The following is a 136,473-nucleotide window of genomic DNA, read 5'->3' as shown; positions in this document are numbered from 1 at the left end:
TGCAACTGGCCCAGCTTCCTGCCTGGATAGAGTTTCCTGGTGGAGCCTAGTGGACACCCGGACTTTAGGAGATGGGTCAGAGTCCAGGCACCTGCAGTTTGCAGGGCAGAGGAGCAGATAGAAGAGCTGCAGAGGATCCTGCCTGAGTAGCCAGCAGACCACCAATGAGCAAGTGTGTGAGAGAACTACTTGAGGCCAGGGAAAGGACCCCTCAACCCCAGAGAAAATGAAAGGTAACTCTGCCCAGCACTCAAGCATAATAGGGGCTGGTGGCTGTCCCCACCTGCCAGGATGAAGAACCTCATCATTCATTTGGGAGGCCTCAGCCAGGGCGCCCAGAAGGTTCTTGCCTCAGTAGTGTGGGAAAATTAATCCTACAGTACTAAGAGCTGTTCTGGTCCCACACAGTACATCTTCAAAACTCAAAAGTCTCAATCTGTTTCCAAGTAACTTAACAGCATCCCAAAACACAGCTCATGGACATGTCTAGGAAAACAGAAATACCCAGCAGTCAAGGAAAAAGGTGCAACATCTCACATCCAATCGAAAACTACAGAAACAGGAAAATGCAACCCATTATGAGGAGAGAAATTAATCACTAGAAGGTATCCAGACTGGAAAGGAAGAGACACAGCTGCCTTTATTCTGAGCAAACAGTATCATCTATGCAGGAAATCTAATGGCATCTACAAAAGAGCTATGAGACTGCTACGAGACTGCCAGACACAACATATTTTATAAAGAGCTAACTCCTTTCCCCAAATGCTGTAGCCAACAATTGTTCTAGTACTTTTCTTCATGAGGCCAATAATCCACAAAATTGCTAATGTTTCTTTGTTGCCTGTTATTATCATATGCACTAGGTTTTTTATTTTAACAGGAAACAGGCCCTGACAGAGATGTGGGAAACCAGCATTCTGCTGGGAGGACACACTTTTTGGAGAGCAAGAGCCTTAAATAAGTAAACAGTAAATATTTAACTCTGTAATTCTACCTCTTGGAATCTCTCTTAACCACTTTGGTACCAGCGTCGACTATAGTCAATAGCCACAGATGAACACGCACGGTGACTTTAGCTGACAGCTGTGATATGACTTTTCTAATTTTTCATTTATCAAAATAAACTTGTGAACGTTTCAAAATAACGTAATGAAAACATATATGTATATGTTACCTATTCTGATTTACAAGTAAAGCTGCCTGTAAAGTAAAACAAGCTTTCAGTGCTTTAAAGCTTTCCTCATCACACAAGAGCAAAACGGATTCATAGTCAATGCACAGCACAAACTATCATGGAGACTATGAGTGCCGGCTGTGGGCAAGGTTTCGCAGCCGGTGAGTGTGGTACCAAAGTGGTTAAGGAAATAATCATTCATACAAAGACTTAAATACAAGAATTCCACGAAATCAGGCCAGGCACGGTGGCTCACGCCTGTAATCCTAGCACTCTGGAAGGCCAAGGCGGGTGGATCGCTCAAGCTCAGGAGTTCAAAACCAGCCTGAGCCAGACCCCTGTCTCTACCAAAAATAGAAAGAAATTAATTGGCCAACTAAAAATATATATACCAAAAAAAAAATAATTAGCTGGACATGGTGGTGCGTGCCTATAGTCCCACCTACTTGGGAGGCTGAGGCAGGAGGATCACTTGAGCCCAAGAGTTAGAGGTTGCTGTGAGCAAGGCTGCCACCACGGCACTCACTCTAGCCTGGGCAACAAAGTGAGACTCTGTCTCAAAAAAAAAAAAAAAAAAAAAGAATTCTACTGAATCAGTATCTGTAACAGAAAAAAATGGAAACAATTTAGATGTTCTATCACATTATAATGTATCATGTTATAATGTATCTTTTATGCACCCAATGTTTCTGAAGAATTTTTAGAAAAGAGGAAAGTTCATGTTCTATTTTAAAAATCAGGAAAAACTTTAATGCTAAACTTGCAAAAATTATACATTACATATTACTGTTACACATTTATCTCATAAATACAACTGTAAAACTGAGGAAATATTTCAAAATGTTGATAGTAGTTAATGCTGAATGACATGACCCAACAGATTTTTATTTTCTTCCATTTCCTAACGTGTCCTCAATTACCTTGTACTACCTTGCATATCTGAATCCTGCAACCTGGGGGGCAATGGTGAGAATATGTGGAGGTGCTGCAGCTGAAAATAAACTAAGACTTGGAATAGCAGCTCAGTTTTATTTCCTGCCATAACAAACATTTAAGCACCAAACAAAACAAGGGCACCCTGAGCACCCAAGAGCGGATACAGGCAAACCTTAGGTCCCCATACTAAAGTAGCAGGGAATCATTGCCCTAAGAACGATGCACTTCCTAGGAGACACAAGGTCAGACCTCTCGCCTCCTTTTCCCAGACTAGGCTTAGCGAGAAACAGGGGGCCCAAAGCGCTGCATGGTCTGCACCACCAGGGAAAGCTGGTCAAGAAAGTTGATAATGGAAATTCGGAGTAGGTGAGAGTCTTCAGCTTTCCAGCGGCTAAGAGAGAGGAAAAAAGAAAATCAAGTTGGAAGTAGCCTTTCTTGCTCTGCCCCTCTGGTGTCAGTTACACCAAACCCTCTGGAGCCCCATTATTACAGAGAGCCTCAGGTAGAAACCTGCCCAGTGCACCACACCTGCCCCTTTGACCAGGGGTCCCCAACCTTTTTGGCACCAAGGACTGGTTTCATGGAAGACAATTTTTCCACAGATGGAGGTTGGAGGCAATGGAGAGAGCAGTGTAGCTCTGTGGCCCAGTCCCTTTAACGCTAAACTTGCAAAAATTATACATTATATATTACTGTTACACATTTATTTCATAAATACAACCGTAAAACTGAGAAAATATTTCAAAATGTTGATAGTAGTTAATGCTGAATGACATGACTCAACAGATTTTCATTTTCACAGACCATAGACTGCTACCAGTCCACAGCCGAGGGAGTTGGGAACATAGCCTTAGACCTAACCCGGGGTTGTCTGCAAGTCCCCAACAAAGCGCCCCTCCGTGGAGGCGGGCCCCCTCACCTGCAGTCTCCCCCTCACTCCGGCCCCTTGTAGAACTTACACGGCCAGGATACAGCCACTCACTGTAAGATCCTTCCCAACCGCCCTTCGGTGGGGTTCGGCATCTGGAGCCAGGGACCCATGAGCGATTTCTGCCTCCACAGGGGTTGGGAAAGGCACGCTGAGGGCACTGGTGGAGGTTTGATAAAGGCACCATCTGATACCGACTTTGCCTGTGTCTCAGGCCTCCTTGCTCAAGTCGTCCATCCATCCCTCTCTGAGGCCACCCAAACCAGTCTCACCCCGAGTCCTGCTTCCACACGTCCCAGGCCATCCCCTGCCTCCCCCGCTCTCATTCCTTCCCCCCTCATCCGGCCCCAGCCACCCTTGGCCTGTACTTTGTCCCCAGTCGTCCCTGGTCCCCTTCTCTATTTCTTACCCTTCCCCGACCACCCTGGACCCCTATGCCCCAGTCCCCTGCTTCCTCCCACCCTGGCTCTCTTTTCTTTCTCCCTCAGCGTGCCCCTCCCCCACCACAGGCAGCCCCCAGCCATTTCCTGGCTGTGCCCTCCGTTAGGATACAATGTGTGTGGTTGGATTTCCGGCTTTCTGGCCACAGGCACAGCGTCTCCGCTCGGACTTGGGGCGTGCAGTGCCCGCGCGACATGAGGAACCTCACCAGCCACAGCTGTCGCTGTGCCCCCGCCACCGGGGCAGCCGTGGCCATCAATGCCTCCCGCCACACCGCCTGCGTCTGCATCTGCGTCTGCGTCTGTGTCCCGCATGTCTGACGCCGCTCTCCTTCGACTCCGCCCTCTCGGTGGGCTGCTGAGAGACTGCGCCTCCCTCCAGAAGCACCGCCCCTCGCGCATGACCCCACCCACACGCGCCTGCGCAGGCACCTGGCGAGGCCACCTGGAGCGTGGTCAGTTCCCGCCAAGCCGGCCCTGAGGAGGTCCTCGGGGACCCTGTAAGCTGCAGAGAGGCCGAGGTTCCCTCCAGAAACTCTGCCCCTTTGAGCGTGGTGCGATTCCAGGGCGCCTGCACAAACGGCCTCCAAGTGCCTGGTCGATTCCCTCCAAGCCGGCCCTGCTGCCCTTAGATCCTGGGGAAACTAAGGTTTTCTCACGAGGCTCAGTCCTTTAGAGCGAGACTCAACTTCGGTTACCCAGAGCGCCTGCGCAAACAGGCCCCTTGTGATTCCAACGGGCTCGTGACTGGCTCCTGCCCATCCAGTCCTGCCACAGGTTTCCACAGACCCCAGGGCTACTTAGCCAACCAACACTCCCTCCCGAAGCTCCACCCCTTAGAGCGCCATGTACCCCCAGCGCCCCTGCGCAAACCGTTCCTGCCCCAGGGACCCTGGAGAGCTCACGTGAGGCCTTTGAGTGAGCGGTAGGTTTCCCGTCCGTCTCTCCCCCGACCCAAATAGCCCCAAAAGATGTGACACGACGTCTCTGCGGTGATTTGCGGAGGGAGGGTGGCGGGGTCGGGTAGTCCACCCCCGCCCCCCAGGAATAACCATTGCCCAACCGAAAAGGGCCTTACAGGTGTCAACGGAAAAAAGCCAAGTCTGCAAAATAATTTTAAAGAGATTTATTCTGAGCCAAATTTGAGGACCATGACCGGGAGCCACTGCCAAGAGGCCTTGGGCACGTGGACTCGCTGTGGCTGGGTTACAGTTTGGTTTTTATACAGTTTAGAGACAAGGGTTATGGGTAAAGCCATCAATCAATGTGTGGGAGGCAGACATTGGTTTGGCCCAAAAAGGAGGGCCATCTCGAAGTGGGGGCTTACAGGTTATAGGTGGGTTTAAAGATTCTTTAGATTGTAATTGGCTAAAAACATGAAGCTTTGTCTAAAGACATGGAATGTTTTAACAAACTGTTTACCAGAAATAAGCCACCATTTTGTTGCAAATTGAGGGCCTGCAGGTTTGTCTTGCATACCCTTAGGCCTGTTAATGGGTTACAAAGGAAGTCTCCAAGAAGGGAGGGGGGCATGATAAGGTCTGTCTGACCTCCCTCTTCCTGACAGGCAACTTTGCCCTTGAATATTCCTCTGGCCACGAGGGGGTCCATTCAGTCAGCCGGTAGGGGTTGAGCATTTTAGTTCACACAGGGGACGGTGAACCGGTCAGATTAGCATTTTAGAGTGGGCTGTGTGTGTGTGGGGGGGGGGGCCTGCACCTATGGAGGTGAGAAGTGACACTACCGGAGCGAAAGTGCTGGCGTTGAGGGCAGGTCTAATAAGATACCTGAAAAGGCAGACTACAATGCTAGTCATGAAGATGCCACTTTAGTAAATAACGATACACGGGCGGAGAAATCCTAGAGCAATACACCAATATGTAAATACTCTTGATCTCTGAGTGGTGGGATTGTGGGTGATTTTAATTTCCTTTTTGTGTACCCTCCCACACCCAGTTTTTCAAAAGTGACCTTTTACAATCAAAAGTTTATAAAGTAGGCCGGGCGCGGTGGCTCACGCCTGTAATCCTAGCTCTCTGGGAGGCCGAGGCGGGCGGATTGCTCAAGGTCAGGAGTTCTAAACCAGCCTGAGCAAGAGCAAGACCCCGTCTCTACTATAAATAGAAAGAAATTAATTGGCCAACTAATATATATACAAAAAATTAGCCGGGCATGGTGGTGAATGCCTGTAGTCCCAGCTACTCGGGAGGCTGAGGCAGGAGGATTGCTTGAGCCAGGAGTTTGAGGTTGCTGTGAGCTAGGCTGACGCCATGGCACTCACTCTAGCCTGGGCAACAAAGCGAGACTCTGTCTCAAAAAAAAAAAAAAAAAATAAAAAAAAATAAAAAAAAAAAAAAAAAAAAAAAAAAAGTTTATAAAGTGACATGAAATTTCTGAGGGTGGTTGTGTTGGTTTTCTGTTTTCCTCCTTTGTAATCATAAGAAAGGATTAAATGCTAAACTATATCAACAAATCCTGTCAAATCTCTCCTCAAAATAGACCCTACCTACATCAGCCCACTTCTCTCTCTCTCCACCGCTAGTCCCTAATGGAAGCTACTATCTCTCCGTGGTGAACTCCTTCAACAGCTTCTTAACTGTAGATTTTCCTCTACACTTGCCCCTCTACACAGAAGAATGAGTTTTTAATTTCTAATATAAATCTCGTCAGATCACATCCCTGCTTAAAACCCTAAGATTATTTCCCTTTGCACTTGCAGTCAAATCAAGACTCCTTGCTATATGTTATAAAACTCAATGAGACCTGGCTCACAGCTCCTTCTTCACCCTCTTTCCCCACCTACCTGCTCCCTCATTCTCTATCTGGGGCCTACTCTCTGTTCCCAACCAAGGGTGGCCTGCCCCCAGCCCTTTGCACTTACTCTTCTTTTTTTTCTTTCTTTCCTTTTTTTTTTTTTTTGAGACAGAGTCTGGCTTTGTTGCCCAGGCTAGAGTGAGTGCCGTGGCATCAGCCTAGCTCACAGCAACCTCAATCTCCTGGGCTCAAGCAATCCTGCTGCCTTAGCCTCCCGAGTAGCTGGGACTACAGGCATGCGCCACCATGCCCGGCTAATTTTTTCTATATATATTAGTTGGCCAATTAATTTCTTTCTATTTATAGTAGAGACGGGGGTCTCGCTCTTGCTCAGGGTGGTTTCGAACTCCTAACCTCGAGCAATCCGCCCGCCTCGGCCTCCCAAAGTGCTAGGATTACAAGCGTGAGCCACCACGCCCCGCCTGCACTTACTCTTCTATTTGTAAGATTCTGTCCCCAAACTTTCCCATGGCTAGCTTCTTGTTATTAGGATCTGGACTCCAATGTCCCCTCTAAGAGGCCTTTGAGATCACCAATGTATCTCAGTACTCCTAGGCACTCTTCATCACATTTGCCCATTTCAATTTGCTGCATAGTATTTCTACTAGTCTGAAATTATATTCTTGTTTTGTTCATTTTATTGTTGATATTGTCTCTGGTATCTTTTCTTTTGTTCAATGCTGTATCTCCAGCACTTAGGACAGTACTGTGTATGCAGGTAGTTTGTTGCTTATTGAATGAAACAGATTACTAAGGAATTACAAAACTCTGTGATTTGTCTGGGACCCAGCAACCTGCATGTAAGATTTATTTCACAAATAGGAAACAATATATACATGGGGTTATTCACTGTAACATAATTGGTAATACAAAACTATTGGACACAATGTATATGTCCATCAGCAGGAGACTGGAAAAATAAACGACAGTATATCCACACAGTAGTCTCATGCAGCCATAAAAAAGAATGAAATTCTCTAACGAGAAATGAAATTATTTCCAGGATATAGTATGTGAAAGAAGCAGAGGGAAAAGGACACACACACACTCTCACAGACACATATGCTTACTAAAAAAAACAAAACAAAACAAAACAGGAAGGGTAAACCAGAAACTAATTAAAATGGGCAACTATAGGGGGTTGAAATGGGTATGGGATTTCTTGGAATATGCCTTTTTATGTAGTTTAGACTTTTGAACCATGTAAATATTTTACATGGTTTAAAAATTAAATTTGAAAGAGTAGCAAAATCAAATGCTATAATTGAATACAAACAAAACTAGGCCAGGCATGGTGGCTCATATCTGTTATTCAGGCTACTCAGGAGTCTAAGGTGAGAGGATTGTTTGACCCTAGGAGTTGGAGACCAGCCTGGGCAACATAGAAAGACCCATCTCTTAAAAAATGAAAAAAAAAAAATCAGCCAAGTAGATGTGACACACATCTGTAGTCCCAGCTACTCAGGAGGCTGAGGCAAGAGGATCGCTTGAGCCCAGGAGTTCAAGGTTGCAGTGAGCTATGATGATAGCCCAGGCAACAGAAGTGAGACCCTATCTCAAAGCAAACAAAAAACCTAAATAGGCCTAACTACATATCCAATTTATAACAAAACCACACAGAGAAAATAATTCAGTGCCTTTTTAAATTTAGCTGTCTTACTGTACTTCCTTTGTGGCATATATTCTAAGGATAAAAAAAAAAATTGGCTCAGCAGGTGCAGGGGCTCACACCTGTAGTCCCAGCTACAAGAGAGGTGGAGATGGGAGGACTGCTTGAGCTCAGGAATTCAAGACCAGCTTGGGTGATACAGTGGTGATATAGTGAGACCTCATTTCAAAATAATAATAATAATTAGCTTTACTCTTAGTATGTATGTTGTTAATAATAGTGATGAGGTGAGTGTGAAGCTATTTTGGGTATACTTTAAGGTAGACTCTATCTGGTTAAACAAATGAGTAAATATATCAGAATTCTCAGTGTGGAATGAGAGAAGGTGAGAAAGAATAGTGACATTGTACTGTAATTGGAGCCTTCAGTATCAGCTCCTGAGTTCTTTAACACATTGACTGCCATGTGAGTTGTATTTAACTCAGGCTAGTTTTAGTCCCAGGGCCTTGTGAAGCAAGACCCTGCAGTTGATTCATGAAATTCTTGTTGATGTTTTTTTTTTTTTTTTTTTTTTTTTTTTTTTTTTTGAGACAGAGTCTCACTTTGTTGCCCAGGCTAGAGTGAGTGTCGTGGTGTCAGCCTAGCTCACAGCAACCTCAAACTCCTGGGCTCAAGCAATCCTACTGCCTCAGCCTCCCGAGTGGCTGGGACTACAGGCATGTGCCACCATGCCCGGCTAATTTTTTCTATATATGTTAGTTGGCCAATTAATTTATTTCTAGTTATAGTAGAGACGGGGTCTCGCTCTTGCTCAGGTTGGTCTCGAACTCCTGAGCTCAAACGATCCACCCGCCTCGGCCTCCCAAAGTGCTAGGATTACAGACGTGAGCCACCGTGCCCAGCCTTGTTGATGTTCTTATTACAATTTCTTTGACAATTTAATTCTAAAAATGTGGGTTGTGTTGCATATAACTCACAGAAAACAATAAAAAATAACAAATTAGAAACGATCATTTTGTTTTAATAAAACACCGTGGCCCCAGGGAGAGAATTTTTTTTCTAGTGTGGCAATGTGTTAAAAAATATACATACACACTCACACATATATTAATATATATTTCCTAGCTTTGTCCATTGAAAGGGTCTAGAAGCAATGACACCTCAGTAGCAATGAACACATCCAGCACTCAGATCTTGTTTTCTTTTTTTTTTTTTTTTTTTTGAGACAGAGTCTCGCTTTGTTGCCCAGGCTAGAGTGAGTGCCGTGGCGTCAGCCTAGCTCACAGCAACCTCAAACTCCTGGGCTCGAGTGATCCTTCTGCCTCAGCCTCCCGGGTAGCTGGGACTACAGGCATGCGCCACCATGCCCGGCTAATTTTTTATATATATATCAGTTGGCCAATTAATTTCTTTCTATTTATAGTAGAGACGGGGTCTCCCTCTTGCTCAGGCTGGTTTCGAACTCCTGACCTTGAGCAATCCGCCCGCCTCGGCCTCCCAAGAGCTAGGATTACAGGCGTGAGCCACAGCGCCCGGCCTCAGATCTTGTTTTCTAAATACCATTCATGGCCGGGCGTGGTGGCTCATGCCTGTAATCTTAGCACTCTGGGTGGATTGCTGGAGGTCAGGAGTTCAAAACCAGCCTGAGCAAGACCCCGTCTCTACTAAAAATAGAAATAAATTAATTGACCAACTAAAAATATATATATACAAAAAATTAGCTGGGCATGGTGGTATGTGCCTGTAGTCCCAGCTACTTGGGAGGCTGAGGCAGTAGGATCACTTGAGCCCAGGAGATTGAGGTTGCTGTGAGCTAGGCTGATGCCACGGCAATCACTCTAGCCTGGGCAACAAAGTGAGACTCTGTCTCAAGATAGATAGATAGATAGATAGATAGATAAATAGATAGATAGATAGATAGATAGATAGATACCATTCATTCCCCGCTAAAAGGAACCAGGGCTCTTTAAAGAAATGGTTGATTCTTGGGCTGGGGTAGGAAAAAATACACAATCAGACTGAAGCATCTTGTAGAGCCAGAAAGTGAGTGCTTGAAAAACAAAAGGATGGGTGCATGTCAAAGTGACACAGGAGCCAACCCGAAAGAACCAACGCTTGGATATTTTGAGCATCCAAAAATATATTAAAACTTTTGCAAAGGGTCAGATGCGGTGGCTCATGCTGTAATCCCAGCATTCTGGGAGACTGGGGACCATTTGAGCTCAGGAGTTTCAGACCAGCCTGAGCAAGAGGGAGACCCCATCTCTACTAAAAATAGAAAAATTAGCTGGGTGCAGCATGCACTTGTAGTCCTAGCTACTCAGGAGGCTGAGGCAGGAGGATCACTTCAACCCAGTAGTTTGAGGTTGCAGTGAGCTGTGATGACACCACTGCACGCTAGCCCAGGGTGACAAAGTGAGACTGTCTTAATTAAAAAAAAAAAAGTTTTGGAAAGAAGTAATGACAGGGAGGAGGTATGTGGGAAGTTTTGGGAGTACTGGAGATATTCTATATTGTGATCTGTTGGGATAGATACATAGATACATTTGCCCCCTTGAAAAATCCATTGATCTGTACACTCATGATGTATACACATTACATGATGTATGTGTGTTATAGTCCAACAGAACATTACCCCCAAATTGTATTTTTGGATTCTAAGTTGTTGAATACAGAGTCATGGCCGGGCGCAGTGACTCACGCCTGTAATCCTAGCACTCTGGGAGGCTGAGGCAGGCGGATTGCTCAAGGTCAGGAGTTCAAAACCAGCCTGAGCAGGAGTGAGACCCCGTCTCTACTATAAATAGAAAGAAATTAATTGGCCAACTAATATATATGGAAAAAATTAGCCGAGCATAGTGGCGCATGCCTGTAGTCCCAGCTGCTGAGGCAGTAGGATCGCTTGAGCCCAGGAGTTTGAGGTTGCTGTGAGCTAGACTGACGCCAATGGCACTCATTCTAGCCTTGGCAACAAAGCGAGACTCTGTCTAAAAAAAAAAAAAAGTCAACAAGTCTGTGATACTCAAGAAATAAGAACCAGAGAGAGTGGGTGAGTGAGTGAGTGAGTGAGTGAGTGAGTGAGTGAGTGAAAATTTTAAAAAAAATAGAAAAAAGAAATGAGAGCAGAGAAAAAGGAAAGCTCTTCACAGAGATGGCAATTGATAAATGTAGAGAAAAAAGAAAGCATCAGAAAATCACCATTTTTCAACCACCAATGTAATAACTAATTTATTAACTTAATAAATGATTAAGGTGAGGATCATCACTGGATGGACAAACCATCGGATGAAAGATTGTTGGGGAACAGGATATTCACATGATCTCTAAATATTACCCCAAAGTACTTGTGAATTAGGAAGGAAAAATACATCTTTACAAGGAAGAGACCTGGCATCCACCACCTTGCATCCCTAACAGTGGGACAGCTGACCCTGAGTGCCTCCTAATGTGGGCAGGGGAGGAGAGGACACAGCATCGACAGCTCTGGATGCTTCCAAAAATTTTGTTGCCTGATTGCCTGTGGAGAAGGGCAAGTTAGGAGAAGCAAAGATGGCGTCCTACTTCATGTCATTAAAAGCCTGGCTGAGGCCGGTGTGGTGGCTCACGCCTGTAATCCTAGCACTCTGGGAGGCCTAGGCGGGCGAATTGCTCAAGGTCAGGAGTTCGAAACCAGCCTGACCAACAGCGAGACCCCGTCTCTACTAAAAATAGAAAGAAATTAATTGGCCAACTAATATATATATATATATATATAGAAAAAATTAGCCGGGCATGGTGGTGCATGTCTGTAGTCCCAGCTTCTGGGGAGGCTGAGGCAGCAGGATTGCTTGAGCCCAGGAGTTTCAGGTTGCTGTGAGCTAGGCTGACGGCCACACTACTCACTCTAGCCTGGGCAACAAAGTGAGACTCTGTCTCAAAAAAAAAAAAAAAAAAGCCTGGCTGAGTGGTACTGCCATTCATTGAGATGGCCCACAGAGAACATGTGCATGTTGAGGGGCTGGCTAGTGCTGTATGTGAATGTCAAGAGGGAAACAACAGTTTCTTCCACTCTCAGAGTTGCCAGCACTTGGGACATGGTGTACACATTCAGTGATGAATGAAGTGTCCACAAGAAAGTCAGGAGCTGTATAGAAGTCCGACCCTAGAGAGGGCTGGGGCTCAGAAGAGAGGGCTGGGGTGAGACACAGATGTGGGAGTAATGCCCAGAAATGCAAGCAAAGGTGGATGGGCTCCCTGGAGGATGATAGAGAGTGGAGAAAGGGTTGGGGTCCAGGCAGAAAGCCTGAGGCCTCCCAACATTGAGAGGTGGTGGTGGTGGTGGTGGTGGTGGTGTTGGTGGTGGTGGTGGTGGTGGGGTGTGTGTGTGTGTGTGTGTGTGTGTGTGTGTGTGTGAGAGAGAGAGAGAGAGAGAGAACCAGCAAAGGAACACGTGGTGTAAACAGCAGGAGAGTGAGGGTGAAAGAAGGTGAGACATGAGCACAGCCAGAGCTGTTCTGTGGGGCCCCAGAGGTGTGCGAAGATGGGGGCAAGTTGGCTGGGCCCTGGAGATGCTGTCAGGTGTGTCTCATCTCTCCTGCAGACTTCTCAGGGCCCAGAGCCCTCATGCTGCTCATGCTGTCTCCTGGTGTCATCATCACACCGTGTCCCTGGGGAGTCATAGACTGTCCTGAGGCTCCTCCCGAAGGGGCAGGTGGTGGGTGTCAGGGCCCTTCATTGGGCAAGGGGCAACAGGTGAATTGGCACAGAGGGGTGCAGTGCCTGCAGTTAACATGCCCAAGCCTATTGAAGGATCTCATAATGCAGTGACCCTAGCCTCCTTTCATGATGCCCCTACTGCTTCCCATTTCTTAACTCTGCAGCATTTCCTCCCTCTCTTGTCTTCCCTCCCCTGGCCTGCCACTCCCTGCTCTGCCACAGCTCTTCATGGCTTACCACCACCAATGACATCAGTAAAAAAGCACTGTCTCTCCACACCCTTGCACGATCAAGCTTCTGAAATGAGGAGGTCCTCAGTCACTATCACTGGCTCCTTATCTTCCCTCACTCCTCAGCCTACCATGCAGTGGCTTCCTCCCCACCCAACATTGCCAATGACCCAGCACTAACTCCTACCCCTGCTTCACTTCTTGGCAATACTGGACAACCTTTTTCTGGAAGTGCATTCTTGGCTCTCCCTGTGGTCTTGTGTCTGGGAGATACTTCTCAGCCTCCTTCGCCAGTCCCTCCACCTGTGCTTCATCTCTAGCTGGCAAAGTCCCTCAAGGCTCAGTTCTCTCCCTTCTTTTCATGCCACATACTCTCAAAAGCCACCTCATCTGTCCTTGCAGCCTCTAGGACTTCCTGTCCATAGGGAACTCCTAAATATCAGCGAAGGCTGCAGAGCAGCATAGTAACCATGGCTTGGGAATTGGACCAGGCCTGAGTTCCAGGCCTGGATGTTCCACTTCCCAGCAGATGGCAGTTGGGCAAAGTTGAAAATTGAGATAAGAGCTCTGCATAGAAAGGGCTTAGGACAATCCCCAGTCCTCAGGCAGCCACTCACCACAGCTTGACAACTACACTGAGTCCATCAGGAGAGCTGTCTTCTCCTCTCTGGCTGAGGAGAGTCTCTGAACCACTTGGCCTCCTGCTGCTGTCACCCTCCAGCTGGGAGGTGCTGGCACAAGGGACTTAATAACCATCTCTAGGACCTGTCTCTTTGCCTGTATAATGGGAATATTGAGTTCTTGTTGGAGGTTTATATGTCCTTGAAAACATTCAGCACAGGGCCTGGCATGGTGCAAGCCTCAGAAAATGCTTCCCCTCATCTGAGCTTGCTGCCTCCAGCTCTTCCTCCTTTCCTACCTCCATGGTGGTCCTGATCTTTCTGACACATGAATCTCTTCTGCAGTGGACAGTTGCTGTTTGCTGCCACCATTCAGGACACCCCATTCAGCCCTCCCCCGGAACGTCCCCATCCATTGTGTAGCCCATGTGTGTCCAGGGAAGTGGCCCCCATGGAGCCAGCCCTGATGGGGAATTAACAACCACCCCCCTCACACTAGCCAAAATGACTGTACACACAAGCCAGTTCTGACCAATGAGATGACAGTGTTTATTTGCTGGGGGCATCTGAGACAGAAGCTACACTACAGAGAGAGAAGGTGCTTCCCTGACAGTGAATGAGGAATTCCATGGAAGCTGCAGATACTGGAGAATGCAGAGGGAGGCAGGAAGAAACTGGGTATCTGGTGAAATCATCATCTGCTGCCGATACTGCTGTACTTTTCGGTTTCATAAGCCAATAAATTTCCTTTACTGATTAAAGCAATTTCCTTTATTGTTAAATCAATTATTAAATACCCAAACTGGCCTAGCTAATATAGTTTCTTTTGGACAGAAATCAGTCTCACATTCACCTTTAGTGTTATGTAAGTTTTCAAAATAAATTTTCTGATCCAACATAATGAAAACATTGGTAAGTTTATCATCTGAGCTTCCAGACCACACATGCTCCTAATCCAGTCCCTGCTGGGTAATAATATCCTTAACTCTTGGGGAGGACCAGGGGTTTTTGTCTGCTCTTCAAAGCCTTCACCCATTGGGCCTATGTCCATCTTTCTAGCCCAGGGACCCAGTGTTCACCCCCCAAGGCCCAGGCAGGAAGGCTACCAGCAGGGAAGGTAGGTGCAGCTCTGACCACACTGACAGCAGCTCCCTTGGTGAGGGTGGAGGGGCTGGAGCGGCATCCTGCTGCACATGGCTTTCTTCCAGCTTCTACTGTCCCCCAGGGGCCCTCCACCGAGGAGCAGGTGCTTAGATGATCTCTAGTGCTCATGCAGGACAGGGTGAAGAAGGAACCAGTGCCACCCACCCCATGCTTTTGCCACCTCCCTGGCACCCCATGGTTTCCTCTCAGGCAACCAGGGGATGCACAAAGTGAAAGCCCCTGTATATAGGTGGCAGAAGAAGCATCCATCTTCCATGCTGTGGGTGAGCACTGGGTGTGGAGGCCTGGGCCCAGTTCTCTAGCTCAGACACTGCCTTTCTGAGTCACTTGTTAGGCCTAATGGGTGAGAGCCACCCACTCTCAAGAAGAGGAGACAAGCAGACAGGGTACCCCAGAGAAGATCTCTGTCACCAAGGGCCAGGACACCTCATCTCCGGGCCATGCTTGGCTATTGCTTCACTTTTGACTTCAGTTTGTTTACTGAACACAAGGGGGAGAATCACTGCAGAAACTCCCCATCCTGGGTTGGGGTAAGGATGAAGGACATTGACTCAGGTCAGAGGAGTGGCCCTCACTATATAGAGTCAATGCTTGGGGACCAAAGTGGCACAGGAACTTGCCTGAAGTTACATCGCAGAGCTAGGGCGACATTCCAACTCCTCAGTCTCCAACCTGCTTTTCCATTTGTCCAATGCATGCTGGCTGCAGCAGCTGAAGAGGCCCAGGGCTGGCTGTCACCTGGCCTCCTGCAGAGGTTAGCTGAGGGCTATGCCAGACTGCTAGAGGTCAGGTGACAGCTGCTTCCCCTCTCAGGCTTGGGAGGGAGTCACTTGCAGGTTTATTCTTGGTGGGCTAAATGCGAAATGCTAAAGCCCATCCCTCCAAACAGCCTTCTAAGCAGCCCCCTTTTCCTCCTCACCCTGAGGTACTTCTAGAAGCTGGCTGGATTCAGATGCTGGCTCCTCACTTCATTGCTAGCTGCCTCTGCTGTGCTGTCTCATCTCTTCTGTGGATGTAGGAGCGAACCCAGGTCAAGTGCTTTGAGTGGTGCCTAGCAGGTAGCAAGAGCTGGGTACATGCCAGCTATTATTATTATTATGAGCCAAACTGCAACATGAGAACACATTAAAGCAACATGCAGCTGCCGCCTGGCCTTGGGCTCCTCCCCATACTCCAAGAATGCTATTTGGAGAACCCCTTCTCCATAGCCTCAGTCACTTCCGGGTGCAGAAAGCGGCTGGCCAAGCGTTCGATGTCATCCAGCGTCAGGCGGCTCAGGGACCTCTCATAATCCTGAGGAGAGAAGGCCAGGAAGATTCAGGGGTGCCAGTGGGGAGCGGTACATTGTGACAGAGGCAGGGGCTGGGAGCAGCTGGGACTGGAGTGGATGTCCAGGGTTGCCCTTCTCACCCTCTGCAGTTGTTCCAGGACCCTGCTGGCATCTGCTGCACTGAAGTGGCGGGCCAAGACTTTAGAGATCAGCTGCCAGACATGCGGGGGTGGGGAGTCAGCCAGTCTCCGGGCAGTGCCTTCTTCCAGTAACACCTTCTCTAGAGGTTTGACCACTAGGTTGAGCTTGGAATTGGGCCCGATGCTATAATCTGACAGACGTTTCCCATCTGCCAAAGAGAAACTGATGGGTTCCTTACTCACAGCTGCGGGGGTGGCCCAGGAAGCGATGCCTCCCTTGGGCAGTCAGAGCACAGCGCTGCGGCATCTGGCTGTGGTGGATTCAGCCACCTCTCCTAGGATTGAGTGGCACTTGGCACCATGAGCCAGCACCCCAACCCATCACACTGCAGCCTGAGTTCGGTCTGCACACCCCGGCCCACGACTTCCTGCAGGGCTCCCTGGGATTCTCCTCTCCCTGGTTACCTGCCAGGGCCTTGCCCTTGAACAGCAGCCGCTGCTGGCGCACAGGGACGTTCAGCTTCTCAGAGACCAGCTGCTTCAGCGTAGACACCAACTCGTCCTCCCGCACCTGACCGGGCGAGGGTGGGAGGCAGGGGGGTTGAGCCCGCGCCCCTGAGCGGCGAAGCCCTCACTTCCCCTCCTATGGGCAGCTTTCCCGGCCTCCGGCTGGCCCGCCCGCCCCGTCCCGGTCCTCAGCCCCTGCTCGTTCCTATGCTGGGAGCGGGTGAGTGAGCGAGCCGTGCACGGTGGCTCGGGCCTGAGAACCCTACCTGCAGGCTGCACTCGCGGCCCTGGAGCGCCTTCACCGTCAGCTGCATGGCGGCCGCGGCGGCGTCCACTAGGGCGTGCTTGCACCCCTACCGCCTCCCCCCCCTCGCACGCGCCGCCGGCGGGATTGCGCGCCTGGCCCCGCCCCGCCCGCGGCCCCGCCCCAGGAGGAGGAGTCCCTTTGGGGTCCCGCCTAGCAGACGTGCAGGGACCGCCCAGCTAACGGATCCCCAGCCAAGGCCACGGTACACGGAAGTGGCCCGTCCAAGCTGCTGGGACAGGGAGGAGAAACGAGTTGTACCAGGTTTACTTCATCTGGAAGCTGGGGCATGGGAGAAAGGACCGGAAAGTACGCTTGCCCCAGCGGACTGCCTGGCCTGCCCTAAGTTCCCAACCCACTGGTGGAGCAGGTCAACACAAACCCTGATTCTGTCTCCCAGTGTGTCTGCTAGTGGCCCAGCCCTGTCAAGCTTGCCCCACTGCCTGATGGCTTCTGCCTCCTCCTTTCCAGTCTGGCTGCAAAAAATTCAACTGAGCTTGGAAGAAGACAGCGGAGCCAGGCTTCTGTCCTTATCCTCCTACTGCTCATTTTAGAACAGAGAAGCCCACCTCTTACAGAGAGGGGATGGATGGGGTGGAGGCTGATAGAGAAAGCCTTCGCAGGGGTCACCATGCCACCCAAACTGCTCCTCCAGCCTGGCCCACACCTACCCAGCCACACTCTTCCTACCCCTCTACTCCCAGGCCCCAGAGGGCAAAGATTGGAAGGGACCCAAACTTGCTGCTTCCTTCTTTTATTGAAATATATTTTCTGGGCAGTGCCCACCTACCTAAATCAGCATGGCCTCTTTGGCATTGAAAGCTGGAGAATAAAAAATCAGTAAAAAAAATAAGCCTGGATTTTTCTGAGTGCATAGTGCATGAGAACTAAAGGCCTTTGGTACACAAGAACTGTGGGGACAGTGGGTGGAGTGTGAGGGCTGGAGGATGATGAAAGCTTGACCCAGAGGCCTCAAGGAACTGGGAACAGGCTACTATAGATGAAGTGGCCAATGACCAAGGCCAGCATCTCTGAGGTGCCGCTCAGTGCCACAATGAAGGGGGCCTGGGAGGCATAGTCAGCTTGAAGGCGGCGGAGGGACAGCTGCAGCATGGCCAAGGCCAGCAGACTGTTTTGCACCCCTACTTCGATGCTTACTGTTCGCCGCTGGGCCACTGGCAGTTTCAGGCACGTGGCCAGGCAGTGGCCCACCAAGAGGCCAACTAAGGGCACTGTGAGGCCCACCAGTACGATGGGTAGCCTGACACCTGCCAAGATGAAGACCCCCATGCGGTAGGCCAGGAAGAGGCCGCCCAGGAGGAGCACAAAGCTGAAGGGCTTGATGACCTGCAGCAGCAGCTGGGAGAACTTGGGGAGCTTGGACTTGATCACAACGCCCGCTGCTATGGGGATGGCGATGAACAGCAGAGTCCCCAGGATCTTGGAGATGGGCACATGGAGTGTTTCATGGATGCTGAGCAGGCGGCTGTAGATGGCCGAAGACAGTGGCAGGAAACCAGTGGCAGCCACTGTTGAGATGAAAGTCATGGAGATGGCCAGGGTGACATCCCCTCCAAGAAGGAGGCTGAAGAGGTAGCTCCCCCCACCACCAGGTGATGAGCAGGTGATAATGAGGCCCAGAGCCAAGGCCTTGGGCAGCATGAAGACCTTAGCCATCAGGAAAGCATAGAAGGGCATGACTAGAAACTGGCCTAGGAGGCCCAGCAGCATGGGCTGGGGGCTCTGCACGAGCCCCTTCAAAACCTCAAGTTCCACTTTGCACCCAAATGAACACTTGTTAACAAACATAAGAGGCAGGAGCAGGTAGAGTATTGGGTTCTCCGAGAAGTGGGCCAGGTTGGTGCTGAGGGTGGCACGGGTGTCTTCAGCAGGTGATACCTTGATGCAGAAATCTCTCCGCTCCTCAATCAGCATGGGCGGGGCCTCATGGGGGTCCATGAGCTGGATGTGGAGTGGGGCCAGCCCAGCCAGACCTGAGTGGATGCTAACCACAAAGCCACCCCCACTGCCCCAGCTTATGGCACTCACATTCTTGATGGTCAGCACCTCTGTGTCCAGGGATGTGACCCTCAGTGTGGGGCCGGGCCCTGTCCCATTGGCCTGGCCTGGGTACTGGCTTGAGATCACGATGATGCCCTCACTCTCCTCAGGAAACTCAAACTCCATCACAGAGCCATCCCCAATGCTCAAGTAGCGGCCTCCTGTCAGTGGCACAGTGTGGCCCAGAGCTGTGCTGAGGTTAGCACTGGCTGTCCCTTGGGCCCCCCATGGCAGGCAGATGAGCAGCAGGGCAGCTCTGAGCATGCCCAGAGGGCCTGTGCAAGCATCCCCCCTTCCCAGGCCAGGCCACTGCTGGGAACAGCCCCTGCCCCTCCTTAACACCATGACTCTTCCCAAAGGATGGATGGTGTGCCCAGGCTTTCTGCGACTTAGGAGAGTACCCCCACTGGTGCTGTTGGGCTGTCCAGGGAAGAGTCCATGGGTGGGTCCTTGTCCTGTGCTGTCTTCCTTGATGGCAGAGCTCTCCCTGAGGACATAAGGGAGTCACAGAGACACTGGTAAGGGCAAGTAGTTGCGAGCCCAGGAGCATGGAGATCTGGAAGCCCACTGCTAAAAGACTTAGCAAGTCCCCTTGCCCCAAGCTTGGGAATGGAGAGGCAATGCCTAGTGCTGACCCTTGAGTGCCATTTTTGTCTTCTCCCCTAGCACAGCCACCTCAAGCTTCCTATCCCTCGTCCAGAGGGGCCACCTAAAGATAGAAGTTCCCATTCAGCCTGCTGATACTTGCTGATTTTCCTGGGCTTGCCCACCTCACAGAAATGTCCTGATACCTAGGGATTCAGGAGAGCCATCCCCAGTCTTGTCACCACTAGCCTATTCCCCACTGGCATCGAGATGCAGCTACAGTAAGGCAGGAGCAGGTAGAGTATTGGGCAATACCACAGTGGGGATGAAATCTTCCAGAGGCTTCCCAGGGATGACCAGGACACCAGATGGATAAGAACAAATTGTGCTGATGGTTAACTTTGACTTGGGCCAGATCTGGGAGGCCTTCAGAAGGTAAGTTAGGGGGTTGAGTGTCATTTGCCAGGCACAAAGTTGCTGGCAAAGTGGTGTGGGCAGTGCGTGATCACTAGTCCCAAGGCCCCAGGGGCTGATGTCTGCCACCAACACAGAGTTGGGAACAGTGCTGTTATGGCTACTTGGACTATAGTGGTGAAACGGAGCCCTACCTGTCCTATAGTGGTGAGACGGAGGTCCTAGTGGGAAGCAGGCACCCCCTCCCCAGGGAAGTTGCCAAAAGGGGCAGCAGGAGTGAGTCAAATAGAGCCACATGTCCACTGGGGGCTTCTCCTCCTGCCAGAGCTCCCCCTTCTCTGGAAGTCTCAGAATTTGAGCTCCTAGAGCTGCTGCATCACATCTGAGAGCCTCTGCTTAGAGTCTAGAGGCTCTTCTCCATGCCCACATGTGTCCCTACCAGAGCCCCAAACTTCCAGTAGGATGATGAATGTTTCTAGGGGATTGTGGTGCCTCAGGATGAAAGGAGGAGGAGGTTTGCTTCCCCCCATTTCTCAATTTTGGCAGCCACTATCCTAGTATCACATCATCTGCTAGAAGGGCAACCAGGATGTGGACACAGCAGTTTTACATCACTACTGGTAGTTGCCTCACACCCTGTAGTCCCAGTCCTGGAAGAGGCTCCTGCCTCTTTAGAGCCTATTTAACCCTGGCCTCCCCTCATCTGAGACTGGGGAGATGGGGAAGTGGGGAGCAGCGAGCAAGGTAAGCAAAAAGCCCATCCCTGGGAAAGTCTTCCCCAGCCCCACCCCAGGACAACATGGCCTCTGCTGGCTTGGAGCTTGGGTCACTTACCCTGCAGGCCTTGGCCCAGCCAAGTGTCTTATGACTGAAGACGGAGGCAGGAAAACCAGAGTGGAGTAGGAGAGGCAAAGTGGAGGGGGAAAGATGAAGAACCAGCACTGAAGCCACTGGGGTAGTGTGAACCAGTCAGCAGGGAAAGGTTAAGGGCCACTACCTCATGCCCATCTTTTCAGTAGGGTTGGTGGCTTAGAGTCCCTGCAATAAGGGTTTAGTCCAGATACCACACCATTTTTGCTTGAGGGGTCAGAAGAGTTTGAGCAGATGCACCCAAGGCAGGGAAGGGAATCCCTGCCCAGATGCTTTTTCCACACAGGCCGAGTGTTTGGGGCACCTCCCTACCTGGGAGTCTGGAAGTTGACGGAGGGGTCACAAGCCGAGCTCGGGCCGAACCGGGAGTGAGAGAAGGAAGGGCGCGCCGCCGCCACACAGGCAGCAGGCAGGCGACCCGCTCAGGCGGTCTCAGGGTTGGCGGAGGGTGGGCCCTTCCGCCACTCTTGGGTCCCGCGGCCACACCAGGCCTCGAGAACGCACGCCGGTGGCAGCCCTTCCCTGCCGGGCCCACCAAGCCCGGGCGCCTGAGTGGGCGATCACGGAGCGGGGCTGGGGCCAGAAACTGCCTCCTGCGCGTCCCTTACCGGCCAGAGACTCCCACCTACCACCGCGGCCCCTGAGCTGGGTGCCAGCGCCTGCCCGGCCTGCAAACGCCAGCCAGCTCTGCCAGCGGGGGCCCTGCCCTGCCCGCCAAAGCCTCAGACCGCCCGGCCCAATCGAACCCCGCCCCGCCCCGCCTCGCGCCTCAGGACCCCGCCCTCCCACGGCGGCCTCTTCACCTCTGGCGGCGGTGCTGGGTTCCGACCGGATGTGACGTTCTGGGAGCGACGAGCTGGCTCGGGCGCGCGGGCCGGGCTGCTTCTTGTGTCGCAGCTGGTCAGCGCTAGGTGCTCCTTGTTCCACTCCTGAGCTGCGGATGTGAGCCATATGTCATTGTCGACGGGGCGACCCGCTCCGGGAAGGGACCCTAACCATTCCCAATTACGCTGTGACCTCTGGGGCGGTGGTACACAGAGTTAGCTGTTAGGGCTGGGACGCCCGTGGGCTGCTGCTGCAGGTCGGAGCGCGGGGTTAGAGTTATGGCCACGCTACAGCTCAGGGTGCCCAGCCCTGAGGCCCGAGAGCCGAGTCCAGTGGACCTGGACCCCAGGCTCCGTGCCGGGTTCCCCCTTTCCATCAGGCATTGGCCGAGAGCATATTTCCAAACTGTGGAACATTTAGTGAACTTGTTGATCTTCCAGAATTATTTGGCTTCACGGTAAAGGAATGGAAACAGAAGGCAGAAGGATGTAAAAAAAAAAGGTGGTGGGAGACTGTAGAAAGGAAAGTTGGAAGACAGTAAACAAGGGCAGAGTTAAAGGGATTTGTGTTCCTAAAGGTTGCTGGGGCAGTTGGAGAGAACCTCTTGTGACGACTGTGATGGAGGCCAATGGTCCACAAAGTCGGAGGTACTTGTCCCCGGGTGGTGCACAAGACACATCATTGTGGTGTGAAAAAAAACAACAACCTGTAGGCCAGGCAACATGGGGCTCAAGCTTGTAGTCCCATCCCTTTGGGAGGCTGAGGCAGGAGGATCGGTTGAGCTCAGGAGTTCAAGACCAGCCTGAGCAAGAGTGAGACCCCGTCTCTACTAAAAGTAGAAAAATTAGCTGGGCATCCTGGCGCGCTCCTGTAGTCCCAGCTACTCAGGACGCTGAAGTGGGATGATCACTTGACCCCAGGAGTTGGAGGTTGCAGTGAGCTATAATGACACTACTGCATTCTAGCCAGGGTGACAGAGAGAAACTCTGTCTTAAAAAAAAAAACAAAAAACTAGGCCGGGTGCCGGTGGTTCACGCCTGTAATCTAGCACTCTGGGAGGCTGAGGCGGGTGGAACGCTCAAGGTCAGGAGTTCGAAACCAGCCTGAGCAAGAGCGAGACCCCGTCTCTACTAAAAATACAAAGAAATTAATTGGCCAACTAAAAATATATAGAAAAAGTTAGCTGGGTATGGTGGCACATGCTTGTAGTCCCAGCTACTCAGGAGGCTGAGACAGAAGGATTGATTGAGTCCAGGAGTTTGAGGTTGCTGTGAGCTAGGCTGACACCACAGCACTCTAGCCTGGGCAACAGAATGAGACTCTCAAAAAAAAACAAAAACAAAAACAAAAAAGCTACTGGATTTCTAATTTTTCAAATTAATAATTGTAATAGTTTTAATGAATAAATTTATTTACATTTAAAACTTTTAATGTATTATAAAAGTTTGTTTTTCTGTGTGTTCTATAAAGTTCAAATTAGTACGTGCATATGACATATAAGCAAATACACACATGTTGGGGGTGCATGCTCAAAAGGATTTGATGTGTGGATGATCATAAACATTCACAGCAGGCCTGGTGTGATGGCTAATGCCTGTAATCCTAGCACTGTGAGAGGCCGAGGTGAGAGGATCACTTGAGTCCAGGAGTTCGAAGCTACAGTGAGCTATGATCATGCCACTGCACTTTACCCTGGGCAACAGAGTAAGACCTTGTCTCAAACAAAACCATTCACAGCCATAGCTCAAGGTTGTCCTTTAGCCTCCCAGGACCAGTATGACATAAGCAATTTGCGTGTTTCTACTTGGTATCCCAGAAATGTTGGAACTGCCCCTCTCAAATGAGGTTGAGGGGTCCTGATGTAAGTAGGCTGTTGTGGCCCGTTTACAGGACGGCGGATGAACACAGAACAAAAACACAGAACACAAAAAAACGTGGACACACATACAGAAGGTTGACTTGAGTAGTAATACACCAGGTCAGTTTTATTTTTATACTCTAAAAAGTTAAAGTTAGTTCCTTGTACGTAACCACCCAGGCATTTCAGCAATGGCCATAAATTCCAGAATGATTAGCCTTAGGGAAGCAGATATCCCGACTCAGAATTTCCAGGTGGTTGCTCTAGGCACTAGGCATAGATCACGGACTGAGGTTAGCAAGGATGGGCAAGGCAAGCCACAGGGGGCATTTCTCATCCCCAGCTTCTCTTAGAGTGACCCCCTAAGATCTTAGGCTGACCCCCAGTGGCTATGCATGGCTTAGGTCGCCCCTCCCTTGAGGGGTTTTACCCGTCATTGACTAACCAGCCATTTTATGGGGGTCAAGCAGCAATCAGAGGAACAATGTGTTTATCGTGTGGCCTCAAGACCCCCATTGCCGTGGGGCTGGGCAGCTCTTGCTTACTTGCAGCTCAGGTTCTTTGTTATGCTTCTAGGCAACAGCCTTGTTTATCACAAGGACTTTGTCTGGAGCACATTGCTTTTAAACGTTCTGGGCAGAACACGTACATTAATCACTAAATTTAATTATTATTATTATTTTTTTTGAGACAGAGTCTCGCTTGTTGACCAGGCCAGAGTGAGTGCCGTGGTGTCAGCCTAGCTCACAGCAACCTCAAACTCCTGGGCTCAAGTAATCCTTCTGCCTCAGCCTCCTGAGTAGCTGGGACTACAGGCATGTGCCACCATGCCTGGCTAATTTTCTATATATATTAGTTGGCCAATTAATTTCTTTCTATTTATAGTAGAGACGGGGTCTTGCTCTTGCTCAGGCTGGTTTTGAACTCCTGACCTCGAGCAATCCGCCCGCCTCAGCCTCCCAGAGTGCTAGGATTACAGGCGTGAGCCACCGCGCCCGGCTTACTAAATTTAATTCTTAAACTAGGAAAATATATGTCAGTCCCCTACAGTAGGCAGTATTTAGAGCTACGACAGGCAAGAGGGCTGGGGTGGGCACATGCTGGGGCTGAATATTGTAGTTTGGAAAATGGCAGTGGGGGTAGGGGCTGTCCTGTCTGAGGATGGGGTGAAATTGGCCAGAGGGAAAAGGGGGATGGGCTGAAAGAGCCAGGGAAGGGAAATAAAAAAGATGTGTTCCTCTTAGAGGAAACCTAATGTTTTTTTTTTTTTTTTTTTTTTTTTTGAGACAAGAGTTTTGCTCTGTCACCTGGGCTAGAGTACCATGGCGTCAGCTTAGCTCACAGCAACCTCAAAGTCCTGGGCTCAAGTGATTCTCCTGCCTCAGTCTCCCAAGTAGTTGGGATTACTGGTGTGAGCCACTGTGCCTGGCCAGGAAACCGAAATTTTTATATTCCAATTGCCTGTGCTTTCGGCCCTACCTGATGCTGTCAGTGAAACTCACCTGTGTAAGGCTGGTGGCAGGGGCCCCCTCCCCTCCCTAGATGGAAAAAGAAAACGCTTAGTGACCTCACCTGCCAAGGACAAACTGCCAGGCCCCACTGAGAGGAACCACACCCAGATCTCCACCTGGATTCGCTCCTGGATTCCACAATACCTCCAGCCCCTCCTATTTCTCAACGACCTTCCAAGGTCACAATAGAGAATCCCAGCTCTTCCCGCCACAAGTCCCTAGCCCCGCCCAAAGGGTATAAAAGGCCTCAGCCCCTTCAAACTGCGGCGACTTCTGGGGCCCCTGCTCTTGGGGCCCCAGAACCTTGTCCACGAGTGTATAATAAAGCCACGTGGTTTGGCCCCCCCTACTCTTTCTCTTTCTGTGTCTCTTTTCGCCACCGCCGAAAAACCTTACAACCTGGACCTGGCCACTTGGTAGCCACCAATTCCCATTGTGTGCCAGGGATCAAGCAGAGCAAATGCAATCAGAAGACCACTCTCCATTATTATCAATCACTTGAACCTTCCCTGAAAAGCCAGAGTGAGCAGGTGGATGACTGACATGAAGAATTTGGTGGCTTTGTCTGCAGCAAAAGGGAATTGCTAAATTAAAGGCCAGAGAACATTTGTAGTTGGTTTAGGAGATTAATAATTTACTCCAGAAGAGAAGGAGGAAGAGCTCTACGAATGAGGCAAGGATACCTAGTTTCAAATGAGAAGTCATCTGGACTGAGAAAACAGATGAAACAAATAAATGATAGCAACAGTGGAGACAATATAAATGTACTTCAGATGGGAGACCTGCCACTGTATTATGTAATAAGATCACAGTGGAGACCCTGAGAGGAATGCCTACTTTCTGTTCTTCATGCAGGGGCCACTAGGAATATTATGTGATAAATAAGTAGGCATATGTGAGTGTATGTACAAATATGGGGTGCACTTAGTATTTACGGGGAAGTATAGTGACAGCTATCGTTTTTGCCTGCCCAGCATCAGGTCACAGCACTTCTATTTTATTTGGGGGAACCATCCCTCCTCTGCTCTCAGTACACACGATTTGCATGTGGATGACCCTAACGCTGGTCCCTGGGGTGGGCACATGCCCAGGTGTAGCCAGTCAGAGCCACTCAGATTAGTGCGAGGATAAGCCTATAATCCACCCTGGTCCAGTAAGAATTAGTCCTCAGGAACTTGTACTGGAACTGTTGAGAATGTCATCCTAAATATCAGAGAGGGAGACGCTAAAATAAAATGATATTTATTCAGGAATACAGTACTGCAATGGGAATACATGTGCCATAGTAAACTATGTGTGTATTGAGGGAGGAAAGGAAGACAAAGGGTTTTTTTTAAAGGAAAAACGAGGAGGATCACATAATTTTTTGAGCTAATTATCCCTGGCTACAAGGATTAATAACAAGAATGTTATCAGTCCAAGTTTGGACAGACAGTTGCTGGGCAGATGTCCTCACAGAAATATTTTGTGTGTGTGTAAGGTTGTGATAGCCTTTGTGCAAGGTTGTGTTTTTTGCAGTTTTTAGTATCAGGTATTTGTGCAAGAGAACCCTCCTTTCATGGCTTTCCTCAGCTCTGTTTTGCTTTTCTTTTTCTTTTCTTAAACAAGTCACTCCATTTTGATTCTGACAACTTTCACAGGAAGGTGAGAGCCCTCCCTTTTCTGCTGCAGTTGCTAAACTGGGACTTCTATTATTGCCCCCCTACCCAGGGAAGATGGTATGTTAGAAAATGAAGCAAATGCAGAAAAAAGCGGAGCCAAGAGATGAAGATAGCCCATGTCCTGGTGACATTATTGGAGTTAGACTTACCCATGAGCTTTAGGGTCTATTATAGGAACAATGCATTCCACCCCCATTTTTTTTTTTTTTTTGCTTATGCCAGTTTGAGTTTGAATTCTGGCACTTGTAACTGAGGATGTCCTCCCTCCTAACGGGTAGGCCTGAGGGCAGCACCCTGGCAAAGCAGGTGTGCAGGAGATAGAGGGCTTGACCTCCACGCGGTAAGTCAGGCAGGCTGAACTGCACCCCAACAGCTTTCCAGCCTGTGTTGGGCCAAGTAGGGTTAAAACTGGCCTACTGTTTCCATCTCTGTGATGCTGGTGACCCCCAGTGAGGGTGTAGCCCAGTGAGGAGGTAGGGGTTGTCGCTGTGGCTTACTCCTGTATTCCCGGTGTGCAGCACAGTACCTGGGCCAATGCAAGCACTTGGTGAATGTTTGGTGAACAAATGAACTGAGTGAACAAGTGGAGAAAGATGGGACAATCACAGTAGTTATTTGAGAGGTACAGTGGGGTCCATGCCCCTCCCAGCCTTGCAATGTGGACCTTCATTGAGGTTCTGTTTCACTTGAGGGCAATCTATAAACTTGTGGAATTGTACTTATCTGGCTCCTAATCTCCCACTCCATGGAAACTCCCGTGTTCACCAGGAACCTTTACCTTTTTTGTACAGTGAGGCCAATGGCAGTACTTTCTTGCTAGGGTTGTTGTGAAGACTGTAGGTGACTTCAGTATAACGAAAGTATTGATGGCAGAACTAAGCTGAGATTTGATTTAACATATCAGGACTGTGGGATGTGCAGATGAGACAACATTGGCCATGTGTCGATCACTGTGGAAGATGGGTGATGGGTACGTTGGAGTTGATTACAGTCGTCCTTCAGTATCTGGGGAAGATTAGTTCTCAGACCCTCTAGGGATGCCAAAATCCATGGATATCCCAGTCCTTGATATAAAATGGCATAATATTTGCATATAACCTAACACATCTTCTCATCTTCCCACATAGTTTAAATCATCTCTAGGTTACTTATAGCTAATATAATGTAAATGCTATGCAGATAGCTGGTATGTTGTATTGTTTTTTATTTGTATTTATAGTTGTATTGTGTGTGTATTTTTTAAATATTTTCAGTCTGTGATTGGTTGAATCCCTGTAAGTAGAATCCACAAATACAAGGGGCTGACTGTATACTATTCTCTCTACTTCTGAAGATGTTTGTTATTTTCCATAATGTTTTTTGTTTGTTTGTTTTGGAGACAGAGTCTCACTCTGTTGCCTGGGCTAGAGTGCTGTGGCATCAGCCTAGCTCACAGCAACCTCAAACTCCTGGGCTCAAGCAATTCTCCTGCCTCAGCCTCCTGAGTAGCTGGGAGGACACGTACACGCCACACCCAGCTAATTTTTCTATTTTTAGTAGAGATGGGGTCTCACTCTTGCTCAGGCTGGTTTCGAACTCCTGACTTCAAGTGATCAGCCTACCTCGGCCCCCAGGGTGCTAGGATTACAGGTGTGAGCCACCACGCCCAGCCCATGAGAGGTTGTTTTTTTGTTTGTTTTTTTGAGGCAGAGTCTCACTCTGTTGCCCCACCTACAGTGCCATAGGGTCAGCCTAGCTCACAGCAACCTCAAACTCCTGGGCTCAAGCAATCCTTCTGCCTCAGCCTCCTGAGTAGCTGGGACTATAAGTATGTGCCACAATGCCCGGCCAATTTTTTATATGTATTTTTAGTTGGATAATTAATTTCTTTCCATTTTTTTTTTTTTTTTAGTAGAGACAGGGTCTCATTCTTGCTCGGGCTGGTTTCAAACTCCTGACCTTAAGCAATCCACCCGCCTTGGCCTCCCAGAGTGCTAGGATTACAGGCATGAGCCACCACACCTAGCCCCATAAGAGGTTTTTCAAAAATGAATATATGTATATTATAATGGTACATGGCATTACACATTTTTGCCAAAATCCATGGGATGTACAACACCCAGAGCAGACCCTGATGTCCAGTATGAGTTTTGGTTGCAAATGGAGCACCAGTGCAAGCTCATCAGTGTGGACAAATGGGGGGCTGGGGGTTGTTGGGGTACAGGGGAACTCTCTGTACTTCTGTTTTGCTGTGAACTGAAAATGGCTCTAAAAAAGAAAGTCTACTTAAAACAGGAACACATGTATAATGTGCTTGGCTCAGAGTCTGGGCTGGGTGTTGGCTGCTATGATCACCATCTCTAGAACGAGTGAAATGGGCTCTCCTCACTCCTCTTGCTCAGCCTTTGCAGTCCTGGCCTCGCGGTCACTTCCTCCCTGGTAAGCTTCTCCTCCTAGGGACTGAAGTCGACCCTGCTGGCTCCTTAAATACGTTTGTTTCTTGGCTGGCTGTGGTGGCTCAGACCTGTAGCTCCAGCACTTTGGGAGGCCAAAGCAGAAAGATCACCTGAGCCCAGGAATTCAAGGCTGCAGTGGGCTATGATTGTACCACTGCACTCCAGCCTGTGTGACAGAGCAAGACTTCATCCCCCCTCCACCAAAAACAAAAAAAAACCTTTCATTTCTTGATGTTTTGTTTGCCCTCTGAACTCTCCCTGGCACAGGCAGCACTTAACTCCTAGGAGTCAAAGGCACGGGAAGCCCATTGCCAGGGCAGGATTCTTAAGTCCGTTGCCCCCGACACGGCCACCTAGAGGATGCCTGACTGACACCTCAAATTACCATGATGCCCGATTCCTCCCATCTTTGAGATGCCAAGTAGCCCACGTGACTTGACACTTCACAGCCCTGACTTCAACGGCAGCCAAAGTCTGTGGCAGATACACTAGCCCTTGAAGGAGGCAGGGGGTGAGGGCGAGGCACCTGTGCTGGGTCTGGAGTCAGTGAGTTTCCTGTGGCCCCAGACTGCAGAACCATCTCTCCCAGGCAAAGCTAGGGTGGTACCAGCTGGGAAGCTGCTCTACTTACTTACCACTGGACTTACATCTCAGCCGTAGCCTGTCAGGGCAGGAGCCCTGGAGACAAAGGCTGTCTGCTAAGGCCATGGGGGCAGGTTGGCTAAACCTACGGGGCTTGCCCCAACCAACCCCAGAGAATACCACCACCCCTGACTGTCCACTGATGACAACATCTGAATGCACTTTATTCCATTGGGGGCTATCGATTTATTAAGAGGTCATCTAGAAGGTGGGCCCTCTGACAAACTGCAGGAGACGCCACACACTGTGTTAGGGACTGTGATCAGGCTCTGGCTACTCCACCACCCCAGGCTAGCCTGCTCCAAAGGGGCTCCTTCCTGCTGAGTGTCAGGCAGGAGGCAGGCAGGTTCACAGAGTGGCCAGCAGGTCTGGCTCACCAGAAGGAATCAAACCGGAAATAGGTTTAGCCTGCAGTGCAGTGAGTGGCTCTAAGAGAGGTTCTGGAAGATGCCCCAACTTGCCAGGTGGCTCCTACCCGACTTGTACAGAGAGGCGGTAAGCACCCAGGGCCCTTCTAGCTAGGGCACTTGGGAATTGGGAAGGAGATGGCATGAGGGTCAGAGGAGGAAAAGGCTGGGTGGGGACTGACCAGGGGGAGCAGCTTTAAGAAAAGAAAGAGATGGGCACCTGGGCTCATGTGACAGTGCGACAGGGCTGGCCCCTACAGCCCCCACCACCTTGAGGCCACACTCTGGTCACCACCTCGGAGCCCTGATGTGTTGGGGCAAGGGAGCGCTCCTGCCCAGGCATGGGGTGTGGGCCTCAGCCCTGTGCTGGTGCTGCCACCTGCCACCCGCTGGGCAGTTCAGACGTGTCCCTCGGTCTGGGCCTCCCTCAGCCTGGTCCTGGCACCCAGCTATGCTAGCTGGCCGTGCTCCTCCGTGGGATGCAGCCTTCCATCTCCAGCGCTTCAGGCCAGCCTTCGTACTTGTTGGTGTGTTTACTGTTCTTCACATGCTGTGGGCCAGGGGAACAGGAAGTCATGGCCTCAGTCCTCTGAGACAGGGGACAGAAGCGGGCCAGGGCCCAGGCTTTCAGTCCCCTTATGCCATGTTGACCAACTGTGTGTGTGCTCTTGGGGCACTCACCCCCTTGCACGTCCCAGGGAAAAACAGCAACAACTGCACTGGCCCGTCCCCTTATAGGTGGAGTGGCAGATTAACTTCTTTGCACTTATATGGGCCTGGCATGCACCAAGAAGGGGTGTGTGTGGGGGTATGTCTGCAACCCTCAGTTGACACGCAGGGAGCTGCTGGAAGATATGGCAAGAATAAGGCCAGAGGGGGCATTTTTTGAGGGGGTGGGATTTGAGCTGCTCTTTTGGTAGCCAGACCCTTCCAGAAATCACTGGAGCAGCCCATTTGCATGTCCTGGAGATCAGGACTTGGGAGTACTGTGGCTTTCTCCAGGCTGGGAGCCTCCTAAAGGTGAGGATGGAGCCCTCCTAGCACAAGGCCTGACGGCCCCAGAGGATAGCCAGGGCTGGCAGGAGAAGGAGGTGCAGTGCGAATCAGGGATACGGGGTTTCCAGAGGATCAGGCCAGGACTGAGCTCCCTGAAGATGTTTGGGAGGAAGGTGTTTGGTTGTTGAGTCATACCAACATGAAAACATCGCTGTTTAAAGACTCTCGAGGGTGAAATACATACTGGACAGGGAAGGTCAAAGTTACTGCTCCTCCCTGCACAGATGGCAAGGGGGCCAGGGCCACTCTGGATGGGGATGATGAAACACAGGTGGGGCAGAATTCAGGGAAGGCTGTGGTGTGAGCAGGGATCTGGTGGGATGTGAGGAGAAGGGGCAGACAGGTTGCCCAGGCTGACAGGCAGATGTGCCAGGCTCTCCACCATACCTGCTCAAAGGGGCTCTTGTTCTGCACACCCTTGGCCCCTACAAACACCCAGCTGTCCCGGAAGGCCAGTTCCTTGGCAGTCCTGCTGCCCAGCTCGCTGAAAAGCTTTCTGGTCTCTTCATTCATCCTGCAGCACAGAAAGGAAACAAGTGAGCTGTCACTGTAGAAGGGCAAGGCTGAGGCCGGCCGCAGCAAGCACTTACTTGGTGGCTGGGTCGTCGTAGGATGCCACAAACACCAGAGTGCCTTCGTGCAGTGGCCGAATAAACTTCAACAGATCGTTGACATCTGAGGGGGGCAGGTCCCATGGAACATGAAGTATCACGCACCACTGAGCACCCCTCTCCCACCAACCTGTGTTCTCCAAATGAGGAAACTAATGTAGGGATTGGGCCTGGGACGTGCCCCACGAAGGGTCACCATAAGTGCAGGGATAAACTGGTATGAGAAGCTAGGGCTATCCCCATGACCATACACAGCCTCTAGACAAAGATGGTGATCTTGCCCCTCCCCCAGGCTTCTTTGAGAAGTCCTGAGCACATGGACGCAGAGCAGCATTTCAGGGGAATGACACGCAGTCGCAAAACAAGAGATCGTGGCTGCCACTCACCTCCGGCCCACATGTCAAAGGCCCGGGCCTCAATGAGCTCACCGCTGACCCCTGAATCAAGAAGAAGGGAGGGAGAGGCCCTGCTGGGTGAGCTGCCAAGGCAACTACCTATCACCTCAGCACCCCAGGCCAGGCTCAGGACACAGCAGGTGGGTGGCAATTGGGTACAGCCCTTCTGGAAACTTTTCAGACATCCCCCCATATTCTCCTTGTTTTCAGACACATACATCCCACCCAAAACCACAGAGCCTCCGTCTGGCATTTGAGACCTTCCAGGGACTCCCCATGAACCACCCTCCAACCTCCTAGAACTTTCTAGTTCTTTACTGATATCATGCTTTTGTTCACTGAGTCACTTCCTCTGTTGAGCCTTCAGCTTGCAGACTCTTTCCCAGGCCTCCCTGGGAGTTCCTGAAGGGGAAGGGAGGGGAGGGGAGGGGAGGGGAGAGGAGCACATATACCTAGAAGCCTCCTGGGGTGGGCGTGGGAAGGAGGGTGGCTGGTCATAGCACAGCTCCCTCCTCTCTGACCCCTCAGCATAGAGGACTCACCATTCACCAGGGCGATGTTCAGCCCACGACCCACATTGTCCTTGACACTGCTCATGAGCCTGGCAGGGGAATGAGATCTTGTGTGGGCATATCTTCTCTACTCTCCCTCACAGACCTGGCCTAGAGTCCCCCATGTCCCTCCCTAACCCCCAGTCATCCCAGGGAGCTCACATCTTGTCCTCGAGGCAAATCTTAGGCCCAATGACGTTGGCAGCCCCGCTCACCATGCGGAAGGCCAGGTGCTCCTCAGGACACGGCTGGGGTAGACCGCACTTGTACTTCCTGGCCCGTGGCTCTGGACAGGGACAGCAGGTGTGACCCATGGACATGGTCCTGGAGTCACCTGAGATCTGACAGGAGGAGGTCAGCACCAGCCCATAGGGTTGAACAAGTGACCACAGAGCAGGGAACTAGCATGTGTGGGGAACACAGCTCAGGCCAAGGCTAGGGACACTTCTAGATACTATGTCCTGCTGGTGAGGTAACAGGAACCTCAGGGAGAAGGCTTTTCTGCTACTGGTGGGAGAAAGGAAAGGAGGATGAGGGAACAAAGAGGTGGAGAAAGTCAGGCCGGGGCTGGACTGCACGGGCAAGGCACGCAGCCAGACTGCAGTGAGGGAGGCGTGCCAGACAAGGAGAGTATGAGGTGCTGCCAGTCTCCTGATTTCCACGGGGGCCAGGGAGAGGGGTGGCCTCTGTTACAGGTTGAACTGTTTCCTCACCAAAGATATGTTGAAGTCCTAACCCCAGTACCTCAAAATATGACCTTGTTTGGAAATAGGGCCTTTTCAGATAAATTAAGATGAGATCATACTGGAGTAGGTTGGGCCCTTAATGGAACTGACTGATGTCCTTATGAGAAGAGAAGACAGATACGCAGAGGGAAGACAGCTGTGTGACAATGAAGGCAGAGACTACTGTGTTTCCCCGAAAATAAGACAGGGTCTTATATTTATTTTTCCTCAAGACACCCTAGGGCTTATTTTCAGGGGATGTGTTATTTTTTTAAAGTATGGTATAACAATTTACATTTATTCAAGTATAGTTAAGTCGTCTTCTTCTGGAACATCATCATAACTCTCTAAACCCTGAATTCCATCCTAAATTTCTTGAGACTCTATTTCCTTTAGAACCGTTGGCCCCAATCTCTCATGTTGAGCAATAGAGCTCTCATAGGCAGATGAGAAGGGCTGCTTGTCTTCTTTACCACTACGCAAGGAAATGCATGGGTTGTGCAGATACGCTGTGTAGCCATACACATCACTAGGTCTTATTTTTGGGATAGGGCTTATATTGCTCAAATGCTTAGAAATCCTGCTAGGGCTTATTTTATGGATAGGGCTTATTTTCGGGGAAACACAGTAGAATGATGCAGCCACAGGCCAAGGTATGCCTAGGGCTACCAGAAGCTGGGAGAGGCAAAAAAGGAACCTTCTCTAAAGCTTTCAGAGAGAGTGTAGCCCTACTGGCATCTTGATTTCAGACTTCAGCTACCAGAGTTGCCAGAGAATAAATTCCTGTTGTTCAAGCCACCCAGCTTGTGGTACTTTGTTACAGCAGCCCCAGAAAATGGATACAGATTTTAGTACCTGCAAGTAGGGTACTTATGTAACAAATACCTAAAATATGTGGAAATGACTTTGGAACTGGGTAATGAGGCAAGGCTTGTCTCAGTCCATTTTTTGCTGCTGTAACAGAAAGCCACAATGGGGTAATTTATAAAGAAAAGAGATTTATTTGGCTTGTGTTTCTGGAGGCTGGGAAGTCCAAACACGTGGTGCCGGTTATCTGGTGAGGGTCACCCCATGGTGGAAGGGCAAAAGGCAGAAGCAAGCACACAAGACAAAGAGAAAAAGGTTGAACTTCTGTGATACCTAACCCACTCCCATGACATAGGCATTAATCCACTCAAGACGCCGGCCCCTCACGACCTAATCACCTCTTAAAGGCCCCACCCCCTAAAACCATTATATTGATAATTAAATTTCAACATGTGTTTTAGAGGGTACATTCAAACCACAGCAAGGCTGTAGACTTTTGAGGTGCATGTTAGAAAAATCTAGATTGCCTTTAAGAGACTGTTGGTAGAAATAGGGACATTAAAGGCAATTCTGATGAGGGCTCAGAAAACAGAAAGGAGAAAAATAGAGAAAGCTTCTGTCATCTTAGAGAATACATATATTATCATGAATAGAAGGCTGCTAGAAATATGCATGTTAAAGGTGCCTTTGGTTAATTAGGTCTCAGAGGGAAATGGGGAAGATGCTACTAGACACTGGAGGAAAGGTGATCCTTGTTATAAAGTGGCAAAGAACCTGGCCAACTTGTGTTCTAGTGTTTTGTAGAAAGCAGGACTTGTAAGCACTGAACTTGGATATTTAGCTGAGGACATTTCCAAGCAAAGTTTTAAAGGCATGGCCTGATTTCTCCCTGCTGTTTACAGTAAAATGCGATAGAAGAGAAAACAACAAATTGAGGAACTGTTAAGCATGAAGGAGCCAGAATGTGAAGATTTAGAAAATCCTCAGCCTAATCTCATATTGCAAAAGATGAGAAGGCAGCCTCTGGAGAGAACACCAGGGCTGTGGCTGGCTAGGCGTTTGCTAAAGAGATGAAGCCTGTGACTTGTGGATCCACTCAACCCTCTGGGCAGATGTTTGGAACAGAGACTGGGCTATCCAAGAGGGATCCTTGGAAGAGTCTCTTATTTATAGCATGGACCCCCATGAACTGCACAAGAGAATAATAAGGTTTGGGAGAACTTTACACTAGCAGAAACACTGCCAACCTGGACTGAAAGGAACAGAGATGGGACGAAAGGAAGGAAGAGTGACTCCAAAGGCAGAGACGTGGGTGCAGAGGCCAGAGAGGGCACAGGCCCAGAGAGTGGGACTGTTTCCCATTTCAGAAAATGCTGTCACCCCAGCAGGCCCAGAGGACAGAGCATCAGGTCACAAAGGAGTGTTCTCAGGCCTTGAACCTAATAGAATTTTCCCTGCTGGGTTTTGGACTTGCTTGAGACTACTGACCTGTTTTCTTCCTTTCAATTTCTATCCTATGCCTGTACCCTCATTGCATTCTGGCAGCAGGTAACTTGTTTTCTAGGTTCACAGCATGCAGGCAACCCTGGTGGGCTATGATAGCTAGTTTGGGGAGGAATTAATGGAGAATAGAAACCATGGACGACTAGGGGGCACTAGGGCTGTCACAAAGACAGTATGAGGGATGGGCACAAGGGAGTAGCAGGGAGGTGACAGGAGCCTTACCTGCAGTCACTGAGCTCTCTGGGCCTGTGGATACAAAGAGTTGTTTCGGTTAGCATGGAGGCCTCCTGGAGCCTGCAGCAGGGCAGCCTGGCCCTATACTGCAAACTCAAGGTGGAGGAGCTATCAGGCTCAGCAGGCAGGGGCTAAGACAGGCTGACCTTGGTGTACTATCTGCTCAAGTCTAAATGATGTTCAGATGGAAAACTCCCTACTCCAGGAAAATGGTGAATTGGAATTGTAAGAAGTATATAGGTGACCTATTACCAGTCGACAAAGTGTAGAGTCCCCTCCCCAGCTCAGAGCCTAGCAGAAAGCCTGTGGAAGCAACCAGGGCATTGTTCCCAATGTTCAGTGGAAGCCTCCCTGGCCCTTACTCTGACCCTGCTGACTTCGATCGGGCACAGAATTCTAATTATTGAGTATTGGCTTTCCCTGGTGGAGAAACTGGGTGGTGGGGGAAGGCTGCACTTGATGCCAGGAGACAGACTGGGGACAGCCAGAGGTAGCCTGCCAGGGAGACAAAAGAAAACCCAAGCCACCCCCCACCCCTCAAGCCTCAGCCACAGGTCCAGGCGGCCACCCTGGTGGTGACCTCCATAGCAGGGCAAGGAAGGGTCCCACACTCACTGGTGAAGAGTTGCTGGATGCGAGGAAAGCCACTGCCAGGCCCACCCAGGAGGATGCTGACTATGATCCAGGTAAGACCCACAGTGATGACTAGGGCCACAATGCGGAAGGGGCCTAGAGGCAGGACAGACATGGGGCAAGCCCACCTCAGATGCCAGGTAACTTCGGAATGAACCCATAGCCTGTGATGACTGAGTCTCCCCTTCCACTCGGGAAGAAGTGACTGGAGGATAGGAGGGTGGGGACCTGTAGCCATCCACCAGGCATGAGAAGGAGACACAAGCTCCCGGGCAAGTAGAAGGAGGAAACTGAGTTCAAAGCCAAAGCCTGCCTGGTTTGGCTCTCCCTGGCAGGTTTAGAGGGGACTTCCAGAACTCCCTGCTCGAGAGGGGGTCCAGGTCTTCTCCAGAAACCCCTTCAACTTCCTGTCTCTGAGACTACCAATATATTTGTGCCCCCATCTGCCTCTCCTTTCCTCCTTTTCTGATAGAAAAGGTCCCTACTCCTTGTGAAGACCAGTCCCTTAACTTACCATGAACTGTATCACTCTCTACCTTGCTCTTTCTCCTGTATATTCATCACCTCCCATCTTAAGAAATCAAAGAAAAAGTTCTCCTTCAAAACCACATCCCCATCCTCACTCCCCTAGCCTTCCTCTTCCCTGTCAAACCCTTCCAAAGTCATCTATGCTTGCTATTTCCAACATCTCACCTCCCATTCTTTCCCCAACCTGCTCCAATGTGTCCTTGCCTCCACCACCCCACAAAAATGGCATGTTGCCAAGGCCACCAATGATCTTCATGGTGTCATTGCCCCTGGTCACCTGTCAGCCTTCATCTTCCTCGACCTCTCAGTGGGCTGCCCATGTACTTTTTTTTTTGAGACAGGGTCTCACTCTGTTGCCTGGGCTAGAGTGCCGTGGCATCAGCCTAGCTCACAGCAACCTCAAACTCCTGGGCTCAAGCAATCCTCCTGCCTCAGCCTTCCAAGTAGCTGGAACTACAGGCATGCACCATCATGCCCAGCTAATGTTTTCTATATATATTTTTTAGTAGTCCAGCTAATTTATTTCTATTTTTTTTAGTAGAGATGGGGTCTCGCTCTTGCTCAGGCTGGTCTCAAACTCTTGAGTTCAAACAATCCACCTGCCTTGGCCTCCCAGAGTGCTAGGATTATAGGCATGAGCCACCACGCCCAGTCTGCCCATGTCTTGAAGACACACTTCTCCACTGATACAACACTCTCCTGACCTGACCTCTCTGCATACTTATCTCCTTGATTAGAGCGCCTTCCTCTACCGCCCCTTAAAAGCTGGACACTCCCAGGCTTCTGTCCCAGGCTGCCTTCTCCACCCATATTCTTTTAGATGATCTCAACTACTCCCAGATCTTGAATTAACCACCTATTTTCTAGTTCCAGCTTTGACTTCTCTTTTTTTTTTTTTTTTTTTTTTTTGAGACAGAGTCTCACTTTGTTGCCCAGGCTAGAGTGAGTGCCGTGGCATCAGCCTAGCTCACAGCAACCTCAAACTCCTGGGCTCAAGCAATCCTTCTGCCTCAGCCTCCCAAGTGGCTGGGACTACAGGCATGCGCCACCATGCCTGGCTAATTTTTTCTATATATATATTAGTTGGCCAATTAATTTCTTTCTATTTATAGTAGAGACGGGGTCTCGCTCTTGCTCAGGCTGGTTTCGAACTCCTGACCTCGAGCAATCCGCCTGCCTCGGCCTCACAGAGAGCTAGGATTACAGGCGTGAGCCACCGCGCCCGGCCTCTTTTGTTTTTTTGTTTTGTTTTGTTTTTTTGAGACAGAGTCTCACTCTGTTGTCTGGGCTAGAGCGCCGTGGCGTTAGCCTAGCTCACAGCAACCTCCAACTCCTGGGCTCAAGCAATCCTCCTGCCTCAGCCTCCCGAGTAGCTGGGACTACAGGCATGCGCCACCATGCCTGGCTAATTTTTTCTATATATTTTTAGTTGGCCAATTAACGTCTTTCTATTTTTTAGTAGAGATGGGTCTCACTCTTGCTCAAGCTGGTTTCGAACTCCTGACCTTGAGCAATCCACTTGCCTCGGCCTCCCGGAGTGCTAGGGTATAGGTGTGAGCCACTGTGCCTGGCCAGCTATGACTTCTCTTGAACTCATGCCAGCCAGTTTCTCTGCCAGCTCCATAAAGCTGCTACTTTAGCAGGTCTGAACTCTAATTCTTGAGTTCTACTCTCCACCCCACCCAGTTTCTCTCTCCCCAAGGATCTTCATCTTAGTTGAGTTGTCCAGCTCTCACCAGGGCTGTCATCCGGTTCATATCCAACCCCACAGCCACTTCTATCAGTTCCCCTCTAAGACCATGCCTCCCCACCTCGACTGACTCCCCGCTCCCTCTCTCTCACTACTCATTTTCCAGAAAGCGGCCAGCCTGCTATCTGGGTTGGGAGATACTGACTATACTAATCCTCATGTCATAGCTTGTGGAGCTAAAGTCCTCAGCGGTGAAAGGATTTGCTCAAGGTCACAGAATGAATGTTTGTGCAGAGTCCTCCATTTCCAAAATCAAACCCAGTGGTCCACCAGGGACCCTCCAGAAACAGATGTCGGGACATCTGAGCCTCCAGCCAGGTTCCCTTTTCAAGTCCTTCCTGCTTGTTGTGGAAGCCACTCACCTGCCAACCTCATGTCCACTCCTCCCGCTGGGTTGGTCTGAGACCGCTGGCAGGTGTACTGTTTGGGGACCCTGCGCTCTGAGGGAACAAAGCAGAAGAACAGGTTTGGGTGGAAGTCAGGCGGAAGCCTGTGCTGGGCCCCTGCTGGGAGGGGGGTGGCGATGGGTACTACCATTTGTTCTTCCAACCATCTGGCCAGTCTAGGCTCCTCGTGAACGCGAGAAACCCTGCTTGGCCTGGAGGGGCCCGAGGAACCTATCGGCTCACGATCGTGCTCACAGGAGCTTCCAGGGCTGTGACATGGAAGTGGTTATCCCGGACTTGGGCCCCTCTCGTGGGAGGCCCGGGACTCGGACGGTTTCTCTGGTCTTGGGGGCCGGCGACGAAGGCTGGGCCTGCCGGGGACTTGCCTGGCTGTGGGGAGACGTGGGCTCCGTCAGGGAGGTGCCCTGTCGGGCCGGTGGCCCCCGCTCCGCTCAGCGAGAGGAGGAAAGGGAGCTGCGCAGAGGGGTCAGGAAGGTCCGGGAATGGCGGCCCGGGGAGGGGCCACAGCCGGCCGACACCACCCCTGCCATCCGCTGGGGCCGCGCAGCCCAGTCGTCTGGCTCTGCGCAGGCCCCACCTCCAGGCCCGCCTCTAGCATTCACTCCAGCCGCCGAGTGGGAGGGGTCTGAGCAGGCCTCCACAGGCATCCGCTTCGCCTCTATGACTGGGAGGGTTGGCCCCGCCCCTCGTCCTACTTATGGCCCGCCCCTTGGGTGGGTCTCTTGGGTGGGAGATCTCCGCCTTTGTAGCCTTGTTGGGGTGGATCTCCGCTCTGGCGCTAAGGTCAGATTTCTGAGGCGTGGGAAGAAGCAGATGGATCTGGAGGCACGATGAGAAATTGTTCCAAAGTTGATATATGTGCTTTTTAAAACCCAGGGAAGTACAGAAGCGCCTTGCAGTCTGTTGTCTGTGTAGAAGCGCGTGCCTGCTGCCTCACGGGTGACTCATAACAGGAGGGGCGTCGGTAGCGCTACTGGGACACACTTGAAAGCTCTGGCCTGCTTCTCCCGCCTCATCGTTCAACACCCTCCCCCCCCCAGAGGTGCTCCTGCAGTTTTCTTTGTCTGCATTCCGCCCTAAGGGCAAAGGAAAATAAACACTTTCTGGAGGAGTGGAGGCTTTCACAACAAACAATTGATTTTGAGACCTCTTGACTTCAGCCCTGCAAGTAACGTGACTTTTGCGTTCTACACAACTCTATTTTCACTTGAAAACAAACTGACATCCCAAGTTGCTTAACAATGAGAAAAACGGAAATTCTAGAAACAGCTGTGCCAGGCTTCCCCCACGGCTCCAAGCCGTTATAGACGTCCAGCCCACAGGGTGTGTTAGGGTAGAAAGCCTAGTAGGTGCTCATGGCGCAGGTGGAGAAAGATTTCTCACACAGAAATTAATATACAAAAGTAAAAAAGTTTATTTTACCCTTTAGAATGCCAGAAAGAATAAGAGAGAGAAAGGGAGAAGGGGGGAGTGAAGAGAGTAGGGAGATAGCATGCCATCCCAAAGAAAGAGAATGGGGATGCCAGCAGTGAGGCCAAGTGGCTTGCTGCTTTTATAGGGACAAAGAGAAAAAGTGATTGTTGTGGAGTAATTACCAGGTAGCTGCAAGATATGAGGTTGTCCATCTTTCTCGTTTTCTCTCTGGTCATGTGGACTTGGTTATCTCCGAAAAGTAGTCAAGCTTATCACATGGGATGTGATTTTGCCCCTGAGATTCGGTTTTTGGTAAGACCTGGAGTTTACCCCCCTATTTTCTGTCCACGAGCTTCTCAGGAACTTCTTTAGGCTGTAAAACAGATTCTAAAAGCTGTGAGTAGGGGAATGTAAAGAGAAAGAGTTACATTTCCTTATAGCTCTTTTCAGGTGTTTGTGAAAACAGAGTTCCGGCAGGTTGCCTGCCAGCGGGGAGAGCAGAGAGCTCATAGGATTGATCTTTGGCTGTTATTAGAAAATTAGGGGATTAGATATTTTCCTGTTATTTCAGCAAAGCTGTCCTTATACCATGGACCTGGGGTGGCCTCCACTCGGCCCTTCATCAGTCACCCCAACTCCGCCTGGCTGGCCTGGCTGTCTGGCTCTCTCCCCTCCATGCCTTCACTCATGCTGCCCCCCCAACTCTACCATGGCCCTCTCTGCCCATTAAAAGCAAAGCCAAGCTCCTCTCCCTTTTACATGAAGGCTCCCAGAAGATTGCCCCAAGCGCACCCTGACCACATACCATGCTAGGATGGCTGGGCCACCCCTGTCGGCTGGCCCAGCTGTCTGGAGGGCAGCAGCTGGGTGGTATGAGAACCACAGAAACCTTCCTGCCCTTGGATCCAATGATCCCACTTCCAGGAAACCACCCCACCACCAAGGAAATAATCCAAAATACATAGAAAGCTTATAGAGGTAGACATGACAGAGCTCTGGTTAGAATCTAGTAGTTTCTCTGTTGGCATACACAACACTCATACACACTTCTGTGGACGGAAAAAAATCCAAGTCCTGAAATATTTGAAAGAAGTTTATTCTGAGCCAAATTTGAGGACCATGACCCGGAGCCACTCTCAAGAAGCCTTGAGCAAGTGGGCTCGCTGTAGCTGGGTTACAGTTCAGTTTTATACATTTTCAGAGAGACAAAGGTTACAGGCAAGGTCACAAATCAATACATGAGAGGTATACATTGGTTTGGCCCAAAAAGGTGGGACATCTCGAAGCAGGGGCTTACAGGTTATAGGTGGGTTTAAAGATTCTTTGGCTGGCAATTGGCTGAGAGGGTTAGGCTTTATCTAGAAGACCAGAAAGGATATGCTTATTTTAAGATAAGGTTGTGGGCACTCTGGGAGGTCCAGACAGGAGGACATTTTAAATTTACAACAGGCGCCTGCTAGGATGTTTTAAGATGCTTTAAATTTAAGAATAGGCGCCTGCTAGGATGCTCAGTTAAGACATTTTAGATTTATGATAGGCATCTGCCAGGATGCTTGAGTTAAGACAGGGGCTTCTTATCTTTTAGGTGATGTTAATGCCATACCAGAATCAAGTCAGGAAGTAAACCACTGCTTCGTTTGGTTAACAAAAGCTGCTTTGTGGGAATTTACCGTTTGTCAGCCTAACCCTGCTGGCCTCCTTAGGAAGGAGTTTTTAGCAAAAATTAGAGTTCAGTCCTCAGTTCCCCCTGTTGGCCAAACATCATTCCATGGAATGCATGTGTAGGCCAACAACCAGCATGAGGTCCCCCGGCGCTAGGAAGGCTCATTCCTAGAGTTGTCTATCTGGTCCCACGGTGCTGTAGAATAGGCGGTGTTATATCTTAGGGGAGGGACTTGACTCTACTTGATTTAGTAGTCAATTGTTAGAAGGGGCCAGATAGAGTCAGGCCTCGGGCTTAGTCTAAAAAAACGTCTTGGACCAGATCTATTCTGCGAGCTATCATGATCTGGGCCTTTGATTGATTTTTTTTCTTCCTTTTCCTGTATCTGGTATAGCATTTACAAGAGACATATAATAATAATACCGCAATGAGTGTCATAAAAGTACTAAACAGAAGGTGCCCAAGAAAGCCATAGGTAGAATCAGAAGGTAGCAAGCAGCCTAACCAGCCAAAAAATCCTCTGCATGTATCATCATATTTTTTAATCAGACTTACAATATGTTTACCCTCTTTATCAACAGTCAATTGAACTTTATGGTAAATTTTATTTGAGGATTGCAAAACTGATACCAATTCGGAGTCTAATAAATTTAATTTTTCCTCCGGCCAATTAGTCTCCATAGGTATAACATCCTGAGGAGGGTATAAATTGAATTCGAGAAACATTTGATCTTCAATATCTAAATTATTATAGGACTTGTTTACAGTTAGCAAATTTATTTTTCCCACCACCTTTGTGTTACACCATATACTAGTATTTAGGAGGGAAAGGGAGGTTTTGTTACAAAAGAAATCATATAATTCTATAATGTCATTTTGTTTTCCCTCCCAGCAAAAACGGCCCTTTCCCATATACCAGATGTTATGTTCTATGGGGGTGGATACTAGGGGCCAAATCTGGGAGAAATCAGGGTTCCAAGTGTTTTGAGGGCATAGCCATTCTCCTTTTCTATTCTCACAATCTGAGAGGGAAATGGGATGCCAGGTGTTTTCATCGGCTAAAATAGCCCATCGACTTCCCATGGGGAGTATTCTGGTATTATTGACAATAGTTCCAATGCCAGCTAGTTGAACTACAGGATATTGTTGAGCCTCATTTAACTTTGGTGCTAGAATTTTTAAAATACAATGTTTAAGATCACATCTACCATCTAAGAATTTCCATAGACTTGGGGAACCATATATTTTCCATAGGTGCCTAGATTGAGCCTCAGCACTGAGTACTGTAGGCCATTGTTTTATAGCCACTTCAGATTCCATTTGTAATAACATGGACATGAGTCCTTGTTGGGTCAGAGCACATGCTCGTTCCCACCTCTGGGTTTGGGCGTATGTCTTTAGGGTTTGTCTGGTCTCTTCTATCCACTTCATTAGAGCTGCATTATCTTTTAGGGCAGCTTCCCATCCCTTCCCTTCTTCTTGGAACAGCATTCCTTCTATGTGGCCTATTTTTGAGAGGGAATCCTTTTCTAGGGAATGTCTCTCCTCATTAGCTGCGAATTCAGCTTGCCCCAATATACCTAACCCAGCTCCAATTTTTCCCGTGAGATCGCGTTTTAGTCTTTTGGATGGCCAATTTTGGTGTATCCACCAGGAATGCTGTTGCCATTGTATACTAATGGCCTCAGTGCAATTTGGATAAATGGAGTCAACCCAGAACCGCTGGGTATCCCAGACAATTGTCAGATGGGTGGAGGTTACTCCTAAGTATGCCTTTGTCTGAGTGTGCCATAAGGCTTCCCAGAGGCGCCCCTGTCTTAGAGTGGAATTTGTACTGTCAGGGACTTCTGTCCACCAACTGACTCCCATAAATAGTTCTTTATGAGCAGTGTCAGTGTGATTGGTGCTGGACAAGGGCATCCAGCCACAAGCACAGGGCTGGTGGTTGTCTGGGCAGCTTATGCTGCGACAGTTTACACAGGAAGCTGCTAGGTTTCTCCCATCATACCCAGGCAGTTGTCTGAGTTTGTCATCACCAATGTCTATTGTGACGCAGTATTCTACCTGATTAGATCCCCTCAATAATCGTCCTGAGGCATTATTCGGTAAATATTCCTGCAGGGCATTATACTTGGTTAAGGCTTTATAATAGAGGTACCCTGCGAAGGGGGCCCCTCTAGGGAGATTTACAGTGGAACTGTTCCATTCAGTGGCCTTCATTTCATCCTGATCTATGTCATACCAAATGATATGATTTCTACCGGCAGGGAAGGTAGTGAGGTTTGCAGGAAGCCAGGAAAAATCTTTAGGTTTAAAGAGAACAGGAGTGTGGGGTAGGCAGATAGGGGAAATTATGGGAAGGAGGATGATCAGGTGAAATATTTTTCTAATCTTAACAAGGAAATTCATAACCATATCCATTTAGAAAGTTATACCAAGGGAGATTCCACAAATCCCAAACAACCTCTTGAGGGTCTTGGTTAAGGCATTCAGGGTTTGCAGCAATATATTCTATAGCAAGTAAAGTAAGAATGAGAGTTATTTTAGGGTTCATGAGGACTGGCCTGGTCCAATGTCTTGGGAAGGCTGTCCGCTTCAGTTGTTGCTTTGGACGTTGCTTTGGAGGCTGGTTGAGACTCAGATGTTTTCTGAAGTCGTAGGCGGGTGTCAGAGATTAATTTAGAAGTCCAGGTGTGGTCGGGAGCGTGGTCAGGCACTCGTTTTAGATGTGAGACATGAATCCAAGAGGCGACTCCCTTTAATTTTGCAGCACAAGAGTTAGTTAAGAGTACCTGGTAAGGTCCTTTCCAGCGAGGTTGTAAGGAGTCTTTTAGTTGGTGCCTTTTCCAATAAACAAAGTCACCTGGCTGTAATCCATGATCCTTGGGGTCTTCAGCTCCCGTAAGCTCACTGTGGAAAGACTCTGTTACCATCCTTGCATTATTTGTTAGAGCTTTAAGTAGTCCCTGACAATAATGTAGTATTTCTCCTTTAAGTAAGGCTGGCTCATATAAGCCCTCGTCCAGCCTCATAGGTCTCCCTGTTATTATTTCATAAGGTGATAGACAGTGCTTCCCAAAGGGAGAGGATCTAAGGTTAAGTAAAACCAGTGGGAGGGCTTTTGGCCAGGGGAGGTTAAAGGCCTCAGTTAATTTAGCTAATTGAGTTTTTATTGTGCCATTTGTTCGTTCTACCAACCCAGACGACTGAGGATGATAGGCACAATGGAAATGTTGTATTATGGGCCAAATTTTGCAGATGGATTGGATAATTTGTCCAGTAAAGTGAGTTCCACGATCACTGTGTAACTCAGAAGGGATTCCCCAAACTGGAATGATTCTTTCCAGCAGTATTTTGCCTACTGTTAAGGCAGTAGCCCTCCGACAAGGAAATGCTTCTACCCAATGGGAGAACATGCAAACCAGGACCAATACATATTTGTAATTCTGGTATGGTGGCATCTGGATAAAATCCAGTTGCCAAACTTCAAATGGTCCTGCAGGCAAAGGAAAGTGGCCTTGGGAGCCATGCAAAGGCTTGCCAGGGTTATGTTTTGGACATATAGTACAACGAAAATATACCTTTTGGGCTATTGTGGGGGATGGTTTCCAGAAATATTGTTTTCCCCATAATATCATTTTCTCAGGGGCCCAGTGAGTCATTTCATGAATGAATTGAAGGAGAGGAAATTGTGCACCTAAAGGAACTATAGGTTTTTTGTTGGGACCCAGCCACAACTCCCTATTTGGGTCAAATACACCTCCCTTTTGCTGCCAGATTTGTTTCTCTTCAGGGGTTGATGCCTGTTGGTACTGTAAAAGAATGTTAGTAAGAGTGTCGGTGGGTCGGAAGGGGCATTCTCGTACAGGACAGGTCATCTTTCCTAGGGCAGCATTCTTTGCTGCAGCATCAGCTAGATTGTTTCCCTTAGCTTCTTCAGTGTTATCTTTGGAATGCCCAGGAATTTTTATGATTGCCAGTTGTTTAGGCATTTGAATTGCTTCTAATAGCTCTGAGACTTGGTGCCCATTTCTTATAGGTTGTCCAGATGAGGTAAGAAATCCTCTCTGTTTCCATAGCATGCCAAAATCATGGGCTATTCCAAAGGCATAGCGGCTATCAGTGTATATATTAGCTACCTTCCCTTCAGCCAAAATACAAGCTCTAGTTAATGCTATTAATTCAGCCATTTGGGCTGATTTTACTCCTTTGAGTTGGGCGCTTTCTATTATGTCTACTGTGGAAGTGACAGCATATCCCGCCTGATAATGTCCCTGATGGTCCTTTAAATAAGAACCATCTGTAAACCAAATTAACTCAGCATTCTCGATAGGAGTTTCCTGCAAATCTGATCTAGGAGAGAGTAAGATATCAGTTAGTAGACTGCAGTCATGTTTTTCCTCTTGCTCACCTGGAAGAGGGAGAAGAGTTGCAGGGTTAAGAATATTGCAGCGCTTCAAAGTGATGTTAGGGGCAGAAAGCAAAAGCACTTCATAGGAGGCAAGGCGACTTACAGAATAGTGTTGAGTGTGGTGAGAGTTTAGGAGAGATTCCACAGAATGGGGGGCATAAATTATTAGTGGGGACCCCAGGACAAATTCCTCAATTTTTTTACATAAAATGGCTGCAGCTGATATGGCTCTCATACAAGGGGGGTGTCCTTTTGCTACTGGGTCTAACTGTTGGCTGAAATAACCAACTGGCCTGTGACTGTCGCCATGCTTTTGAGTTAATACTCCAAGTGCATTTCCATCTACTTCATGTACAAAAAAGAAAAAAGGAAGGCTATAGTTTGGGTGTCCTAAAGCAGGTGCCTGGGTAAGAGCCTGTTTTAAATCCTCTATATATTGCTTTTCACTTTCCCCCCAGCAAATTGGGTCTGGTTGGTGATGCTTTAGTTTCTTGTATAAGGGCTGGGCCATTAATGAGTAGTTTGGAATCCAACTTCTGCAGTAGCCTGTTAGCCCTAAGAACCCTCTTAATTGTTTTTTTGTTTTGGGCAAAGGAAAGGCCATGATGGCAGAGATTCTTTCTGGGTTTATAAGAAGTCCCTTTGGGGAAATTGTGTGCCCTAAGTATTTAACTTGGGGGAGACAAAATTGTAATTTATCTCTGGACACTTTGTGTCCCTTCAAGGCAAGCTGTTGCAGCAGGTATATAGTGTCTTCTCTGCATTCACTCAGGGAGGGTGAACACAACAGCAAATCATCCACATACTGAATCAGAGTAGATTCATTTTGGAATACAATATCATCTAAATCTGCCTTTAATATTTGAGAAAAATATGTAGGACTTTCAGAGTAACCCTGGGGCAAGACTGTCCATGTATACTGGCGATTTTCCCAAGTGAAGGCAAAAAGATATTGACTATCCTGATCTACAGGTATGCTAAAGAAAGCACTGCATAAGTCAATGACAGAGAAGTGGCTGGCAGTGATAGGAATATTGGACAGTAAGGTGTGGGGGTTAGGGACGACAGGATGCCTCGGAACCACTATTTTATTTATGGCTCTTAGGTCCTGAACAAACCGCCAGCCTTTCCCATTTGGTTTTCTGACTGGGAAGATTGGTGTGTTACAAGGGCTGGTGCAGGGTATTATGAGTCCTTTATCTAAGTAGTCCTGAATGATTGGCTTGATTCCTAGTAAGGCTTCAGGCCTAAGGGGGTATTGTTTAATGTTTGGCAGGGGTTTAGACTCATCTATGGTGATCTCTATGGGAACTGCTGACTTAATTCGTCCAATATCCGTGGAAGAGTTTGCCCATAGAGAATCTGGTATTTTGGATAAGAAAGGCTCTACGTCCCCCTGTTCAAAATCTCCATTAACCTTAGCAAGCATGATACTGCATGTAGGGTTTTGTAAGTCTTCTGTGTCTCCCAAATTGAGAATCATCTCTCCCTTCTGTGAAAATGAGATGTGGGCATTATGGGTCTCTAAGAAATCCCGTCCCAGCAGGTGTATAGGAGCACTATCTACTAAAAGGAAAACATGCTGTCCTATAAGCTCTCCCAATTGAAATTGGAGTGGATCAGATTTAAAGGCAACAATTGGGGAGTTTGAAACCCCTACCATTTGAATTTTTACTTTACTCCGAGGGAGAGGGTTTTTAATTAAGGTAGGGTTGAGGACTGACAGCGTGGCACCAGTGTCCACAAGGGCTCTGGTGTCTTCCCCATTTATGGATATTTCTATTTCCCCTAGAGTGTTTGTTAGAAGTAAGGGGAAAACCCTCTCTATTCCCTCGGAGCCTCCCTATTCTGGTTTTAAAGTTCCTTTGGTGCCTCCCTCTAAGGCCTTCTGCTCCTTTTGTGCAAGCACCCATTTAAGTTTCTTACAATCTTTTTTAAGGTGCCCCTTCTTTTTGCAGTAATAACAAATCACTTCCTCTGTGGCCAGCTGCGATCTCTGCAGGGGACGGAACCCCTCCGACCTTTTGACTTGGTTACTAAGTTGCTTTAGCTGTAAACTCATAATCTTGGAGGCCGTTTCCTTTTGCTTCTTAACTATTGTCTGTGACAACTGGTCAGCTAGGATGACCAGGTTGCTAGTGGGCAGGGACGCCCAGGCCACATTATTTCTCTTTACCAGGGTCACTAATTCGTCGTCTAAGCCTTGTATAAATCCAGAATTTAGTAAAGTGTCACTTTTACCATGCTCAAAATTTTCAGGAGGTATCCCTGAATATTGTTTGAATGTTTTTTCAAACCTGGTATAAAAGTCAGGTATGGTTTCATTTGGGCGTATTTTACATTGTTGCACTTTTGCCCAATCTATAACTTTAGGGAAAATCTGTGGTAAGTTTTCACAGAGGCGATCACAGAGCTCCCTGCATCTTTCCCTTCCATTTGCATCTATTTTATCAAAATCTTCTAAAGGTTGTTTCCAACCTGCTACCCTGAACCATTCTTCAGCTTTGTTTTTGGGGACTAGTAACTCAATTAGCTGATACAGGTCAGAGAAACCTGGATCATAGGTCTTAAGTGTTAACTGGAATTCTCTGGCAAACCCGAGGGGGTCTTGAGTTGGATCAGGGAACCCAGACACCAGAGCCTTTAACTCTGTCTTGGTCCAGGGTGTATACAATATATTAGGGTCCCCTCTCCCAGTGGGTTTTATCTTAAAGGGAGCAACAACTATTTTATCTTCTCCTCTAGCTATTCCCGATCCTTTTACAGCTTGAGGCGAAGGAATAGGGGAAGGAGGGGGGAAAATGAAATCATCAGGATAAGGAAATTCAGAGAACAGAGGGTTAGGGGGAGCAGAAGGAGAGACAGTTTTTGGAGCGTTCCTGATTTCAGAAGCGGCTTCTGCTAGTTTCTTTAATTCTGAGACAGTCTCAAGTATTTTCTTATTAACTTCCTGGAGGGAGGCAAGTTTATCATTCCCTCTTTTGGACGATTCCAAGTGCCAGCAATAGTATGATTCCCATTCATTTTCCTTAATTCGAGAACCTAGTTTCTCTAGTTTAGCGCGCAAGAAAACCAATTTGGGAATATCAAAAGTTCCCCATTTTGGAAACCTCAGACCTAGGTCATCTTTAGTAAGATCTTCCCATTTATACAAATACTTGCAAGTAGAGGCGCCATAATTATCAAACATAAAACCAGCTGGGGTGCCTGAAGGAGGTCGTTCTTCTTGCCTTTCCTCATTTTTACATAATTTGTTTCCCATTTTTTTTTTTTTTTTTTTTTTGTAAGAAGGAACCGAACTGTGGTCTAGGGTTTGGTGTAGTGGATCAGAGTGTGCTGCTTGTGGGTGGGGCTCCTCAGTGTTTCACCACTGAGTCGGTCCCACCCTCTTACGTGTCCCAGTTTCTCTCTTCGGGGGTCTAGTACCTCCGAGAGGGCTCAAAACGCCGAGTGATCAGCTCTTATGCGCGTTTCCTGGACGAGCCTTTTTTTAATTAATTTGCTGGGGGGTTCCCTGTGGGGCTACTCGCGCCTCGGGGAATCGCCCCAGGCAACTCCCATTCAGGGCCCTGTCACCCAGGGCTGCCTTAGGTCTGGGAGGAGTAAGCTGCCCCTTATCTTCGGAGCTGAGAAACTCAGTCTCTCATTTATCTACGAATAGGACAGTTGGGTTCCTTATGCAAATATGCAGACAAGCCAATCGAAATTGGTCTTCGAGAGGAAAAAGGCAGCAGAGAAAGCCCTTTAGAGTGCACTTTCACATCAAATTAGGATCCCAAACAACAATTCCTAGGAAGAGAACAGACAGCTCAGAATAAACCGGGACCTTCGACCAAGAGTGGGAGGTCCGGATCTCAGGAGGACTTACCGGTTCCCGCCGGAGGAGCGGCTCGAAGTCGGAAGGGCTTCAATGGGCCCGTGCTGGTACCTTAGCTCCGGGTTCGGGCGACTCCTTCGGGGGTCCCGAGTCTTCTCTGAGATCCTGCCGACTACGCCAAAATTGTGGACGGAAAAAAATCCAAGTCCTGAAATATTTGAAAGAAGTTTATTCTGAGCCAAATTTGAGGACCATGACCCGGAGCCACTCTCAAGAAGCCTTGAGCAAGTGGGCTCGCTGTAGCTGGGTTACAGTTCAGTTTTATACATTTTCAGAGAGACAAAGGTTACAGGCAAGGTCACAAATCAATACATGAGAGGTATACATTGGTTTGGCCCAAAAAGGTGGGACATCTCGAAGCAGGGGCTTACAGGTTATAGGTGGGTTTAAAGATTCTTTGGCTGGCAATTGGCTGAGAGGGTTAGGCTTTATCTAGAAGACCAGAAAGGATATGCTTATTTTAAGATAAGGTTGTGGGCACTCTGGGAGGTCCAGACAGGAGGACATTTTAAATTTACAACAGGCGCCTGCTAGGATGTTTTAAGATGCTTTAAATTTAAGAATAGGTGCCTGCTAGGATGCTCAGTTAAGACATTTTAGATTTATGATAGGCATCTGCCAGGATGCTTGAGTTAAGACAGGGGCTTCTTATCTTTTAGGTGATGTTAATGCCATACCAGAATCAAGTCAGGAAGTAAACCACTGCTTCGTTTGGTTAACAAAAGCTGCTTTGTGGGAATTTACCGTTTGTCAGCCTAACCCTGCTGGCCTCCTTAGGAAGGAGTTTTTAGCAAAAATTAGAGTTCAGTCCTCACTTCTTCCTAACACAATCAATATAATCTGTTTCAGCAACCTGCTCCTGTAGTCAGGGATTTGTATTTGGGTTTTGTCACAGAATTTGATGGCCTCTCAGGTATTTGTGGTACTAAACCTTAGGCTCCATGCCCTCCTTAGTAGGGCCCAGTAGAAGAAGCCCCTGGCTACTCACACCCGTGGCCTGCCAGGGGCCACAGGGCATCTGCCAAACTGGTAGTTCGCAGAGGACTGTGTTTACATTTTGCTCAGAGCAGGCATTTAGGAAAGGTTCGTTTAATGAATCCCTCTGAGGGTCCAGAGGCAACCCCCCCTTCCCCAGGGGCACCACACAAGTGACAGATCAGAAGCCTGGGATTCAGTTCCAGGTCTTCTGTGCCTCAAGGGGCAGCCTTGTGTAAACCCTTTATTTTCTCTGGGACTGGTTTTTTTTTTTTTTTTTTTTTTTGAGACAGGGTCTTGCTCTGTTGCCTAGGCTAGAGTGCAGTGGTGGCATCGCAGTTCACTGCAGCCTCAAACTCCTGAATTCAAGTGATCCTCCTGCCTCAGCCTCCTGAGTAGTTGGGACTATAGGCACACACCACCACACCTGGCTATTTTAAAATTTTGTACAGGCTGAGGTCTCACTATGTTGCCCAGGCTTGTTTTGAACTCCTGGGCTCAAGCAATCCTCCTGCCTTGGCCTCTCAAAGTGCTAGGATTACAGGGGTGAGCCACAAGGCCTGGGCTTGTCATGACCCAATTGCAGGACAGGGATGACACGCAGGACATAGACATAAGACGCAGACAGAGTTGGCTGCAGTCCCAGAAAATAAAGTACACAGAGATGAGACATGGTTGAAGACTGCAGCATCATAAAGTGCCAGTTGTTTTATTTTTATGCTGTTTAATTGGGCAAGCATCCCACAGCTATTTTCTCATGGCAGCTACTTTCCCAGCCACTTTTTGGTACGTGACTTCCCACCGCCAACAACACCTGTTTCTCTGGTCAAAGTATCAGAGATGCTAGACACACAGATGTAGACACACAGACCCACAAGACATAGCCCTTTGATGCCTGATACTGTTTGCAGATAACAAACACTCTTGGCTCGAGTGGGAGACCATAAGTCCTTAGCCATCTTGCAACGTCTAGCACCACGTGCAGGATACCAGACAACCTTGCGAGATCGCAGGTCCTTGGCCATTTGCCCGGAGAAACAGTTCTTTTTGGCTGGTCAACAAGCCACGTCCTGCTAATTGTGGGAACAAGCAATGGGCTCCTGTTCTGCTGACTTTGGGTCTCTGCCAATCTGACCCAGGGACGGCTGGCTTCAGCTCGCTTCATGGCTGTGTCCTTTTTATGTGTGTACATGAGTGATATATGAAAAGTTTGTGTTCAAATGGAGTTTAAGATACTGTGTTTCCCCCAAAATAAGACCTATCCATAAAATAAGCCCTAGCAGGATTTCTAAGCATTTGCGCAATATAAGCCCTGCCTTGAAAATAAGACCTAGTGATGGGCATGGCTATGCAGCATATCTGCACAACCAATGCATTTCGTCGTGGAGCGGTAAAGAAGACGAGCAGCCCTTCTCATCTGCCCCATCGTGACAGCTACTATCCCAGAGGTGACCGGAAAGGTGTGGGCAGCCCCACCAACAAGGTCGGCTCCCCTTGTCAGGTCCCGGCCATCCTGTGTGTGCTGCAAGCTGAGGCTTTGAGGGGAAAATAACACATCCCCTGAAAATAAGCCCTAGGATTTCTTCTTGAGGAAAAATAAATGTAAGACTCTGTCTTATCTTCGGGGAAACAGGGTAGCTCTTTACATAGGTATAAAATAAAATAAATATTTTAAGTAACAAGAATACTGTTACTTTGCTATTGGGGGTCTTTTGTAGTTCCATATAAATTTTAGGATTGTTTTTTCTATTTCTGTGAGGGTATCATTGATATGTTGATAAGGATTGCATTGAATCCATAAATTGCTTTGGGTAGTGTTGTCATTTAAACAATATTAATTCTACAAATCCATGAACATGAAATAGTTCCATTTTTTGTGTGTTCTTTTCAATTTCTTTCATCAGTGTTTTATAGTTTTCCTTGTATAGATCTTTTACTTCTTTGGTTGATTCCTAGGTATTTTATATTCTTTGTAGCCATCGTAAATAGGATCGTTTTCTTGATTTGTTTTTCAGATTGTTTGTTATTGGTGTATATAAATGTTACTGATGTTTGTATGTTGATTTTGTATCCTGCAACTTTACTGAATTGGTTTATTAGTTCTATCAGGTTTTTGATGGAGTCTTTAGGTTTTTCTAAGTATAAGGTTATGTCCTCTGTGAACGAGACTAATTTGACATCTTTTCCAATTTGGATGCCCTTTATTTACTTCTCTTGCCTGATTGCTCTGGCCTATGTGGCTTTTTCTGTCTGGCCTCTCTCGCTGAGCAAGATGCTTATGAGGGCCAGGCGTGGTGGCTCACACCTGTAATCCTAGCACTCTGGGAGGCCGAGGCAGGCGGATTGCTCGAGGTTAGGAGTTCGAAACCAGGCTGAGTGAGACCCCTGTCTCTACTAAAAATAGAAATTAATTGACCAACTAAAAATATATATACAAAAAAATTAGCCGGGTATGGTGGCACATGCCTGTAGCCCCAGCTACTCGGGAGGCTGAGGCAGCAGGATTGCTTGAGCCCAGGAGTTTGAGGTTGCTGTGAGCTAGGCTGACACCACAGCACTCACTCTAGCCTGGGCAATAAAGTGAGACTCTGTCTCCAAAAAAAAAAAAAAAAAAATAGAAAAAAAAAGATGCTTATGAGGATCGCCCATGTTGTAGCATGGACCAGTAGTTTGTTGTTTATTATTGCTAATCAGTTTATCCATTCACTTGTGTTTGATGAAAGTTTGGGTTGTTTTCACTTTTTGGCTGTTATAATGCTGTTATGAACATGCGTGTACAAGTTTTCATGTAAAGATATATTTTGACCTCTCTGAGGTGGTATATACCTGCAAGTGAAATGGCTGTGACTTTGGCTTGCCTGTCTCTGCCATAGTGTGGGCACCTAGGGCAGAGGTGGCAGTTCATTATATTCACATGGGCCTTAATGTCTCTGTGGAAGCATAAGGACTCAGAACTGAACTTGACTGTCCCTACCTGGGCCCTCATACATTTGTGCCAGTGTAGAAACCCAGAGCTTAGGTGGAAGTTTTCTCCCTTCACTTGCATCCTCATGTCTACATGAGTGTAGGCCACACAGTGCTGAGGTGATAAGTGAATGTCATCACTTGGGCCCTCATGCCTCTAGCTCAGTGTAGTTACCCGGAGCTGAGGGGACATTTGGGTATTTTTACCTGGGTTTCATGTCTTGGCTATAATTTGGCACTCAGATCTGAGGTGAGACTTCTCTCACCAGGCCCTCATGCCTCTGTCAAAATGTAGACACACAGCCGGGCGCGGTGGCTCACGCCTGTAATCCTAGCTCTCTGGGAGGCCGAGGCGGGCGGATTGCTCGAGGTCAGGAGTTCGAAACCAGCCTGAGCAAGAGCGAGACCCCGTGTCTACTATAAATAGAAAGAAATTAATTGGCCAACTAATATATATATATATATAAAAAATTAGCCGGGCATGGTGGCGAATGCCTGTAGTCCCAGCTACTTGGGAGGCTGAGGCAGGAGGATTGCTTGAGCCAGGAGTTTGAGGTTGCTGTGAGCTAGGCTGACGCCATGGCACTCACTCTAGCCTGGGCAACAAAGCGAGACTCTGTCTCATAAAAAAAAAAAATGTAGACACACAGAGCTAAGGTGCCAGTTGATTGTCCTCATGCATGCTGTCATGCCCCTGCCCAAGTTCAGAAACCCAGCTTGAGGTGGCATTGATTGCTTCAACCTGGGCTTTTATGCGTTTTTTCAGTATGGGCAGCATGATCTGGGCTATCAGTTGATAGATGTCACTTGGGCCCTTGTGTCTGTCCCAGTGTAGGCGCCCAGCATGAGGTGACAGAGACTGCTTCTCTTGTCTGTGCCCCAGTGAGAGCCCACATTGAATGTTTTCTTGGGCCCTATGTCCCTGCCTCAGTGTAGGGCCCCAGAACTGAGGTGAGTGATAGCTGAATGCCCTCACCTGTTCCCTTATTCCCCTCTCTCAGTGAGGACCCAAGCACTGAGTTGTCAGGTGACAGTAATCACATGGGCCTGCAAGCCTGTGCCCCAGAACTGGCAGCAAAGCTCATGTGCCTGTTGACTGTCCTCGCCTGAGATCTCTTGACTCTACCATAGCTTAGGCAACCAGAGCTCAGGTGTCAGTTGAGAACCCCACCTTCATGCCTCTGCCTAAGTTTAATGACTCAGAGATGAAATGACAGTTGAATGACCTCAATGGTCCCTCGTTCTCTTTTCCAATATAGGCACTAAGATTTGTGCTTTCAGTTGACTGCCCTCACCTGGGCCCTCATGTTCCTGCCCCAGCACAGGCACCCAGAGCTGAGGTGACAGTTGACTGCTTACAGCTGGACCTCTTGCAGCAGTCTCAGTGTAGGCAGCAGTGCTCAGGTGTCAACAATTGACTATCCTCGTCTGGGACCACGTCTCTATCCTAGCATATCTGTATAAGAGGTGACAGGTGACTCAGGTGACAGTTGAGCGACCACACCTGGACACAAATGCCTAAACCCACAGTGCAGGCATCCAGAGCTAAGGTGACAGCTGAGTGCCCTTACCTGGGCCCAAATGCCTCTGCCACAGAGTAGGCACTCAGAACTGAAAGGACAGTTGACTGTCCCCACCTGCCCCTCCCACCCCCTGCATCTGTCCCAGTATAGGCAGAGAGAGATTTGGTGTCAGTTAAAAGTCCTGACTTGGGCCTCATACCTCAGCACATATGTTGGCACACAGAGCTGAGGTGACAGGTGTGTTGCATCTGCCCCATTGTAAGCACACACATATGAGGTGAGTGATGACTTTCCTCACTCTGTGTCATCCTTGTTCCTGTGTGGGTCTCCAGAACTGAGGTGATATTTGTCTCAATTCAGTGGGACCCTAAGGCCTGGGCTATAATATATTCACCTAGAGATGAGGTAACAATTGTCTGTTCTTAGCTGGTCCCTCATGCATGTGCCTCAGTGTATGCACCCAGGGCTGAATGGACAAATTGACTGTCCTCATGAGGGCCCTCATTTCTTTGTCCCTCATAGGCACCCAGAGGTCAGGTTCAACATCCTCACCAAGACCATCATGCCTCTGTCACAATGTAGGCACTCAAAGCAGTATCAGATGGAGAGGTCCCCATGTTCCTCCCTTCCCACTCACACACGGTCACTCATGTGTTGGGGGCCATTCATGGGGCTGGGTCCCTTCTCCACTTCAGGCTTCCTCTGCTGCCCCCGTACGGGAGCATCTGTCCCAGTGATGCCACGTCCGCAGGTTCCCCGCAGTCCATAAACATGAGGGACAGGAAGAGTGAGGTGCTCCCTGGGGCTTGGCCCCCTTTCAGTTTGTTTGGTCCCCACCCCTTCAGGGCTCAATGCCATCCCCAGGCTCGTATTCAAGGCTTTGAGGAGGCAGGACCCTGGGCCACAGGGAATGTTTCCCAGGAGACGACGTAAGAACGGCGCCCCCTGGTGGCGAGTGAGGTGCAGATGTGGCTTCAGGGGCCCCCTCTGCTGGATACCTGCCTTGGTCATCTGGGCCTGTCACAGAGCTTAGTCTGCCCAACCATAGTTTCAAGACCCGCACAGCAGGGAGTCAAGGGCAATACAGCCACACAGCTCCTCTCTAACCACTAGGACAGGGTCACATCCAGCATGGTGAGCCCAGTGACGTTCATGACACCCGGAGGTGACTGTGGAGGTGGTATTGAGACCTTGGGATTGACCAATGCTCACTTACTTGGGTTTTGTCCCCTGTCCCCAGGAGTTTCCCTCCTGGCCACTCCTGACAGTTCTGCCTGATTTCCCATGGTAGGTAACAGAGGAGGCTGCCCCAAGTCCCAGGACACAAGGGGTGACAGCCTTCTTGCTTGCACACACATTTCCCCTATTAAGCCTTTCTTTGTACCCTGAGAGCCCTGCAGCTCAACCTCAGTGCCCCCCCCCCCAGATTTCAGCCTTTCCCACGACCCCTTCTGGAGCCACGGGCACCAGGACCAAGGCCAAAAGGCCACTACCCTTGTGGCCTAAGTGCAGCCTCCAATCCTGTGACCTGCTCCTGGCTCCCATCAAGTGCCTTCCTTCCCTATTCAGGGTCCAAGTGAACTTGGTGACTCCCTCCTCCCGCAAGGCAGAGATGCCACTTCCCCTGTTTACAGGGGGAGGGGATGGGAAGAGGAGAAGTCACATACAGGGCACAGCTTATGTGTGGTAGGCAGGGAGCAAGACACCATCCTAGCTTATGGGACGGGAATTGTCCTACCCACCAGACAAACACTGTGCAGAGACACTCAGGGACTGCTACCCTTTTTGGGCCAGTGTACAGGGCTGAAAAGTGGCCCCCAAAACTCATTCCCACCTGGAATCTCTGAATGTGGCCTTATTTGGAAATAGGGTGTTTGTAGATGCAGTCAGTTGAGTTAGGACGAGGTCATACTGGAGCAGGCGGGCCCTAATCCAGCGTGAGTGGTGTCTTTACAAGATGGAAGAGGAGGATGGGTGGAGCAAGATGGCAGACGAGAGACACCGCCAGTGTCTCTGCAAAAAAGACAGATTCTAGAAGAAATTAGAAGAAAGAAGCAAGTACGCGAGCATACATCGGACAAGGGTTGGAAGGAGGGGTACCGGAGACTATGAGAGACTCCATGGGAGGAGGTTGGGGAGGACAACTGGAAGAAGAGACCTCCAAGAAGCTTGGAGACCAGTGGCAAGGGTAAGTGGGGCAGTTAACTTTCCCCTCCCTTGCATCTCGGACTGCTGGTGGGCTCCCCAGTGGTTGGAGAGACCTGTGGACACCAGCCCAGAGATGGTCACCACCAGTGAGTGGTAAGCCTGTAGAAGACATGGCACCAGGCTCCCAACTCCCTTGGGGCACCTCCATGTGCACAGACCCCAGCTGTGCGGAAGGGGCCATATTGCTTCATTCTCCCTTCTGCTTTCCCTATCTGTGGCTGCCAAGACAGACATTATAGCCACCAGCCAGAGATATCTCCAGGGAACAGGGAACGGGACCTTCTCATTTGGGGCCCTATAGCTGACTGAGGGGTACTCAGACGGTGAATTCCCTACCCGCCAGCCCTCCCAGATGCTGCTGGCCTGGTGATTCCAGGAGAAAGGGGAAGATCCTGAGGCTGAGAGACATCCACCCAGCTTGGGCTCCCTGTGTATGAATTAGGACTGGCATTCCTCTCCCTGGTGGGGTCAGGGATTGAATTCCGGGGCTCAGAGGTCAGACTGCAGACCAGATCCTGGGCACCCAGGTCTCACATTGCCCGGGGCACAGAAGGGATATACGTGAACAGCCTACTTAGGTGTGTGTGCCTTCAGGGGCAGATCAATGTGCTTGAGGACAACCCTCCTTCCAAGGGGGGGGGGCGTGTGCCCAGCCCAGGCGGTGACCCTGCCCAGGGAACCTCCCAGCCCACATCACAGCCAGGGGAGACCAAGTGGTGTGAGGTCTGGCCTGCTGGCAGAGGCCCAGGAAAAACCGTGGAGTTGGGGAGGGTGGAAAGTAGTGAGGCCTGCTCCAGACTGCAGGTCTCAGACAGAACCCACCCCCCCACGCAGACTTTCTGACTGAGTGGGGCCATTCCAGCCCCTCCCTGACAACTTTTCCCAGAAGCAGAGAACAGAACTTTGACCCCAGCTAACAGCATTTGGGGTACCTGAGGGCAGGCTTACCCAACCCAGCTCTGGCCAGATTCATTCCCAGACCAGCCCTTACTAAGGTGGAGAATAAGGACACACCTGGAAGCCCCAGGGCCCCATCCACCACCTGAGGCACTAGAGTGCCTCACCAGAGGAACAAGAGCTGGTTACAGGACCCAAAAACAACAGTGTAGCCTGCTCCTCTGAGCAAGCGCCACCTACTGACAGGGAGGACATTCTGCACACCCTTTTACGGCGTCCTACTGACTCATCATACAGGGTATGGTTGAATCTCATCCAGAAACACCACTTACTCACTCAGAGACTAAACAGGGTATGCCATTATCCAAACGAACACCTAAAGGTAAGAAGGAACAACTGATCCAGATGGGAAGAAATCAGCGAAGAAACTCTGAAAATATGAGGACTCAAACGGAAAGCACACCCACAAAGAGGAACACTAGCCCCTTAGAAATGGACATCAACCAAGATCAGACCACTAAAATGACAGAAGAATTTCGAACATGGATCATAAGAAAATTCAGTGACTTACAAGAAAAACTGGATAATCAACACAAAGAAAACGCAAAAAGATTCCAGGAACTGGAAGAAAAATTCACTAAAGAAATTGAAATGATAAAGAAAAATCTAACAGAACTCCTAGAAGTGAAGAATCAATTCAGGGAACTACAAAATACAGTGGAAAGCCTCAAAAATAGGAAAGATCAAACAGAAGAAAGAATCTCAGAGATTGAAGATAACATCTTCCAATGAAATAAATCAGTCACAGAGATAGAGCAGAGAAGCAAGAGAAAAGAGCAAAGCCTACAAGAGATGTGGGATTAGGTGAAGAAACCTAATGTGAGGGTTATATGGTTACCAGAAGGGGAAGAAGAAAACACTAAAGGGTTGGATAAACTATTTGATTATATAATAGAGGAAAATTTCCCAGGCCTTGCTAAAAATGTAGATATTCAAGTTCAAGAAGCTCAAAGGACCCCTGGGAAATTCAATGCAAACAGGAAGACATCACGACATGCAGTCATCAGACTGACCAAAATATCAACTAAAGAGGCTCTTCTAAGAGCTGTAAGACGAAAGAAGCAAGTAACATACAAAGGAAAGCCAATCTGAATAATGCTAGACTTCTCTACTGAAACTTTACAAGCAAGGAGAGACTGGGGCCCCATTTTCACTCTTCTGAAACAGAATAATGCCCAGCCTAGAATCTTATTCCCTGCAAAACAAAGTTTGGTAAACAAAGGAGAAACCAGGACATTTTCAGATAAGCAAAGACTGAGGGAATTCACCAAAACAAGACCAGCCCTTCAAGAAGTACTCAAAACAGTGTTACCCATGGATCAGCACAATAAACACTCACAAATGTCAATCTACTCAAAAGCTAAAGATCAAAGCCTAGATACCACAATGGCTCAAGAGAGAAAACAAGCAACAAAGTTCAAACCAACATAATGAACAGAAATCTGCCCCACCTATCAGTTATCTCAATAAATGTGAATGGCTTGAACTCCCCACTCAAGAGACATAGGTTGGCCGAATGGATAAAAAAACACAAGCTAAGTATCTTCTGCCTTCAGGAAACACATCTAACCTGCAAGGATGCAGGTAGACTAAAGGTAAAAGGGTAGAGAACAATATTTCAAGCAAATGGAAGCCAAAAGAAAGCTGGTGTGGCAGTGCTGATTACAGACAACTTAGCTTTTAAATCAACAAAAGTAATAAAAGACAAAGAAGGTCACTATATAATGGTGAAGGGTACAGTTCAACAAGAAGACATAACAATTCTAAATATACATGCACCCAACCTAGGTGCACCCAGATTGATAAAGCAAACTCTAGTTGATCTAAACAAATGGATAAACAAAACTAGCATAATAGTCAGAGACTTTAACACCCCAATGACAGTATAGGACAGATCCTCCAAACAGAAAATCAACAAAGAAATAATAGACTTAAATAGAACTCTGGAACAAATGGGCCTGACTGACATTTACAGGACGTTCTACCCCAAAACCACTGAATATACGTTCTTCTCATCAGCTCATGGGTCATTCTCTAAGATTGACCATATCTTAGGACACAAAGCACGTCTCAAACAATTTAAAGAAATAGAAACTATACCATATATCTTTTTAGATCACAATGGAATAAATGTAGAAATCAACCCTCACAGGAACTTTGATTTTTTTTTTGAGACAGAGTCTCACTCTGTTAGCCCAGGCTAGAGTGCCATGGCATCAGCCTAACTCACAGCAAACTCAAACTCTTGGGCTCAAGCAATTCTCCTGCCTCAGACTTCCGAGTAGCTGGGACTACAGGCTTGCGCCACCATGCCTGGCTTAATTTTTTTTCTACATATTTTTAGTTGGCCAATTAATTTCTTTCTATTTTAGTAGAGACGAGGTCTCACTCTTGCTCAGGCTGATTTTGAACTCCTGAGCAATCCTCCTGCCTTGGCCTCCCAGGGGAACTCTCATTTCTACACAAAGTCATGGAAACTAAACAACCTTCTGCTGAATGATCACTTCATAAACGAGGAAATCAAGATGGAAATCAAAAGATTCTTTGAACTAAATGACAAAGGAGACACAGGTTATCAAAACCTGGAAGACACAGCTAAAGCAGTCCTGAGAGGAAATTTTATTTCCACAAATGCCTATATCCAAAAGTCGAAAAGATCACAAATAGATAATCTAATGAATCATCTCAAAGAGCTGGAAAAGAAGAACACACTGACCCCAAACTCAGAAGAAGAAGTGAAATCATTAAGTTCAAATCAGAACTAAATGAAATTGACAACAGGGAAACTATACAGAAGATTAATAAAACAAAAAGTTGGTTCTTTGAAAAAATAAACAAAATTGACATACCTTTGGCTAGACTAACGAAAAGCAGAAAAGAAAAATCTCTAATAAGCTCCATCAGGAACAATAAAGGAGAAACTACAACAGATGCCATGGAGATACAAGATATAATTATGAATACTAAAAAACCTCTTGCACACAAACTGGAAAATGTGGAGGAAATGGACAATTTCTTAGAAACACACAGCCTCCCTAGGCTCAACCAGGAAGAAATAGAATTCCTGAACAGACCAATATCAAGTATTGAAATTGAAACAACAATAAAAAACCTTCCTAAAAAGAAAAGTCCTGAACCACATGGTTTCAAACTCAAATTTTACTACACCTACAAAGAAGAACTGGTGCCTATCCTGCAGAAATTATTCCACAACATCGAAAAGCATGGAATCCTCCCCAACACATTTTATGAAGCGAACATAAGCCTAATACCAAAACCAGGAAAGGATGCAACAAAAAAAGAAAACTACAGACCAATATCCCTTATGAATATAGATGCAAAAATTCTCAACAAAATCCTAGCCAATCGAATCCAGGTGCTTGTCAAGAAAATAATCCATCACAACCAAGTGGGCTTCATCCCAGGGATGGATCAATATACACAATTTTATAAATGTAATTCACCATATAAACAGAATAAAAAACAAAGACCATATGATCCTCTCAATAGACGCAGAGAAAGCATTTGACAAAATTCAACACCCTTTTATGATAAGAATGCTCAACAAAATAGGCATAGACGGGGCTTACCTAAAAATGATACAAGCCACATATGACAAACCCATAGCCAATATCATACTGAATGGGGAAAAATTGAAACCATTCCCACTCAGAACTGGAACAAGACAAGGTTGCCCACTATTTCCACTTCTAGTCAACATAGTGCTGGAAGTCCTTGTTACAGCAATCAGACAAGAGAGTGGAATTAAGGGCATCCAAGTGGGAGCAGAAGAGATCAAACTCTCACTCTTTGCTGATGACATGATATTATACCTAGAAAACTCCAAGGATTCAACCAAGAGACTCCTTGAACTGATAAATGAATTTGGTAAAATCTCAGGATACAAAATTAATACACAGAAATCAGAGGCATTCATATACACCAACAACAGTACAAGTGAGAACCAAATCAAAGACTCAATTCCCTTCAAAATAGCAACAAAGAAAACAAAGTACCTAGGAATATATTTAACTAAGGAGGTAAAAGACCTCTACAGGGAGAACTATGAAACACTGAAGAAGGAAACAGCAGAGGATGTAAACAGGTGGAAGAATATACCATGTTCATGGGTCGGCAGAATCAACATTATTATTATTATTATTTTGAGACAGAGTCTCACTTTGTTGCCCTGGCTAGAGTGAGTGCCGTGGCGTCAGCCTAGCTCACAGCAACCTCAAACTCCTGGGCTCAAGCGATCCTCCTGCCTTAGCCTCCCAAGTAGCTGGGACTACAGGCATGCACCACTATGCCCGGCTAATTTTTTGTATATATATTTTTAGTTGGTCAATTAATTTCTTTCTATTTTTAGTAGAGACAGGGTTTATCTCAGGCTTGTTTTGAATTCCTGACCTCAAGCAATCCACCCGCCTTGGCCTCCCAAAGTGCTAGGATTACAGGCATGAGCCACCGCGCCCGGCTGGAATCAACATTATTAAAATGTCTATACTAAGCAAAGTGACCTACAGAGTCGATGCAATCCTTATCAAAATACCATCATCATTTTTCACAGATATAGAAAAAAGAATTTTACGCTTCATATGGAACCAGAGAAGACCCTGTATAGCAAAATCAATCCTAGGCAATAAAAACAAAATAGGAGGTATCAATTTATCAGACTTCAAACTATACTACAAGACTATAGTCATTAAAACAGCTTTGGACTGGCACAAGAACAGGGACATTGACCAGTGGAACAGAACAGAGAACCCAGATATAAAACCATCCTCATATAGCCAACTAATCTTCGACAAACCAGACAAAAACATACACTGGGGAAAAGAATCCTTATTCAATAAATGGTGCTGGAAAACTGGATAGCCACATGTAGAAGACTGAAACAAGACCCACACCTTTCACCTCCCACAAAAATCAACTCACGCTGGGTAACAGACTTGAACCTTAGGTGTGAAACTTTAGAATTCTAGAGGAAAATGTTGGAAATACTCTTCTAGACATTGGCCTAGGCAAGGAATTTATGAAGGAGACACCAAAGGCAATCACAACAGTAACAAAAATAAACAAAAGGGACCTACTGAAATTAAAAAGCTTCTGCACAGCCAAAGAAACTGTCAAGAGAGCAAACAGACACCCCACAGAATGGGAGAAAATTTTTACAAGCTACACATCTGATAAAGGGCTGATAACTATAATTTATTTAGAACTCAGGAAAATCAGCAAGAAAAAAATCAAACAACCCTATCAGAAAATGGGCAAAGGACATGAACAGAAACTTCTCAAAAGAAGACAGAATAATGGCCAAAAAACATATGAAAAATGTTCAACATCTCTAATCATCAGGGAAATGCAAATCAAAACCACAATGAGATATCACTTAACTCCAGTGAGAATGGCCTTTATCAAAAAGTCTCCAAACAACAAATGCTGGCGTGGATGCGGAGAGAGAACACTCCTACACTGCTGGTGGGACTGCAAACTAGTTCAACCTCTGTGGAAAGCAATATGGAGATACCTCAAAGTGATATGAGTAGATCTACCATTTGATCCAGCAATTCCACTACTGGGCATCTACCCGAAAGATCAAAAGTCACTTTATGAAAAAGACACCTGCACTCAAATGTTTATAGCAGCACAATTCACAATTGCAAAGTTGTGGAAACAACCCAAGTGCCCATGAATTCATGAGTGGATTAATAAAATGTGGTATATGTATACCATGGAGTACTATTCAGCTTTAAGAAACAATGGTGATATAGCACCTCTGGTATTTTCCTGGATAGAGCTGGAACCCATTCTACTAAGTGAAGTATCTCAAGAATGGAAAAACAAGCACCACATGTATTCACCAGCTAATTGGTATTAATGGATCAACACCTAAGTGGACATATAGGAGTAACATTTATCAGGTATCGGGCAGGTGGGAGAGAGGAGGAGGGAGGAGGGGATGGGTATATACAAACACAATGAGTGAGATGTGCAACGTCTGGGGGATGGACACGCTTGAGGCTCTGACTCGAGGGGGGAGAGGGGGCATGGGCAATACACGTAACCTTAACATTTGTACCCCCATAATATGCTGAAATAAAAAGGAAAAGAAAAAGATAGAAGAGGAGAAGCCACACATGGTGAGGTGGTGGCCACGTAGAGACGGAGGCAGAGAGTGGGGTGAGGTGGCCATAAGCAGGACCATCTGGGGCCGCTGTGAACTGGAAGAGGCAGCAAAGAGCCTCTGGAGGGAGTGGGCCCCGTCCTGACCTGGATTTCGAACTCTGACCTTCAGAAGTGAGGAGAAGCTATTTCTGGATTGGGGCTTGTATGAGTGTCCTATGGTTGCTGTCACAAAGCACCACAGACCAGGGGGCTGACAACAACAGAAATGGACCTCTTCTAATATTCAGAAGGATAGGTGACACGGTGGTCACGACTGGATGTGGGGTTTGGCCCAGAGGTGAGGAGGCTGAGGGAGGCCTGCCGCAGGGGAACCATGCAGGTGCATGTGGAGTGGGGGAAGCAAATGACACGGGGACAGGAGAGGCTGTTTGCAGATTTAATGGAGAGGGACAAACGGGGGGTTCCCAACTGCTGCTTCTGCTTTTCCTGTGGTAGGGAGGCTGCCTGAAGGTAGGGAAGGGGCTGTGGAGTGCAGAGTTGGGGAGACTGGGGGACTCCTAGGGGGCCTAAGACGTTGCTGAGCAGCACCATGTCCCTTCCAGCTGGTGACCGGGAATGTGGAGTGGCACTGAGGCTGGCGTGGCTGTGGGCAAGTTCTCTCACACCCGAAGTTCTGAGGAGCCTGCCCACAGCCACCAGGGTATGTGGTTTGGCCACTGCCCCACTGAGGCCCACAGCCCCTCCCCATCAGCCCTGACTCCTGCACTAGGCCATCCCTAGTCCCAGTGGCTGGGGAGCCCTGGGACAGACAGACAGGCTGCCCTTCTCCTGCCTTCGGTTGGGGCTGTAATGAGGGGAGGAGGCTGGCTCAGGCAGGGCCTGAGGGGATCTGGGATGGTCAGTCTCCAGTGCTTGGTGGCTGAGGAATGTAGCTGGTCTCAGGTGGTGGTGGTGGTGGTGGCGGCGGCGGCGGCAGCGGCAGCGGCAGCGGCAGCAGCAGCAGCAGCAGCAGCAGCAGCGAGGGGCAAAGGGGGCCTGAGCCCAGGGCCAGGAATGTGATGCTGAGGCCTGTGGTCCTGAAGCCCTCCCATGGGGTTGGGCGGTGGGAAGGAGAGACAGAGGAGCCCAGGCGGGTGGGGTGTGGGTGGGTGCCAGGCTCAGAGCTTGTGGGGGTTCACCCACTTGTAGGTGCCCTCATACTGGAAGCCCACTCTTTTCATCAGCTCGTCTGCCTCCGCGGGGCCGCGGCTGGAGAGGGGACAGGCATGGCGGTTAGGGAAGCCCACCCTGGGCGCCTGCCCACTGGCTCTCGCTGCCCTTCCCTCACCTGCCGTAAATGTAGGGGATGGGTTTGAGCTTCTCCAGCTCGATCTTGTGCAGCAGCGGGGTGAAGATCCGCCAGGCCTCCCGGAGCTCATCGCTGAAGGGACACAGTATGGCTTGGGAAGGGGGTGGCACAGAGGGAGGGGGGAAAGGCCACCCCCATAGCCATAGGGGCTCTCACCTGCGCACAAAGTGCATCTGGCTCCCACAGAAGACGTCCAGGATGAGGCGCTCATACGCATCAGGGAGCTTCACGTTCTGCAAGGGAAGGGGTCTCACTGACACCACTGTGCATTGTCCCCAGGCCTGGAGGCCTCCTTCACAGGCCCCTCCCCGAGGGGCACCTTGTATCTGTTGCCATAGGTCAGGTCCAGCTCTGACTCCTCGGGGTTGAAGAACATGCCAGGCTTCTTGGTCATCATCTTGGTGTACACAGCCTCGTTGGGCTGCACTCGGATCACCAGCTCATTGCGCTTGCACTGCTGGTGGAAGATGTCGCCAGCCACATCGCGGAACTGCAGCCGCACCTCGGCCTTGCGCTCATTCAGGGCTTTGCCGCAGCGCAGAATGAAAGGCACCCCTGGGTGAGTGACAAGGCCAGCCTCAGGACCAGCTCTCTTGGTGGCATGGGCTGGGGTGTGTGTGCGTGTCAGCTAGTGCCAGGGTGTGAATGTGCATGCATGGCATGGCAGTGTGGCAGGGTGCTATGTTCCACCCCTACCGGCTTCCGGCCTCCAGCAGTGAAAGGGTCTCCCAAACACATGCCCTGTTCTGCCTTACTCGGCCCCAGAGGCACCACCTACCATCCCATCTCTCGTTCTCCACATACAGGACGACAGCTGCGAAGGTGGCAGTGGTGGACCCGTGGGGCACCGTGGGGTCATCCAGGTACCCTTTGGTGGCCTCACCCTCTCCGCTGGGGTTTCCCACATACTGGCCCAGGACCACGTTGTTGGCCTGCACCTCTGAGATACATTTCAACACTTTGACCTGGGAGAAAGCCAGGAGAGAGAGCGGCCCCGAGTGATGAGCTGGGGCACATGGGGCAGGCGTGAGGAAGCCGGGTGGGCCTCCCCATAGGGTGTCCTAAGGACGGGAGGAAGTACCTCTTTGGGTTTGCTCACTGTGCCAGGGGCACAGCCATGGGTCCCTTCCCTGAGGGCCCTCCAGGACCACCAAGACCCACTCTTGTGTTTTCTGAAGAGGAAGGTGAGGCCTGCCCTTGGTTATACCAAGTTCACTGTCACACCTGGGACATGACAATCTGGGCTCATGACTCCCAGCCCTGGGTGCTTCTACCTGCTGTCCTCAGAGCCAGTAGCTTCTATAGGGGACAAGGACACCTGCCGTTCTCATATCTTGCTCAGTGTTTCAGAGGTGGGCCTGCTGGGGGGCACGGCTGCTGGGGACCAGGAATGTACACCCCCACCCACCTTCTCATCACGGACGTCGTCTGAATTGGTGGAGGCAGGCTTCTCCATGGCCACCAGACACAGCATCTGCAGGAGGTGGTTCTGCATCACGTCCCTGATGGCAGAAGAGGCCAAAGCTCTGGTCAGGTGCCACTTCTAGGTTGAGAGAAGCAATGAGGAATAGGCCTGTTAGCCCCCTCCCTGTCAGCCAGGTACCAGGGGGCCTGTGGTCCCCAAATGAGGCTTTCCATTGGCAGGTGCAAGACTTGCTTCCAGATCCCTACTGTCTTCCAGGTACCCTTAAAGCAAGGAAGTAGACAGTGACCCAGACACTGAGCCAGGAAACCCGAGGGGCTTGGCCACCCTCCACAGCCCAGATGCTCAGATTTTGACCCTTGGGGTATGAGGAGGAGCCTCCCACAACAGGGAGGGCCAGTCCTGCAGGTGACTGTGCCCCATGCCCTGTGCCGCCTGCCACAAAGGGGAAACAAGCTCTCACCGGATGATCCCAAATTCATCGAAATACCCCCCACGGCCCTCAGTGCCAAAGGGCTCCTTGAAGGTGAGGATCACGCAGGCAATGTTGTCCCGGTTCCAGATGGGTCCGAAGATCCTGTTGGCAAATCTGTAGGGATGAGCAGGGCAGAGGCTGGCACAGCAGAGGGGCAGGGGCCCCATTTTCTGGAGGAATTCGTCCTCAGGGTAGTAGCAGGACAGTCAAGGTTCCATAAGCATCGCTTCCTGACACCGTCCCCTTCTCCCCCGTCCCCTAGAAGCAGTGCCCACCTCAGCACCATGAGGTTCTGGACCATCTCCTTGCCCAGGTAGTGGTCAATGCGGTAGATCTGGTCCTCCCGGAACAGGGAGGAGATGTGGTTGGACAGCTGGTCAGAGCTCTGCAGGTCCCTCCCGAAGGGCTTCTCCACGATGATGCGGTTCCAGCCTCTGCCAGGAGCCCAGAACCATGTCACCTCCCTTGAACCCCTCCTCAGGGAGCAGGGCCTCCCTCCCCACTCTGCATCCTCAGCTCTGCTGGGCTGGCCTTTGTCCCCTGCCTTCTGTCCCTGGCACTGAACAGCAGGCTCAACACCTTGAAAACCTTCTTGCCAATCTGATGGCGCTGGGCAGCACTGCCGACATGTCCCATGGGCCCAGTGTGGGGGAGCAGGGGCAAGGGCTGGCAAGGGCATATGTTCCCCATTGTTTTTTTTTTTTTTTTTTTTTTTTTGAGACAAGGTCTCAACTCTGTTGCCCTGGATAGAGTGCAGTGGTGTCAGCACAGTTCACTGAAGCCTCAAACTCCTCAAACTAAGGAAGTGGCAAGAGCAGGTGGAGCAGTTTTCTGCCCCAATTTGGCTGGCAGCATGGGTAGTTTTGGGGGAGGCAAGGATGCAGGTGCTAAGAGGGAAGTGATCCTCCTGCCTCAGCCTCCTGGGCAGCTGGGACTACAGGTGTACACCACCACATCTGTCTAATTTTTCTATATTTAGTAGAGACAGAGTCTGGCTCCTGCTCAGGCTGGTTTCGAACTCCTGAGCTCAAGCAATCCTCCCGCCTCGGGCTCCCAAAGTGCTAGGATTACAAGCGTGATCACCACGCTTGGCCTTTCCCCATTGGGTTTAAAATGAGAAAAGGTCACTTTCTTTGCTGTGTCCCACGGAGCAAAACCAGGAGAGGGGAGATAGAGGGCCATGGGTCTGGGTCTGGGAATCCCCTGGAGTGCCTGCCTTTCAGCGGTCTTCTCGCGGAGCAACACTGCCACCTTGTGGCCCTGGCGGGGACTTGGGAAAAGCCAGGGAATGAGCGGGCGGCAGCGAGTGTTTCATGGAGAAACACCGTCACCTTGTGGTCGCGGCAGAGACTGCTGCCAGGGACTGATTTCCCGCGTGATGGACATTGAGGCTGCACTCCAGCGCTTGAACCGCATTTGAACCATAAAGATGGGTAGTAACATTTTTAGCAAGGACTATTAGAAAACTACTGTATTTATAGCCTACTCCCTTCTTTGGAGAGCTAATTCATGCAGAGAACAAACAGGGAGCACCTGACTTTTCTGCTGTCTAGAGCCATTTGGAGCAGGGGGGAGCCCCTGCCCACCCCAGCGCAGATCTGTAGCCAGGACACTACAGCAGGGAATGCAGGCGAAGGACAAGCCTTACATCTGACTCATGCAGATTTCATGGATGTTCTTGGTGACGGCTTCATAGACGGTGGGGGGCAAGGCCAGGTAGAAGAGACGATTGGCCTGCAGTCCCTGGGGAAGCGCATTCATGTGGCTGTTGAGGTGCTTGTAGGAGGCTGTGTCATCATACTGGCCAGCCACGTAGGAGTTGTGAGCAAAGAACTCCTCCAGCTTGGGCTTCTCCTCTGGGGTGGCCTGGGAGAGATGGACAGACAGATGTCCGCCCCTCCTTTAGAGTCCGGGTCTGCCCTGCCCCAGGGGAGTAGTGGGTCTCATTTGTGCTCTCATCCCACAGCCAGAGTGGGCTTCCCACACAGGGTTCAGTGCTATCTCAGCAGCTTTGCACATCCAGGGAAGGGGACAGAGGCAGGCAGCATGAATGCATCCCTGGGGACCTTGTGCCCTAAGACAGAAGTGAGATTTCAGGAAACTTTGGGAGAAATGCATTGAAGAAAGCTCTCTCTCCAAAATCATTATGCCAAACTACGATGTGTTGAGAAAAGGGAACTTGGAAGGATTTCTCCAGTGAAGAGGCACATCCAACCTGCCCCCAGAGCACAGCAGGGTGGAGCCAGTGAGGCCTGGTCAAAGGGTGGCTGGGTGATGGGGGTCTCTGTGCCCATTGCTCCCCTTGCCACTAAGGAAGTGGCAAGAGCAGGTGGGGCAGTTTTCTGCCCCTGTTTGGCAGGCAGCATGCGTAGTTTTGGGGAAGGCAAGGATGTAGGTGCTAAGAGGGAGGAACACTCCAGGATGGGATGGGAGGATATCCCTGGGCAGCTACCTGAGGCTGGCCCCATGGGAGCTAGCAGAGAAGCCAGAACCAGGCCAGGGGAGACTCTGAAGCCACTCACTTTGAAGAAGGGCTCACTCTGCTTGCGGATGTCAGCCACCGTGAGGCGGGAACGGGCATAGCCCACAATGAAGGTATTTTCAGGCAGAAGGCCGTCCCGGAACAACCACCTGAGGGCAGAGCACAGCCATAGCCAGGGTGGGGAGGGCAGGGCTAGGCCTGTCCCTGCTGGGGAGGCCACAGGGGCAGTGTGGGGGATGCACTTACCAGATGGTAGGGTAGATCTTCTTCTTGGCCAGGTCGCCCTGTGGCAGAGGGAACAGGTGGGGTTAGAAGCAGCTGGGGACACAATCTAGATTGTCCCCCACCCCACTAGCTCAGGATCAACACTCAGCTGCAAGCATATCTGTCTTGCCCCCATATACTGCCAGAGGAGCCCTGAGATCCAAGCCTGCACCAGTCCTTTATCCCCAACCCAGAAGGCATAAACTTGTCTCCTTTGGTACTCATTCTCTAGCTATAAAAAAAAATTAAAACTCAAACACATCTCCTACATTCAAGAAGAAAACCTGAAAATTCAATTCAGTAGAACTGAATGAGGACGGAAGTGCCATGTATTAGACTTGCCTGAGATGTGGCTTGAAGACAATGAGCTAAGCATTCCATTTACAAAGTCAGAAAAAGGACAGTAGAATTTTAAAGCCAAACAAATTACAAGGAATGAAATAATGAAAACAAAAATTAGTATCATGAAAAACTAACCAAAAGAAAAGATTAACAAAGCCAGAAGTTGGCATTTGGAAAGGCTAATAAGAACAGGCAACCCTCTGGCACAGCTGCTTTTTAAAAAGGCACAAATAACTGGGGGGGGGGGCATCGTAGTTGGGTGTGGTAGCTTGAGCCTGTCATCCCAGAGACTCGGGCGGCTTGAGCCCAGGAGTTTGAGACCAGCTTGGGCAACTGAGTAAGACCCTAATCTCTAAAAAATAAACAAACGAAAAAGAAAAAGAAAAAAAAAACCGAAAGAAAAAACCCAAAACACTTGGGTGTATAATTGGGTGTACGCTACAGACAGGAAACAGAGAAAAGGGTTTTATGAACAACTTTAGTCCACGTCTGACAACCTAGATGAGATGGACAAATTTCTAGAAAAGGCCAACCTATCAAAACAGAGCAAGAGACATGAGTTGGGCAGTGGCCACAAACCTTCCCACCAAGACAATTCCTGGCACAGAGAGCACTGCCAGTGGTTCTATGAAAATACAGAAGCTCGGTGGTGGAAACTGCAAGGAAAGCACGTGGGAAAACCTGGAGGCCTAATTTACACACAGGCAGACACAAAACGCCTGTAGAAAAACATAGGTAAGCTATATCCTGCAATGTTAGAAAATGTAACACATCAGAATCAAGTTGGTTTTATCTAGAAAATAAAAGACTGGTTTGATATTAAGAGAGAAAAATCAATCATCAAAATTCACCACATTAAGAGATTAAAGGAAAAAACTCTATGGAATCTTTGCCTACTCCTATGTACTGATTTTTTAAAAAATCTAGCAACTTTGCTAAACTGAACAGATGTAAAGTGTTTCAGAAAATTATTCATGATAAAAAACTCTTATCAAAGGAGTAAAAAAAGGCAACTTCCTTAACTTGATAAAGGGCATCTATAAAATACCTCACAAACACCATACTTAAGGGAAATGCTGGAATAATTCCCCCAGGAAAGAATGCCTGCTATTGGGTCTTTAGTCAATGCAGAACAAGAGCCCCTAGCCAGTGTAGTCAGGCAAGAAAATGAAAATGGCATAAGGTTTGGAAAGGAAGAAAAAAACCCTGTCTTTATTTGTAGATGACGGTTTGTCTACTAAAAAACTACCTCAAATCAACCTACAGATAAATTATTAGAATTAATTAGAGTTTAGCAAGGTTGCTAGATTAAGAAAAATCAATAGGTAAGAACAGGGAAATATTTTCTTAGGACACAGAAAGCAATAACCATAAAATTAATAAATTAAGATTTTATCAAAATTTAAAACTTCTGCTCATCAAAAGACACTATTAAGAAAATGAATAGACAAGCCACAGACTGGGAGAAAATATTCACCAAATTCACCTGTATCGAGAATATATAAGCAACTCCTACAATAAGAAAACCACCCAATTAAAAATGGGTAGAAGGCTTTGACAGATGCTTCATAGGGAAGAAAAACAAAAGGCCAATAAATATGTGAAAAAGTGTTCAAGATTATCGGTTGTCAAAAAAATGCCAATTAGGCTGGGTGCGGTGACTCACGCCTGTAATCCTAGCACTCTGGGAGGCCGAGGCGGGCGGATTGTTCGAGGTCAGGAGTTCGAAACCAGCCTGGGCAAGAGCGAGACCCCGTCTCTACTATAAATAGAAAGAAATTAATTGGCCAACTAATATATATAGAAAAAATTGGCCGGGCATGGTGGCGCATGCCTGTAGTCCCAGCTACTCGGGAGGCTGAGGCAGGAAGATCGCTTGAGCCCAGAAGTTTGAGGTTGCTGTGAGCTAGGCTGACGCCATGGCACTCACTCTAGCCTGGGCAACAAAGCGAGACTCTGTCTCAAAAAAAAAAAAAAAAAGCCAATTAAATCACCTACTAGAGTGGCTGAGTTGTGGTGATGTGTGATGGTACAGGCACTCTCTAAGACAGCTCGGCATGTGACCTGGCCGTTCCCCTCTTCAGTACTACTACCCAAGACAAACACGTCCACATAGACTTGAACACGAATGGTCACACACAGCAGCCTCAGTTCAAAATAGTCCCAACCTAGAAACACCCCAAATGCTGAAAGTAATCAACACGTGAATGGACAAACTGTATGTTCACACAATGGACACTACTCAGCAACACAGAGGAAAGAGCTAGAGAGCCATGTGACACCAGGGAATGGCAATGACATGCTGAACCATAGCATCCAGATACAAGAGATGAAATGCTCTGTGTCCACTTCAGTGAAGTTCCAGGATAAGCAAAACTAATCTATTTATGACAGAAATTAGATCAGTGGTTGCCTGGAGCAGGGTGTGGACTGCCTGGGAATGGGCACCCAAGAACTTTCTGGAGAGATGAAAATGTCCCATATCATGCTGAAGGTGTGTGACTGATTGTACAGTAATATCTGTGCACTGCAATGTGTATCAAAAAAAAAAAAAGATGGTGAGAAAAACAATAATGTAGCAGAGGGTAAGAGTAGGTTAGAAACTGCCCTCGGGGGCGCAGCGAGCGTAAGGGGATCAGGTGCACATAATGTTCTGTTTCTCGCTCTAGGAGCAGCTTCCGTGGTTGTACTGAGTTTGTGAAAAGTCATCGGCTACACACTTATTATTTGTTGGGAAAAAATAATTCAAGGCCGGGCGAGGTGGCTCACGCCTGTAATCCTAGCACTCTGGGAGGCCGAGGCGGGCGGATTGCTCGAGGTCAGGAGTTCAAAACCAGCCTGAGCAAGAAGGAGACCCCATCTCTACTATAAATAGAAAGAAATTAATTGGCCAACTAATATATATAGAAAAAATTAGCCGGGCATGGTGGCACATGCCTGTAGTCCCAGCTACTCAGGAGGCTGAGGCAGTAGGATTGCTTGAGCCCAGGAGTTTGAGGTTGCTGTGAGCTAGGCTGACGCCACGGCACTCACTCTAGCCTGGGCAACAAAGCGAGACTCTGTCTCAAAAAAAAAAAAAAAAAATTCAAGATAATACCATGTAAAAAAAGCAAATATTATAAAGAACCTGGAAAAAAATCCAGTGAAACACACGTGAGCCCACTAGGAGGAAATGATCAAACTTGATTAAAGACATTGAAGATGACCTAAACAGGGGGCCCCTCCTGGTTCTTGGGCAGAATCATGTGGTCCCTTTTCTGCAAGCTTATCAACAACCCGACATGCTTTACTTTTTTTTTTTTTTTTTTTTTGAGACAGAGTCTCGCTTTGTTGCCCAGGCTAGAGTGAGTGCCGTGGCGTCAGCCTAGCTCACAGCAACCTCAAACTCCTGGGCTCGAGCGATCCTTCTGCCTCAGCCTCCCGAGTAGCTGGGACTACAGGCATGCGCCACCATGCCCGGCTAATTTTTTATATATATATCAGTTGGCCAATTGATTTCTTTCTATTTATAGTAGAGACGGGGTCTCGCTCTTGCTCAGGCTGGTTTTGAACTCCCGACCTTGAGCAATCCGCCCGCCTCGGCCTCCCAAGAGCTAGGATTACAGGCGTGAGCCACAGCGCCCGGCCCATGCTTTACTTTTGTAACTTGACACACTTTAGGTGGAAGGGGAAGACGCAAGGCCAGGGCCTCCTGAAGGACAGAGCCTCCTGAAGGACAGAGCAGCAGTCTCCTTTCATCTCCAGGACCCTATAATCAAGAGTGTGGGATGAGCCAGGGGCACTCCCAGAGTGCTGCAGAGTGGCAGGAAAGACACTGAGAGGCCCAGAGCACTGCTGAAGACTGGCCCAACTGGATCCTGCCTCACCCCAGACAGAAAAACCAACTCCCGGGGTGAAGGGCTGGAATATTAAATGCAAAACTAACTTTCAGAAGCCTTACCTACAGACATATCTGATTAAAAAAATCAAAATACCACATCCAACAAGTTATTTTGAACCCGAGTTTTTCCAGATGTTTGGGATGACTTTCCAGATGTTTGGGATAACTTTTCAGATGTAGCCTGTCCTTCTCTGAGCTCAAAGCAACACTCAAGAAGGCAGGCAGGGCCGGGCCTGGTGGCTCATGCCTGTAATCCTAGCACTCTGGGAGGCTAAGGCGGGAGGATCGCTCAAGGTCAGGAGTTCGAAACCAGCCTGAGCAAGAGCGAGACCCTGTCTCTACTAAAAATAGAAAGAAATTAATTGGCCAACTAAAAACATATAGGTTAGCCGGGCATGGTGGCTCGTGCCTGTAGTCCCAGCAACTTGGGAGGCTGAGGCAGTAGGATTGCTTGAGCCCAGGAGTTTGAGGTTGCTGTGAGCTAGGCTGACGCCATGGCACTCACTCTAGCCTAGGCAAGAAAGTGAGACTCTGTCTCAAAAAAAAAAAAAAAAAAAAAAAAAAACATATAGGAAAAATTAGCCAGGCATGGTGGCATGCCTATAGTCCCAGCTACTTGGGAGGCTTACACAGAAGGATCGCTTGAGCCCAGGAGTCTGAGGTTGCTGTGAGCTAGGCTGACGCCACGGTACTCTAGCCCGGGCAACACAGTGAGACTCTGTCTCAAAAGCAAACAAAAAACAAAAAAACCAACAACAAAAAAAGAAGGCAGGCAGAACAACACTCTCCATCTTGGCCCCATGTCACCAGTGGGCTCCACACACTGGGGGCCTCCCTGAATATAGTCACCTGCTCCCCCCTCCAGCACAGCTGAAAGGCAACTTACTGCCGTCACAAGTGGACTTGTATACAATGGCCCAGACCATGCTAACTAGCCCTTTAAAAATGAGGAGGTGGCACTGTCTTACACATAAACTTCGAAAATGATCAAGTATCATGACCATTGGATGAGTCCATTTCTATGAACAAGTACAAAATGGAAGCCATGTAATCGCAGCCAACCCTGCCCCCAGACAGGCAGTTAGGAAGCCACGAAGGGGGCTCCCAGGTGGGAAACAGCTACCCAAGGCGGGCGGGCTCCGTGGGCACTCAGGGATATCTATGATCTGCAGGGCTCTGCTCTGCCTTTGATTCTGCTTTGGGGATCTAGGCCATGCCTGGGCTTCAGGTGGGGACTTGCAGGCTGACTACTCCCAAGTTCTGCCCCGGTCCAGATGTTGCTGAGTGCACGCACACACAAGCAAGTGTCTGATGGTTATCTCTAGTCTCCATTGGGACCCTCAAACCCCCAAGTGGGCTCTTCCCAAACCATGGTTCCCTATGTTGGTGCCTAGGGGACCAATTCCCTCCACCCCCTGGCCATGTCTGCCAACCACTCACAATTTATCTCACAGGTGCTCTGGAATGGGTCCCTACTGAAATTGCCACCTTCCACGTGAACCACTGTGAGAACTTCCTAAATGGCCCCCTTGTCCCCCACATGCTGCAGTGACTGTCTTCAAAAAGATGTCCCAGACCTGCCACCAGCTGGGCTCAGACTGTCTGTGGGACCTCCTCACCCATCGCTGCCCACATGATGCCCAGCGCAGCCACTCCAGCAGCCGACTTGCTGCTCCCTGAAGCTGCTTGATTCTCTCACTGCTAGGAGATGCTCCTGCCCTAGAGTCCTTGAAGGTCCAGCTCAGATGACCCCCTATCCTTGTCCCATCAGTCATGTTGTGTCAGCTCAGTGTTGGCCCTGCACGCTCCTGAAAGCGCCAAATTGCTGAGAACCAGACCCTGAAAGAAATGAGAACCACAACCTGCAGGTAGCTTTAAGCCTTGCAGCAGGTAGTTTGCTTATGACCAAATTCCAACAGATTGGGAGGAATCCAGATGGACTCCAGACAATGCTGGTGGCAGGAGACTGCTCTGCTGAGTCACAGCTGCCCCACACCCCAAGCTGTTTGTTCTCACTGCTCCCTTTGGGATTAACCAGCCATAGAACCTGCTTGCCTTGTTTCAGCTCAGCCCTGCCACTGACAGTCTGCTGGGTTCCAAGTCACTCAAGAGGTAGGACTGAGGACAGCGGGGGGAGGGGCAGGCAACCCCCTTCAACTGAGGGCAGTCCAGCTGTGCCGCAAGGCTCTTCTTAGGGCTTAGGGTGGCCCTGCCCTCCTTACTTAGGACTCCTCTGGAGGAATCAATATGGGAAGACATTAGGGAACCTTCTGGCTTGCTCCAGAAAACCTAAACACACCGTGTGTGTATGTGTGTGTGTGTGTGGCAATGAAAGGGCTCTTGGTGAGCAGTGGTTGGAAGCCGCTTATCTCTCCCTACCTCCTCATGTCATCTAAGGACCACAGCAGGGAAGGATCCACCCAAGGACATGTGGTGATTTAAGGGCAGAAGCAGGACATGATTAAGATCTCCTGGCCTGGCTCGGTGGCTCATGCCTGTAATCCTAGCACTCTAGGAGGCCAAGGGGGGGGTGGATCGCTCAAGGTCAGGAGTTCAAAACCAGCCTGAGACCCCATCTCTACTAAAAATAGAAAGAAATTAATTGGCCAACTAAAAAATATATATATAGAAAAAATTAGTCGGGCATGGTGGCGCATGCCTGTAGTCCCAGCTACTTGGGAGGTTGAGGCAAGAGGATCGCTTGAGCCCAGGAGTTTGAGGTTGCTGTGAGCTAGGCTGACACCACAGCACTCTAGCCTGGGCAACAGAATGAGACTCTGTCTAAAAAAAAAAAAAAAAAAAAAAAAAAGATTTCCAACCACCGATGTCTGGTCAGGCCAGGGCAAAGTGACCTGGGCCATGACCCGCCTGTGGTTGCTTGAGATTTGGCCTTAGCCTCCTGTTTTATAAACCCAAATCACTGTAGTCCTTTGTCTTGGTGTGAAGGTGCTTGAGGTCCAGCAAGGGTGGGCCATCCGGTCCCCCAGGGGTTGCTGGGGTCAAGGATCTGCCTTGCATCCTGGGGCAGAGCCCTGGGCCTTGGCTGGGGCCCAGCTGGCTCCTGACCACTGGGGCAAGAGAACCTGGGGGCTGCTGAGGTAAGCTGAGCTGAAAAACCAACAAAACAGCCTCCCTCCAACACCCTGGGGCCTGTGAGTCACCAGGTTTTGAGGGGAGTGCCAACATCATGACATAGCAAGAATTTTATCAACCCAAGGGGAGGAAGTCAGCCCAGAAATGTTTTGAGAGGGAGGGACTGAGGATGCCAGGTCATCCCTCACACAGACCCATGATCAGGACGGGTCCTGAGCACCCACTGAGCCCATGGCCCTCATGGCCCAGGTGGAAAAATTGGGGCCCAAGCAGACTCCCAGTCCTATTATCATCCCCACATTCCCTGTGTGGAGGGAAGAGACACTCCCTATCCTTGCCGAGGTCTTATCAGGTGGGGGAAGATGCTATTCCAGGTCCAAGGCTCCTTTCCCTACTCTGTTCTATAAGGCCAGAACTTTCTGGAATGGTACAGTAAGTACATCCACTCCCTTTCTGGTGTGCGTGGGAGTCGTGAGAGGGGGAAGTGGCTGCACAGAAGGGGGAACAGCAAGTGGCTCAAAGCCCATTTGGTAACTCCGTGAACCAGTGTTAGGATACCCCCAGGAAGGAAGCTGGGCATGTGGGTGATGGTTGGGTAAGATGGCTAGGGAGGAGGAAGGGACAGGGGATGGCCACGTGGGCCCTGCCTGCCCTGGGCTCTGGGCCTGCCAGCCACTGGCCTGCTTTCAGTTTCTAGGTCCCATTGAGCTTGTTCCCAACTTGGGCTTTGGCGTTTGTTCTTCCTTTTGCATGGGATGCTCCTCTGGCCCTCACCTGTGGGCCTCACTCTCCAGGCTGTCCTTGTGGGATCTACATGTTGTGGGGGGGGGGGTTGGGGACACAGCGGCCCATTTGTGTCCTCTCTCATATGCACCACTCTGAACTCCTGTCGGTGTGCTTACTCACCTTGGGTGCCCAGCCCCCCACAGCACACAAGTACCACGAAGAGGGCAGGGACTCTGGCTGCTGTGTCCAGAGGAGAACTCGATCGCTTTGTGTTAAATGAATGACTAGAGAACTTGCTGGTTTCCCAGAGCAGTGGGTTTGGGGATAGTGTGTCCCCAGTGCTACTCTGCCTACCTTCTGAACCAAGTGAGGCAGTGTGGAAGGATGCCTGAGGGTAGGGGCTCTTCCAGGTGATGCCTGAGCATGGTCCCCAGCCCTGCTCCAGCCCCTTCAGCAGGAAGAGGCTCTCCAGGGTACCTCTTGTCCCCCCCACCCTCCCTTGGAGCTGGCACTTGCCATTTCTAGCCTGGGAACCTCTGGAGCAGAGCAGAGGAGAGCAAAGGGGGAAGCCTACTGATTGCAATGAAACAAAGTTGCCCAACTCCAAGCTGGCCAAGGGAGAAGGCAGCAGAAGTCACATAATCAGCTGAGAAAAGCCTGAGAGACTTTTTTTTTTTTTCTTTTTTGAGACAGAGTCTTGCTTTGTTGCCCAGGCTAGAGTGAGTGCCCTGGCATCAGCCTAGCTCACAGCAACCTCAAACTCCTGAACTCAAGCAATCCTGTTGCCTCAGCCTCCTGAGTAGCTGGGACTACAGGCATGTGCCACCATGCCTGGCTAATTTTTTCTATATATATGTTAGTTGGCCAATTAATTTCTTTCTATTTAGAGTAGAGACAGGGTCTCACTCTTGCTCAGGCTGGTTTCGAACTCCTGACCTCGAGCAATCCGTCCGCCTTGGCCTCCTGGAGTGCTAGGATTACAGGTGTGAGCCACCGAGCCCAGCCCCTGAGAGACTCTTGGTGTTAGTTTCACAATGAGGTTCAGGGAAAGGAAGACACTTACTCTAAGTCACACAGTAAGCTTGGATTCTCTCAATGAGCTGTCTAAGAGTTAAGTGCCTGAAGTCATAAGCTATATTATTGTGGCCTGGGTCGCTCTGTTGCCACGTCCTTATGACAGCATGGGGTGGGGACAGGGAAAGAGGGAGAAACCACTTTTACTTTCTTCCCCAATCTGCTTCTTAGACTAAAGGCCTAATGGTCAGAATTCTAGCTGTTAAGGGATGTGGCTGACACAGGCATGGCTTCTCTAAGGGTACCAGGTTGGGGTCATGGCCGAGGCCAAGCCCACACCACTATGTACTCCACCTGGGGACTTCTCCTGGGTCCTAGGGTTATGGGGAATCAGAAGACAGTGCTTGGGGTGACAGAGCCCTTCTCCCTTGCTCGCTTCCTCATTTCTTTTGGCTCTGCTTCTCCAAGTACTGATCAGAAATACAAAGCTGGCAGTGAGTAGGTTTGGCAAAGGGCAGTGGCACGTTGTTCAATGTGGAACAAAAAACTACTAAGTTCGTATGGCACTGAGGGGTCCACAATGTGCAAAGTGCTGGGCCAAGGGCTACCCAGTCAAGAGCCAACTAGTTTTCACAGAACTCTTGCTTGAGATTACATGATAAGTTACGGCAAAGACAGCCAGAGGACGGTGAGCAGATTCTTGGGTGCATCTAGGGTTAAAAGTGAAAAATTGAGACCACTTTTAATTTGAAATGAAACCCTGGTCCTACCAGCCCCTTCCCATGCCTCTCTGCCACATGGCACACAGGGGGCCATGGCTCTACTAGGACTACCCCTCCATCTCTTGCCTCCCCTCCCATTTGCCACTATCGTGCTACACCTCTGCCTTTGCTTCTACTCCTTGGCCTTGCCCATCAAAGTAGCAGTTTCACCAGCTGGACAACCGGGGCCAGTTGGGGTGAGGTGGAGCTTCTCAGCGGGCTTTGGGAGTTGGGGCAAAGAGATGGCATTCAAAGAAAGGCTCTGTGTTTGTCCCCAGGGAACTTGATGTGGTAGAGAGAAGAGACAGAGACTGGGCTTCAGATCTTTCCTTTGGAACTAACCAACTATGTGACATTTGGCAAGTCATGAACAGGTTTGAAAAAAGTACTCAAAGAATGAATAACATTCTTTGTTTTCCCCAGGGAGGAGGAAAAGGTCCAAGTAGATGGTTCTCAAGGACCTTGTAGCCCTAGGACTCAGCTCTATATTCATTGGCTGGGCACAGGGTTCAGAAATGCCTTGTGTGTGTATCAGGTAGGTGGTAGGATGGTAATGGCCCACAGGCAAGAGCAATAGGAAGAGCTCGACTTGGAAGAGCTCGACTTAGCAGAGCGTGCGCCTAGTGTGGCCAGAACAATAAGCTAGGAAAGCTGAGTCCGGGATCAGGAAGTGCCTCACACAATGTCACACTCAAAGTCTGTCTTTTAAGATTCACGGCCTGGGGAAGACTCACCGATGCGCCCATAACGATGAATATGTGTGTATCTGACTGGTGGAAGGCATCACCCTGATACAGCTCTTCCCGCAGGATCCCGCACACTTGGGTCCGGCTCAGGGCCACCTGTTCTGCCATGATGATCTCTGGAGGAAGAAAGGCTCATTGACAAAGTGGGAGGGTTCCTTTGGGCTCTCACTCAGGTGACGCCTGATTACCAAAACCACTTGTTATGAGCGGCGGGGGTTGGGGGACTGGTGGGAAACAGGAAGTTTGGTGAGTTAGAAAGGGCTGGCTCTGGCCCCCAGCCATACTTTTCCAAGCTTTCATTCAGGGCATACCTTACAAAATTATCCAAAGGATTCGTGGATTCCAGCTAGAGCATCAGTTATGGGCAACCGAGTTAAACCCTATTTACTGTATCAGAAACGCTATAAAGACCTGGAGCATATTAGATTGTGCAGATGATGGAGTTCAGCTCCAGTTCTCCCCCTGCCAAGCTGGGTGACCCTGGCAATTGCTTTCCCCTCTCCAGGTCTCAGTGTACTCAAGGGCCCCACGAGAGAGGTGTGGAGTATAAAGATATCCATTAAGACCCTCTCGATTCTGCTCATTCCCAAGCACAGCAAACAGCGTGCATCAAAGGGCAGCGTGTTGCAGAGGTAGGCAGCACGCCCCTCCGCCGGTGCGGCGCCCGCCTGCCTGGTTACCTGCGCCTTGCAGCCGCCACCCTCCGCGCTCGCAGCCCTGGAGTGCACGGCCGTTTCCGGGGGCTGTTCCCCGCCAGCCCATTTAAGCAGCGAGGGCGGGCGCCTCAGCTGAGCTGACCGGTCTCAGGCGAGGCGCGCGGGGCGGGGCCTCGGCTCCAAGTCGCGCAGGCGGGGCTAGGGCAGGTGCGCGCGCATCCCGGGCCAGTCCCGCTTGCGAGCCGCCCCGCCCCGCCCTCAGGCACCTGTGCCAGCCACCTGCCGTCCCCGCTGCCGCTGCTCCGCACACTTCTCCCGCGTCCCCATCGCCAGCTCCGCCCCTACGGTCCGGTTTTCCTGCCCGCCCAAAGGCCCCGCGCCCTCGCGGAAGGACCACTTCCGCCGGCAGCTTGGACTACGCCTCCTCTGGCCTTGCCTTCGAGGTCTGGGTGGGGCCTTCTGCAGCCCCGCCCCCTCGGGGCTCAGTCACCTGCTCTCGGGTCAAGCTGGCCCTATTGGGCAGCCTCTTCTTGACTCCACCCCTGGCAAGGGTGGGATGACCAAGCGCCCCGATGCTGGGTGCCGCCATCTGAGCGACAAGGAGCAGTGTAGGTCGTGATGCCCTGAAAAGTAGCGGTGGTGCTTATCACTACGGAGCGTCCTGCTGGCCGGCCAAGGCTAGCAGGCTTGGACTTGCATTTGGAGCAAGATGCGGCCTTGCCGCTGTCTCGCTTCTCTCACCTACCTCATGCGTTCCTGGGGGCGGGGTTGCATGTTTTTACTTCCGGATCCCACATCCACGACACCGGAAGCCGGTAGCGGGGATTTCGACTCGGAAGAGAGGGCGACCGCAGTACTGGGACTTTCTCAGAGCGCCGGGGCCGTAGGAGCGCTAGCAGCCTGCGGCTCCCCCCTCCTCACGTCTGACCGACTCTGCTGACAGGTGTGGTCTTCTTCCCCGAAGACAGGATTCCATCGACGGGTGGTCCGCCGCCTCCGGGACTCCCCTAGACGTTCAGGCTCCCCCTCCTGTTGGGCCCGGGCCTGTTCCTGCCGCGCGCTTCTGCAACTCTGGCCAAAGCGGGCCGACTCAGGACACAGGTTACTTGAGCGGCGAGCGGGATTGTTTCAGCCCTTCCCTCCACCGCTGCCGCGGAGTCTGATCATACCTCTAGTGCGAGGACTCTTCTAGTTTGGAAACATTTGTTCAACGTTGAATGATCTTGAAATCGTTGAATTCTTTAAAAAGGCCTCAAATATAGTTTGGCAGCCAAGTATCTTATCTCGGGTGCCTCAGTTTGCTCACTTTGCAAAACGATTAATATCTGTCCGCCCTGTTACCACTCTGTGACCTGAGAATGAATGGGCCATCCTGGCACATTCAAGGAACAGCAAGGAGGCTGGAGCAGAGTGAGTAAGTAAGGGGAGCATAGTTGGTGAGGAAGAAATGGGAAACCAGATGGTACAGGGCTTTACAGGCCATTGTAGAGACTTTGGCTTTTTCTTTTTAGACAGAGTCTCACTTTGTTGCCTGGGCTAGAGTGCCATGGCGTCAGCCTAGCTCACAGCAACCTCAAACTCCTGGGCTCAAGCGATCCTCCTGCCTCAGCCTCCCGAGTAGCTGAGACTACAGGCATACACTACCATGCCCAGCTAATTTTTTCTATATATTTTTAGTTGGTCAATTAATTCCTTTCTATTTATATTAGAGACAGGGTCTCGCTCTTGCTCAGGGTCTTTTCGAACTCCTGACCTCGAGCAATCCATCCGCCTCGGCCTCCCAGAGTGCTAGGATTACAGGCATGAGCCACCAGGCCGGCCTGGGACTTTGGCTTTTACACCAGGGACTAAGGGGGAGCTGTGGCATGGTTTCCCGTAGAGGAGGGACGAGATCAGAATTATCTTTTAGATTGATCGCTCTGGCTTCGGTGGGGAGAATAGATTGTAGGAGGCAAGGGTGGAAACTGGGTGATCTGTTAAGAAGCCATTACAGTAATCCAGGTGAGAGACAATAGTGCTTTGAGCATTTTATTGCTGAAAATTCTTAAAAATTTACAAAACTAGAAAGATTAGTATAGTAAAGCCCATGTACCCATCTCCCAATTTCAACAGTTATCAACTTGTGGCTAATTTTATTTAATTCATACCTCTCACAGTCCTCTCCCATTATTTTCAATAGCAGCTTCATTGAGAATGCTGCACAATTCACCCATTAAACTGTACATCTCAATGGCTTATAGTGTGTATATTCACAGAGTTGTGCAACCGTCTCCACTAATTCTGGAACGTTTTCGTCACTCCAAAAAGAAACTCCATGCTCTTTAGCTGTCAGCTCCCACTCACCCCATCCCTCCTACCCCTAAGAGGCTCTTCCCAGCAGTCATTAATCTGCTTTCTGTGTCTGTGGATTTGCCTATTTTGGGTATTTCATATAAATGAAATCATGCAATACATAGTCTTTTGTGACTTCTTTCTCTTAGCATAATGTTTCCAAGATTTGTTCATGTTCTAGCATGTAGATGTACTAAATTTTGTTCATCAGTTGATGGACATTTGAGTTGTTTCCACTCTTTGGCTGTTAAGAGTAATGCTGCTGTAAGCATTCACGTGTGAACATGTGTTTGTATTTCTCTTGGGTATATGCCTAGGAGTTTTTCCATTATTTTGAAGTGAATTTCAGACATCATCTGTAAACATTTTGGTATACATCTCTCTAAGAAAGAACTTTGTAAAAAATAACCACAATATTATTATCACACCTAAAATAGTTAATGTTAATTGCTTAGTGTCATCAAATTGATTGTGGGGGCCGGGCGCGGTGGCTCACGCCTGTAATCCTAGCACTCCGGGAGGCCGAGGCGGGCAGATTGCTCGAGGTCAGGAGTTTGAAACCAGCCTGAGCAAGAGTGAGACCCCTTCTCTACTATAAATAGAAAGAAATTAATTGGCCAACTAATACATATAGAAAAAATTAGCCGGGCATGGTGGCACATACCTGTAGTCCCAGCTACTCGGGAGGCTGAGGCAGCAGGATTGCTCGAGTCTAGGAGTTTGAGGTTGCTGTGAGCTAGGCTGATGCCACCGTACTCACTCTAGCCCGGGCAACAAAGTGAGACTCTGTCTAAAAAAACAAACAAACAAACAAACAAAAAACCAAATTGATTGTGGGATACATTTTTACAGGATTTCCTGATCAATTAGATATGAATGTACACTCATGTGCACTCTCTCTCTGAGTGAGAGAAAGAGAGAGAGTGAGTCAAGAAGGACTCCAAGTTACTTGTCCTGATAAACTGGAGGATGGATTTGCCATCAACTGATAATAGTTCATTGGTAGAACTGGCTTTGGGGGATTGTCAGGAGTTTTAGAGAGGTTAGTTTTGAGAGGACTACTAGATAACCAAGTAGAAACGTTGAGTTTGATATGTGAGTGTGGAGTTTAGAAAAGAGGTCTAATTAAGCATTAGATTGGGGTTAAAGCCATGAGACTGGATAGAATTACTGTGGGAGCGAATGTAGTTAGAGAAGAGAAGAGGTTCCAGTACAGAGCCCTGGGGCATCCAACGTGAAGAGGTGGGAGCCCAGTGAAAGCACCTGAGCAGGAGTGGGCTGTTGGGGAAGCCAAAGGAGGAAAGTATATTGAGAAGGAGGGAGAGATCAGCTGTATCTTCTGCTGCTGATGGGTCTAGTGGGGTATTCAGTGGGACAGTATCAGTGTAAATAGTCAAAGTGGCCAAGTTTATTTGGTATTAAAGTCACCCTCCCTCACCTCAGGCATTCTTCCAGAAACTTGTATTGGATTTGCTTTCTCCTGGTAGTCAGTCTTCTTGGGCAGGATTTAAAAGGGCTCCAGGCTGGCACTGTCCTACATGGTATACTTCTAGTTCACAAGAGAACACAAGCAGCTTAGCCTATCTCTCTGCCCCACTGTCTCTGGCTGACTGCCCAGTTCCCACTTTTAGATTCCTTAGCACATGTGATCAGACAGCAGATATCCCCTCTGCCCGTGTCCCTAGCTCCAAGAAACACTCATCAGGCTCTGATTGGTCTCCTCACAGCCCCTCTTACTGAGTTATAGGAGTTTCCCAGGGCTTCTGTAAGAAATGACTACAAGCTTGGTGGTTTAAAACAGCAGAAATTTAATCTTTCTCAGTTTGTGAGACCAGAAGTCCAAAATGAAAGGGTCAGCAAACCCACATTCCCGAAAGCTCTAGGTGAGGACCCTCCCCTTTTCTTCCAGCTTCTGCAGCCAGAGTTGTTCCTGGGCCTGTGGCTGCATCACTCCAGTCCCAGCTCCGTCTCCACATGGCCTCCTCCCCTGTGTGTCTCCCTCTGTCTCCTCCTCTGTCTCTCAGGACTCCTGTCATTGCGTCAGGGCCCACTGGGTAGTCCAGGATAAGTTTACCATTTTTCCAGATAAAGTCACATTTTTATGTTCTGGGGGTTAGGACATGGACATATCTTTTTGGGGGCTGCCTTTCAGCCTGCTATACTAGGTGAGGAGCCAGCACCTTATACTTCTCCAGCTTGGAGGTGTTTAGGGATATGATTCCCAGCACATTGACATCTTCTTCCACACATAATCCTCTCCCTAATTTCTCACCTCTGGTAAAATTCTTAACTTCCATTAACTTAACTGCCTGGATATAGGTGCTAGGCAGAGAGTTTAAAATCAGTGCTGAACCCTAGCCCCAGAACTCCTGCACAGAGTAAACTTGTCCTGCTGGGTAAGAGAATTCTACATGGGTCTCATGTGATGCCTCTGCTGTCTTTCTCTTCCAGACAGTGACTTGTTGGATGAGCAGGCACCTCTGGAAGAATCAGCTGTGTGAGATGGTACAGCCCAGTGGTGGCCCGGCAGGGGACCAGGACGTGCTGTGTGAAGAGTCTTCTCTGGGGAAGCCAGCCATGCTGCATCTACCTTCAGAGCAGGCCAGTTCTGAAGCCCTCCAGCGCTGTCTGGAAGAGAATCAAGAGCTCCGAGGTGAGGAAGACAGTGGGTGGAGTAAAACATCAGGATACCCAGCCTTGCTGAGGAAAAGGCTTGTTCTCCTCACTTGCCCGTCTGTGTTTGCTGAGTGTGGGTGGGAATTCGCCTGAGAGGTGGCTTAGCTATCCTCCCTCTTGGTTTCAGGTGAGGTTCCCCAGAAGTGGATGCTGAGGTGCAGATCAGAGGGCAGGAAGTTTATTTACAGGGCACTCAGGACCAGTACTGGGGAAGGGAAAAGAGCGACAGGGGAAGGAGCAGGGGTGGGCAGAGGGAGAAGTGGGCTTTGGGGCTGACTCTGGGATAGCCTTGGCCAACCCTAGGGGAGCTCTGGAGCTGGAATGACCAACATGGCTGGGCCTCTATATCCCTAGCTGGCCGGTGGCTCTTGGGCAAGGCAGCATGTGCTGTGGCCAGTGGAAGTCATAGTTACTGGCCCGCTCCCCCACCTCCTTTGCTGGACAGTGGTCTGGGAAGTTATGTTGGCTCCTGTGCCAACCCACATGCTTACATGCTCTGTAGGCTTCAGAGACTGTTGCTGGCTGACACCCTCTGAGCAGGGACTAAATCCATGCCTGGAATACATGTCTTGTCTTTTTGTCAAGACGAACCACCTTTCCTTCCAGGGTGAAAGGGGCCAATGCAGTTGTCTTGCCACCGAGGGGCTGCTTGGTCTCCTTGAGGGTGAGGCTACATTGGAGAGAGAGAACCAACATGAACTGCCTGCTTTAGGGCCAGGGCTTCTACCTCAGCACTGTTGGCACCTGAAGCTGGATGATTCTTTGTGGTGGGGGTGTCCTGCTCATTGCAGGGTGTTGAGTAGCATCCCTGGACTCTGCCAAATAGATGCCAGCAGTACCCATCCAGTTGTGACAACTAACAATGTCACCAGGCATTGCCAGTTGTCCCCAGGTGAGACCTGCTGTATTGAGGCCTTAAGGACACTAGTGCACATAGAGTTGGCAACCAGGTCAGGGGCCTCTGTTCATCCCCAGGAGAGAACTCTACCAGGGCAGACTTGGGAGTGAGAATGTTGCATGCCAGCTGCGCAGGGACCATGGCATGGCATGTGGAACCCCTGGTTCCCTTCCAGGCTGTGTGTTCAGTGCAGCTCCAGCAGCATGTAGAGGCCTTGAGGCTATATTGCTTCTACTTGTGCTGCCTGACCTGAGCTTAGTAGGTGGCAAGTGGAACTCAATGGCTCCACATGACCCGCAGGGGTCCTGAAGATGTCTGCCCCCCAAGATGTTCATGATTGTGTTGGTGGAAGAGGCTGGGAGAGCCAGGGAGAAGGGAGGACATAGTTTGTGCTTCGAATGCTTGGGGAGACGCTTCATGGAAGCAGTTTGTGTACCTAGTGCGTGATTCAGTTTATGTGACTTGTCCAGAAGAGGGCAATGCCAATCCCCAGAGGCAGAGAGCAGGTGGGTAGGTGCCAGGGATTGTGGGGGGGGGAAAGGGAGGGTGACTGCTAATGGGTCTGCAGTTTCTTGTTGGGGTGCTGGAAATATTCTGGAATCAGGTAGCCCTAATGGTTGCACAACCTTATGGATATAGTAAAAACCACTGGATTACCACTGTATATTTTTAAATAGTTAAAATGGTGAATTTGATGTTATTTCAATTTTGCCTCAGTTAAAAAAGTTAAAAAAAAAAAAAGAAGTTGCAGGCTGGACGTGGTGGCTCATGCCTATAATCCTAGCCCTCAGAGAGGCTGAGGCAGGAGGATCGTTTGAGCTCAGGAGTTGGAGATCAGCCTGAGCAAGAGTGAGAGCCCGTCTCTACTAAAAATAGAAAAAATAGCCAGGCGCAGTGGCATGCGCCTATAGTCCCAACTACCTGGGAGGCTGAGGCAGGAGGATCGCTTGAGCCCAGGAGTTTGAGGTTGCTGTGAGCTAGGCTGACACCACTGCACTCTAGCAAGGGTGACAGAGCGAGACTCCATCACAAACAAAAAAAATTTTTTAAAAAGTTGCATGTGAGTTGAACTTTGGGCTGAGCTGGCAGGATTCTGATGGGTTCCCCCAGGGGGAGTGGAGGGGGTGGGTGGCTAGTGTGCTTGTCAGCAGGAAGTAGTTAGTTGGTCAAGGATTTTGACTGCCTGCCCCTGTTTTAATACAGCTCTGTACTTGCTAGAACCTTTGTATGTCCCTGATCAGTTTTATTACCTCACATGGCTCCTTTACTACCCGGGATGTCCCTTGGGTGTGGGGCTTTCCTTTCCTCTGGCCTCTGCTGACCGCAGGCATGCTAGGCCACACTGATCTGGAAGAAAGCAGGGATGTGGTCCTGGGAGGGACTCAGTGTCCCAGGGCGGGCATACCTGAACTGACCAGAATACAAATGAATTCTGGAGTTGCTTACAAAGAAAGTGGCATGTGACACATGCTTTTAAGTGAAGCTGGTGTGTTTGGTATTTCCTTGGAGAAACTTAGAGGCATATCATTAGTGTAATTGATTTTGGAGGTGTTTAAAGCATAAAAGGGAGTGTTTGGAAGCCAGCTATCTCTGTGAGAGGCCATGTATTATGGATGGGGGCTCCTGCTTCTGGCCTCTGACCTCCTGTACTTCAGGCTCACCTTCCCTTTGCTGTCCCCTTTGCCACCAGATGCCATCCGGCAGAGCAACCAGATGCTGCGAGAGCGCTGTGAGGAGCTGCTGCGTTTCCAAGTCAGCCAGAGGGAAGAGAAGGAGTTCCTCATGCACAAATTCCAGGAGGCCAAGAAACTGGTGGAGAGACTCAGCCTGGAAAAGCTTGACCTGAGGAGGCAGAGGGAGCAGGCCCTGCAGGAGGTGGAGCACCTGAAGAGATGCCAGCAGGTAGTCAGGAGCTGGGGTCCTAGCCCCACCTGTGCCACCAACTGCCTGCATTTTGAAAACTGACAGGGACACTAGTATTCCAGGAGGGAACTTGTGGTCAGGGGTCCCCAAGAGCTGATGTGCTGGGAGGACTCAGAACTCAGAAAAGCCATCACACTCATAGTTACAGTTTATTGCAACGAAAGGACACGGGTTAAAATCAGCAAAGTACAAGGTGCGGAGGGCGGGGTCCAGCAGAGGCCAGGCGAGAGCTTCTGGGTGTCCTCTCCCGGGGAGGTGAATGGACAGTGCTTAACTCTCCCAGCAGTGATGTGTGAGCAACAATGTGTGACAACACATGTGGAGTATCGCCAGCCAGGGATGCTCCCCCTGGGCTGTGGTGTCCAGGGTGTGTACTGGGGTGGGTCACGTAGGCATGGAGCACCCATGGGGCTGACCTGGCTACACAGGCTCCAGCTACCTGGAGGTCCCACTGATACCATGTGGCTCAGGCTGCCCCGACAAATCATGTCATTGGTATAGACTGCCTGGCAGGGTCCTTGGCCCCTGCTAAACTGAGACACTCTTATCAGGCAGGATTTTCCAGGTGGTTAGAGATTATCTTCCAGGACCAGGCCAGAACCCCAGGCCTATGGGTTGGCCCTGCACTGTGCAGAACCTCCAAAGGAAAGCATGCTCAGTGTTTGCTAATGGAGGCTGTTTTAGAGCCTTTTTGTCTGAGCTTGGCTGATCTCACGATCCTGGTGACAGTAGTCAAGAAAGGGACGTGCTGCCTGCGGGGGGCAATATGGGGAGAATTGGCTTAAGGCCTTCGTTTACCATTTGGGGAAGTGTATGACTTTTCTAGGACTGCTGTAACAAGGTACCACAAACTGGAGGGCTTAAAGTAGAGGGGTGCACACACATTCTGACGTGTGTAGAGGGGACTGGGCATTTTACAGGAAGAATGAGGGGGTCGAGAGGCGGCTGAGTGAGGGCTCAAGTGAAAAATGACAAAGGGGGGTCAACATCCATGCAGTGAAGCCAGCTGTTTATGAAGGTAGTATCCTGACCTCCCACGGCAACAGACTGGCAGATGGGGGCCTGCCCTTCCCGATGGCTCTCGGATCTTTGAGAAAGACACTGCCAGGTTGTAGGCACAGACATCTCAAAAGGACAAAGCAGGCATTCACAGCTGGGACCCCTTTTTAGTAAACATTCTAAGAAGTGGAGTTCAGGGTCCTGTGTCAGGCGCTGGCCAGATGGAACAGTACATTCTTCTGACAGCCCTGAGTGTTCCCAGACAGGAACTCAAAAGGGGGCTGGGACATCCCAGGGATGTGACCTTAGGCTTCCGGAAGCCTTATTCAAGTTTGGTCAAGTGTCTTAGTGCAGGGGTTTGAATGGAGTGTTCATGCCGAGAGTTTTTGCAGTTCTCAGTGTTTAACAAAATTCAATATCTGTTCTTGCTTTACAAAAACTCTCACCTTCTCGTGGCCTGGGCCTGTGGGCTAGAGCTTGTATTTTCTTTGCTGTCTCTGTGTCTTGCCACCTTTTGCACCGAGTCTCAGAGAGGCTGAGAGATATTCCCTGCTGGGCCACAGCGCAAAGCTGCTGCCAGGTGCAGCCCTCACAGCCTAGTTGCCAGGGCAGTGGCTGAACTATTGGCAGCCTCAGGAGACTCAGGACATCTCTGTGCTCCTTCAGTCCATTGTGGTCTCTTGTTGCACCATCTGCAGGAGTCAGGAGGGGGCCTGGTGGCCTGGTGGCATGGGCTCTCAGGACTTGACCCCTTTCCACTGCTTCAGCTATCTTGCTGGGGTTGGGAAGCTTCAGGAGGTGAGGGATGAGATGAGTGGGGGAAGTTGGGCAGGTCGAGGTGGAGCACTGGGGAGGGTCAGGTGGCCGCTGGGTTCATGAGGCCTTAGCGTGCCTGGCTTTAGGGGTGATGAGGGCAGGTGAGAAGCCCTCAGGGTGCACATGTTTCGGGATTCAGAGTGGCAGCTCTGGAGAAAACAGTGCTGACAGGGATGTCTTTCTCTCCTACAGCAGATGGCTGAGGACAAGGCTTCTGTGAAAGCCCAGGTGACATCCTTGCTCGGGGAGCTCCAAGAGAGCCAGAGTTGCCTGGAGGCTGCCACTAAGGAATGTCAGACTTTGGAGGGCAGGTGAGTGGGAACAAAAAGCCTGCCCTGGAGGCCGCTTCCAGGGTTTCAAGAAGAATGAGGTGGGTTTATGAGCCTTCAGGGAATTCCTCTGTGGATGCTGCATGAATACCCTATGGATGTCAGAGCAGGTGTTGGGAGAGATTTGGGCTCTGACCCTTTGTTGGAGTTTGTATTATTTCTTTTGTAGGCATTTCAGGGGCTCCAAGACCACACCCACAGTTCATGGTTCTCTGGAAGGACTCACAGGACGTGGCACACAGTTGCCCCACAGTTGAGGTTGATCATAGGGAAAGGGCATGTGGCAGGACCTGCCAGGGCAGGAACCACAGGTGGGGTTTGGTGTTTCTGCCCAGGGATGCTTGCTAGAAACTTGGCACCTCGGGTATTTATTGAGGTCTGGTCATGTTGGCATCCTTTGCTGGGCATATTCCAAAATTCCCAACTTCCAGCAGGAGAGCAGGTGCTTGGCATAAACCACATTCCAGGTGCAGGGTCCGCCCTCATCAGTAGGGAAAGTGTCACAGCAGTGGAGGGAACTTGCACCAGCTAAGGGCCAGCCTTGCGAGCCAGCAGCCTCAGGCCTGTCAGTCATTCTCTTTTCAAAAGAATCTAGGTTCTTATAAGTGGGGTCATTGGATCCAAGGGCAGGAAGGTTTCTGTGGTTCTCATACCACCCAGCTGCTGCCCTCCAGACAGCTGGGCCAGCTGACAGGGGTGGCCCAGCCATCCTAGCACAGTATGTGGTCAGGGTGTGCTTGGGGCAATCCTCTGGGAGCCTTTGTGTAAAAGGGAGGGGCTTTGGCTCTGGCTTTGATGGGCAGAGAGGACTGGGGTAGGGTTGGGGGGGCGGCATGAATGAAGGCATGGAGGGGAGAGAGCCAGACAGCCAGGCCAGCCAGGCGGAGTTCGGGAGACCTGTGAAGAGCCCCGTCTGCATGTCGCCTGTGGCCACCCCAGGTCCACATAGAAGCACTCATCATCACCCCTGCAGTGGGGGCTGTGAAAGGCCTTGGGGCAGTGGGATGAGGCTGGAGCCAGTGTAGATTAACACACTGACTGCCACACCAGAAAAAACTTTCCTTGGGCCCACAATGTTTTATTATGAAAATAGAATAAAAACTTCAAAAACAAAACAGTCCTTCTAATTTAATGAAAAATGAAATGTATTGACTTCTATTCACTTAATGTACATTTTTAGAATTAGTCAATATTAATTATAACAATAAGAATATCAAGTAAGATTTTCATGAATCAACTGCAGGGTTTTGCCCAGGTTTTGCCTCATGAGGCCCCAGGCTCAAAACTAGCGTGAGTTAAATACAACTCACGTGGCAGTTAATGTGTTAAGGGGGCTGTGAGGTGCTGGCTCCCAGGCTTCCTTGCCGTCTGTACTTGGGTGTCTTCTGGGCCCCTGCCTTGAAAGAAACACAACTCGAGCAGAGCTCCTTATCTGCTGCCCCCATCTGGCCCTCTGTGGTTGTCCCCGTCTCTGGTGACAGTGCTTCCACCCTGACATGTGGAGTCAGCTTGTAGTCACAGGATTTTCAGGACCCATCCTATATGCATCCCTCCTCCCTTCCCCCAGCCTTCTGCCCTCAGTCTGTTCTTCTGTCCCTGTGCCAGGGCCCGGGCAGCCAGTGAGCAGGCCAGGCAGCTGGAGAGCGAGTGTGAGGCGCTGCAGCAACAGCACAGTGTGCAGGTGGACCAGCTGCGCATGCAGAACCAGAGCATGGAGGCCGCGCTGCGCATGGAGCGCCAGGCTGCCTCGGAGGAGAAGTGAGTCTTCCGGGAAGTGGCCCAGGGCGGCGGTGGAGCCTGTGGGCACCAGATTGCCTATAGCTTTCTTCTGCCTTCTGGGGAGTCCTTTTAGGAACTGGCTGTGGGCAAGGGCTGATTTCCATCCCTTAGCCTTGTTAATGGTAAAGTTGACCATTATCACACCCAGGCAGTTTTATCTTTGGTACAATGATGTTATCTGTTATCCAGTTCACATTTGTATTTCACCATGTGTCCCACATGTGTCCTTAAAAACCCTTCTACCAGTATCTGATTCAGGATCTCAAGTTCATTTCCTTGGCATGTTTTTTGAATCTCCCTTACTCTAGAACAATCCCCCTGTCTTTCTAAGTTTTTCACGAAGTTGACATTTTCAGAGCATGCAGGATGGTTCCATTTTGTTATAAACATTTAAAAATGTTAGTTCCAGGGAAAATGATATTAACTATTTAGTAACTGATCCAATTGCAGTAGTACTGGCAGTCAGCGAAGCCTCAGAGTTGATGACCTCAGGAGTCCACATGTGGCCTTGGAAGCCCCCATTCCAGGAATGCCACAGGAAGGACAAGTGTAGAATTAGAAGTGGGCAAAGCTGTGGTTGGCCTGAGACAAGGTGGTTTCTCCAGCAAAAGCTCCTTTTCCTCAGGCGGAAGCTGGCCCAGTTGCAGGTGGCCTATCACCAGCTCTTCCAAGAGTATGACAGCCACATCAAGAGTAGCGTGGTGAGCAACGAGCGAAAGCGAGTGAGTATGGCCAGCCAGGGCTGGCCTTGCCTTTTCCTCTCCCAGCACCCCTGGAGACAGAGAAGACTATGAGCCCTGAGACTTGACAGAATTGGCCTTGGGAGACATACTTAACTTCTGAACCTTTGTCATGCCTGCAGCCGTGATAGCTAAGGGGAGACTGGGGAGGCAGGGACATTTGGTTTTGAACTCCTGACCTTGAGCAATCTGCCCGCCTCAGCCTCCCAGAGTGCTAGGATTACAGGTGTGAGCCACCACACCTGGTAAGAGGCGGGAACATTTGGGATGCTCTCAGCCACATCAGCAGGCCACCCCCATGGTGGGCTGAGCCAGGGCCTTGGGATACTCTTTTTGTGAAGCTGGGGACGTGATTGTCTCCATGGACATCCTCTCCTGCCAGCCATCACCATCTGGCTCAGTTTTCCCTGAGCCAAGGTAAGGCCGGGTAACATTTTCATCCCAGTGTTAAAAGGTGCTGGGAGCCCTTTTCTAGTTTGTCCTCATGAGACCTAAACCGGGTGTGATTTCTAGCGGTCACATTTTAAGAAGGACACTGTTGACTGTGAATTTACCTAGAGGAGACTTATAAGGATGAAGCGTGAAACCAGGTCATATGCGGAAGAGTTAGTTGGCCATGTACTCTCTGGAGGGAAGTGTTAGTGGGGTGTGTGCATGTGTTTGTGCAGTGGGGGGATATCTGTGTGGGGTGAGCAGACCTTTGACCACATGGCAGAGTGGAAGGAACAGTGTGCACGTGGTGGGCATGTAGTTGGTAGAGGGTTTGTGCATGGGACTGGCTCATTGTGTGTGGGCAGCCATGGGAGTGAGTGTGGCCCCTGTCCCTTTCAGCTGGGATTCTGTGGAGGGAATGTCTCCTTGGGTAGGAGGTTGTACCAGATAACCTGAGAGGTCCCTTCAGTCCCAATATTCTTTTTTTTTTTTTTCTTTCTGCTCATGACAATCATCTGAACCAATATTCTTTTATGTCCTGAGAGAAACCTCAGCATTTCTTCTGTCCTTTTAGGGCGTGGCAGGATGCAGTGTTCTCCCTGTACACATTGAGGTCCTATGATGGCCTCTTAAAGCAAGGGGCTGGCATCGCTGCAGCTCGCCTCAGCCAGGGCTACTCTTCTGTCCTTCTCAGTTCTCCTCAGCTGGAGCAGCAGCCTGCCTGGGAGGTAGCTCAGCCCCTGCCCTGGGCTGATGAGGCTCCGTCAGCTCCCCCTTGCCCATTTTTAGGGAATACAGCTGGAAGATCTTAAGCAACGGCTCCAGCAGGCCGAAGAGGCACTGGTGGCCAAACAGGAAGTGATCGACAAACTGAAGGAAGAGGCAGAGCAGCACAAGATTGTGATGGAGACTGTTCCAGTCCTGAAGGCCCAGGTGAGGGCCCTCATCTGTGGTCCGCCTTGGCACTGGGACCTGGCATATCTCTTTGGCATGTTTTTGCTTTGGCTTCTTTAAGCTTTCTGAGTCCCTTGTACTGTTCCTTGACCTCTCAGTGCACCTAGGGTCACTTGCTGCCTTGGGCTCCGGAAGGACAGGAGTGGGCTCTGCTTTGTTCCCCTGGGAGGACAGGAGTGGGTTCTGCTTTGTTCTCCCAGTGCCCAGCACAGAGAGCCCCTGATGGTGGTGGCTGGACCGCAGGCACATCCCTCTCTCCTGCGTTTGCCAGGCCGATATCTACAAGGCAGACTTCCAGGCTGAGAGGCAGGCCCGGGAGAAGCTGGCTGAAAAGAAGGAGCTTCTGCAGGAGCAGGTGGAGCAACTGCAGCGGGAGTACTCTAAGTTGAAGGCCAGCTGTCAGGAGTCTGCCAGGTGGGCTCATGAGAGTGTGCTTCACGGGCAGCGGGCACAGCGCTGGGGGTTCAGCGGTGGTAACCACAGGAGACTGATGGCTCCTGGCATTCCAGGTTAGGGCTTGCTGCACTTCCTTTCCTCTCCTTTCCTCTGGGCCTGTCCTTCTAACAGCTTTTTTCACGCTAATGCAGCTAGGAGCTTTATAGAAATGCACGTATTGATTGGACAGTTTCTATTTTCAAAGGATTGAGGATATGAGGAAGCGGCACATAGAGGTCTCCCAGGCCCCGTTGCCCCCCGCACCAGGTGAGTGAGTGACTGCCGGAGGAGGCAGGTGGGGAGGGCTCTCCAGAGCCTTGACGGCAGAAGCTGGTATTGGCCATCCCCCCCCAGTCCCCCCTGCCATGTGGCAGTAGTGGTGGCTCCTGGTCTCACATGGGTGGTGACCCTTGTAGTCAAATAGACAGTCCTGTCAAGTCTCACTGCCTCTTCATCCTCCCCTTTCCTCTGACTTATACCTGGGATGTGCACGAAGCCCCTACAGCTGGTGCCGCCTGTTCTCTTTTCCCAGCCCACTCCTTTCATCTGGCCCTGCCCAGCCAGAGGAGAAGCCCCCCCGAAGAGCCACCTGACTTCTGCTGTCCCAAGTGCCAGTATCAGGCTCCTGATATGGACACCCTGCAGATACATGTCATGGAGTGCATTGAGTAGGACCAGCGAGCACAAGGCCACCTGCAGATGACACGCCCTGGACCATGCAGTCTCTGCTTTCCTCTCTCACCTGCCTAGTCTAGGATTAAGGGCTAGGTGACAAAGAGTGGGCCACTGCTTCACGCACTAGGAGCTGGCTGCAATGCTTTATGCTTCAGCCCTATTAGCCTGCTGAGCCACCTTTTAGGTTGAGCCTGATGCTCTACTCTTCGTTCCATTCTGTCTGCTTGAGCTGCTTGCCTCCGGGGGCTAATCCCTCCCCATCCTTCCACTCGCCACCCAGGAAATCAAGAATGGAGGCCAGGGGCTCTCAGGGAGAGCTGCACCCCTATGCAGAACTGGTCAGCAGCTCTTCCTCCCACCGGCTGCCAGGTCACCCTCTCCTGTGTTCCAGCGCTCTTACCGCACACACCACTGCGCTCATTGGCAGTGTGCTGTTCCATTTTGTGGCCATAGCATGGTTCATTTAACTAGTCCCAATTGATGGACATTTGGATTGTTTTCAGTCTTTTTGCTATCATAAATAATGGTACAGTGAAAATCCTTGTGCATTAATCATGTATATTTTTGGGATAGATTTTTAGAAGTGACACTGCTAAGCATGTGTGATGCCTGGGGTGGGTGATGCCTGGAGCTTGGTTTCTAGCCCCACCCCCCTGGTTCCCATGGCCTTGCCACAGAGGGGTGGGCAAGCCTTTGGATTTTTATCATCCACGAGGTATGCAGTTTTGCTATTAAGAGCGAGCTTAAGCATCTTTTCAGAGGTTTAAGGGCCCTTTTCAATTTTGCTGTGAATGGGCTGTTTGTATCTTACTCATTTCTCTCCTGGGTTATTATCTTTTGTTCCTCACTGTTTAGGAGCTCTTTGTTCATTAGCAGGATTAGCTTTTGCCTATGATAGACTTTTCCCACTTTGACTTTGCTGCTGTTGTTTTTTGGCCTTGAAATTTTTATCTTTATGTAGTCACATTTATCCTTTTTTTTTTTTCTGGAAGCCACTTTGCAATGAATGACACCTTACAAATGACAGAGGACTCTTCACTTGTTTTGCAAGGTTCTGGATATTTCCTAGGGTGTGAAAGCCATGGGCATTAACATTGCATTTGTAGTAAGGGAAGGATATGGAAAGTTGAGAGAGGATGCAGTGCGTGCACGTCATTGTCTCCTTGCTGCCTCGGTCCTTCTTCCTGCCCTCCTGTGAGCTCCCCTGGTAAGGAATGGGATGTTGTGATTTTCTCTCTGGGCTTTTTCACAGGGCTTCCTGCTATTTGACTGTGAGAGGGCTGACTAGAATTAGAATATAAGACCTTCTAAAAATAGAGGCTGGGGGCTTTCTCAGCATCTACAGGGGGTGGGGAATGACTTTTCTATTTCTTAAAGCCAGATGTCTATTAGATTATACTTTGGAAAAATGTTAAAGGCATGGGCAGGTTCTCTGCTCATGGATGCTGCATTTAAATCCTAATCCTGGGCCGGGCGGGGTGGCTCATGTCTGTAATCCTAGCACTCTGGGAGGCTGAGGCGGGAGGATCGGAGGATTGCTCAAGGTCAGGAGTTGGAAACCAGCCTGAGCAAGGGCGAGACCCCATCTCTACTATAAATAGAAAGAAATTAACTGGCCAATTAATATATATAGAAAAAATTAGCCGGGCATGGTGATGCATGCCTGTAGTCCCAGCTACTCGGGAGGCTGAGGTAGTAATATCGCTTGAGCCCAGGAGTTTGAGGTTGCTGTGAGCTAGGCTGATGCCACGGTACTCACTCTAGCCTGGGCAACAAAGTGAGACTCTGTTTCAAAAATAAATAAATCCTAATCCTGCAATTTTTCTATAAGAGCACTTTTAATTCTTTTGGAAGGAGAGTGTAGGGGTGTCCTATGGCTGCTGTAACAAAACACCACAAACTTGGTGGCTTAAAACAACAGAAACTTGTTCTTCCACAGTTTTGGAAGCCAATAGTCTGAAATCCAGTTGTTAGCAAGGTTGGTTTCTTCTGCAGGCTCTGAGAGAGAATCAGATCCAGGCCTGTCTGCTAGCTTCTAGTGGTTGCTGGCAATCCTTGGTGTTCCCTGGATGGTAGACCCATCACTCCAGTCTCTGCCTCTGTGGTCACATGACCTCTTCCTCTTCGTCTGCCTGTGTCTTCTCTTCTGTCTCTTACAAGGGCACCTGTCATTGGATTGGGGCCCGCCCAGTAATCCAGGGTGAGCTCCTCATTTTCAGATCCTTACCTTCATTACAGCTAGAAAGATCTTGTCCCAGATAAGGTCTCATTCACAAGCCTTGGGGGTTAGGATTTGTACCTGTCTTTTTGGGGCCACCATTCAACCCAGAGCCCACAGATTAGGGCAATTAGAGCCTGAATACAGGTGCATCCAGGACCTGCAGCTCTGCTAGAGAAACTCAGTCCCCAGGATAATGGTGGCTGCTGGGCTATAGAGTGTGGTGTGGGGTAGGCTCTTGCAGGCGTGGGGTCATCTTGTCTCCAGGTGGACACTCCTGCCAGGGCCAGCAGACATGGGTGGGAGAGCTGGGTAGGCTGCTGTTGGATCACCTGAATCCTGGGTAGTGGCTACTGACTGTAGGAGTGGGCTTCACACTTCTCAAGAAGGTGAACTAAGGCATGTGGGAGCCCTTCTCAGACCAGCACCGTCTTCTGAAAGCAGCTTAGGAAGAATGATGAGACCCAGGGGCAGTGAGAGAAGCAGTTGTTCTTCTAAGGAACTTTTCCACGTGGCCCGCACAGCAGTAGCATCTGGGAGCTGGAGGAATGCTCGTGCTTGGGCCCTCTGGACCAGTTGAGACTCACTGCCCTTCCCAGAGGCTGGGCACCCTTGCTACCTGCCTACCCCTCCCTTGTTAGCACGGTGTAGGGTTGATCATACATTAGACACCAAGGATTTCAAACCATACCATTTGCCCAGAAGTGGGGTATTCTGCTTGCTTCCTTTCCAGCTTTACTTAGATTGGGCTTCCAGAACAACTGGCCAGATTCCTCCCAGGAGGGAACCATCCTGCCTGCCTTATTAGCTGCAGCCCCTTGATCCACATAGCTAGGACATCCCACCAGGAACCTGTGTCATCCCTGTTCATCCATGTCCCCCTCCTGCCGCTCAATGCATAAGAGAAATGCAGGCGACCAGTAGGCACAATAAGAAAGCATTTCACCCTCACTAGTAACCAAAACACAAACTCTAACAGTAAGCAAAAAATAATGTCAAAATAGCAACAAATGAAGCCCTACATATGGCGCCCTGCTGGCAATGGGCAGGGCACAGGCCTTGTGATGTTGCCCCTTCTGAGGGGGCTGTTTGGCGGGATGGAACAAGCACTTAGGAAGTGTCCTCAGTCCTTTTAACCCTAAGAGTGGGGTACTCAACAGTGACTCTGGCATTGCAGAGGTGCTCTGCGGCAGCAGCATTTGTAGCCCCTACAGCGATCGTGAAATAAGAGGCTATGCATCTGATGGTGTGGTGCTGCACAGCCAGTATTTTGAACATCTTGTCACATGGAACACACTCTGTAGTGTGTTGGCATGAATAGGCCAGGAGACAAACTTATGTGTAAATAAGTAAAAGCTGCTAGTGTGGATGGATGTGGGTGGCCGGGTTACTGGTAATTAAAAGTTTTCCTTATGTATTTTCTAAATGCCTATAATTTGCATGCATTACTTTTATACATACAAAATATATCTTCCTACAAAGTTTTTCTGATGTTAATACAGCTCTGAGGTTTTGTCTGTTGGTGGCTGAGAAAGCTTGCTGTTAATACAGTTGCTCATCAAAGAATGGCACAAGGGGTTGACTCAAGGTTTCCTTGGGGCCAGTGTTTCCTGTGGCTGCTGTAACAAAATACCGCAAACTGGGGGTTTTATTTTTTTTTATTTTTATTTTATTTTATTTTATTTTTTTTTAAAAATTAGCCGGGCATGGTGGCGCATGCCTGTAGTCCCAGCTACTCGGGAGGCCGAGGCAGGAGGATCGCTTGAGCCCAGGAGTTTGAGGTTGCTGTGAGCGAGGCTGACGCCACGGCACTCACTCTAGCCTGGGCAACAGAGCGAGACTCTGTCTCTAAACTGGGGGTTTTAAACAACAGAAATTTATCATTTCCTGGTTCTGAATGCCAGAAGTCCCAGATCAAGGTGTTGGCGGGGTGGGTTCCGGCAGTTGCCTGCAGTCCTCACTGCTTTGCAGCTGCATCTGCCTCTGGGGTCACGTGGCCTCCTTCCTGTGAGCCCCCTCAGAAGGGGCAACATCACAAGGCCTGTGCCCTGCCCATTGCCAGCAGGGCACCATATGTAGGGCTTCATTTGTTGCTATTTTGACATTTTTTGCTTACTGTTGGAGTTTGTGTTTTGGTTACTAGTGAGGGTGAAATGCTTTATGAGGACACCAGTGTCAAAGATAAACAAAGGCAGGCATTCATTAAAGTCGTGAGAACAGATTTCATTCAGTAAATACTGGCAGTAGGGAGAGAGCTGAGCTCCATTCTGACGTGTGTAGAGGGGACTGGGCGTTTTACAAGAAGAATGAGGGGGCTGAGTGAGGGCTCAAGTGAAAAATGACAAAGGGGGGTCAACATCCATGCAGTGAAGCCAGCTGTTTATGAAGGTAGTATCCTGACCTCCCACGGCAACAGACTGGCAGATGGGGGCCTGCCCTTCCCGATGGCTCTCGGGTCTTTGAGAAAGACACTGCTAGGTTGTAGGCGATACACAGACATCTCAAAAGGACAGAGCAGGCATTCACAGCTGGGACGCCTTTTTAGTAAATGTTCTAAGAAGCGGAGTTCAGGGTCCTGTGTCAGGCACTGGCCAGATGGAACAGTACATTCTTCTGACAGCCCTGAGTGTTCCCAGACGGGAACTCAAAAGGGGGCGGGGCATCCTAGGGATGTGACCTTAGGCTTCCGGAAGCCTTATTCAAGTTTGGTCAAGTGTCTTAGTGCAGGGGTTTGAATGGAGTGTTTATTGCCATCCTTCTCTCCTCCTCCCGCCCCCTGGCTGCTCCTTGCTGGCTTCTCAAGTCTCTGAGCTTAGTCCTAGGTTCTCTTCTCCCTGCCCAGACACTCTGTCTTGGTGATCTCGTCCAGTCTCAAGGCCTCAATGCTGATGACACTAATTTCCATCTCCAGCCCTGATCTGTTCCTTTGTGAAAGTGAGTGTGGCATCTACACGATCCTGTCCAACTCTAACTGGATTTTTAGCCTCTCCCTCCAAGTCTGCTGTTTCTGTTCCCTAGTCTCCATCTTGTTAGATGGCCCAGTGTACCTAGTTGCTTAAGCCAAAAGCCTCATCACCGTTGATTCCTCTTGTTCTCACCCTTTGTGTTTTTTTTTTTTTTTTTTTTTGAGACATCGTCTCGCTCTGTTGCCTGGGTTAGAGTACCGTGGCGTCAGCCTAGCTCACAGCAGACTCAAACTCCGGGGCTCAAGCAATCCTTCTGTCTCAGTTTCCTGAGTAGCTGGGACTACAGGCATGTGCCACCATGCCCAGCTAATTTTTTCTATATGTTTTTTAGTTGTCCGGCTAATTTCTTTCTATTTTTAGTAGAGATGGGGGTCTCACTTTTGCTTAGGCTGGTCTCAAACTCCTGAGCTCAAGCCATCCTGCCACTGCGGCCTCCCAGAGTGCTAGGATTACAGGCGTGAGCTACCGCGCCCAGCATGCTCTCACCCTTTGGAGCCAGCCGTCAGCCATTTTGTTGACCCCGTCTTCTGAGTCCCTTTATCTTGTGCCTAAACTATGGCGACCTCCTTGGTTTCATACCCAAGACTGTAGGCTCCCTGTGATCGATCCATTCTTCATACAGCAACCAGTGTTACCTGGTAAACATGTTTCTCCTTTGCTGAACCCTCCAGTGGCCTTTGGTTGCTCTAGAAACCCAAATTCCATCCACAGCCTGGCTGGCAGAGCCTGCGTGCTGCTTGGACCTCATTTCCGTCCGTCTGGTGCTTGCCCACTGTGCCCAGCCCCACCATGCTGGCCCTTTTGCCCTTCTTCGAACACACAATGCTTGTGTGTCTTAAGACATTTGTCTGCTTGTCTTTGCATGGCTGATTTGTTTTTGTCATTTAGCTCTAAGTTTAAACATCACCTCCTTCATCTAAAGTCTTCATCCTAAATCACATTGCCCTGTTTTAATTCCTGACCTGGCCTCATTTTTTTTGCTTTGTTTTCTCTCTCCCTTCACTAGAGGGAGAGCGGAGGCCTCCTCCAGCTCAGTTGGGCAGAATGCCCTTAAATAGCACTCCGCACAGCAATACTCAGCACATGTTTACTGGAGGCCTCAGCTTGTCTTGAAGCTCCATTAGGGCTCCTCTGTCTTTTTTTTTTTTTTTTTTGCAGACATCACCCCGTCACCATAAATGGTGCTTGGTAGAAATTGCTGCCTTACTGTGATAGAACTGAAAACCTATTTTAGAGACCATGGTGACTAACTTGGGGGGATCTCCTATGAGCTTTTTTATTTTTAATTTTTTTTCAGAATTTGGATGTATAGATATGTTGGCCTTATAATGTATAAGCAAGAACACAGACTCTGGGGTCACATGAATGAATCGTGTTCTGCTCCTTACTTAATAATCTCTCTGAGCTGTAGTTTCCTCATCTATAAGGTGGATAGAATGCCATCTGTGTGCTGCACTTAGTGGTGAAAGGACGAATCTAATGCACTGAGGACAGTGCCTGGCCCAAGGTAGAAGGGAAAATGTAAAAGCGATTCTACTTTAAACTGTGCCCCCTTTTGAAACACATAGTATTTAGAGAAAAAAAAAAAGCTGTGCCCCAAACTGGATTTCCATTGGGTTATAATTCCTCTAAATAAGAGTTTAAAATGTTGTCTAAGGAAGGTTGATTGGAGGTTGCCTAGGGCTGGAGGAGTTGGGGGAAATAAAGAAAGTGACTGCTAATGGGTACAGGGTTTCTTTTGGGATGATGAGAATATCCTAAAATGGTGTAGTGATGTTGCACATATCTGAATATACTAAAAACCACTGAATTATACACTCTAGGTGAGTGAATTGTACAGCATGTCAATTACCCAATAAAGTTGTTATTTTAGAAATGTCTTCTCTCTTGGCTGGGCGCGGTGGCTTACGCCTGTAATCCTAGCACTTTGGGGGGCAGAGGTGGGAGGATTGCTTGAGCTCAGGAGTTCGAGACCAGCCTGAGCAAGAGTGAGACCCCATCTCTACTAAAAATAGAAATAAATTAGCCAAACAACTAAAAATAGAAAAAAATTAGCCAGGCATGGTGGAGTGTGCCTGTAGTCCCAGCTACCTGGGAGGCTGAGGCAGGAGGATTTTTTGAGCCCAGGAATTTGAGGTTGCTGTGAGCTAGGCTGATGCCACGGCACTCTAGCCTGGGCAACAGAGTGAGACTCTGTCTCAAAAAACAAACAAAAAATAAATAAAATAAATAAAAATGTCTTCTCTCAAACCCTGTTGTGTTAAAATAAACAAAAAAAGAAAAAAATGTCTGAGAGCCATATGCAGTCTCTTTTGGCTCCCATGAAAATGCAAATGAAGACAAAGAAGATGAATGTTTACACCCTCTCCCAAAGCTGTATTTGACAGGTGACCTTTTGATAGGCTCTTGGTGCTATTTCCATTGACGATAAGGCAGTAGAATTGGAGGGGAGAATGGATGACTGTCTCATGAAGCAGAGTGATCCTGCTCCGGCCTTTCCTCAGAGACCCAGGGTTGGATGAACCAGAGAACTAGTAGCTGGTCCTCTACTAGGCCAAACTGCTTTCTTTATGGTCATTGAGAGGCCAACCACCCAAAAAGTGTGTGTGTCAGAGGGGGCAGGCACCTGATGGACGTCATTGCATCCTTGGCAGAACAGAGCTCAGTTTGCAACTGTGGTAGGTACTGGCGAGTCAGGAAACAGGGAGACCCTGGGATAGCAGCTTTCCATGAACTCCATCAGTCCCCATTTGTTCCAAGTGTCGCGTGCCTGAGGGCAGGAGTGGGTCTGATTTCTCAGTCTGGCAGAGCCAGAGTAGACAGATGTCTGTTATAACTGGAAATAAGTCTTCTCCCTAACATCTAGGGTATGGTGGCCAGAGTGAAGGTTGGTCTGTCCATCTTTTTTTTTTTTTTTTTGCTATCACACAAGAGGAGGTTTATTTGCTGGCTAGCCAGGGTCCAAGCCCCAGAGCACCAACGCAGTGGCCACTCTCACAGGCAAGGACCCCGACCGGAACAACGGCATGCCTTTTATCCCCATGGTGCACAAGCTGCGCACAAGCTCACTACGCATGGATCATGCGTTGACATTTAAAATGATTGGTTGCCCATTATTGCCTTTTGAAATAATTGGCGGGTTGGTTGCCCTCTATTGCCTGATGAGCCAGTCGCCCGTGCTTCAATGACCTCATCCCATAATTCCCCCTACAGCAGTGTAGCAAGCAAGCAATGACCAGAAGCAAAAGTTTGCGGTTAGCTCATTGCCCCACCCAAGTAAATTCCCGACAATTGGAAAAATTCCTCTGCCCTTCATCTGCCCTACATTCCCCCCTTTCTCTAGGTAGCAGACGAGCACTCCTGCTCGTCCTCAAGGTCTCTTAGGTGCTCTAGTTCTATAGCACTTGACCATAGCTGCTGATATTGTTGTTGCAATACTAGTAGCTGGACAGTGTTTATCCGTTCTTTCACAAAAGCTACTAGTCTATTAATTACACATGGCGCGAAAGTAAGGACTAAGATTAGCATAATGAGTGGGCCTAGTAGGGTGGATGGTAGCGTTGTTAACCAGGGGGAACTGTTAAACCAAGACTCAAACCAACCTGCTTGCTGTTCATATTCCCGTTTGCGGCGGGCAAGCCCTTCCCTGACCTTAGCTATAGGTTCTCTAGCAACTCCCGTATGGTCTGCATAGAAACAACATTCTTCTTTGAGGGCAGCACATAGTCCTCCTTGCTGGAGGAATACTAGATCTAACCCCCTCCTGTTCTGGAGCACTACCTCGGATAGGGAGGTTAGTGACTTTTCTAGGTGTGAGATTGAATCTTCTATCCTTGCAATATCTTCATCAACAGCTGTCCTCGGAGTATTAAACCCTCTGCATTGCTGCATTGCCAGAGAAGAGATACTAGTTCCTGCTCCTATTGCCCCTAAGCCAAAAAGAGTAGCCAGGGTTATGGCTGTGAAGGGGTTTTTCTTTCAAAAATTAGGTTGGTGACTCTTCGCCCTACTATGCCCTCATACATTGTCTCCTCAGTGTGGTATATTATTTTTGGGAACACTAACACCATTATACAGTAATCTTTAGACCCATGTAAGGTTATGGGGTTGGTGGGGGTTCGGGGCGGTAAGTACAGCTGTAGGTCTCCATCCCAAAAACATTAGACCAAAAACACAACATCCCCAAAACACAACAACCAACCCCCACCGAGACCCGTCCATGTTTGTCACCCAGTCAATCCTTAGATGCCACAACCCCAGTCCAAGTCTGTGTCAGCAGTCCTGGGCTGCTGCCACCACTCGGGTCAGTCTGGTCTTCAGAGGATTCTTTGGGTCTGCAGTTGCTTTCCACTGGTCCTGGCACCGCTCCTGGTCTTTTTTATTAGCAGGTCTCATGTGGGAGTGGTGTATCCAGGTCGCTACTATTCTGTCGACCTGCGTGGGTCCCTCTGGTCCTCCCTGGATGCATGACCTGACAGGCTCGGCAACTTTTGACGATGTCATCTGGAACCCGTCCTTGTGACTTGAACCTTAGTTGAGCAGTGTCCAGCAGTTGCAGTATCTTTCTCTTCCCTAGATGTGTGGTCTGATGCAGGTGTTCTAACAGGTGGCGTCCTAAGAGTTCTGGCACTATTAGGCGATGCCCTTCGTCCCGCAACCAGCCATCTTCACTTTTGCTTACACGTACCTGCTCTGAGGCCCAGACCTCATCTACACTGGAATAGTCCGGCAGAGGAGGCAACTGTCCCATGCCCGGGGGTGGCAGGCTAAGGTGCAGGATGTTTGGCTGCGGAGTGCCTTCTGCAGCCTTCTTAGCTTCAGCGTCCACTCTCCGATTGCCCCGTGCTTCCACGGAATCCCCACTCTGGTGTCCCGGGGTATGGACTACCGCCACTGCCTTTGACAGCAAAACAGCCTCCAGTAAGTGGAGTATTTCAGGCTTGTGCTTAATTTCTTTTCCCTCTGCCATGATGAAGCCCCTTTCCCTGTAGAGGGCCCTATGTATGTGCACAGTCCCAAAGGCATAGCGGCTGTCAGTGTACACCGTCAGCCTTTTTCCTCGGGCCCGGCTAAGAGCCTCCGTCAGCGCTATTAGTTCTGCCTTCTGAGCAGATGTCCCTTGCGGAAGGCATGCCGCCCAGACAAGTTTACCTTGGTCATCTACTATGGCCGCCCCTGCGTACCTGCGTCCGTCCCGGACGAAACTGCTTCCGTCCGTGAACCAGGTCAGGTCGCTACCTGGAAGGGGCGATCCTTCAAGTATCTACGGGTCGTCTGGGTCTCGCCTAGGATCTCAAGGCAATCATGTTCAGGTGCGGCTGCATCGCGGGTTGGCAGAAGCGTGGCCGGATTCAAGGTGGCAGGGGTCCGGAACTCGATGCAGGGTGCGTCCAGCAAAAGCCCTTGGTAATGAGGAGTCAGCCTCGCATTTGTGATCCATCGTCCCAGTGGCTGCTTCAGAACCCCCTCTATGGCGTGCGGGGTGGTGAACTGCCCGCTGCCCTAGGGTGAGCTTATCAGCGTCTCTGACCAACAGGGCCGTGGCTGCGATGATTTGCAAGCACGCTGGCCACCCCGCCGCCACCGGATCTAGTTTTTTTTGACAAGTACGCCACCGGTCTCTTCCAGGGTCCCAGGGCCTACGTGAGTACCCCCTTGGCTATTCCCCTCTTCTCGTCAAGGTCATCATGGAGGGCCTCGTTGAACAGGGTAGGCGAGTTTTTAAACCCCTGGGGCAGTCTCGTCTACGTCTATGTCAGCTGCCCATGAATTCCTCTCTCATCATCCCGCCACTGAAAGGTGAAAATCTCCTGGCTGCGTGTCGCCACCGCCAGGCTAAAGAAGGCATCCTTTAGGTCTTCAGCCTCATTGTAGTCCCAAAGCGGCTCTTCAAGGGGAAAAGTTCGGTTGATGGTTCGCGGGTTTGTAGTAGGTCTGCCATTCTCCCCCGGAACCAGCTTCCGAGCCTCCCCCTGAATCCTTTCTCTTTCTTCCGTTGTGAAGAGCACCTTAAGCAACTGCTGGCAATCATCTCATGTGGGCTGATGAGTAAAAAGAACAGAGTCTAAGAGATTAATTAGGTCTCTCAGATTCTCGGAGATTGGAGTCCGGCAACACTGGCGTCCCAACGGACCGCGGACTGCGTGCCCTCTCCTTTCTGACCTCTTCAACTGCCAGAACTTCCGCCTTTACCCTCGGGGCAGGTAGGAGGGCCTTCAGCCAGGGTGGCGGGTCTAGAACCAAGTCTTGCCAGACCACAATATAGGGGATCTGATCAGGGTGGCCGTGGCGGCCAAATACCACCCCTTTTACCTTTTTGATCAAGGAGGCATCAAACAAGCCCTCCCTGGGCCACCCCACTCCAAATGTGGGCCACTCGGCCTCACAAAGGGTAACAAACTTTCCCTTCTTGACCTCCAGGGACAGGTTGTGTGCCCTTGCCCTGACATCCTTAAAATGGCTCACCAGGATGGACAACAGCGTTGTTAGAGCCTGTCCCATGGCTAGTGGATAATAGGCAGATGTGCAAACCGATAGTCTGCAGTTGGGGCACTGGGGACAAGGATCTGAATCCCTAGCCTTTCACACTCCCTAGGGAGGTAACGGCCGTGCCCCTCCCGCACGAGCCACTCCTGGCACGGGCGGCAGGAGATCCACTGTGTGATGCCAGCCCATGCAGGAGAATACTCACCTGGAGGTTCTAGTCACCCCCGCGGATCTTTTCATGGGTCCCCTGATTCCACGGCCCCAGCCCGAAAACCCATGCAACCCTGATGGGTTCTCGGGCTGAAACCACAGAACCCAGAGACTCCAACAAGCCAACGAGAGATGTCACACTCACACACACACAGAAAGCCAGCGACAAACAAAGCAGACAACAGACAAGTGGACAGTGAGGTAAACAGACAACCTAACCTGGTCCGGACCTACTCCCCGGTCTCCTCTTGACTGAGCCCTAGGCTACAAGGTCAGCTCTGGAGTCCCAACGGGGCCAGAGGACATGACCGAGCCCTTGGCTACAAGGTCAGCTCCAGCTCCTCCTGACCGAGCCCTTGGCTACAAGGTCAGCTCTGGAGTCCCAACGGGGCCAGAGGACGTCTCTGCCTGGCTTCGACCGGCGACCCACCAGCGCGTCTGCCTAGGTCCTGTGCCGGTGTCCTGATCTGGGGTCCTGCAAGCGGGTTCCACGTCCCTTGCCTAACACCACACCTGGCTAGTCCTGGGGTGGATTTTCACACTCCTCCCTCAGCCCTGAATTCTATCCGGTAGTCTGTGGGGAAGGCAAATCCCGGACGAGCCCCCAAAAGTTAGGGACCGACCTTCCACAGCCCCACCGGACAGAAAAGCAGAGACATCGAGGATGAAGTCACACAAGAGGAGGTTTATTTTCTGGCTAGCCAGGGTCCAAGCCCCAGAGCACCAACACAGTGGCCACTCTTGCAGGCAAGGACTGGTCTGTCCATCTTAAAAAACACTGCAGAAGAAGCCACCCGTTTCTGACAATGGTGGGTGGTATTATTAAGATAAATATTTCTGTTGGAAATAACTACAAATGATACATTAATTATTTAAAAACTCTTGTTAAAAGCAATTGAGAGCCAATATGAGAACAAAATCTAAGAGGAAGTTGGGGTCGGAGAAGAAGTAAACTACAGAAGCAGCTTTTGTGCCAAGGATGTTGGCAAAGTTGGATTTTGGCTTCGGAGGCCATCAGGAGAAGGGAGCAGCAGGCAAGGCCCAAAGCCTTCCTAAGGTGTGGGGAGTTGAATAGCGGCCCCTACATTAACTAAACTCACCTTACTCCAGCCCTGGTGACTGCAGGGAAACAGGAGATGAGAGGTAAGAAAGGAAAAACACCCATCTGCAAACTTTTGGGTAAGGGCCAGGCTATGTGCAGACGTGCAGTCTGGGTCTTCCATTTGGGAGCCTGAAGTCTTACATTTGGTTTAAAGTGGTCCTGGGCTGATAGTATCCATATTAGTTTCCTAGGGCTGCCATAACAAATTACCACAAACTGGGTGGCTTAAAACAACAGAAATGGACTCTCTCATGTTTTTGGAGGCCAGAAGTCTGAAATTCAGGTGTCAGTAAGGTTGGTTCCGACTGGAAACTCTGGGAGTATCTGTTCCCAGCCTCGTCCCTAGCTTCTGGTGATTGCTAGCAATCCTTGGTGCTCACTGGCTTGTGGATGCATCATTTCAATTCCTGCTCTGTCTTCACATGGCCGTGTTCCTTGTGTGTCTGCCTCTTTCTCTTACAAAGACACTGGTCATATTTGTTTAGTGCCCACCCTAATCTAATGTGACCTTATCTTAACTTGATGATCTCTGCAAAGACCCTATTTCTGAATCAGGATACATTCACAGGCACCCAGGGGTTAGGACTTCAAGATATCTTTCTGGGGGATGAATTCAACTCATAGTGATCCCATTAGGTGCCTGGCAAAAGCAAGCACAATTCTCTGGAGAATAGCATCTCAATTCTAGGCTCCAAATAATTTGCATAAAATATTTCTTAAGGACAATGGGCAGTACACAGTAAAAAAATAACTAAGCTCACATGAGACAAGATTCCATGAGCAGGAAAGGTACAATGAGACAAAGACTTCAGATTCTGGAACCATCAAACACAGACAGTGGAACACCTGAACTTGGAAGTTGAAAGAAAAAAGCTTGAAAATATCTGCAGGGAATAGGAAACTATAAACAGTGGCTTAAGGCCAGGTGCGGTGGCTCACACCTGTAATCCTAGCACTCTGGGAGGCCAAGGTAGGTGGATTGTTTTAGCTCAGGAGTTCGAGACCAGCCTGAGCAAGAGTGAGACCCCGTCTCTAACTAAAAATACAAAGAAATTCTCTGGACAACTAAAAATATATATAGAAAAAAATTAGCTGGGTGTGGTAGTGCACATCTGTAGTTCCAGCTATTCAGGAAGCTGAGGCAGGAGGATCGCTTGAGCCCAGGAGTTTGAGGTTGCTGTGAGCTAGGCTGACGCCACGGCACTCTAGCCTGGGCAACAGAGTGAGACATTGTCTCAAAAAAAAAAAAAAGTGACTTAATATATATGCAAGAAGTAAAAACTGTGTAACTTTAAATCTGAATTGAAAATATCAGCATGAACTCAATATTTCTCTTTCTTTTTTTTTTTTTTTTGAGACAGAGTCTTACTTTGTTGCCCAGGCTAGAGTGAGTGCCGTGGCATCAGCCTAGCTCACAGCAATCTCAAACTACTGGGCTCAAGCAATCCTTCTGCCTCAGCCTCCCGAGTAGCTGGGACTACAGGCATGCGTCACCATGCCTGGCTAATTTTTTCTATATATATTAGTTGGCCAATTAATTTCTTTCTATTTATGGTAGAGATGGGTTCTCGCTCTTGCTCAGGTTGGTTTCAAACTCCTGACTTTGAGCAATCAGCCCGCCTCAGCCTCCCATAGAGGTAGGATTATAGGCGGGAGCCACTGCGCCTGGCCAAATTTTTCTCTTTCTAAAAATACATATTTCCTTTCTCTGTGTGCTGAAAAGGCCTCAAAGCAATGATAACCCAGTAGCAGGTGGCACCAATACTGTGAACTTTACATGGTTCTTGCTGAATCCAGCTCAGCACAGGGAACCCCAAACCAAGTAGCGTCACAGAAATGAAGACAAAGTAGCCAATTATCATGACAAGTGGGTTCGGGAGACTCGATTTTTCTAAGAGCAAAGACTGCCTTCCTTGGTGCGCACATTGCTTTTATTTGCACAACTCAAGTGAGAACGAGGGAACTCAAGGGCAGGAAACAGATGGCCGTTTACTCCCCAGTCTCTATATTTTGAGAATGCTCTGTTCAAAGAACATTCCCAGGCCTCCTACATGACTGCAGTCACTGGAGACATAGCTGTTTACTTCAACCTCTTGGGTGCTGACCAGACGGCTTTCTGCCAGGTCGGACTCAGGTTTCCTTCGTCCACACCCATTCAGCATTAAGGAAACAGCCAGTTCACAGCTCTTGCTCCTACAGGATCCCTCTGAAGGGAACTTAAGAATCATAGCTATTTATTTCTTTGTTCATCCACTCACTAAATACTTGTTGAATACCTACTATGTTCCAATCATTATTTTGGGTGCTAGGGCAAACACTGATGTTTATTGGTTCTCCTTTTGATTACTGAAGAGTAGGTACTGTATGCTTCCATTTATATAAGATTCTAGAACAGGCAAATCTAATCTAGTGTCAGAAAGCAGATCTTTGGTTCCATGAGGCTATGGAGTTGGGGGTGCTTTGACTACAAAGCATTTTTTATAGTACTCTACCAACGTTTCTCCAGGAGCAGTCTTGAGAATTCCACATTCAAGAAAAAAATTCTCACACACAGCTGGCCTGAGACCACAGGCACATTGGCACTTAAGAAATACCCAAGATTCAAGAGGTAGAATTGATCCTAAAAAAAAAAAAAAAAAAGAAATACCCAAGATGAACCACTCCAAGAAAACCAAGACCCATTAAATTACCAAGTGGCCATAATTCAAGTGACTGGAAACTGGAGGGCAGTGGCGGTTGGGGTCCATGCCCACCAGGCAATGGGCAGACGGTCAGGAGCCAGCGAGCAGGAGCACTGCGGCCCAGTGCCCAGCCCTGCCAATTATATCTTAATAAAGCTGAAGAAAAGAAGAAATAGATACAAGTCCTGTTCTCTTTACTCTTGACTGAAATAAAAAGAATAAAGATTAAAGAAGGAAAATAATTTTAATAAAAATTTAAAAAAAAGAAAAAAAGAAAAGAAGAAATAGAAAATCTCAGCAGATGCATAACAGGTAAAGAGATTAAATTAGTAATAAAAAACTTCCCAACAAGGAAAAATGCTGCATCAGATGGCTTCACTGGTGAATTCTACCAAACATTTAAAGAAGAACTAATACTAGTACTTGTCAAACTCTACTAAATAATAAGAGAGGAGGAAATATTTCTTAACTCATTCTATGAGGCCACATTACCTTGATACCAAGGTAGACAAAGATATCACAAGAAAACTATAGACCAATATCCCTTATGAAATTAGATGTAAAAATCCTCAACAAAATACTAGTAAACTGAATCCAACAGCATATTAAAAGGCTTATACATCATGACCAAGTGTGATTTATCCCAGGAATGCAAGGGTAGTTTAACCTATGAAAATCACTCAGTGCAAAACACCACGTGAATAGAATGAAGGAAAAAAGCCCACATAATCATCCCAATCAATTCAGAAAAAGCATTTGCCTAAATCCATCACCCTTTCATGATAGAACACTCAGTAAGCTAGGAATAGAAGGGAACTTCTTCAACATAATGAAAGCCCATAGCTAACATCATACTCAATGACTTTCCCTGTAAGATCAAGAGCAAGAAAAGGAAGTCCACTTTCATTTCTTCTATTCAACATTGTACTGGAAGTTCTAGCCAAGGCAATTTGGCAACAAAAAGAAATAAAAAGCATCTATGTTGGGAAGAAAGAGGTAGAACTATCTCTATTTGCAGATAACACGATCTTGTATATAGAAAATCCTAAGGAATTCACACACACACAAAACTATTAGAGTTGATAAATTCAGCAAGGCTGCAAAATATAAGATCAACAGGCAAAAATTGGTTGTGTTTCTATATACTAGCAATGAACAATTCAAAATGTAGTTAAGAAACAATTCTATTTAAAATAACATCAAAAAGAAAGAAATACTTAGGAATACATTTAATCAAGGTGATAGTGATGCAAGACTTGTGCACTGAAAACTGTGAAACATCACTGAAAGAAATTAAAGAAGACCTAATTAAATAGAAAGACATTGGTGTTCATAGATTGAAAGACTTAATATTGTTAAGATAACAATACTTTCCAAGGTGATATACTATCACATTTTGATGTAATCCCTATCAAAATCCCCATGGCCTTTTTTGCAGAAATGGAAAAGCTGATCTTAAAATTCATATGAAACTGCAGGGGACTCTGGATAGCCAAAACAGTATTGAAAAAGGATGAGGAAAGTTGAAGGACTCATACTTTCTGATTTGAAAACTAATGTTAATAACAAAGCTACAGTAATCAATACAGTAATCAATCCTTATTGGTATAAGGATAGATACACAGAGCAGCAGAATAGAGTTGAGAGTCCAGATATAAACCCATTCTTTTATGGTTGATTGATTTTCAACAAGGGTGCCAGGATCATTCAGTGAGAGAAAGAATAGTCTCTTCAACAAATGGTGCTGGGACAACTGGATATTGATATCCTCATGCAAAAAAGTGAAGTTGTACCCTCTGCTCACACAATATACAAAAACTAACTCCAAATGGAGCAAACACCTAAATATAAGGCTGAAACTATAAAATTATTTCAAGAAAACAGGGGTAAATCTTTTGATCTTGGATTTGGCAATCATTTCTCTCTCTCTCTCTCTCTCTCTCTCTCTCTCTCTCTCTCTCTCTCTCTCTCTCTCTCTCTCTCTCTCTCTCTCTCTCTCTCTCTTTCTTTCTTTCTTTCAGAGTCTTACTCTGTTGCCCAGGCTAGAGTGCTGTTGTGTCAGCCTAGTTCACAGTAACCTCAAACTCCTGGGCTCAAGCAACCCTCCTGCCTCAGCCTCTCAAGTAGCTGCCACTACAGGCATGCGCCACCATGCCTGGCTAATTTTTTCTATATATTTTTAGCTGGCCAATTAATTTCTTTCTATTTTTAGTAGAGACGGGATGTTGTTCTTGCTCAGGCTGGTTTTGAACTCCTGACCTTGAGCAATCCTCCCGCCTCGGCCTCCCAGAGTGCTAAGATTACAGTTGGCAATTATTTCTTAGCTAGCACACCAAAAGCATGAGCAATAAGAAAAAAATAGATGCAGTGAACTTTATAAAAATTAAAAACTTCTGTGCATCAAATGACACTGTCAAGAGATTAGACGTATACATATATATATAATATATATATAATCTCACAACTCAGGTACAAAACATAATTAATTAAAAAACAAGTAAAGAACTTGAATACAGATTTCCCCAAAGAAGATATACCAATGGCCAACAAGCACATGATAAGCTGCTTGATGTCCTTTGTCATAGGGGAATGCAAATGAAAACCACACTGAGGTACCACTTCACACTCATTAGAATGACTATAAATTAAAAAAAACTGAAAATAATAAATGTAAGGTGTGGAGAAATTAGAACCTTCATACATTGCTGGTAGGAATGTAAAATGGTGCAGCCGTTTTAGAAAACAGTTTTGCACTTCCTCGAAAAGTTGGACATCAAATCACTATATGACCCAGCAATTCCATCTGTATGTATATAACAATGAGAATTGAATATAGGTGCTCAAAAAAACAAAAACAAAAACAAAAAAACTTGTGCACAAATGTTCATAGCAGCAGTATTCACTACCAAAGAGTGGAAAAAATCCAAATGTCCATCAACTGATGAATGGAAAACAAAATGTGGTCTATCCATACAATGGACTATAATATTATTCAGCCATAAAAAGGAATGAAGCACTGATGCGTGTTACAACATAGATGAACCTTGAAAATATCATGCTTAGTGAAGGAAGCCAGACATAAAACATCACATATTCTATGATTCCATTCATTTGAAATATCCACAATAGGTAAATCCATAAAGACAGAAAGTAGATTAGTGGTTGCTAGGGGCTGTGGGAAGGGAGCAATGGAGATTGACTGATTTATGGGTATGAGATAGCTTTTTAGGGTGATGAAAATGTTTTGGAACTAGATAGAGGTTTTTAGCATGACATTGTAAATGTCACTGAATCATATACTTTATTTTTTTCACTCCCTCCCTCCCCTTGAATCATATACTTTAAATGGTTGATTTTATGCTATGTGAATTTTACCTTAGTTAAAAAAAGCCAGAAGTTCCAAGAGTGAGAAACCCTGTTTTTATAACTTAAGACAATTTTTTCAGTGATTTTTATTTTATCTGATTTCTTTCTTTCTTTCTTTTCCTTTCTTTCTTTCTTTCTTTCTTTCTTTCTTTCTTTCTTTCTTTCTTTCTTTCTTTCTTTCTTTCTTTCTTTCTTTCTTTCTTTCTTTCTTTCTCTCTCTCTCTCTCTCTCTCTCTCCCTCCCTCCCTCCCTCCCTCCCTCCCTCCCTCCCTCCCTCCCTCCCTCCCTCCCTCTTTCTTTCTTTCTTTCTTTCTCTCTCTCTCTCTCTCTCTCTCTCTCTCTCTCTCTCTCCCTCCCTCCCTCCCTCCCTCCCTCCCTCCCTCCCTCCCTCCCTCCCTCTTTCTTTCTTTCTTTCTTTCTTTCTTTCTTTCTTTCTTTCTTTCTTTCTTTCTTTCTTTCTTTCTTTCTTTCTTTCTTTCTTTCTTTCTTTCTTTCTTTCTTTCTTTCTTTCTATCCTCCTGCCTCAGCCTCTCGAGTAGCTGGGACTACAGGCATGAGCCACCATGCCCAGCTAAGTTTTTGTTTCTATTTTTAGTTGACTGGCTAATTTCTTTGTATTTTTAGTAGAAATGGGGTCTGGCTCTTGCTCAGGCTGGTCTCAACTCCTGAGCTCAAGCGATCCTCCCACCTCGGCCTCCCAGAGTGCTAGGATTACAGGCATGTGCCACTGCACCCAGCCCCTGCTCTTTTTTGTATCCATGCCTCTGTGCAATGTGACTGTGCAGTGTCTTCCTGACAAGAGTTGGTGTCCCTGCCTCTTGAATAATGAGCTGGCTTTGCCTTGATTTGAATAGAGTGTGGCAGAAATGATATGCAAAGAGGCCTTGTACATTTCTGACCCCAGAAGCATAGTTGCCTGAGTGATCAGCAGCTGACTGCAGAGTCATGCATGAGCCCAGCTTAGACCAAAACTACCCAGTTGAGGCCAGCCTCAATTTTTTTTTTTACATTTTATTCACATTTATTTTTCACTTTTAGTGTGTGCATAGTGTTAGGCTTAAAGAATTCACCCTCCCCAAACTTCCAGCCAAACCTCTATAAAACCCACTGCTCTACCCTTCCTAGGGGTGTATTAGGCAGGAGCCTTTGCCAGACCCCTGGGAAATAAAGGGATGGAATTTGAGAGGGGAACTTACTTTCCTTAGCCCTCCTGATAAGGACAATGCTTATCCCTCCTTGTTGTTTGAAAAGAACTTATTACAGCGGCTGTTCTGGCCCAGTTGCTCACTCCCCCCCAGAAAAACTCTCTATAAAACCCAAGGCTCTCCCCTCCCTCAGTGTGGACGCTTTTTAGGCCTCTGCCCATCTGCACCCAGATGCTCAAATAAACAGCATTTTGCTACACATGAGCCTTTCTGTGTCTCCCTCTCAGCTTCGGACCTAACACATAGAAAATCAGAACACCTTACGCAGGAGTTCAATAGCAGTGTTTGCAAGCAAAGTTACATTCCATCTTTAAATCAAATTGGTCTAAGTATTAGGCACGTAGTCTCTGCCAGACCCCTAGGGAAATAAAGGAATGGAATGCAAGAGGGGAACTTGCATTCCTTATCCCTCCTGATAAGGATGATGTCCTTATCTCTCTTGATAAGTATGACACTGGAGCTGCAAGATGTGACCCACTATGCAAGGATCCCAGGAACTAGCTGTTTGATAAGAATTCATTACAGTGGCCATTCTGGCCCAGTTACTCTACTCTCCCTGGGAAAACCCACTATAAAACCCAAGGCTCTCCTCTTCTTCGCATGGATGCTGTTTTAGGCCTCCCTCCATCTGCACCCAGATGTTCAAATAAACAACATTTTGCTACACATGAGGCTTTGTGTGTCTCCTTCTCAGCTCCAGACCTAACACAAAGCTTCTTCAGTACTTACAAAACATGATAGACAAAATGGTACACAAAACTACTGCATCTGAATATTTTTTTTCCTTTACTCTCAAAGACAACTGGAAAAGAATGTATCGTCTGCTGTAATCAAAAGCATACCACAGTATAAACAGTAACCATTCCACTTATCAGTTTGGTTGAGTTTAAAATTTGTGTTTAAAAGGTCCAAGATGACTGCAGTTTTACAAAAATGGACAGGATACAAAGTTGCAAATTTCATGTGCTTCTGGTTATCAAGATTTGTTTTTATACAATAATCATGGTTATAAACACCCTGATAGTAATTCATAATTACACTTTATTAAGATCATAAACCAGCAATAAACAATAGGCCTATTCAACTTGTAGGGTTGCCTAATTACTGACTGGTTTAGCTAACATAAGTAAAAAGTTCCTATGGTTTAAATGAACTCCTAAGACTATGATCTGTTGTGGCCTGATTGCAGGATGGGGGATGACATAGGACATAGACATAAGACACAGACAGACAGAGTTGGCTGCAGTCCCAGAAAATAAAGCACACAGAAACAGAGATGGTTGAAGACTGCAGCACCTTAAAGCGCCAGTCATTTTATTTTTATACTGTTTAATTGGGCAAGCATCCTGCAGCTATTTTCTCATGCCAGCTATTTTCCCAGCTACTTTTTGGTACGTGACTTCCCACGGCCAACAACACCTGTTTTTCCAGTCAAAGCACAAAACATGGCCTTCCACAAGACATGGCCTTTTTATGCCTGATACCTTTTTGCGGATAACAAACAACCTTGGCTCAAGTGCGAAACCACAAGTCCTTGGCCGTCTTGCAACGTCTGGCACCGCGTGCAGGATACCAGACAACCTTGGCTCTCATGGGAGACCACAGGTCCTTGGCCATTTGCCTGGAGGAACAGTTCTCTTGGCTGGTCAACAAGTTACGTCCTGCTAATTGTGGGAACAAGCAATGGGCTCCTGTTCTGCTGACTTTGGGTCTCCGTCAATCTGACCCATGGACAGCTCGCTTCAATGATCTTTTTAAAAAATCTGGGTATTGGTGTTTTTTTTCTCTTTCCTTCTTAATCAAGACTCGAAGACTTGTAGTGTTGTAAACCTGCCTCACAAAATACACTATAATAATTTTTCTTTACAAAAAAAAAAAGTGTAAGGCTTTACCCCATGATTTCTAGTAGCACATTGTCTTGGCAATGTTATTTCCCCATTGTGGGCTGTATCACTTCCTTTGATAACCCTTTTTAACCCACCCATCATATATGGGCATGTCCATAGATTGACAAAGTTTACATTTTGAATATAGATGCAAAGTATCCAAAAAGCATTAATACTGATGCAAGATATAGAAAATAAAAGAGAAACAAGGCAGAAGAAGGTGTTTAAGCTGTCCTCGATCTGCCAGAATGGTGGTAACAGAATGAATTGAGATGAGATCTGTGGGGAAGGGGAAAAAAACAAATGTACTGCTTTTAAAAAGTTAAAATAAAAAAAAGATCTCTTTAAAATCAGTCCCTGGTTCTAGACAATTCTTCAAAACTAGTACCTCGTACCATTCCAACAAACAAGCGGGGTTGAAAAGTTCTTCCTTTGCTGCGGTCTTGGAAGACTGGACACCCATGCTGGTTGCTTCCACAAAGAAACCCAACAGATCCAAGAAGGGGAGACAAAAGAGCCTTGGGTTGGTGAAACGGATAGGGCAGCAGCAGCGCGCACACCGCAGGCGGGGCTGGGGCGTAAAGAGGCCAGAACAACCTAGTAAATATACTCCGGATGAAAAACAATTTTACTGGGAGAGATTTTAAAAAAGCAGCAGCACAGACAGGAGAGAGGGGAAAAGGGTGGAAAAGTTGAGGAGCCTCTGGGAGGCCGAGGTGGGAGGATCGCTTGAGCTCAGGAGCTCGAGACCAGTTTGAGCAAGAGCAAGACTCCGTATCTACCAAAAATAGAAAAAATTAACTAGTCAACTAAAAATACAAATAAAAAAATAGCCAGGCATGGTGGCTCGTGCCTGTAGTCCCAGCTACTTGGGAGGCTGAGGCAGGAGGATCTCTTGAGCCCAGGAGTTTGAGGCTGCTGTGAGCTAGGTTGATGCCACAGCAATCACTCTAGCCAGGCAACAAAGTGAGACTCTGTCTCAAAAAAAAAAAAAAAAAAAAAGAGCCTAAATGTAGTTTAAAAAGAAGTAATGATAAAATCCAGATTTGTAGCCACACTGTAATCAAGAGAAAATGGGGAAATCTCCCTGGTTGCTAGTGAGATTGGCCAGCCCAAAGTGGTGATCCATGAAATCATGATAAATTAATGGTTGTTGTTCTAAGCAACTAACTTTTGGTGTGATTTGTGAGGCAGCAGAAGCTGATGACTTGGAAAAGTTAAAATAAAAATCTCAGTAGTTGGGTTTATCAGTGGAATAGAAACAACTGGAGAAATAATTAGTAACTGGATGATATCACTGAACAAATTATCTAGAATGTGGCATAAAGAGACAGAAATATAGAAAATTAAAGACAGATTAAGAGACACAGAATAAAATAATAACGAGAGGAGAGAGAATGGAAAAGAAGCAATATTTGATATGAATGATGGCCAAGAAAATTCCAAAGCCAATGAATTTTAAAATAAATTCAAGAAGCCAAATACATTCCAAACATGATAAATAAAAAGAAACCCATGCAGAGGGGAATCAAGATGGTGGACGAGAAACACCGCCAGACAGAGTGTCTCTGCAGAAAAGACAGATTCTAGCAGAAATTAGAAGAAAGAAGCAAGAAGACGAGCATACAGCAGACGAGGGCTGGAGGAGGGGTACCTGAGACCATGGGAGACTCCACGGGAGGAGGTTGCAGAGGAGAACTGGAAGCTGGGACCCCTGGAGCAGCCCGGAGACCAGTGGGAGGGGTAGGTGGCTCGGCCAGGTTTCCCCTCCCCTGCATCCCAGACTGCTGGTGGGCTCCCCAGCAAGTGGAGAGACCTGTGGACACCAGCCCAGAGAGGCCGCCGCCAGTGAGCAGTAAGCCAGTAGTGGATGCCACTCCAGGCTCCGAAATCCCTCGGGGCACCTCCGTGTGCACAGACCCGAGCCGCGAGGCAGGCGCCATATTGCCTTCTTCTCCCCTCCCCAGACCCTACCCATGGCTGCCCAGAGAGACAATACAGCCACCAGCCGGAGGCACCTCCAGGGAATTGGACCTTCCCTTTTGGGGGCCTAGAGCTGACTAAGGGGAACTCAGACTGTGAGCTCCCTACCCGCCAGCCCTCCCAGGTGCTGCTGGCACAGTAATCCCAGGAGAATGGGGCAGACCCTGAGGCTGAGAGACATAGACCCAGCTTGGGTTCTCTGTGGGTGAATGGGGAATGACACTCCTCTCCCTGGTGGGGATATAGTTTGAACTCTGGGACCCAGAGGTCAGACCTGCAGACTAGATCCCGCACCGAGGTCTCGCATTCCCCGGGGCACAGAAGGGATATACATGAACAGCCTACTGAGGAATGTGTGCCTTCAGGGGCAGATCAGCGTCACCTAGAGGACAACCCTCCTCCCAAAGGGAGGCTGTGCGCCCAGCCCAGGTGGCATTCCTGCTCAGGGAAACTCCCAGCTGGCATCACAGCCAGGGGAGGCCTGGTGGCGTAAGGTCTGACCTGCTGGCAGAGGCCCAGGAGTAGCTGCGGAGTTGGGGAGGGTGGAAAGAAGCGAGGCCTGCTCCAGACTGCGGGTCTCAGACAGCCCCACCCCCACATGCAGACATTCTGACTGAGTGGGGCCATTCCAGCCCCTCCTTGACAGCTTTTCCTGGAAGCAGAGAACAGAACTTTGACCCCTGCTAACGGCATTGGGGGTGCCTGAGGGCAGGCTTACCCAACCCAGCTCCGCCCAGACTCTCTCCCAGACCAGACCTCACTGAGGGGGAGAAAAGGACACACCTGGAAGTCCCAAGCCCCACCGACCACCTGAGGCACTAGAGTGCTTCTCGACAAGAACAACAGCTGATAACAGGACACAAAAACAGCGTAGCCTGTTCCTCCAAGCAAGTGGCACATACTGACAGGGAGGACATTCTGCACACCCTTTTCATGGAACCTACTGACTCATTATACAGGGAGTGGTCGAATCTCACCCACAGACACCAGCTACCGGCTCAGAAACTAAACAAGGCGTGTGAATACCCAAACAAAAACCTAAAGGAAAGAAACAACAACTGATCGACATGGGAAGAAATCAGCGAAGGAACTCCGGAAATATGAAAACCAAACGGAAAACACACCCCCAAAGAGGAGCACCAGCCCTCTAGAAACAGACACCAACCAAAATCAGGCAACCAAAATAACAGAAGAGGAATTTCGAATGTGGATCATAAGAAAATTCAACGACCTGAAAGAAAAACTCAATAACCAACACAAAGAAACCACAAAAAGCCTCCAGGACCTGGAACAAAAGTTCACTAAAGAAATCGACACAATGGAGGAGATCCAGAGAAGATGGCGGATAAGAAACACCGCCAGACAGAGTGTCTCTGCAGAAAAGACAGATTCTAGCAGAAATTAGAAGAAGGAAGCAGGAAGACGAGCCTACATTGGATGAGGGTCGGAAGGAGGAGTACCTGAGACCACGGGAGACTCCATGGGAGGAGGTCACGGAGGAGAACTGGAAGCTGGGACCCCTGGAGCAGCCCGGAGACCAGCGGGAAGTGTAGGTGGCTCGGCCAGGTTTCCCCTCCCCTGCATCCCAGACTGCTGGTGGGCTCCCCAGCGAGTGGAGAGACCTGCGGACACCAGCCCAGCAATGGCCGCTGCCAGTGAGTGGTAAGCCAGTAGTGGACGTGGAACCAGACTCCCAACTCCGTCGGGGCACCTCCGTGTGCACAGACCCAAGCCGCGCGGCACACGCCATATTGCCTCCTCCTCCCCTCCCCCGACCCTACCCCCGGCTGCCCAGAGAGACAGAGAGACAATATAGCCACCAGCCGGAGGCACCAACAGGGAACGGGACCTTCCCTTTAGAGGCCCTACAGCTGACTCAGGGGAACTCAGACTGTGAGCTCCCTACCCACCAGCCCTCCCAGGTGCTGCTGGAACGGTGATCCCAGGAGAACAGGGCAGACCCTGAGGTTGAGAGACATAGACCCAGCTTGGGCTCCCTCTGGGTGAACTGGGACTGGCACTCCTCTCCCTGGTGGGGATATAGTTTGAATTCTGGGACCCAGAGGTCAGACCTGTAGACCACATTCCGTGCACCGAGGCCTCGCATTGCCTGGGGCACAGAAGGGATATTTGCGAACAGCCTACTGAGGTGTGTGTGCCTTCAGGGGCAGATCAGCATCGAAGAGGGCAACCCTCCCCCCAAAGGGAGTCTGTGAGCCCAGCCCAGGTGGCGTTCCTGCGCAGGGAACCTCCCCTCCGGCAGCACAGCCAGAGGAGGCCTGGTGGCGTGTGGTCTGGACTGCTGGCAAGGACCAGGAGTAGCCGCGGAGTTGAGGACGGTGGAAAGTAGCCAGACCCACTCCAGACTGCGGGTCTCAGACAGCCCCACCCCCACCAACAGACGCTCTGACTGAGCCGGGCCATTCCAGCCCCTCGCTGTCAGCTTTGACTGGAAGCAGAGAACAGAACTTTGACCCCTGCTAACGGCATTGGGGGTGCCTGAGGGCAGGCTTACCCAACCCAGCTCCGCCCAGACTCTCTCCTAGACTAGCCCTCACTGAAGGGGAGAAAAGGACACACCTGGAAGTCCCAGGGCCCCACACACCACCTGAGGCACTAGAGTTCTCTCTACAAGAACAAGAGCTGATAACAGGACATAAAAACAACAGCGTAGCTTGTTCCTGCAAGCAAGCGCCACGTACTGACAGGGAGGACATCCTGCACACCCTTTTAACGACACCTACTGACTCATTCTACATGGAGTGGTCGAATCTCACCCACAGACACCACCTACCGGCTCAGAAACTAAACAAGGCGTGTGACTACCCAAACAAAAACCTAAAGAAAAGAAACAACAACTGATTGACATGGTAAAAAATCAGCAAAGGAACTCAGGATATATGAAGAACCAAGCGGAAAACACACCCACAAAGAGGAGCCCCAGCCCCCTAGAAATGGACACCAACCAAAATCAGGCAATCAAAATGACAGAAGAGGAATTTCGTATGTGGATCATAAGAACACTCACCGACCTGCAAGAACAACTCAATAACCAACACAAAGAAACCACAAAAAGCCTCCAGGATCTGGAAAAAAAGTTCACTAAAGAAATAGACACAATGAAGAAGAGTTTAACTAAACTCCTGGAAATGAAGAATCAATTAAGGGAACTACAAAATACAGTGGAAAGTCTCAGGAACAGGGTAGATCAAACAGAAGAAAGAATCTCAGAGATTGAAGATAACACCCTTCAATTAAATAAATCACTCACAGAAATAGAGCAGAGAAACAAGAGAAAAGAGCAAAGCCTACAAGAGATGTGGGATTATGTGAAGAAACCTAATGTGAGTGTCATAGGGTTACCAGAAGGGGAAGAAGACAACACTAAAGGGTTGGACAAGCTATTTGAAGATATAATAGAGGAAAATTTCCCAGGCCTTGCTCAAAATCTCGATATACAAGTTCAAGAAGCTCAGAGGACCCCTGGGAGATTCAATGCAAACAGGAAGTTGTCACCACATGCAGTCATCAGACTGCCCCAAAAATCAACTAAAGAGGCCCTTCTAAGAGCTGTAAGACGAAAGAAGCAAGTGACATACGAGGGAAAGCCAATTCGAATAACACCAGACTTCTCTAATGAGACTTTACAAGCAAGGAGAGACTGGGGCCCCATTCTCACTCTTTTGAAACAAAACAATGCCCAGCCTAGAATCTTATTCCCTGCAAAACTAAACTTCGTATATGAAGGAGAAATAAAGACATTCTGAGACAAGCAAAGGCTCAGAGAATTCATCAAGACAAGACCAGCCCTACAAGAAGTACTCAAAACAGCATTACGCACAGAACATCATAATAATGACCCATGAATATAAAAACAACCCAAACACAAAGATTAAAGGCCAGATATTACAATGGCTCAAGACAGATCATAGCAACAACATCTAACCCAACAGAATGAACAGTAGCAGTTCTCTCAATAAATGTGAATGGATTAAACTCTCCACTCAAGAGACATAGGCTGGCTGAACGGATAAGAAAATACAGGCCAAGAATATGCTGTCTTCAGGAAACACATTTAACCTGCAAGGATGCATATAGACTAAAAGTAAAAGGGTAGAGATCAGTATTCCAAGCAAGTGGAAGCCAAAAGAAGGGGGCGTGACAGTTCTAATTTCAGATGATTTAGTTTTTAAAGCAACAAAAGTAGTGAAAGACAAAGAGGGTCCTTATATAATGGTGAAGGGCACAGTTCAACAAGAAGAGATAACAGGCCGGGCGCGGTGGCTCACGCCTGTAATCCTAGCTCTCTGGGAGGCCGAGGCAGGCGGATTGCTCGAGGTCAGGAGTTCGAAACCAGCCTGAGCAAGAGCGAGACCCCGTCTCTACTATAAATAGAAAGAAACTAATTGGCCAACTGATATATATATAAAAAATTAGCTGGGCATGGTGGCACATGCCTGTAGTCCCAGCTACTCGGGAGGCTGAGACAGAAGGATCGCTCGAGCCCAGGAGTTTGAGGTTGCTGTGAGCTAGGCTGACGCCACAGCACTCACACTAGCCTGGGCAACAAAGCGAGACTCTGTCTCAAAAAAAAAAAAAATTAAAAAAAAAAAAAAGAAGAGATAACAATTTTAAATATATATGCACCCAACTTAGGTGCACCCAGCTTCATAAAGCAAGCCTCACTGTATCTAAGCAAATGGATTAATAGCAACTGCATAATCACCGGAGATTTCAACACCCCACTGACGACAGAAGACAGGTCCTCCAAAGAGAAAATTAATAAAGAAATAATGGACTTAAACAAAACTCTTGAACAATTGGGTCTGACTGACCTTTACAGAACTTTCTACCCAAAATCCACTGAATATATGTTCTTCTCATTAGCTCACAGGACATTCTCAAAGATTGACCATATCCTAGGACACAAAGTAAACCTCAAGAAATTAAAAAAAATAGAATTCATACCATGTATCTTCTCAGATCACAGTGGAATAAAAGTAGAAATCAACCGTAACAGAAACTCACATTTCTACACAAAAACGTGGAAATTAAACAACCTCCTACTAAATGATTACTTAATAAATGGAGAAATCAAGATGGAAATAAAAAAATTCTATCAGGAAAATGACAATGGACAGACAAGTTATCAAATCCTCTGGGACACAGCTAAAGCAGTTCTGAGAGGAAAGTTTATCTCCATAAATGCCTATAAAACAAAAGTCAAAAAGATCACAAAAAGACAATCTAATGAAACGACTCAAAGAACTGGAAAAAGAAGAAGAGATCAGCCCAAACCCAGCAGAAGAAGTGAAATAAACAAGATCAAATCAGAACTAAACGAAATTGAAAACAGGGAAGCTATTCAGGAGATTAATAAAACAAAAAGTTGGTTCTTTGAAAAAATAAACAAAATTGACATGCCACTGGCTAAGCTAACGAAAAACAGAAAAGAGAAATCTCTAATAAGCTCCATCAGGAACAAAACAAGGAGTTATCACAACTGATCCCAAAGAGATACAAGATATAATTTATGAGTACTACAAAAATCTTTATTCACACAAATTGGAAAATGTGGAGGAAATGGACACATTTCCAGAAACACACAGCCTCCCTAGGTTCAATCAGGAAGAAATAGATTCCCTTAACAGACCAATCTCAACAGCTGAAATAGAAACAGCAATTAAAAATCTCCCTAAGGCCGGGCGCGGTGGCTCAAGCCTGTAATCCTAGCTCTCTGGGAGGCCGAGGCGGGTGGATTGCTCGAGGTCGGGAGTTCGAAACCAGCCTGAGCAAGAGCGAGACCCCGTCTCTACTATAAATAGAAAGAAACTAATTGGCCAACTAATATATATAGAAAAAAGCTGGGCATGGTGGCTCATGCCTGTAGTCCCAGCTACTTGGGAGGCTGAGACAGAAGGATTGCTTGAGCCCAGGAGTTTGAGGTTGCTGTGAGCTAGGCTGACGCCATGGCACTCACTCTAGCCTAGGCAACAAAGCGAGACTCTGTCTCAAAAAAAAAAAAAAAAAAAAAAAAAATCTCCCTAAAAAGAAAAGAAAATAGCAATTAAAAATCTCCCGGTCCAGATGGCTTCACACCCGAATTTTACCACACTTTCAAAGAAGAACTAGTCCCTATCTTGCAGAAACTATTCCACAACATCGAGAAGAACGGAAACCTCCCCGACACCTTTTATGAAGCAAATATTACTCTGATACCAAAACCAGGAAAGGATGCAACAAAAAAAGAAAACTGCAGACCAATATCCCTAATGAATATAGATGCAAACATTTTCAACAAAATCTTAGCTAACTGAATCCAGACACTTATCAAAAAAATAATCCATCACGACCAAGTGGGCTTCATCCCAGGGATGCAGGGATGGTTCAACATACGTAAATCTATAAATGCAATTCACCACATAAACAGAAGCAAAAACAAAGACCACATGATTCTTTCAATAGATGCAGAAAAAGCTTTTGACAAAATTCAACACCCTTTCATGATACGAACACTTAAGAAAATAGGCAAAGAAGGGACATACCTAAAAATGATACAAGCCATATATGACAGACCCCTAGCCAACATCATACTGAATGGGGAAAAACTGAAATCATTCCCACTTAGAACTGGAACCAGACAAGGCTGCCCACTATCTCCACTTCTATTCAACATAGTGCTGGAAGTCCTGGCTACAGCAATCAGACAGGAAAGTGGAATTAAAGGTATCCAAATAGGGGCAGAAGAGATCAAACTTTCACTGTTTGCTGATGATATGATATTATATCTAGAAAACCCCAAAGATTCAACCAAGAAACTGCTGGAACTGATCAATGAATTTAGTAAAGTCTCAGGATACAAAATCAATACACAGAAATCAGAGGCATTCATATACGCCAACAACAATCAAATTGAGAACCAAATCAAAGACTCAATTCCCTTCACAATAGCAACAAAGAAATTAAAGTACCTAGGAGTATACTTAACCAAGGAGGTAAAAGACCTCTACAGGGAGAACTATGAAACACTGAGGAAGGAAATAGGAGAAGATATAAACAGATGGGAATCCATTCCATGGTCGTGGATCGGCAGATTCAACATCATTAAAATGTCTATAGTACCCAAACTGATCTACAGATTCAATGCAATGCCTATTAAAATCCCATCAGCCTTCTTCACAGATATAGAAAAAATAATTTTACACTTTGTATGTAACCAAAGAAGACCCCGAATATCAAGAGCAATTCTAGGCAACAAAAACAAAATGGGAGGTATTAATATGCCAGATATCAAACTATACTACAAAGCTGTAGTAATTAAATCATTCTTGTATTGGCACAAAAATAGGAATATTGACCAGTGGAACAGATCTGAGAATCCAGATATAAAACCATCCTCATATAGCCATCTAAGCTTTGACAAAGCAGACAAAAACACACGCTGGGGAAAAGAATCCCTTTTCAAGAAATGGTGCTGGGAAAACTGGATAGCCACTTGTAGAAGGCTGAAGCAGGATCCACACCTTTCACCTCTCACAAAAATCAACTCACACTGGATAACAGACTCAAACCTAAGGTATGAAAATATTAGAATTCTAGAGGAAAAAGTTGGAAACACTCTCTTAGACATCGGCCTAGGCAAAGAGTTTATGAAGAAGTCCCCAAAGGCAATCAGAGCAGCAACAAAAATAAATAAATGGGACATGATGAAACTACAAAGCTTCTGCACAGCCAAAGAAATAGTCATGAAAGTAAACAGACAACCTACAGAATGAGAGAAAATTTTTGCATTCTATGCATCCGATAAGGGACTGATAACAGAATATAGTTAGAACTCACGAAAATCAGGAAGAAAAAATCAAATAACTCTATTTAAAAGTGGGCAAAGGACTTGAACAGAAACTTTTCTAAAGAAGACAGAAGAATGGCCAACAAACATATGAAAAAATGCTCAACATCTCTAATCATCAGGGAAATGCAAATCAAAACCACAATGAGATATCACTTAACTCCAGTGAGAATGGCCTTTATCAAAAAGTCTCCAAACAATAAATGCTGGCGTGGATCCGGAGAGAGAGGAACACTCCTACACTGCTGGTGGGACTGCAAACTAGTTGAACCTCTGTGGAAAGCAATATGGAGATACCTTAAAGCGATACAAGTGAATCTACCATTTGATCCAGCAATCCCATTGCTGGGCATCTACCCAAAAGATCCTATGACACTCTACAAAAAAGACACCTGCCCTGGAATGTTTATAGCAGCACAATTCATAATTGCAAGGCTGTGGAAACAGCCCAAGTGCCCATCAATCCAAGAATGGATTAATAAAATGTGGTATATGTATACCATGGAGTACTATTCAGCTCTAAGAAACAATGGTGATATAGCACATCTTATATTTTCCTGGTTAGAGCTGGAACCCATACTACTAAGTGAAATATCCCAAGAGTGGAAAAACAAGCACCACATATATTCACCAGCAAACTGGTATTAACTGAGTAGCACCTAAGTGGACACATAGGTACTACAGTAATAGGGTATTGGGGAGGTGGGAGCGGAGAGGGGGGGCGGGTATATACATACATAATGAGTGACATGTGCACCATCTGAGGAATGGCCATGCTGGAAACTCAGACTTGTGGGGGAAGTGGGGGAAAGGGCATTTATTGAAATCTTAAAATCTGTACCCCCATAAGATGCCAAAATAAAAAAAAAGAAATTCAATCACATAAAATGTGAAATCTTATTATGGGGTTAATGCAATGAATGAGGCTGGCCCACTGGACCTTCCACATCTGTTCTGATCCTTACTGGATTTTGATGCCATCTAGTGGCAGTTGTTGTTCTGGCATAAATTCTGATAGAGAAGATTCTGGGTCCAGCTGTGGCTGACTGGGACTTCCAGGACAGTACCAGTGACTCCCTCTGGGAATCTCCCAATTACTTTGTGGACTTGATCTGGGGAGAGTGTGCTGGGAAGATACTGGGGGCCTGGAGGCTCTCCCTCTGTCTTCTTACTTCCTAAGACAGGGTCATGTATCTCTTCTCTACCTAAGTTATCTCCCCTTCATGACCTCCTGTTGAAGGTAAGAACCTTAGCCTACCTCTGTTTGAGAATGGGGACTGAAAGGAGGAAGGGAGGCAATTGCTAATTGGGTTGTATCTGATTTTCAGCTATTCCAGGTCCAACTGTGTCAGGTCAGATTGTGTTCTGTGTTTTTGATTTATCATCTAATGAAATACACTTAGTGAAACACAGTAGTGAGAATAATGAACTAGAGACATACACAACAGCTTGGATGAATCCTTTCTTTTTTTGGTAGCTAATAACATTTTATTTTATTTTGATCAAGTCTGGGTATTTTGATATTAATCAGCTCAAACAATTATCATTTCCTTGTGTTGGGAATATTTCATATCTTCTCTTCTAGCTATTTTGAAATATACAATAAATAATTATTAACTATAGTCCTCCTACTGTGCTGTGAAGCACTAGAACTTATTCATTTTTTCCCCTTCTTTGAGACATTCTCACTCTGTCACCCTGTATAGAGTGCAATGGTGTGGCGTCATCATAGCTCACAGCAACCTCAAACTCCTGGGCTCAAGTGATCCTCCTGCCTCAGCTTCCCAAGTAGCTGGGACTACAGGTGCAGGCCTCCACACCTGGCTAATTTTTTTTCTATTTTTGGCAGAGACAGGATCTCCCTCTTGCTCAGGCAGGTCTCCAACCCTTGAGCTCAAGTGATCCTCCCGCCTTGGCCTTTCAGAGTGCCAGGATTACAGGTGTGAGCCACTGCGCCCTGCCAGAACTTACTCCTTTTATCTAATGGTAAGTTTGTACCCATTAACCAATCTTTCTTCCTGCTTCCTCTTCCCAGCCTTTGGTAACCATCCTTCTACTCTCTACCTCAATGAGATCAACTTTTTAACCTCCCACATATGAATGAGAACATGCTTTTCTCAAGAGCAAGGCTGCTGGTCCCTGGATTTGGAGGGTGGGAGAAATATCCACCATGTGGTGGGGAGAGTGTCCTGGATTCAAGTCCCTCCCCTCTCCCCAGGCCCTTGCCCCTCCTGTTGCAACAGTTGTGCCTTACAGAGACACACAGCTCCCAGGGCAACGCTGCCCCCGCCCTGCCCGCCTCCAGCTGTACCTTTCCTGTTGATTTGACCCCCTTCCAGACACAGAAGTACACCAGCACCCAGCAGGCCAGCAGACACAGGGTCACCTCCCAGTTGAGGGCCCCTGGAACCTCCAGCCCTCCAGACAGCCGCAAAACTTTGTTCCTAGGGGAGGGAGACTCCATGAGGGCTGTGCCAGCAGGGCACCGACCAAGCCACTGGGATCTGCCCCGAGGGGTCGTGGCTCCTCCCTCCTGCAGCCCTTGGTCCAGCCGGTCCCTCCCGTCCAGTTGGGCAAGGCCTGCAGGCGCTGTGGTGTGCCTGGAGCCTGGGAGCCCCTGGCTGGCGGGAGGCGGTGGGGCGCCCAGCCGAGCCCCATACCCCAGGGCCCCCACCCTATCCCACCCCCTGCCAGGCAAGGCGGGAACCAGGGAAGGGCAGTGACCCGTGTCGCTGAAGGAGCAAGGCGCATGTGAGTCCCAGGGACTGGCCTGGGCGCTCCCTGAGGACAGGCGGGGACTGGGAGTGACTGCTCCGCATCCCGGGGCTCATGTGCGCGCGCGGGGGGGGGGGGGGGGAGACCCGCGGACCAGACGGGCTTGGCCCAGGGGCGCCCGGCCCCGCTGCCAGAACCCGCCGACGGGGGCCACTGGCGGAAGGAAGGTAGCCGGGTGCCTCAAGTCCTCAGTGGAAGCTGATTCGCACAGGCACACGGGAGAGCCCTGGTCGCGCACGGCTTTTAAGTGCGCAACCTCGGAAGGGTTCCTCAGTGTTCTCCTGACAGGAACCGACAACCAGGGACCGGTCACGGGGGAGGTTGGCTCTGCGGGCATCAGCGTGGCCTTCTGGGCAGGCCCACGGAGCATGGGCCTAGGGTGGACTGGGCGGGAACCAGTCACATGCTCAGCGGGGTCTCCAGAGGCGCAGAGTAGGGCCGTTGGCGCATGCGCTCTGAGGAGCCCAAGGTGCGTCATATGCTACCAGCGAAGCTCAGTTCCTGAGAGAGGCTCAGTCCCTCATTGGTTCAGGCGGGCCTGCCGGGCTCGCTTGCTCCGGTGCAGGCTGGGAGTTCAGGCTGGGCGGGAACCAGTCATGTGCCCAAGTGACCTCAGGGGTCCAGGTATTTGGGCACGTGCATTGGCGGAGCCATGCAGTTCTAAAGGGCAAAGAGCCATTCAAAGAAGCCTAATTGACTAGGTAGCCTACATAGCGTCAAAGGCTTGCAGCAGTGTTCCCTTGACTGGAACAGACCATGTGCTGGTATGTTTGCGCAGGCGCATTAGGGCTACACCGTGATCTAAGGGGTGGAGCTTTGTGAGGGAGCGTTCATTGGCTAGAATAACTATGTGCTCGCCAGCGTCCTCTTGGTGGGAACCAATCACTGGCCTCGAGGCCTCACCCAGTGTGTGTTTGCGCAGGCGCTCTGTGTATCCCGAGGTGCATTGCACGCTGGGGTGCAGTTTCGTGTAGATCCCACAGATTGCCTGCGAGAAGGTGAGAGCGATCAAGATGGGGTCAGAGTCTGAGGGCGGAGGAGCCGTGCAGGCAGTGGACGAAGGCGCAGGTGTGGCGGCAGCTGCAGCAGGCGGGGCAGTTGCAGTGGTTCGTGTCGCCGGCGAGGTCGGGCCCGGTGGTCCTGGTGGTCCTGGTGGTCCTGGAGGCCCAGGAGGCCCTGGAGGCCCGGGTGGCCCTGGGGATCCTGAAGACCCCGATGGCCCTGGCGATCCTGGGGGTCCTGGCGTCGCGGGAGAGGCAGGTGTTGCAGCTGGTGGCCTCCTTCAGATTGAGCGTGCACCGCAGGTGCCAGGGCCAGGTGGAGATGCTGCACCTGCAGCTGGAGGCCCAGGTAACCAATCGCTCTAGTTATATACTATTTGAGAAGCCCCCAGTGGTCTGGGTGGCCAGGAAATGGTATGGGGGTGGTTTGAGGGTAGGGTGCACCAGGCGGGAGGGGACTAAAACCACAATCAGCCTGGGATGATTGGTTGTGGTGGTGGTGGGGAACACCGGCGTGAGGGGAGTGAGGGAGTGGGGGCCATGCTGTCTAGGGAGGCCTAAGGGTATGGGGTGGGAGGTGGTGGCAGAGGCTGTCTTGGCGTGAGGAAGAGGACTGAGTCACAGGTTAAATCCGTAGTGTGGATGGGGCCCTAACTATATCTCCACCAGCACCCTCACCGTACCTTTCCCGTCGCCCATGGAGGGGGAGATCGCCAGCCAGTTCCTGACCCCAAATGCTGAACTCCAAGGTCCAGTGCAGGAGGAGCTCAATGTGGACGGCAGCGTCCTGGCGGTGACAGTTCTAGAGTGTGCTGGGGAGGGTTTGGCGGCAAGTGGCTAGGGCCAGTCTCAGGCCAAGGGACGCCGTCATGAAGACAGGGAGTTACGTTAGGGTTAGGTCTAAGGAAGGGGTGTGGTGGTCTGGGTATGTAACTGAGTCGGGAGGCTAAGCAAGAAAGGTGTCTCTGACTTGATTTTCTCTTTCCTTCCCTTTTAGATGATTGACTGCTGAAGACCCTAGCGAACTCCAAATTTCTGTCACCTTCTATCTTGACCAGCTTTCCCTGGTGGTTCAGACCATACAGCGCTTTGTGCCCCCATTTTTTTCGCTAAGCCTCAGCAGGGAAAAGGGGGCTAAGTCTAACCTCAAGTCCCATCTTTGGTGGGTCCTTCTCTAGGACAATGATTCCTGCAATAGTTGCCAATTTACTGTGGGGGCCTAATTTTGTTCTATACTGACCCTTGTGCCTCAAGGTCCATTTATTTTGTTTGGTAATGTTTGTTACTGCAGAAAATAAATCTGAGATACTATTCCAAGTCTTAGTTTCTTTTCATCTATAGCACCTCCAGATATTATTGCCATTATCCTTGGGTTGCCAGGGAGGTTCTGGGATTCAGATATTCAAGTAGTACAAGTTAATTGAAGACAATTTAGGAAACTGAAGAAAAATAAAATCAGTTGGGTCGAGTCATTCAGAATTAACCATTGTGAACATCTTGGAATATTTTCTTAATAATTGCATTTATATAATAAATGTATAGCACCAAAAACATGAGAGTAGGAATTTTGAGCTTATTAGCCTTGTTTCAGATATGTGAAGTGCTGGGACAAGTGGTTAAGTGTTTAGGGTGAGAGATTAGCTCCCTCTAAAATATCTTGTATCCTGCAACCTTCCTAAACTCACTAATTAGTCCTAGTGGCTCTTTCCTAGATCTGGTTGGATTTTCTACAGAATCATGTTGTCTGTCAATAAAGACAGTTTTACTTCTTTCTTTCCAATCAGTACCTTTTATTGGTTGATTTCTCTGTTCATAATGGGTCGGACTTTCCTACTTTACATACCTGTTAGTTTTAGATTGGATGACAGAGGTGGTGAATTTTACCTTGGATGCTGGTTATTTTTCTATTCATAAATATATTCTTGAGCTGTGTTCTTGGATGCTATTAAGTTACTTAGAAACAGTTTGATCCTTTTGAGTCTTGCCTTTAGGATTTGCTTACTGGGAATAGAGCAGATTTTAATGCAGGAATGATACAATTGATAATCTCCAGAGTTTGGCAAGGCTATAGTTGGAAACAAGGACTCTTACACACTGTCAGTTGGAGTGGTAGTAAAATATATGTGGACATTTATTTGGCATTTTGTATTAAAGATGGGCATACCCTTTGACATACCTTTGAGAGTATGTCATAGAGAAACTCTTGAAAATGTAAATGAGACAATTGACCAGGATGTTAATTATACCATCATAAAAATTATTAGCATGTAAATGTACATCAACTGGGGAAAGATTTAATAAGTCACTGTACAGCTGTCCTGGTGGAAAATTATGAAGTAGTTAGAATATGGTGGATAGTTGTGTACTAGCATAGAAAGAGATTAAAACAAGTCAAAGATTTTTGCACATTCTTGTTTTTGCAGTGTGCTCCCACCATGTGAAATGTGAGGATAAACACAGTTACTACCTGGAATGAGCCACCTCCACTGTCAGGAATGCTCACTGTTGGAAAGAAACTTTCACCTTTTAAATTTCAGATTTACATGTTTAAATATTTTCATTAAGCATGTATTGTTTTTTAAACAATTTTTAATTTATATGTAATATTTATATATCTATGAGAGTGTGTGTAATATTTTGATGTATGCATACAATGTTGCTATAGTTTAGATGTTTGTCCCGCCCAAACCTCATGTTGAAATTTTATCCCCAATGTTAGAGGTGGGGCTTAATGGGAGGTGTTTGGGTCATGGGGGCAGATCATTCATGAATAGCTGGGTGCCTTCCTGGTGGTGATGAGTGAGAGCTGTGTTGGGTCCTATGAGAGCTAGTTGTTAAAAAGAGCCGGATACCTCCCCTGTCTCTCTCTTGCGTCTTCTCTCACCATGTGAACTCTGCACATGCTGGCTCCCCTTCGCCTTCCACCATGAGTGTCAGCAGCCTGAGGTTCTCACCAGATGGCTAGTCTTCCAGCAGAATTGTAAGCCAAATAAACCTGTTTTCTTTATAAATTACCCAGCCTCAGGTATACGTTTATAGCAACACTAAATTGACTAAGACAAATGTGTAATGGTCAAATCAGGGTATTTAAGATGTCCATCACCTTAAATGTTTATCATTTCTTTGTG

General features: G+C 48.5%; 7 protein-coding genes and 1 pseudogene across 22 annotated transcripts; 3 read left to right on the top strand and 5 right to left on the bottom strand.

The window, feature by feature from the left end:
* Nucleotides 1-2,189: 2,189 nt before the first annotated feature.
* LAGE3 (L antigen family member 3) lies at nucleotides 2,190-4,181 on the bottom strand. 4 transcript variants are annotated; one of them, XM_075999709.1, is made up of 3 exons: nucleotides 3,688-4,177; nucleotides 3,093-3,198; nucleotides 2,190-2,501 (listed from the first exon to the last, which is right to left on the bottom strand). In XM_075999709.1, the coding sequence occupies exons 1-3, from the start codon at nucleotides 3,878-3,880 to the stop codon at nucleotides 2,387-2,389; spliced, it is 414 nt and encodes a 137-aa protein (XP_075855824.1). In that variant the 5' UTR covers nucleotides 3,881-4,177; the 3' UTR covers nucleotides 2,190-2,386. The 4 variants fall into 4 exon arrangements, 2 of the variants coding, with proteins under 2 accessions (XP_075855824.1, XP_012613613.1); XM_012758159.3 differs by having other exon boundaries at nucleotides 3,070-3,198; nucleotides 3,591-4,152; XR_012916369.1 differs by lacking the exon at nucleotides 3,688-4,177 and adding an exon at nucleotides 3,591-3,612 and having other exon boundaries at nucleotides 2,370-2,501.
* A 9,790-nt stretch (nucleotides 4,182-13,971) lies between these two features.
* UBL4A (ubiquitin like 4A) lies at nucleotides 13,972-16,902 on the bottom strand. Of its 2 annotated transcripts, XR_012916372.1 has the most exons (5): nucleotides 16,794-16,902; nucleotides 16,486-16,591; nucleotides 16,021-16,229; nucleotides 15,441-15,903; nucleotides 13,972-15,348 (listed from the first exon to the last, which is right to left on the bottom strand). XR_012916372.1 is itself a non-coding variant. In XM_012758194.2 (4 exons), the coding sequence occupies exons 1-4, from the start codon at nucleotides 16,839-16,841 to the stop codon at nucleotides 15,793-15,795; spliced, it is 474 nt and encodes a 157-aa protein (XP_012613648.1). In that variant the 5' UTR covers nucleotides 16,842-16,902; the 3' UTR covers nucleotides 13,972-15,792. The 2 variants fall into 2 exon arrangements, 1 of the variants encoding a protein (XP_012613648.1); XM_012758194.2 differs by having other exon boundaries at nucleotides 13,972-15,903.
* Nucleotides 16,903-17,569: 667 nt separating this feature from the next.
* On the bottom strand, nucleotides 17,570-21,498 carry SLC10A3 (solute carrier family 10 member 3). 2 transcript variants are annotated; one of them, XM_012758196.2, is made up of 2 exons: nucleotides 21,074-21,498; nucleotides 17,570-19,379 (listed from the first exon to the last, which is right to left on the bottom strand). In XM_012758196.2, exon 2 carries the CDS (start codon nucleotides 19,235-19,237, stop codon nucleotides 17,804-17,806), a length of 1,434 nt encoding a protein of 477 aa, XP_012613650.1. In that variant the 5' UTR covers nucleotides 19,238-19,379; nucleotides 21,074-21,498; the 3' UTR covers nucleotides 17,570-17,803. The 2 variants fall into 2 exon arrangements, with proteins under 2 accessions (XP_012613650.1, XP_075855855.1); XM_075999740.1 differs by lacking the exon at nucleotides 21,074-21,498 and adding an exon at nucleotides 20,726-20,853.
* An 8,357-nt stretch (nucleotides 21,499-29,855) lies between these two features.
* On the bottom strand, nucleotides 29,856-39,882 carry FAM3A (FAM3 metabolism regulating signaling molecule A). 4 transcript variants are annotated; one of them, XM_012758192.2, is made up of 10 exons: nucleotides 39,666-39,875; nucleotides 39,256-39,333; nucleotides 36,598-36,711; nucleotides 35,971-35,994; nucleotides 32,876-32,999; nucleotides 32,705-32,763; nucleotides 32,154-32,204; nucleotides 31,747-31,831; nucleotides 31,544-31,670; nucleotides 29,856-30,650 (listed from the first exon to the last, which is right to left on the bottom strand). In XM_012758192.2, exons 2-10 carry the CDS (start codon nucleotides 39,266-39,268, stop codon nucleotides 30,555-30,557), a joined length of 693 nt encoding a protein of 230 aa, XP_012613646.1. In that variant the 5' UTR covers nucleotides 39,269-39,333; nucleotides 39,666-39,875; the 3' UTR covers nucleotides 29,856-30,554. The 4 variants fall into 4 exon arrangements, with proteins under 4 accessions (XP_012613646.1, XP_012613645.1, XP_075855839.1 ...); XM_012758191.3 differs by lacking the exon at nucleotides 39,666-39,875 and adding an exon at nucleotides 39,428-39,654; XM_075999724.1 differs by lacking the exon at nucleotides 36,598-36,711 and having other exon boundaries at nucleotides 39,666-39,882.
* A 25,960-nt stretch (nucleotides 39,883-65,842) lies between these two features.
* Nucleotides 65,843-83,404, bottom strand: G6PD (glucose-6-phosphate dehydrogenase). Of its 4 annotated transcripts, none has more exons than XM_075999716.1 (13): nucleotides 83,376-83,404; nucleotides 81,963-82,090; nucleotides 71,395-71,432; nucleotides 71,189-71,297; nucleotides 70,315-70,532; nucleotides 68,942-69,100; nucleotides 68,655-68,780; nucleotides 68,177-68,270; nucleotides 67,547-67,733; nucleotides 67,088-67,323; nucleotides 66,925-67,001; nucleotides 66,748-66,840; nucleotides 65,843-66,668 (listed from the first exon to the last, which is right to left on the bottom strand). In XM_075999716.1, exons 2-13 carry the CDS (start codon nucleotides 82,080-82,082, stop codon nucleotides 66,578-66,580), a joined length of 1,548 nt encoding a protein of 515 aa, XP_075855831.1. In that variant the 5' UTR covers nucleotides 82,083-82,090; nucleotides 83,376-83,404; the 3' UTR covers nucleotides 65,843-66,577. The 4 variants fall into 4 exon arrangements, with proteins under 4 accessions (XP_075855831.1, XP_012613638.1, XP_012613639.1 ...); XM_012758184.3 differs by lacking the exon at nucleotides 83,376-83,404 and adding an exon at nucleotides 82,897-83,079; XM_012758185.2 differs by lacking the exon at nucleotides 83,376-83,404 and adding an exon at nucleotides 82,910-82,934.
* On the top strand, nucleotides 77,665-104,677 carry IKBKG (inhibitor of nuclear factor kappa B kinase regulatory subunit gamma). 5 transcript variants are annotated; one of them, XM_012758189.2, is made up of 10 exons: nucleotides 77,665-77,746; nucleotides 87,413-87,614; nucleotides 90,226-90,437; nucleotides 92,466-92,584; nucleotides 94,208-94,360; nucleotides 95,007-95,103; nucleotides 96,343-96,486; nucleotides 96,779-96,921; nucleotides 97,148-97,209; nucleotides 97,475-104,677. In XM_012758189.2, exons 2-10 carry the CDS (start codon nucleotides 87,428-87,430, stop codon nucleotides 97,612-97,614), a joined length of 1,257 nt encoding a protein of 418 aa, XP_012613643.1. In that variant the 5' UTR covers nucleotides 77,665-77,746; nucleotides 87,413-87,427; the 3' UTR covers nucleotides 97,615-104,677. The 5 variants fall into 5 exon arrangements, with proteins under 5 accessions (XP_012613643.1, XP_075855832.1, XP_012613642.1 ...); XM_075999717.1 differs by lacking the exon at nucleotides 77,665-77,746 and adding an exon at nucleotides 83,165-84,040 and having other exon boundaries at nucleotides 92,469-92,584; XM_012758188.3 differs by lacking the exon at nucleotides 77,665-77,746 and adding an exon at nucleotides 83,166-83,573.
* On the top strand, nucleotides 104,106-104,677 carry LOC109730237 (protein FAM223B-like; annotated as a pseudogene).
* A 28,590-nt stretch (nucleotides 104,678-133,267) lies between these two features.
* On the top strand, nucleotides 133,268-134,809 carry PCOTH (Pro-X-Gly collagen triple helix like repeat containing). Its single transcript, XM_012758160.3, has 2 exons — nucleotides 133,268-133,694; nucleotides 134,343-134,809. Exons 1-2 carry the CDS (start codon nucleotides 133,358-133,360, stop codon nucleotides 134,348-134,350), a joined length of 345 nt encoding a protein of 114 aa, XP_012613614.1. The 5' UTR covers nucleotides 133,268-133,357; the 3' UTR covers nucleotides 134,351-134,809.
* Nucleotides 134,810-136,473: the final 1,664 nt, after the last annotated feature.

This window comes from Microcebus murinus, unplaced genomic scaffold, assembly GCF_040939455.1.
Source record: "Microcebus murinus isolate Inina unplaced genomic scaffold, M.murinus_Inina_mat1.0 scaf003_hap2_Mmur4.0, whole genome shotgun sequence".
NCBI classification, from domain to species: Eukaryota; Metazoa; Chordata; class Mammalia; order Primates; family Cheirogaleidae; genus Microcebus; species Microcebus murinus.
Note: the sequence above shows the minus strand (reverse complement) of the source record. Positions and strands in the feature narration are given on the sequence as shown.

Excerpts from the sequence above, each read along its gene's own strand:
- PCOTH (XM_012758160.3), top strand. The coding sequence starts at position 133,358 with ATGGGGTCAGAGTCTGAGGGCGGAGGAGCCGTGCAGGCAGTGGACGAA.
- UBL4A (XM_012758194.2), bottom strand. The coding sequence starts at position 16,841 with ATGCAGCTGACGGTGAAGGCGCTCCAGGGCCGCGAGTGCAGCCTGCAG. Across the intron at positions 16,592-16,793 it reads GCCGCGAGTGCAGCCTGCAG|GTGCGGGAGGACGAGTTGGT; the intron begins GTAGGGTTCTCA and ends TCGCCCGGTCAG. Across the intron at positions 16,230-16,485 it reads CAAGGGCAAGGCCCTGGCAG|ATGGGAAACGTCTGTCAGAT; the intron begins GTAACCAGGGAG and ends TCTCTTTGGCAG.
- SLC10A3 (XM_012758196.2), bottom strand. The coding sequence starts at position 19,237 with ATGGTGTTAAGGAGGGGCAGGGGCTGTTCCCAGCAGTGGCCTGGCCTG.
- FAM3A (XM_012758191.3), bottom strand. Across the intron at positions 32,764-32,875 it reads ATTTGCCTCGAGGACAAGAT|GCTCATGAGCAGTGTCAAGG; the intron begins GTGAGCTCCCTG and ends TTCCCCTGCCAG. Across the intron at positions 31,832-32,153 it reads CTTTGACATGTGGGCCGGAG|ATGTCAACGATCTGTTGAAG; the intron begins GTGAGTGGCAGC and ends TGCCCCCCTCAG.
- G6PD (XM_012758183.2), bottom strand. The coding sequence starts at position 82,736 with ATGGGCTGGCGGGGAACAGCCCCCGGAAACGGCCGTGCACTCCAGGGC. Across the intron at positions 71,298-71,394 it reads AAGATCTACCCTACCATCTG|GTGGTTGTTCCGGGACGGCC; the intron begins GTAAGTGCATCC and ends CTCTGCCCTCAG. Across the intron at positions 66,669-66,747 it reads ATCCCCTACATTTACGGCAG|CCGCGGCCCCGCGGAGGCAG; the intron begins GTGAGGGAAGGG and ends TCCCCTCTCCAG.
- LAGE3 (XM_012758159.3), bottom strand. The coding sequence starts at position 3,880 with ATGCGCGAGGGGCGGTGCTTCTGGAGGGAGGCGCAGTCTCTCAGCAGC. Across the intron at positions 3,199-3,590 it reads GAAATCCAACCACACACATT|TGCCCTCAGCGTGCCTTTCC; the intron begins GTATCCTAACGG and ends AACCTCCACCAG. Across the intron at positions 2,502-3,069 it reads AGTGGCTGTATCCTGGCCGT|CCGCTGGAAAGCTGAAGACT; the intron begins GTAAGTTCTACA and ends CCTCTCTCTTAG.
- IKBKG (XM_012758186.3), top strand. The coding sequence starts at position 83,993 with ATGGGCCATCCTGGCACATTCAAGGAACAGCAAGGAGGCTGGAGCAGA. Across the intron at positions 87,615-90,225 it reads AGAGAATCAAGAGCTCCGAG|ATGCCATCCGGCAGAGCAAC; the intron begins GTGAGGAAGACA and ends CTTTGCCACCAG. Across the intron at positions 95,104-96,342 it reads TGAGCAACGAGCGAAAGCGA|GGAATACAGCTGGAAGATCT; the intron begins GTGAGTATGGCC and ends GCCCATTTTTAG.